The 134,096-nt window shown below is 38.5% G+C and overlaps 12 protein-coding genes across 16 annotated transcripts in view; 8 read left to right on the top strand and 4 right to left on the bottom strand.

Annotated features, from left to right (window-relative positions):
* The first annotated feature begins 4,121 nt into the window (after positions 1-4,121).
* Positions 4,122-6,454, top strand: LOC117307101 (leucine-rich repeat-containing protein 15-like). Its single transcript, XM_033791760.1, has one exon. The coding sequence runs from the start codon at positions 4,341-4,343 to the stop codon at positions 6,129-6,131; it is 1,791 nt and encodes a 596-aa protein (XP_033647651.1). The 5' UTR covers positions 4,122-4,340; the 3' UTR covers positions 6,132-6,454.
* Positions 6,455-13,711: 7,257 nt separating this feature from the next.
* On the bottom strand, positions 13,712-21,073 carry LOC117307104. Its single transcript, XM_033791763.1, has 4 exons — positions 20,823-21,073; positions 17,776-18,408; positions 15,521-15,710; positions 13,712-14,943 (listed from the first exon to the last, which is right to left on the bottom strand). Exons 2-4 carry the CDS (start codon positions 18,343-18,345, stop codon positions 14,798-14,800), a joined length of 906 nt encoding a protein of 301 aa, XP_033647654.1. The 5' UTR covers positions 18,346-18,408; positions 20,823-21,073; the 3' UTR covers positions 13,712-14,797.
* Positions 21,074-22,674: 1,601 nt separating this feature from the next.
* On the bottom strand, positions 22,675-44,263 carry LOC117306805 (protein DD3-3-like). The gene is made up of 14 exons (XM_033791326.1): positions 44,082-44,263; positions 43,237-43,290; positions 42,574-42,660; positions 41,506-41,601; positions 39,966-40,104; positions 37,864-37,980; positions 32,156-32,317; positions 31,020-31,225; positions 30,366-30,467; positions 29,695-29,856; positions 28,725-28,898; positions 27,958-28,193; positions 27,308-27,524; positions 22,675-26,260 (listed from the first exon to the last, which is right to left on the bottom strand). The coding sequence occupies exons 1-14, from the start codon at positions 44,159-44,161 to the stop codon at positions 25,750-25,752; spliced, it is 2,343 nt and encodes a 780-aa protein (XP_033647217.1). The 5' UTR covers positions 44,162-44,263; the 3' UTR covers positions 22,675-25,749.
* A 1,913-nt stretch (positions 44,264-46,176) lies between these two features.
* LOC117306945 (protein DD3-3-like) lies at positions 46,177-61,616 on the top strand. The gene is made up of 14 exons (XM_033791533.1): positions 46,177-46,314; positions 47,615-47,856; positions 50,576-50,653; positions 51,437-51,629; positions 52,079-52,261; positions 52,428-52,620; positions 53,246-53,418; positions 54,141-54,387; positions 54,990-55,052; positions 56,393-56,550; positions 57,644-57,787; positions 58,528-58,599; positions 59,912-60,086; positions 61,419-61,616. The coding sequence occupies exons 2-14, from the start codon at positions 47,719-47,721 to the stop codon at positions 61,609-61,611; spliced, it is 2,010 nt and encodes a 669-aa protein (XP_033647424.1). The 5' UTR covers positions 46,177-46,314; positions 47,615-47,718; the 3' UTR covers positions 61,612-61,616.
* A 4,496-nt stretch (positions 61,617-66,112) lies between these two features.
* Positions 66,113-71,310, top strand: LOC117307396 (neurofilament heavy polypeptide-like). Its single transcript, XM_033792137.1, has 3 exons — positions 66,113-66,177; positions 67,401-68,012; positions 69,395-71,310. The coding sequence occupies exons 1-3, from the start codon at positions 66,113-66,115 to the stop codon at positions 70,008-70,010; spliced, it is 1,293 nt and encodes a 430-aa protein (XP_033648028.1). The 3' UTR covers positions 70,011-71,310.
* Positions 71,311-74,288: 2,978 nt separating this feature from the next.
* LOC117307381 (protein arginine N-methyltransferase 6-like) lies at positions 74,289-87,113 on the top strand. 2 transcript variants are annotated; one of them, XM_033792120.1, is made up of 14 exons: positions 74,289-74,399; positions 75,478-75,644; positions 76,822-76,854; positions 77,341-77,406; positions 77,609-77,676; positions 78,766-78,807; positions 79,193-79,341; positions 79,834-79,976; positions 81,294-81,376; positions 81,927-82,036; positions 82,906-83,027; positions 84,659-84,769; positions 85,618-85,710; positions 86,602-87,113. In XM_033792120.1, the coding sequence occupies exons 2-13, from the start codon at positions 75,625-75,627 to the stop codon at positions 85,703-85,705; spliced, it is 1,035 nt and encodes a 344-aa protein (XP_033648011.1). In that variant the 5' UTR covers positions 74,289-74,399; positions 75,478-75,624; the 3' UTR covers positions 85,706-85,710; positions 86,602-87,113. The 2 variants fall into 2 exon arrangements, with proteins under 2 accessions (XP_033648011.1, XP_033648010.1); XM_033792119.1 differs by having other exon boundaries at positions 75,474-75,644.
* Positions 87,114-88,644: 1,531 nt separating this feature from the next.
* Positions 88,645-90,273, bottom strand: LOC117307380. Its single transcript, XM_033792118.1, has 2 exons — positions 89,938-90,273; positions 88,645-88,953 (listed from the first exon to the last, which is right to left on the bottom strand). The coding sequence occupies exons 1-2, from the start codon at positions 90,214-90,216 to the stop codon at positions 88,696-88,698; spliced, it is 537 nt and encodes a 178-aa protein (XP_033648009.1). The 5' UTR covers positions 90,217-90,273; the 3' UTR covers positions 88,645-88,695.
* A 6,068-nt stretch (positions 90,274-96,341) lies between these two features.
* On the top strand, positions 96,342-97,367 carry LOC117303631. Its single transcript, XM_033787850.1, has one exon. The coding sequence runs from the start codon at positions 96,342-96,344 to the stop codon at positions 97,365-97,367; it is 1,026 nt and encodes a 341-aa protein (XP_033643741.1).
* A 7,267-nt stretch (positions 97,368-104,634) lies between these two features.
* On the top strand, positions 104,635-105,804 carry LOC117303621 (leukotriene B4 receptor 1-like). The gene has a single exon (XM_033787840.1). The coding sequence runs from the start codon at positions 104,635-104,637 to the stop codon at positions 105,802-105,804; it is 1,170 nt and encodes a 389-aa protein (XP_033643731.1).
* Positions 105,805-111,058: 5,254 nt separating this feature from the next.
* On the bottom strand, positions 111,059-131,922 carry LOC117307248 (cadherin EGF LAG seven-pass G-type receptor 1-like). 3 transcript variants are annotated; one of them, XM_033791936.1, is made up of 12 exons: positions 131,736-131,922; positions 129,191-130,633; positions 128,770-128,931; positions 127,059-127,889; positions 126,089-126,670; positions 125,574-125,808; positions 124,334-124,541; positions 120,333-120,445; positions 119,249-119,451; positions 117,281-117,400; positions 111,218-111,437; positions 111,059-111,178 (listed from the first exon to the last, which is right to left on the bottom strand). In XM_033791936.1, exons 2-11 carry the CDS (start codon positions 130,596-130,598, stop codon positions 111,247-111,249), a joined length of 4,053 nt encoding a protein of 1,350 aa, XP_033647827.1. In that variant the 5' UTR covers positions 130,599-130,633; positions 131,736-131,922; the 3' UTR covers positions 111,059-111,178; positions 111,218-111,246. The 3 variants fall into 3 exon arrangements, with proteins under 3 accessions (XP_033647827.1, XP_033647826.1, XP_033647828.1); XM_033791935.1 differs by having other exon boundaries at positions 111,059-111,437; XM_033791937.1 differs by having other exon boundaries at positions 111,059-111,437; positions 125,574-125,805.
* On the top strand, positions 121,124-123,869 carry LOC117307249 (retinoschisin-like). The gene is made up of 4 exons (XM_033791938.1): positions 121,124-121,655; positions 122,435-122,495; positions 122,640-122,980; positions 123,259-123,869. The coding sequence occupies exons 1-4, from the start codon at positions 121,320-121,322 to the stop codon at positions 123,397-123,399; spliced, it is 879 nt and encodes a 292-aa protein (XP_033647829.1). The 5' UTR covers positions 121,124-121,319; the 3' UTR covers positions 123,400-123,869.
* A 1,750-nt stretch (positions 131,923-133,672) lies between the features above and the next one.
* LOC117307054 (transmembrane protein 187-like) overlaps positions 133,673-134,096 on the top strand; it is a 2,035-nt gene continuing 1,611 nt past the window's right edge. The window contains exon 1 of one of the 2 annotated variants that reach the window (XM_033791695.1): positions 133,673-133,738. The gene's annotated coding sequence lies outside the window, so the exon portion shown is untranslated. Of the gene's footprint in view, positions 133,739-133,889; positions 133,967-134,096 lie in introns of those variants that run through there. The other variant, XM_033791696.1, reaches the window with a different exon arrangement.

The raw sequence follows: 134,096 nt of genomic DNA, 5'->3' as shown, positions 1-134,096 counted from the left end.
GGATTGTGGGAAATATTGTGCACCTCCAGTTATACGGTCGTCACGTAACGTGTTCTACAAAGTTTTTTTGTAAACAATAAGTTTGTAAACATTGACATTGTTTGTGGTGGTGGACGGTCATGCTTCTGTGGCGGAAGACAGTTTCACCCACGAATGGGTGTACCTCCATGCTTTATTTAGCCATGTCAGATGTGTATTATTAATATAAAAAACTACGACAATAATGCCATCGGACCAGTGTGTGCTTTGCGACTCAACGGAAGAAGTACGTACATACGTAGGTAGGCCTAGATCCATGCATTTTTTTGACTTTGAATGAACACAAAATAGTTTAATTAAATATCAATCAAGCTTGTTGATGATTTAATCATGACCGGGTCATGATTAAATCATCAAGCATGTCAAGCCCAACAAGCTGTAGGCTACAATTTGAGTATTGTATAGGCTAGATGTTTATTGTATGTGTGATTGGTGGTAGAAACTAAGAAAGAAACATAGGCCTATTCAATTCTATATTCCTCAACTTTTTTTGGAGATGACAGATATTGATATTATATTCAGAATATAATATCAATATTCTGATAACGATACTGCTCATTAATTAGCTCATAGTCATATTAGTCATGACTGACTTTCAGGGCAGAGTGTTTGGTAATGATTTCCAAGGCAAAAGATCATTCATAAATACCTCAATACGTTTCGTTACTGCATTCCTGTTGTGGTGGAGAGCGCTTCACGTGGGGTGGGGTGTTTAAAGTTCACGAGTGATAAAGACCAGCTGGAGCTGTTTATAACCGGTTGTTTTCGGATATGTTTAGATGCATAATATGCGCTGGTCTTGGTGCTAGATGTTTCACCGTTACGGGCGATGTTGGTGAGTTGGCCGCGCTGGGTGTGAAAGCAAAACAAGAAACATCTTGCACACACCACACAATGCATCCGAAAACTGTCTCAGTAATTAAAATGCAACACATGTCAGGTCATCAAATAAGATACGTAAAAGAGGAAACAAGGGCTGAACGACCATGACCCTGCCCGTTTTAAACGCCTTTTTAAGAACTTGTAACCACTCATTTATTCCCTTAGTTTTTGTCTGCTTTATCTTTCAGATAATTACTTGTGCATCAACATGCTTCGTGACAGCACTCATTTTGGAAGCAGTTATTCTCCCAGTTCTGTGTTCACTCCGAAGATGTGATCTGTACTGTTGTTTTGTGTTTTGAATTGACTAAAGGCTGTGTGTGACTGTGTGTGTGTGTCTTCATGCTCTTGAGGCCATTTTTGACTGATGACACGTAAATTGGCGACGAAGAGATAAATGTTAATTGCAAAGTGAACTGTGACGCAAGCGTTCTGTCGGCTGTTGGGCTTTGAAAACACCTAAAGGTATCGCAAGTGCTTCTAAATATGCCTGTGCGTGGCGGCCTGCGGTTGTAGGCTACAATTCTCAGAGAAAGTAGAAGTGTACAATACAAACAATAACACTGTCCAAACGTCCATTTCCACTGTCTTGAAGAGTTTAAAGCTTCATTTATTCTGGTTACTTAAATCATACAATAATACTTCATAATGCAAAGATTTAAATAATACCAAGGGTTGCAATTGCAAAGATCTAGAGGGTTGTAGTTAACCGCCTCAGTACAGTCAACATGAACAATACCTGAGGCAAACAAGGGTAGATAATAATTGAGTGAAGTAAACTGCAATGTAAGTGTTTTTAAGGGGCCATGAAAATACCAAGTGTGTTATAAAGTTTATATTACCAATTTAAATATTTGAAGAACAAAAATTAAAGGATGGAAATTGTAAATAAAAAAGTGTTTGTAAACAAATATATTGAACAAAAAGTGTGACAGGTTTGGATTTATTTTCAGCGAGAGTTAAATTATGTGTACCCACAGTTATCAATGAAACCTTTAAACTCTCACCATAAAATGGGTCAAATAATTACAGATGCTGGTTAGATTGTGAACAATTGTTTTCACACCAACCCCGGGAGTTAAATTCACAACATGCATGATATAGCATTCACAAACTAGAATTTGTCACAGGTTTTATACATAGCTGCAGTTTTATCATGGCACAGTCATCTTTAGATTCCATTCCAACCTGTGGGTGTAGCAGATAGTCTGACCCCTCTTCTAGAGTCTTTTTGTGAACAAGGACTCTGACATGCATGACGTGTTTGCCAAAGGTGGCTGCAGCTTAATAAATATCAATTGTTTTAATGTTGGCTTTGTGAAGTCATGAGACAGCTTAATACATTATAAATTGCCTCTGGCAGTACTGAACCCATTATTAGTGGGCCCTGAACCACCTGACCACAGTGCCAGTCTACTTACTTGTTAATTTAAATCCAAATTTTGAAGATGCAGAGTTTGCAGAGAATCACATTTAAGTGCTCACAATACTTCTTCTTTGATGGCAAGGTTTGAAATGACTTTTCACCCACTTAAACTACAAAATGAGACCTATCAGTATATATGTGTTTAGAATCAGGTTTAACAGATGTACAAATATAGCCTATTATTTATAAAGAATATAAAAGCGAGTTACTGTATAAATAGTCCTCTCAATATGGCTTTTTATTAGTCTATCATAACCAAAAATGTATTAACTGGGATAGTTGCCCCCAAAATAATAAAGTTAACTGGTAACAATTTCCAAGTAAAACCAAAAGGATTTATTTTTTGAGGATGCCCAATGCAGAATCTATTTTTTTTTATTGAATAAATCAAACTTATTTGAAAAAAAAAATAAAAAAAAAAAATATATTCTTTTTTCAAATTCCTACCTTAAGAAGGGTTTCGCTCATGTGACCTAGTCCTTGCTTTTCGAATTACAAACCTACAAAAACTCATAGTCTCATATCATGTGATAAAATTATAGACATAACAAACATTCCATTATTACAGTACCAGTAGGGTCTAACAATAAAGCTTACAACTTGATGCTTTATGGTACAGTGTACTAAAAGTATCATTAATTTTGTAATACATGCACAAAACAAAGCACAAAGTATGTAATTATATTATGCACAGAATCATGTTCGTCCAATACGTGTTCATCAAACTTGTATAAACTGAACCCTTGATAAAAAAATGTTTATGCTAGGACTACTTATAAGTTCTAGAAACTAGAAGTATGCTAGGACCTACAGTCTACACCAGAACCTTGTCGTACTTGTCATGTCGTGATCTACGGTATAACCATGGAGGTAGAAATAGATTTATATTAATAAATATAAGTATAAATCACAATTACTTAGTCACTTTTGGTCACTTTAATTTTGAACCATATCAGTGGTAGACCTAAAAAGTTGATGGTGTGAGAAATAAGGAAAAAGTATCATCTGCCACATAAAGTTTTAAAAATGTACAACTACCATGTATGATTGAAAGCTATTCTATTTACGTTCACGTCATTGCTGATTAGTGGCATACAATTACAGATACAATCGAATCAAGACAATGTAACCATTGATGGGCTTTATCCATAGAGCTATATCTAGACTCTAGTCTATACCAGGAATAAGAAATGTTTTTATTTTTTGTAAAACAGTCATGACAGTCCTCGATCATCATGACCTTGGCAATGTTTCTCTGTTTTGTAACAGAAAAAAATGTCTTACTTTTGTCATGGAGGTCGTCCATGCTTTTGTCGAAGTATTTATCAGCACAAATCGGAGTCACTTGTGGGAAGTTTTGGTTGTTATTTCCGATCCCTCGAGGGTGACTGATGGTTGCGGGAGGGTCACTGATCCGTGTTGCAACTTCTCGCCATTGACCTTGTCAATGACAGTCTTCCGACGCCCTAAGACGTAGACGGGCAAACCTAAAAACAGTTATTTTATCGCGAAAAAATGTCGCCTTTGGAGTTTGTCTTTAACTACTGTGTCTTGGCACATTCACTTTAGCTAAAGATTACCTTAGTTCGTCTATGCCAGACTATTTATTCTATCAAGCAGCTCTTTCTCGGTCACTCCTGCCACATCCATTTTGCAAACCGATCGATCGTGTACGAACGTTGAACGTTGTTTACTTTTTTGAGCGAGGTGCCAAATTTTTCCCACAGTCCTTTGCGCGCACATGCGCAGTTGTTCAAAAATGCTATCTTAAATTAGGTCTATGCTACTAGTGAATGAGAGTTGTGCGCAGCGCGTACACGCGTGCACTTTTCCATTATTTGTCATCAAAGATGGCGGTGTTGACGTCATGTGCAACCCATCTATACCGCAAAATTAAGAGCAGGTCAAGAATTGAGCGACATATTTATAATACTCTGGTTTGTAGAACTGTGGACCATTTGTAATATGCGATTTTGTTCTTCTTGTTTACTAGATGAGGATGGAAATGTTACGTAAAAAGACGTTACTCATCTTAGCGACGCTCCATCTGGTAACAGCACAGGTCACCATGCCCCATCTATGCCTTATGGCATACTGTCGATGTGACAGACGGACCAGGGAGGTCTCCTGCTTGGATAATATGTTCACTGAAGTCCCAACCGAGATTCCTTACTCCACCAGGACCCTCCAACTCATAGGCCAGAATTTCACCGTCTTGGAGAGGATTTCCTTCACCACAATGCGCAGTCTCAGGAAGCTAAAGCTTGCTAGGGATAACATACGGAGAGTGATGGATGACGCCCTCAGCAATGTGCCTAAACTCAAACGTCTTGACATGAACACTAACTTCCTTGAGAGGGTTCCCGCCCCAGTGTCGAGAATGACGTCACTGAAGGAACTCATCCTGCACACAAATCATATTAGTTCCTTGGAGGTGACCACCTTCGCTAACCTGACGCAACTGCAGATTCTTGATCTCGATGGCAACAGGATCATTGATCTTCCGGTTGGTGTCTTTGCCCAGTTGTGGCAACTTGCTATTCTTTACCTCTCAAACAACTCCATAAGTACCCTGTCGGCTGAGATGTTTGGCAACCTGTCTCGACTGGAGGAACTGCATCTAACCCATAACAGGATCCAGCGTGTGTCACCAGGATGGCTGAGCAGCATGCCCAATGTGTGGGTTCTTGAACTAGGCTCTGCCCTCAATCACGAGTTCCCAGATGCGGGTAAGAATCTACTCACGACCGCCGGTACAGACTTCTTGTCAAACGTAGAGCGCCTTGTGGTGAGTGACAACAACCTCTCAGAGATCCCATGCGAGCAATTTGGTAGATTTCCTTACCTGACGCACCTGGATCTTAGCTTCAACTCGATTCAGGGCATTCCACAGGCTTGTTTTATGAGGCTTACCCGACTAGTACTCCTGGAACTCAACAATAATGCAATAACGTCTTTGGAATACGGAGATTTCTTTGACTCCTACAGTATCTGGACGCTGGACCTCTCGGGTAATTTTATCGAGGAGCTCCCTCCAGGTGTGTTTAGGGGGTCCAGCCTGGGAAGCCTCGACCTTAGTTTTAATTCAATACGTAGACTTAACAACGAAAGCTTCATCGCCTTGGATTATCTCATGGAGCTATTCCTCAGTAGCAATATATTAGACAAGCTACCCAAGTCGGCTTTTAGACCCCTGTTGTCCATTGATCTAATAGATCTCCGCTGGAACCATCTGACGCGAATAACGAACCAGTTCAGCAACATGACGACACTCACGAACTTAGGATTGAGTAGGAACTCCATAGCGCGTATATCGCCAGAAGCCTTCCAAGGTTGCACGAATCTCCGTGGTCTGTTCCTGGACAGCAACCGCCTGAGCACCGTCTCAGAGGAGACCTTTAAACTGCCTAACTTGGTGGATGTCAAACTGTACGATAACCCATGGCACTGTGATTGCCGAATCAAGTGGATGCGAGAGGCCATGTCGAAGCCCAAGAAACACCCGTGGATGGTATACACGGACGCACAGGGTGTTGAATCCTACAAGGGTATTGTGTGTGCCTCACCCACCGCCTTCGAAAACATCTCCATGTTTTTGATCAAGGATGACGAAACATTCAGGCTAATCTGCACATCCTATGTGTCGCCACTAGCCATTGAGTTTATTGTAGGTATCTCATTTGCTATCATTGCGTCCAGTACGCTGTGTTACGTCGCCAAGTTGTACTGTAAAGTCAGGGAGATGGAGAGAAGCGGTGCTGAAACGGGAAAGTGTTTGTCGTAGTGACGTCATCATGTACAATAGAACCTTAATTTCATCTTGTACAGTAATATTGTACTGCTTGTCTATCGGCATTTCAACCTTGACCGTTTAAGAAATTGCTATTACCAATTGGAATTAATTTACTGTAGAAAGCAATGCTGCTTGGAATACATTTCTCAAACATTACTAAAACATGACAGTCGGCTTTCATGCATTGTGCATGATGTATGGATGACGTCAAGAAAACCTAGTGTGACTATTTTCAATCCTCTGGTATAGGTTTTTTGTAGCTGTTCAGGAAAAACCTCCTTTTAAACTCGGCTGTGGGGCCAGATGGTAAACAGGCCTAACTTGCTGTTGTTATTCCTGTTTATGTAGCTGTTCTTGTTGTGATTTTTCATTTTTTTTGTCTTCACTTTTTAGTGTCACAGTTTATACTAGTTCTTACCAGTGGTTTGTCATTGGAAGGGACTACCTTAACAGTGAATCTTTTGGGTGATAGACACAAGGAACCTTTCTGTTATCTTACAAAATGACCAAATAATTAACAAACACAAAGCGACCCAGTTCAACACATTTCTTGCCTAATGTCAGATTTCAGGTTGACGATGAATGTGTCGTGTTGTTCCTTTCCAAACTCTTGGGATGGGGCTTTTTTCAACAAGAAAAAAAAGTCAGTGGGTAAATTTTATTTATGTCTACTGTTCACTTCAAAGGTTCAAACCATGAGAAGCAAGTAGGATGGCTCTCAATGGATGCTCTTAATATACATCAACTGTTTATAATGCTATCTAGGCCTATTCACCAATAACACATGAGAATAGTCCCGATGACAGTTTTGGTTTGTCAAAGACCAGTCTTCTCACTTGGTGTATCTCAACATATGCACAAAATAACAAACCTGTGTAAATTTGAGCTCATTGGTCGTCGAAGTTGCGAGATAAAAAAAAACACCCTTGTTACACGAAGTCATGTGCTTTTAGATGCTTGATTTCGAGACCTCAAATTCAAAATCTGAGGTCTCGAAATCACATTTCGTGGAAAGTTGCTTCTTTCTCAAAAACTGCGTTACTTCAGCGTGAGCCGTTTCTCATGATGTTTTATACTATCAACAGCTCTCCAGTACCTTGTAACCAAGTAAGTTTTTATGCTAAAAATAATTTTGAGTAATTACCAGTAGTATATATCCACTGTCCATTGCCTTTAAGCTGAATATCATTTTAAGCTATCGCTTAAGTTGCAAAAGTTGAATATCCCGGAAAAGCCATTGACACGTCACCATTGATCCATGGCTGAATTTGTTGATTGAGTGGTAAGCTTTACATTTCATCAGAGCAATTGTTTCGCCCACCGTGGAGAGCACTCTACTTCGTTTATTGCAAATTGGATACCACTTTATTTGAACAGATGCATGTCTACTACATTATTCAGACACACCACAATGTCATTTCTAAAGATTATGTTGAAGTCTGTACAATTATTTCAGGCAATTAAGTGAAGCCGTTTAATTTGACTATATGTATATATGCGACCAGGTGTTCGATGGTATAGCTTTAGACACGAAGTTTCATTACTACACATTTAGGTTCAGGTTGGTACCTTTATTACACGAAATCCCTTTCAACTCGTGACCGATGAAATAAGCAAACATGAAACTTAAAGGGAAGGTACACTATAGGTAATTGTTCTAGACCAGTGTCCTCACTTGGTGTATCTCAACATGTGCATAAAATAACAAACCTGTAAAACTTTGAGCTTAATTGGTCATCGGAGTTGAGAGAAAATTATGAAAGAAAAAACACCCTTGTTGGACGAATTTGTGTGCTTTTAGATAGGAATAAAACACTTCTAGCTAGAAGTCTTTTATTATTTAAGTGAGAAATTACCTCTTTCTCAAAAACTATGTTACTTCAGAGGGAGCCGTTTCCCACAATGTTTTATACTATCAACAGCTCTCCAATGCTCGTTACAATGTCAGTTTTTACGTTAATATTTGTTTTGAGTAATTACCAATCGTGTACCTTCCCTTTAAAAGTTTTGTTATAGACGGGCTGGCCTTTTCAGCCATCCCGCCCAAATGATCGAAACTCAAACAATAAAATATTCATTACAGTTTTAATGTTTTTCATTTAAACACAAGACAATGTATTTGATTTCTAGTTTAACTTACAAACAATAGTCAATTAGATCTAGTAATACAAGGGCAGTGAAAAATGGGCTCGTTTAAAAGGAAAAAAGAACTTGGCCAGAAGTGCCCCTCATAGAAATAATGGTCACCCACTGTGCCCCTGAAAAAGGTTACCCTAGTTACGGTACTGAGTTCAACAGCTATAAACATCTTAAATGTCAATGTTATTATATCTTTCATTTTGTTAGCTTCTCTTTTAAGAATGTTAAAGGAACACAGTGAGTTGGATCGGTCGAGTTGGTCTTTTAAAGCGTTTGTAACCGTTTGGTATATAATGCATATGGGTAAAAAGATGTTGTAAAAGTAGAATACAATGATCGACACAAACACAAACATGCCTCGAAATTGCACGGTTTTTCTCTTACCTCGTCGACTAACACGGTCGGCCATTTTGTGTTAAGTTCGCACAGTAAAAGGAAACCACGCCATTTCGAGGCAAATTTGTGTGGATTATTCGATTCTACTTTTAAAACATCTTTTCAACCATATGCATTTTATAAAAAACGGTTACAAACGCTTTTTGTAGACCAACTCGTCCGATCCAAGGCAACGTGTTCCTTTAACATAATGTCATGAGTCGAATACAAACGTTTACCTGCGCTTTATGCACAACAACTGGTTGCATTTCAAAGTCTCTGTTTATTATGATCTGTGCTGCTTTTCATTGTGTGGTATATATATCATCACTCAAATGAATATTTAAGGGTGAATCTTTGGAAACAATGTTCAAGCGACGACAAGTTATGCATTCTGACCAATCCAATGAGTGACCATGTACATGTATTACGGTGCATCGCTTGTGTGTTAAATCAAAGGTGTGTACATATTATTACTCATAATTTCATTGGGAATTTAACTATATATTTTTGAGCTTTGTATATTATTAATTACTGTTGCAACCTGTACAAACGCAAGTTGTTTTTATGATCTCTGATAATTATTATGCGGTATTTGTTATTATTACTGAATTAAATTATGAAAAAAAAGATCTGATTGTTGCAGAATTCAACTGTAGAAAGCAAACCAAACGTTGTCATGTTGAGTACTTCAAACCGTGTTTAAAATTGTCATCGAAAACCAAACCCAAGAAGTCCGAAATGGAAAAAATAGTCCCGCTCCAAGTTGTCAAAATACGAATTTAAACTAAAGACTGCTCAAATCCACAATGAAGAAGGCCAGGAAGACGACCATAGTGACAGCAGTTATTCCAGATTCCATTACACGACATTATTTTCAAAAGAGGGCACTATGGAAATAATCATTCGACATTTTATGTAACAGTGTTGTTGAATGGTCAGTTCGATGACACGTGCAATTTTTCGTTAACCATTTTTTGTTCCGTTTGTGAATGAAGAACTATAATGGTCTTCTGTCACAGTGATGTGTTATACCTCGCAGTGTTGTTTCCTCCTTAGTCTTTTGCGAAGAAGGGTATATACTTATTTGACCAACCGACATCCCAGCCTCGCTTTGGATGCAATTCAGAATGAGCTTTTGCAATTTTTAAAAATGAGAGTTTGTCACAGCTAAACATAATATGGAAGTTGACTGAAATTGTTACTGATTTTGTACGTTCTTTGTCCATTAAACTGATGGGCCCATGATTTGTTACTGTGCAATTGCTACATGTAGATTGCGAGCTTAAAATGTAAAATAGTTTTGGCAGGTGCAGCAGTACTAAGTACAAAGACATAAATTGCTAAGGTATGTTTCTTTTGTTCTGTGGGCGTAGTCCCTCAGGAATGTCTTAGGAATGTCTTGGGAATGTTGTGCACGATGAGTGAACAAAGTGATTGCCCGTTTTTGAAGTCGGTACGGTGAGGTGTGTGTGAAGGTAGAATAGGCAACCAGAGTTCTTCCTTTTGCATGCTGCGCAAAGATGTGTATTGGATATGGTGAGGCACAGAGGAGACGTAATCTCGGCGAATCGTAAGTTCTTTTAAATTATGTTTATGAAGAAAACCCTGTGGGTGGTTTTAGTGTTTGAAATTAATTGCAAAGCACTTGGTCAAAATGATGTTTAGTTTAGTCAAAGGAATTGATGATCCAGAAGCACATAAATTCAATTTTGGTAACTCTCCTTGATTTATTGAATATTGAGGATGCGAACTGTATTGAATGTTTAGGTGTGAATTTCGTAGTTAAAACGGTTACCACTAAAAAATACCTTGTACATGTATATGTCAGATGTTGTTTTTTAATTAGTTTGTATTATTTTGCATATATAATCTTGGTTGGCTTCAATTTGCTTTTCTTCCTCTGTTTCAACCAGAACCCAAGCGGGTTGGTTGTGATAGTCTTTAAAATTTACTCATTGGTTTAATTAATTTTAATTTATTCTTCGAAATTTTCACAATAAGCCGTTTTAAGATATCGTGCAAGAGACATAGCAATGCACTTACTGGTTTTTTTTTGTGTGTATACATATAAGTTTACCCGAATCAAGTGTCACAGCATTACATTTGTCCCACCATGGATCTCAAGATGACGTATTGTTTCGTAAAACTTTCCTAAGAGAATGGAAGAGGCTAAAAATGCACTTTTAAAAACAAATATATATATATATGCACAAAATATTTTTCAATTGATTTATTTAAAACAAACCAATATCTATATTTTTTTATTATTTTGTCAGTGAAATGCCAAACATTTTCAGACTGAATTGATTCGCGCACTTTATTTTTTCCCGTTACGGGAAAAACATTCGAATCCCTTTCCATTTTTTGACAACATTGTTTTTAATTTTTAACGAAGGTATCGCATGAATGTGTGTAATTATAGGGCATATACATATTATTACAAGAAATATCACATTTTAAATGAAAACTATTAATTGAAAACCATTCCCCCTTGTTTTTCAGATGAACACCAAAAGTAAGCCATAATCTTGGAGTCAAATCTCAGACGCTTCGATAATTGAATGAGGAGGCCACGACCAGCAGACGACGGCCGGCGAGATGAGAGATACAGATGAGAATGAGTGAGGGCATCTTCTTAAATTCATGTCATTTTCCCCTTTAAAGACACTGGACACCTTTGATATATTGTCAAAGACCAGTGTTCTCACTTAGTGTATCCTAACATGCATAATAACAAATCTGTTATAATTTTTACTCATTGGTCATGGAAGTTGCGAGAGAATAATGAAAGAAAAAACATTTTGTGCACAACTTTGTGTGCTATCAGATACAAAAGCCCGAAGTCTTTTAATATTAAATCCCTTTCTAAAAAACTACGTTACTTCTGAGGGAGCTGTTTCTCACAATGTTTTTTACTATCAACAGCTCCCATTACACGTTACCAAGTAAGTTTGTATGCAATTATTTTTAGTGATTAACAATAGTATCCAGTACCTTTAAATCTAATAAATGCCGAGACCCTTCATGGGTCGAGTTAAAAAATAGTGACGAGTGTTAATTAGAAGACAGTGGGTGTAATCCAAGCGATGACATGTCGACCTATACATATTGTGATGAATGACATGGCCTACATGATGTTCGTTTATTGACTGTATCTTTTTATCTCGGCATCCACAACTGTGTAGACGAAGGTGTCATATTTTCAAGGGCCAATATTTATTATCGATATTTGCTGACGGCAGCTTTTTGGCAAGTTTTTAAAGTGCTATATCGGAAAATTAAATTGTTCAACGAGTTACTTCCTTCCCATCACCACTGCATCATTCATTCATTCGTTCATTCATTCTTTCATACTCAAAGCCTGAACTAAATATTAATTTTTTTGTGTTTGTTTTAAAACCACATCATTGTACAAAACAAGCCTTTGTTCAACGTGGTGTAATTACTTTCTGGAACGCTTTTAAGCGTTTAAAAACTGGACTCCGGTAAACTATCTCGTTTTCGCCATATTAAAACGTCTGAAAACATCCTCTTCGCTTCTTACTCTGCCAAGATTTATACTGAATAATTTTGCTGTATTTCATTTAACTGTGCTTGAATGACAGTCACTTTTCTTTGTTTACCTGCGATGAGGTCTGGGTACAAATACCTTGCCTAACCCAACCAAGAATGTTGTCTTGCTGAATTGTAAACTTTATTCTTCATGATTTCTCAACTATCTTGACTTTGTTTTGTATTGACAATGTAGTGATGAGTAATCTTTGTACGTTGATGAAATTTAAAAATTATCGTTGGTGCCTACTAAAAAAATCATCTTACAATGCAAAGCCGCAAACAGCAACTTCCCGCACATCGGAGCATGTCCACAGCCATGGCTCTGAGCGCGGCTGGCCGCTGCAAAACAAATTCCTTAGATCAAATAGATTTCATCTTAAATAAATTTTGCATCAAAATCAACAAATACTGTATTCCCTTTGATTGTTTTATTCATAAGCATCCAAAGCCATTTACAGGCATACATATTACATGACTACGAAAGCGTATGCTGACAAAATGTCCTTACTGCGCATTGTTTACTGCGCTATGGTGCAACGTAAGCAATCATGAAAATGCTGACTAAGGAAGAACGAGAATCATTGTAAAAACGTCTTTGGGTTGCCCTGTTGGGTTCAAAATGAACATTGGAAATCGTATCCATGTAGCTCAATGTATTGCCGTTGTCAGCATTGTTCATGTATAACTGTTTTTACAAGAGGGTTCACATGTTTATGTAACTCGACCATCTCGGCTATAAAGGAGATCGCTCAAGATTAACTACACCTAACATATACATTTACATAAGTAGGTACATGTATATTATAAGTAATCATGCTATATACATGTAATGCTGATTTCACTTGCAAGTATTTTAATTACCATATTATTCTGTTACCAATATCAATACATGTACAATGTACACAACAGAAAGTCCCAAACTTGCCTCTGTCATCAAAAATTCAGAGTAGTTTGGCAGACAATCACGTCTGACTAAAAGGTAAACTGTTACTGGCTGCACCTCTCTTCAGGCACTTATAAGTGGATTCTCTTTTAAATGTCAGAAAGAAATTTATCTCCACGTGGGTTTTTAAACAAAATGTGTTATGCGTGGCTACCATATTCCCCGCGGTCGTGACTGTGAAAAAGTCAATCATAGATGCAGTCATTAACTAGGGTCATCAATCTGAGTGGTCATGCTTTATTGAATGACAAATAGATTGCTAAAACATAATGAGCATCTTTAACCAGCAATCCACATAACTCATGTTACTGTTGACACGAACTCATTTTAATGCTTAGCGAACCGTGCCGTCTAAACCGATCGTGCGAATAATTTGGCAGTCATCCAAAATAAAGTGCGTGAAAACGAAGACGTCAGTTGGCGACCCCCCCCCCCCTCCTAGGATTAATAAAAGGCCTCACTTATCCAAGTCAAGATGATAACACTCTTAAATGTAATTGTGTTCACAATACCTGAAGTACGAACTGAACCACATTATTGGATAGATATGTTGGTGTTATAGTCCGATTACATTTTGTACACGGTTCACATCTTGGTACAATACGACAGTTACAGCACCTATACTACACTTTCAGTCAAACAAAATTTTGCTCGGGTTGGAATTAGTTGTTTGTTTGTTGTTTTTGTGGGTTTGTTTTCCCGGTAATCATATACCTGAAACATAGTGACGTCACAGCAGTGGGGCGCCCTCATGTAGAGGTGAACAGGGGTTGCAAATTATCTTTTCGAAACTACGGACTTTGTTTGGGTCGGCTTGATCGAGATCCGTCTGCCTGATTGAAGCCGCCCCGTTAGGAAAGCGCAATTTCTTCTAATAAACTGAGCTTTTAAGCCCAAACCCTGGTTTTGAAAAGGGTCACTTGTCTCGGTTAACCTCTACAAAGATGGCGGCATGACGTCAATGCATAAGATCCATTTAATATACTCTACGCAGCAACTCTTTGCTGCACTGGCTTTAACTGCTGACCGTTTTGCAGAATGTTGACTTAAGGTCTCCAATGTAAAGGTTTTGACGTAGATGACAATCCGTAAACAAACAAAAACAAAGTCACCGTAGATCTTATTGACGTATTGGAGCCTTTTTTCCTGACGTATTAGGCCTACTATACTATCAATAATACAAAATCATTGACTTAACATGGGGTGGCTTCATAAAACAAAGTCTATACAACACAGAGAGCTTATACGAACAATAACAATTGCTAAAATGGTAATTTTCATAGCAAAGCAATAGTGCACACAACCAAATTTCAATATGGCGTCTGAACATAATTTCGTGCTAGTTTTTAAAGGAGTATGCCAGGGATGTTTATGTGTGGCTGGGAATAATTACTTATTTTAGAATGTTTTCGAACTTTGAGCTGTTGCACAATTTTCTGTGCACCCCCCCCCCCCACTCATTAATCTACATAATATCTTAATGTAGCTACTGAGAATACAGGGCAGATTTCTAATGTTATTTTGTTACACACTTGCTGACACTATATTTAACATAATTAATTACAAATATTACAGTAACGGACACTATTCACATATAGGATATTCAACCGGTGGCAGGGGTCAACCATCAGTGGTCAGTTGTTCAGTTGTAGGGTACGTGGTTGGTAGGACTGCCAAGGTGGATATGAAGCTGGGGATAGAGGTTGTGAGGTATCTGTGACGAGGGTTTCCATGGAGGGCGCTCTAACAATGAGATACGACCTTTGAACTTCTCATCCATCTTATCGGCTGTGTAGATAAAGAAATTAATGGGATTAAAATTATCGCATAGAACTCGAAATGTAGATTAAAATATAAGCAGCCACCGATTTTGTGAGCGTCCACGTAGCACCACACTGTGTCTGTTTCTTTGTCTACTTGGTTACTCTAGAATTGACAATTTGTGGATTCGAGTCCCACCCGAGTCATTTGCCTGTGATTTTTTTCTTCACAGAACTCGGGAAAATACTAAGTATATATTGCCAACACACATCGGTGTAAGGGTAACACAAAAGTTAGTAATAAAATTAGAACTAATCTCGAACTGTAGCCTAGAACTTTATTCTGAAAGCAACCAAATGATATTCTTAATGAACGTCCACATACAAATCTCGACTGTGTAATTGATCATCTGTTGCATGCTCTTTGTACTTTGATCGTTTTAGATTTTGTTCCATGGTTTAAATAGTGTAGGCAGTGGACACTATTGGTAATTGTCAAAGACTACCCTTCACAGTTGGTGTATCCTTTTGTACAAATTAATTTAAAAAAAGGTATTGGCATACGGACAGGTTCCCATCATCCAGATTATTCCATTTAAACTTACCGTATGTCTTTCTTGTTTTGACGGCCCCGGATCCAGATCTCTCGGGTGTTTTTTGCGGGCTTGGTCTCGATGACGATCTTGGCCCTCCCGTTGCTGATCCACCCCGGGCTCGAGAGTCTGGACGACCCGCTGGTGCTGTCTCGTAGATTCCCATGCCTAGTCGATGAGTTATGGAACTCCACTTCGCTGTCTGCACACACATTAACAATCAAAACAAGACACAAGACAATTGGTTATTACTCAAACTAATTGTTAGCATAAAAACTTACTTGGTAACGAGCAACGGAGAGCAGTTGATAGTGCATAAAACACTGTGAGAAACGGCTCCCTCTGAAATAACTTAGTTTTTGAGAAAGAGGTAAATTCTCACCGAAATTATAAAAGGCTGCCCCTGAAGCCTTTAATTACGCATCTGAAAGCACACAAAGTAAGGGTTTTTAAAGTTTTTTTAAGGAGGGCCCCCTGAAAAAACAAGCATAATATTCCATAGGGATAGCTATAAGTTGTGGAACACGGGTATTTTTTATTTCCTTATTCATTTGCAACTTCGATAATTAATTTAGCCCACTGGTCTAGTGCCTTTATGGATAAAGATTCAACCCGACTTTAATAAATTAATTGAGAAAGATGGGACACAGATTCGTTCGTTACGATACTCATTATGGTGTCAACGCCTTCAATCACTTAAATCACGGTGCACTCATGGGGCACCCAAACCACTCAAATCAAATGCCAGTTATTAGGCCCCGAAGTTATAGGGAGGCTGACAAAGTTCCCTATAATACGTTTAACAAACTTTCAGACCTACCTTGAATAAATCCTTAGAAGTTTTCAAACAACGCCTGGAATTAAAAACCACAACCTTTCAATCGCGGGGAATAGCTACTCGTACATGATCCCTTTTTACATTCATGTACATAGCCACAAGATAAACTACTCAATATGCTAACAAATGACGGGTACTATAGTTACCCCCAAAGGGTTACATAAGACCCATTGACCCGGGGAGCCGGGACAAAGCAATAACGGAGGACTCACCCACTAAACTCGAGGCCAGGTTCTCTCATTTACATAATCGATTATCAAGAGCAGGGCATGATTTACATATCTAAATATACGTCATCAGGAAGCTACTGATCTGGAGGGGCTTTCCCTCAATTGCAATGGACCGGTGATGAATGTTCACTCTGTTGGGCATGGCATGGCCCAGCCCTTACCTGTAAAAGAACTTATCCTAAGGGGGTATTGGCCTATATTCAAGAATTATTCGAATTCTGGAGCAAAATCCTCTAGCTATAAACAAGTTTTTCTCTGTCTTCTTTGATGGTATCGACGTGAACTAGTCACAGGTTTGTTTAGGAAACGCTTGAAACGTTTCATGTTTTGTCAGTGAGTGTGCATAACTAATCACACCATGTTTATACGTTTTATATGTTAATTATACGAACACACAGAGGTTTTGTTTTCATATTATTATGAACATTTCTCGGGATAATATGTACCGTCGGATGTATCGATGTTTACAAATGTTGAGATTTCCAATATTAAACAAGTATATAGATTTATGTTTGTTGTTCAATGTCAGAAAACGAAGAAACTGTTCCCAACTTTAAAAATGTCACATCGGTTTAACTAAAAGCCTTTTTTTAAATGATCTGCCACTATAACTTCACTGGCTGGATTAGTATGTCAAACAACATCAAAACTCTTGCATTCAGGTTTGTTCTGGAAGAAATCGCTTATCTTGAAAATTACAAAATAAAGGACGGATGGCAGTCATATCTATCTTGCAAAATTTGTATTGTTCATTTTGTTTAGGTTAGATTTAGAATTGTCTCTAAAAAAAAACCGCAAGCACCGGACATTCAACAAGATTATAAAAAACGTTTGTTTCCAAATTTGTTTTCCAATTTAAATCTGAACATCCAAAAACACCACTTTAGTTCTGAATGTTTAAATGACGGTTTGATAAAAGATGCCTGGTTCTCCGTAATGTTATTTTTGTTTCATGATACAGGACAATATTGTTAATTATGGGTTAATATACTTTGTCTGCGTCATATACAAAATATTAAAAAAAGTTTCCATTGACGCCCCAAGAAAAGAAAAAAAACATCACATTTCTATTTCGCCGACAATGAGCTAGCTCTATTGAATGTGTAGAAAAATATGGGTCAATCCTACTACACCACGGAGATGTTCACTATGGTTCTCCATAGAAATATGATACAATACAAATGTCAACAAATATTTACCAACTCTGCAATGCTGTCTGCCGTCTTTAGAAGGACCGGTATGAGGTTAACCACCGCACCCCAGGCTGGTACCTCCCCGGTATTCAGCCCTCGAAACTCCTCCAGCGTCTTGTGTTTGTGTAGATCCGTGAAGTCATTGTGCTCCTCAAGAAACTTCTCCATGAAGTCTATCTCGGACTGGATTTTCTTGGCCGGGGCCCTCTGCCTCTCATGGACGGTCAGTTCGTTGACCGAGTCTCCTATCCACTCCCGGACTCGCTGGACCAAGATCTTGAGGGCGTCCACCAGGGAGATGAAGTAACCAATCACCTGAGTGAAATGGGTCTTGCGATCCTTGTCAAGTCTCTTTGAATCTTCATAGCAGTCTCTGACCTTAGCGATGGACGTGACGGACGGGCCGTAGGTGGTGAGCTGGCCCTTGGGTGACCTTAGCAGAGCGTCGATGAAGCTTCGGCTCTGCTTGAAGAGTCGAGTGTAGTCGCCCTGTCGAAGCTGTCGTATTTCGTCACTGAGTTGTCCGTTGACCTCCGACATGTATTGCAGAGTCATTGATGGGTCCTTCCTGGCCATTTTGGTTGGCTTGCGATGATGATGAGTTGTAGGTTGGAGAGTTTGTACTTGATCAGGCCAAGGCTATAGATAAATGAAAGGAAAACAATCATGGAGTTGAGGTTGTATTAACGTTTTACGGTGATGGGGTTTCGATTGTGCACCGATAGCACCGACAGGGATGGAGAGTTGATTCACGACCTTCCCTGGGCGTGTCATGCCCTGACTTATCACGATATATCCATCTTTGAATGTAGTCGGAGCCAACCGTCCCCAAGACAGTTATGTCCGACACATTAAGTCAAACAAATCATTTTAGGTTCGACACACTGTCTCACATAAGTCAGTGTTTCGATCCGACACATTCTGTCCAGCTCATTGGTAAATTTTAGTGCCTTAATGGTCCATGCCGGCACATTGGATTGGTCTTTCCATGTCGGTCATAATGATTCTGGCCATGTCGGACATCCTGATCCAGATTGGACACGATGCTGCATATCGAACAAATTGTTTATGTCCAACATGTTAATGGTTCGACGACATAATGCTCTACGTCAGACATTGTAGGTACATGTGTCGAGCAAAAAGGTCCATATCGGTTTCGCCGACAAGCCCAAAGGCGACACATTGCCCCTCGTCAGACAATAAGGTCCATGTCGAACGAGAAGGTCCTGGTCGGACAAGAGGGTCCAAGTCGGACATGAAGGTCCATGTCAAAAAAAATGGACTGGTGCCATATAGGACACAATGATTCATGTCGACACAATGGTCCATGTCAGACGTCAAGTTCAAAGCCAGGATAATAATGGTCTACGTTTTGGGGGACAATGGTTCCGTGTCAGATGTAATTGTGTACGTGTCAATCTTTACCTTTTCTTTCGCAAACAAACAAGTCTCGCGTCGGGTTCTCTACTTGGTTGCTATTCATCGTGATTAAAAGCTTTGGTTAGACTGAGATTTTACCGTTAGAAAAAGGCGATATCGCAATCTAGGTACTTGTACTTTGTATTGTATTGCAATGCCATACGGCGCATCGAGATAACCTTTCATCTCACCCATACAGATATTATAGCTATATAATTTTGATTAAAACGAGTGAAGAGCTTATTGAGCTGAAATATTCCACCTATAAGCTTTTAGTTCAAGTTACATTGGTCCAAGTTACATTGGGATATGTTCGCTCGGTGAGTCTAGCAAATGATCTAGAAATCATATACATGTAATTAAAAGGACATCAAAATATCATAAATTAAACCTTTAGAAATAGTTAAGAACCACTAGCTAGTTTTCTGTTTCCAATTGAAACAGGGGCAAATTTTGCATGAGCATCTTAAAGCAGTTTCAGCAACCTCGCATTTTTTTGTCGGAATTTCCGTTTGTTTATGCAACATGGGTAATTTGGATATGAAAGGCTTCAAAAACAAGCAGCAGATTTATAGTTTGTATCCAAACACACATTAATTTTTGCCGGAAGTGAAAGGTGGGAAACAAAATAAGCTATGGACACTATTGGTAATTACTAAAAATAATTATTAGCATAAAACCTTTCTTGGTGACGAGTAATGGGGAGAGGTTGATGGTATAAAACATTGTGAGAAACGGCTCCCTCTGAAGTAATGTAGTTTTCGAGAAAGAAGTAATTTCCCACGAATTTGATTTCAAGACCTCAGATTTAGAACTTGAGGTCTCGAAATCAACCATCTAAACGCACACAACTTCGTGTGACAAGGGTGTTTTTTTTCTTTCATTATTATCTCGCAAGTTCGATGACTGATTGAGCTCAAATTTTCACAGGTTTGTTATTTTATGCATATGTTGAGATACACCAACTGTGAAGGCTAGTCTTTGACAATTACTAATAGTGTCCACTGCCTTTAAGTTTCAAAGTGAGGTGGAAACTAAAATTAAAGGTGAAAGTTTCCTGTCGTATCGTCGGCAAAATTTACCTTAGGGCCTGCAGTACAATGCTGTGACAGTTATAAGAGGACAGCACAACCAAATGGGACTTCAGAATATACTTTTTATATGTAGGATCTTTTATGAACAGTGCTCTCTGGAACGTGTTCGGACTGTATGGCTCCACCCAAAATGCCAATACAGTAAACAAAAATCACCTTGAAAACGTCATCCTTGGGCAAAATGCCATGAACTTTGATATAATAGCCGGCAAATTGACTGAACATTGCAGCAATATGGGTGGACGGGCAAACTGGTCCATTCGTAAATCTAGATCTTTTAATACCATGTCAATGTACTTTTGTATATAATACTAATAATCCAGCAGAAATGAAAAATCTGCGATTCTTTTTAGTTGGATTCCTTCTTTTAAGTTTATAAAAGGCCTACTTCACTGCTACGTCTGTTGAAATTACTTTCACGATTTGTCATTAAATCGACGTTGGGAGTGTAAGACCATGCGGAATGCTAGAAAGCATATTTCAAAGGTGAAATTGAAAATCAGTATTCAGTAATTGACAGAATTGTTTACAAACACATACCTATTGCGTGGCAGGTGCCTTGCTCTCAATGGGTGCACGAGGTGTCAGCGTTTCCAGAAAACGAAGGCCTATGTCGGGCGGGGCAATGCAACTGCGTCATCTGCTAGTCCAAGATTTTCAGTTCTATAACTCCATGAAATAGTGAAGAAATCAGAATCCAAATGTATTAGTCTATTTCCACTAGTACTTCCAAACGTCAACATGTGTAAAGTGCAGCGATATAAACAGATCCCACACACTACAGCTATAGCTTAATGCATGTCGTACCCCATTGATCAAGTTTCACACAAAAGGTCCTGCTTGTCTTAGCAACGACCCCGGTCCTTAGCTACGGGATAAATAACAACACTGGGGCCTCGCGGCTGGGAGTTTAGTGTACACGTTCACATTATGCTTTCCCAGTGGGGTGTGATTTTCTGTTCAAATCAATGGAGCAAATTAACGTGGGAAATTTCGGGGAAAGAGCACGAATTTCAAAATGAATAGTAAAGTAGGCCATCAGTGGTGTGGATTAAAGACCCTAGACACTATTGGTAATATTGTCAAAGACAAGTCTTCTCACTTGGTGTATCTCAGCATATGCATAAAATAACAAACCTGTGAAAATTTGAGTATATTGGTCGTCGAAGTGAGATTATAATGAAAATAAAAAAACACCCTTGTCACACAAAGTTGTGTGCTGTCAGATGCTTGATTTGGAGACCTCAACATCTAATTCTGAGGTCTCAAAATCAAATTCGTGGGAAATTACTTCTTCCTCAAAACACTACGTTACTTCAGAGGGAGCCGTTTCCTCACAGTGTTTTATACTATCAACCTCTCCCCATTACTAGTTACAAAGAAAGGTTTGATGATAATAATTATTTTGAGTAATTACCAATAGTATCCACTGCTCTTAAAGGTAGTTGGGCACTTATTAAGGTCTCACGTCACACGACGCAATTTACGGGCAACCAGTTTAAGGCAATCTCCAAAAAGAAAAATTCATTCACAAGAATGTTCTAATTATTTTCTTCGGGACAGCCAGAAGAACGTCTCTTGTGTGTGCATATACAACGCAATTGGTTGCCTCCAAGTTGTCGTTTTGGTTGTGTTGGTTCCTACTCATGACCCAGCATGTATAATCACGAGGGGGTCGTTGTCAGAACATGATATGGGGGTGTCAGAATATAGAGCAGTCACCGTAATTGCAAACATTACAAGCTCACGAACTTCCCTCGATAACAAGACAATCGTCTCGTAAAGGTCGTTTGGTTTTTGGAACCGTTCAATTGTTTAAATCATAGAAAATATTGTATTACTGTGTACAATAAAACTAACTTGCGAAAAATTCATTTGAAAATCCGGGCGCATTTTTTTATATAAAAAGATATCTCCGAGAATCCGGAACGATTATGCTCATGCAAGAAGAATACTCCCCAATCTGAGAAGCGTTACGCGGTAATGCTTCTCGGATTTAACTTCAGGGGCATACAAACTATAAAAAAAAGTTACAAAACCTCATCACTTCGAGGTGAAACGTTTCTCAAAATGCATTATACTTTCGAAAGCTGCTGTCTTGTAGGCCCTTTAGCCAATAGTTTTTTTTATTGCCACCAAGAGCGATACCTTCCAATGTCTCACCCAAACAAATGTTTCGCGCCAGCACCCCCTCCCTCCTAAAAGAAAGGCAACACAAACCACAAAGAAAAAACATCATTAAAGGATTCTATTAGGTGAAATGTTGAATTTTATTACAAGAATATCAAATAACGTACAGCTATAAAAAACAAATGTTTCGCGCCAGCACCCCCTCCCTCCTAAAAGAAATGCAACACAAACCACAAAGAAAAAACATCATTAAAGGATTCTATTAGGTGAAATGTTGAATTTTATTACAAGAATATCAAATAACGTACAGCTATAAAAATCAAGAGTATATTCTAGCACATTTATTATTCCAAGATTTGATTAATACATGATCTGATGAAATCATTCTTTTCCGACCAGCGGATTGTAAAGGAAAATATGAAATACTGACAGTAATTAATAATCGGAATGTTTTAAGTTGAGACAGTGCATTCTAGAAAAAGAAAACAGAAAACGTATACACAACCCGCCGAATATACACAAATAAGTACTAGATAGATTATTGATTAAAGTTTCTGACTAATTCCCAAATGCATTTGATTGTAAAATACATTGTAATAGAGTTAGTTCTGATAAAATTCACATTATTACAACCAAGAAAGACGCTGTCAAAATACTTACATAAATTCTTTACCATTTTTGTTTTTAAATTTATATAGAGAATAAGGCACTATAAATACACGATTGTTTGAAGTGTTATTAAATGTTTTTGACTAAGGGCAACACCTTCGACCATTTTAGTGTTTTCATTCAATTAATCTGTACGCTGAATTGATGTTGTAGTGGAACTACCGCAAACTGAGGTAATACACGCATTCCAATCAATGTTTCTTAATCTTAATAGAGGTGTTTGAGAAGAATGGTGTATCCTGTTGATAGGGTAGACTGACCGAAACGTTGAGTCCATTGGTTCTTCTCAGAACCATCCATCACTCAAAACAAGTACATGTTGTTTTGCAAATCTTTATTGCCTTTCCAATTTGTGCAAGCCTTCAAGTCTTTTAATTGATAATTTTACAAATCTATTGCAGGCCTTGAATTTCGTACTGAAAGGACATAGCAATAACTCATCTGGTAATAAGCACTTTTATGAGAAAAATAAATACAATTGTCTTGGAACTTTGCAAAGGGTATGACAGCAAGAGCACAGGGCACCACAGCAATAGTTGTGTGTGCCATGGGTTATTACGAGGCCTGCTACTGAACAATAGATTTTAGGAGTGATCATACATCCTTTCCTTGTTCAATGTCTTACAACACTCCTGACAATTCTGTAAAGTATATTGCTTATAAACCTAATATCTAGTATCGATTACCACATATCACAAGATTTGTTTGGGAGAAAGCATGTTTTCTTGAAGCTAGTTGTAATTTCAGATTTGCCTCTGGGGTTACTTGTTTGATCGGCCATGCTTGGATGACAGAAATCCCATCCAAGAGAGAGTTTAATATTGGCCCGACTTCTATTTAAAGCTCAATATGCATTGCACAGATCACATATCCACCAGACTCAATTGCTTTTCGACCCTATGCTAGAGATTGGTCCCGATGAAGCAGCCACATTCACAATGAAAAACCTGTTTGTATACATGTTGTAGAAACGGAGGGCTGCTAATAAAAATAATGAACTTAATTGAAATAGAACTCCATAAGGTCAAACCAAAAGGTGAACAATATGATAAGAGATAACACCATAAGTAATAGATTTATGATCCAAATAACATAGCTATTATTGGTGGTGTAAGTAGTCTTCCCTGCTCTGAATTATTTAATAGCAAGACAAGTTCCCAAGAACAAATATATACAGCAAAATAGAAATAAAACTACACGATGTTACCGCATATTACATGTACATAGTTGTACTGTTAAACATTGATACCCCATGCAATGCCTTAGTAACTCAGTACTGATACTTTTGTTGTTCAGTGGTTTTACGTAGACTGGTTGATTGGCAGTGCCAGATGCACTGCAATTCGAGGGTAAATCTTAGCACTCTTTCGGGAATATTGCACCCATTGTAAGGAATTAAGAAATGAAATTGTTAATAGTGGGGATGGGGGGGGGGGGGGTTGAAAGGCAGATAGACACTGTGAAATAATAGATGAACATCAGGAACAGGTAATATTGGGGTGGGGGAAAGGTGTTGGTAGGGGATGGGTAGGGGAAGGTACATAGGGAGGGATAGGGTGGAGAGTGAGGGATGGTTAAAGGTGTTGGATGCTAGGGAGGGAAGGGAAGGGGAAGAAAGAGATAGAAAGGGGGATGGGGAAGGGGAGGGATGGGGAGAGGTGTTGAGAGGGGAGTGTTAATTAAATTCAACATGCTTGGGGGAGGGGTGGGAAGGGAAGGAAATTGGGGGGGGGTTGCTCAAGGGATAAAGGGATGTGGTAGGGATGTTGAGAGGTTTGTTAGAGAAAGCATAGATGATGAATGTAGGAATGTGAGGAAGAAAAGGGGGTTGGGGAGCAACTGAAGGGGAACAGGCAGTTCTTTTTATGCGAAAAATTATTTATGAAAACGTGTAAGGTTAACATAAAGACATTTTTGGTGGTACATAAGATAACTGGAATGAAGATGCCATGGAAGCTCATTGGGGAGAGCTTATGAAGGTCTTGTCAGGTTGTGGGCAAGTATAAACTGATTCACTGATTTGTTTGACTTGAATTAAACTCATGGCAGAACCTGGGATGCTTCTGAAACTTTAAGGAGTGGCTTGAAGGAAACCGAATCAAATCTTCCACTTATCTAGCACAGCACTTTGATCATTTAAAATTAAAAACTTTAAAGTTCTTAATTAAAAATTTTATCAAATAGTATGCCAGAAAATCAACATTCTAAAAAATGTTAATGTGCAGGTAAAATAATTGTTCATGTGAATAAATATATTAATACATCTACTTGAAAAAAAAACAACACTGCCAGGTGGAAAATACTGAATGGCAGGTTCAAACCGTAAACACGTATAAAAATAACATACATCATAATAATTATGAAGATGATAACACATACAAAATTAAGAATATGACTAGTTGAACATAGATTGTTTTAAAAATGATTATTGTTGTTGGAATCTCTAAACATTGCATAGGTTGGTCAAAAATATGTATTCCTGGATGACCTATGATGGCCATTTATCCCAGTACAACCAAATTATGATCAAAATGAGGCTAGGGGGTTAAATAGTATGGTACCTTTTTGTAATGATGCCAACGATATTCATTAACACTATGATACAAAGGGTACATGATCAAGATGGTGGAAAGTATGATAGTAGGCCAGGGTTTCTCTTAGTGTCATTTTATACCCGACTGTTGGTGGAGGAAGTAAGTGACCTGCATGTCTTGGATAAATTATCCCACTTGTCTGGGTGTTTCCTGAAATAGAAAACTGACCCCCCAACCACAACGACGAGTGCGATAATACATACAACGATACCGGCAACAGCACCCCCGTTGGCAACGCCTCGCATGACGTAAACCCCTCCTTGGTCGACGGAGAATACAGCTTCCCGCCCTTCCATCTGAGACTCGATCTTCACCCAGTTGTTGAGGGTACCGGGGTCGCTGCGGTACACCCCGACCGTGTCCGTGTTGGCCTCGTTCAGCTTGATGCGGACGTTAAACATTCTATTCTCCACAGTGAACTTCTCGACGGGTGTGATGACCACGAAGTTACTCTCGTAGTACTCACCGGGGAGGTTGTCCTCACCACCCTTGGCCTTGACGGCTTCGTGGCCTTGCTCGGGACTCCATTCCTCCATCTTGATGTCTTCAAGATGGTCCAAGGTTCCTTGGGTGAACTCTAGGACTCTGAATGGAACAGATGATGACAGAAGAATTAGTGTCAATGTCTCATAAATGTTACAGGCAATAGCTACATAGACCATGTACCTTTGACATCACATTAAGATTCTATCAAACTCTTTCTAACTTTCTAACGGATTTATCCTAGGACTTATATAGGACGAGTTGAGCTCCGTAACCATTGACGTTAGGACGCATTGAACCCATCCTAAGTTAGGAACTCGAGATAGGATTCATCCTAGCGTTTTGTGAAATCGGCTGCTGGACTTCCTGCCAGCACACCTTGTTTGTATTTGATTTTTCTTAAAAATCTATACAGTACAATAAAGTGAGTTATACTTAAACAACAAACGGGGCTTTGGTTACAACTCAAAACTTAAACCTACTAAAACAAACTATCATAATTTTTGGATCTCCATATAACCAACAGCAGTGTACCGTACAGAAGTGCCTTGAAATTTACCCAAACCAACTTTTCCTTCACCCACAGGCATAATATGCAGTCTTTGGAAAAAAGTAGGAAAATTCCTTTCAGTACAAGGGCTGTCCTTCATGTACAAATTGTGTAGCCTTTAATAGACTTTTCAGGCTATTTAAGCACAATTTCAAAAAATTGACCAAGGGCAAAACAAATCTTGAATCAGACTAAAGTAGGAAGAATATCATGTCTACACCCATATAGCAGTGTACTGTACAGGAGTGTCTAGTAATCTACCCAAACCAACTTTTTCCTTTTTCCTTTACCCATAACCCAGTTGATAAAATCCTAATCCACTCACTCATTGCTTGTTTCAACATGGCCACCTGTCCATCCTATAGCAGTGTACTGTACAGGAGTGTCTAGTAATCTACCCAAACCAACTTTTTCCTTTTTCCTTTACCCATAACCCAGTTGATAAAATCCTAATCCACTCACTCATTGCTTGTTTCAACATGGCCACCTGTCCATCCTATAGCAGTGTACTGTACAGGGGTGTCTAGTAATCTACCCAAACCAACTTTTTCCTTTTTCCTTTACCCATAACCCAGTTGATAAAACCCTAATCCACTCACCCATTGTTTGTTTCAACTTTTCCGCCTGTCCATCCTATAGCAGTATACTGTACAGGAGTGTCTTTAGACACAATACGTCCCTTCTGACTGCGGTTAGAGAAGTTGTTATTCCTGGTGCACATGTAGTGATAGTGTCCGGTGCTGGTGACGGCCAGAGGCTTGGAATCGTAGAAGGTTCCGGCATCGTCTAATTCAGACATCTCACCACGAAATTGATCTAATGGAAACAAAAAGGGGAACGTTGATTTACTTTTGCTCTAGGAGAGTGTGGCCTTCAACTTCAGTCCCTGATATGACTTTAGACGGTAGACAGACCTTGAACTTCGCTCCCAAAGGGGCAGAGCAATTTTCCTTTGGTAAGGAGCCCTTCTATGAGGAAAGTGTCAATTTGTATTGGAACTTTGCAAAGGGCAGCACAGCAAAAGCACAGGGCACCACAGGAATTGTTGTAAGTGTCGTGGCTTAATTCGAGGCCTGGGCAGTTACAGGTTGAATTGCTTCTGCCTGGAACAAAAAAACCAAGTCCAAGGAACCGTCTTTAACTGTTTTCCCGCTCATTTTTTATTAAAAAAAAAATTGCAAAGCAATGTACAGCTAAGCAGCCCTGTTGTTTGCTTAAACTGTGGATTAAATGAAATGAAAACACTCACGACTACTCAGCACAGCCATGTCCTCCAGCTCCGCACGGCTGAATCCAAGGAAGGTAGTATCATCTAAGTTGAGGGGGTAGCTCCTGCCGAAGTGTCCATTCTTAGAGTAGGGAGTGTAATACGCCAGACTGCCCTCTGTGTAGACCTGATTCTCAAGCATCACAAGGTTAGAACGATCTGTGCCTGGTAGACCTTGGCCGTCATTGTTGTTGGGGTTGGTGTTTGAACCGGTCCATCTAAAAAAGGGAAGAGTTCCAAGGATGAAGAAGCTTTCAAATAAACGATGCAATGACGCACAAACGGTCAGGTTGGCATAGTGGTAGCTTGCCTTGCCTTCCACCTCTAGGACATTCAACCTCCTGATATTCAAAGCACTTCATGGTTCAGCCCCTCCCTACCTTTAAAGCATGCTTCAGAATCAGCATGTCAGGCCAGGTCTGAGGTCGTCGGGCAGCATGCTTTTTGTTACGCGGACTCCCCTTTCCACTTTCAAACATTGCCCCCCCCCGCTTTATGGAACTCTCTTCCTAAATATCTTAGAAATATACATGACATTTCTCACTTCCAAAACTCTGAGAATTCTTGGATTGACCTGGACCGGCACCTTTGAATGTTATACAGAGAAAGTGAAACCTTCAAAATGCCATGTAATTACAATTATTATTATCAGGACCCCGATCTGAATCCCGCCGTGGCCCAATAGGGATTGGTGTGATACCCACACCCACCCACACACCCAACCATCATCTAAAGTGAGGATCACTTACTGAACATGTATGTATTCTCCAGGCATAGTCTCCACAGTATTCGGCACAAAGTCATACTCCACACCTGGGTACACCTGAACAATGTTTCCTCGCTTTCCACGGACGTTTAAGTTACGTATGGTAGCTGCCTGTGGGACAGAGGCTGGTCGTTTCCGAACGGCAAAAGTGTGGGATCTACACAACAACAAGAGACAAGAGTTAAGGGGCTATTCCATGCTCAAAGTTTGTTTCATCCAAAGGAGTAGGCGGTAACGGCCACTGGAAAAAATAGATTGTAGCCCACACCTTGAAGTGCCCTTCATCAGGCCTTGTGAGTGTGTCTGGAAACTTGCAAAAAAAAAGAAAAATTATATTTAATATAATAATGATTGAACTGTTTAACTGTGACATAGTTTATATTTCTTCCATACGGGTGAACTATTTGTTAATTTTCAATGGCTAACCAAGAAATGTTGTGCTTGCTGGAAACATTAATACATGGTCAGTTAAATAGTTCTGCTCAAGCTTTTGTAAGTAAAAAGTCTAAGCAATGTGATATCTGCACCAGCACAAGCAAAATTGTCTTGCTACGCAGATTTGTTATGATCCGTAACTGTGAGTTTTTCATTAACAGTCAGCAGAGCTATAAAACTAGGTCCAGAACTGTCCATGAACACTTCAGTCATGCAGTACAGTAGAAAATATTGTTAAGCATTCCAAAATAAGTCAATTGACAAGGTTATTTTAAAGCTGGCAAGCTATTTTGTAATTGTCAGGCCTGATACTTCACGGAGGCAACAAAGGCGATTGCCTCCATGCCCCCTTGTCATTGCCTTGGTGCCCTTGAAATGCTCCAGTAGATATTTACAATTTCCTCATAGGGTTCCCTTTGCCAAGGAGAAAATGCCTTGGTGCCCTTGCCTTTTAAAAAATGAAGCATATAGGCCTGTAATGTTTTGGAAGGTGTGGTGAGAACCACATCAATATTTACCTATCTTGGAAAGTTCTGCCAAGCTGGGCCGTATTGATTGCAAGACGGAGCTCAAAGTTTCTGTTAGTTGTCCCTGGAACGTTTCCAAACACGTCCACTTCTGGGTTGTTTTCATAAACATATCCACGGGCTTCCCCATCTGCAGGAGTGGCAAATTCAAACCTGAAAAGAGAAAAACAACTTATCGTATTTAATCCATATCTAAAAGGAACATATAGCGAGACACTCGTGGGGAGACGGCTCGTTCTGTGTGGCTGCACCACGAGTTTGGAACACTCTTCAAAGAGAAATTGCTACTGCTACCTCCCTTCGAGGCTTCAAGACCGGACTAAAGACATGCTTATTCAAGCATTCTTACTAATTCAGTTTCAAGTTTTCTGTCAAATGTTACGTTGATTTTCTTTTTTGTGCGCCTTGGGTGTCTCTATTGAGACAGATATGTGTGCGTTATAAATTGTTAATTATATTATATATATAGTCGGAAGAGCCGACAAATATTTGCAGACAGTGAACGTGTTTTGTGTGATCAAACATTGTACATGAAATAACAAACCTGCACAAAATTTAAGCTTAATGAGTTGTGCGAGTTGGGAGAATATATAGAAAAACCATGCACATTTTCAGCATGTAAACACATAAATGGGCCAGGGTAAGTAGACGATGATAAGTACCTTGATGTGACATCCAACGTGCTTTCTTGATTCCTCTGTGCATTAAGCGAAGCATTTACAGCGCCATCCCACCCGTTATATTCACCAGTAGAAATATTGTACCTGCACAAAGGACATTAAAAAAATAATATTACCCCGCACCAATATTCACATTAAGAAATCAAATATCAGATGTAAATTTCAAACTGCTGCATTCAGAATTAACAACAGTGGTTTCGATCTTTTTCACGCACCAGTATTTTATACAGAAATATATTTTAGACAATTTGAACTGAGATCAACTTATTATCCACCACTGAGCTTTCAGATTGAAAAAAAATATTTTGATTGAGGCAGTTACCATTCCTTTACATTGTTGTTAAAAGCACTGGATATGTTTGCTAATTGTCAAAGACCAGTCTTCTCACTTCATATACATAAAATAACAAACCTGGGAAAGTTTTGACTCAATTGGTCATCGCAGTTGCAAGAGAATAATGAAAGAAAAAACACCCTTGTTCCACCAATTTGTGTGCTTTCAAATGCATAATAAAGTTTTTTATTATTTAAGTGAGAAGTTTCTCAAAAAATATGTTACTTCAGAGGGAGCTGCTTCTTGCAGGGTTTTGAATAGCGTCCAGTGCCTTTAAAAAAACATGACAATATTAATATTACCTGATCCTCATTGCACATCTCTCATGCTCAATGTTAGGTAGAGTCCAATTATAGGACAACGTCTCTCCAGATACACCGTTACCAAGGTGATTATCACGAGACCAATGACTCTCTCTACAGTCTGGCGCCTCGATACCATGAGCCGGGATCTCTGCCCAGACTCCCCTGGTGCCTTCATCACCGGCATCCTCTGGGAACACAACGGCCTTGGTTGGAAAAAAAATAAAACAATTAGTGGAATATTTTTATCACAAAAACAAAAACAACCAGTTCTTTTGTAGAACCATCGCTACTCAAAAGAGATTTACACATGGTGCTGCCGCAAGCCTCACCTGACTGATTATACACCCACCATGCAAAGTTTCAATTCCTACTTTGTATCTAAAAGAGGATTGTTAATATATATTTCTGGTAATGAAGCCAAGGATGCTTCATAAGTGAACTTAATGACTTTAGCTCACAAGCCTGAGGAAACCTGTCAACAAGTGTGTCTTCTACGTGAACCAGGAACACTGGGGTTATACCCCCTACTCTTCTACTATGGGTTCTTTTACGCACTGTACCACGCCTAGTACATGTCGAGGGACCTACGGCTTAATGCCCATCTGAAGGAAAAGGCAATTGTAGTAAAGTATCTTGCTCATCAAGAACACATGTGCCATGACCAGAAATCGAACCCACACTTTGCTGAGCCGAAAAACCAGAGCCTTTAGTACTCATACATGTCTTAACCACTCGGCCGAGACACGCAACTGACTCTTCAAATGTTGGCGTCGTGAACTTCTGTTACTCTTCTCAAAATATAAGCAGAAATACATTTCTTTTTTTATATGCTGGTTTAGTCCATGCGCAGCAAAGAGAAAGATTCCAAAGTAGTAATAAGGTAGACTTTCTTGGCAACATTATCAGCAAGCGAAAAGGTGACATTAGCAAATCTTTCACTTAGAGAGCATTCCATGTTAGACTGTTTTTGTATAAACGCGATGTAGATCATCCTTCACAACAATCTGCACATCTTTTGTTACTAAAGTAGGATTATAATCTGTGTATGTTGGATATTCAATCCAAAGAGGGTTGGGAGTGTTTGTCTGGACTCCTCTATGGTTACCATAGCAACCAAGTATCTTGTTACATACCTCACATTCTTCTTGAGTGATTGGGATGATGGCCTGACGCGAGTTCAAGTTTGCTTGAAGCATCGCCATAGGAAGCCTGCAACCATAGCGAGCTTTGACATTAGCACTCTCGGCTTGGAAATAAGGGCACCTCGTGGCATCGTTTGTCATAATCGCAATATCCTAAAAGCAAATACAACATCGGAATTGCTTAAATGAAAAGTAAATATCAGAAAAAATATTGAAATGAATTTTAACACAAATAATAATAATACGACACACACTGAGTCTCCTCCTACTCATTGCACTAATTGAATCACAAAATTCTGGAGTGTTGGCTCGCAAAATTTTGTGCTTTATTGTGAGCAATAAACTAACTAAGCAACACCATGAAGTTGAGCCACTTTTTTCTCAACATCAGAGAGTTAAAGGAAGGGTCATAAATTAATTTTATAATCCAGAAAGTAAAAACCGTAAAAAAAGCTACAGCAGTAGTTGATAGTATGTAAACTTTTTTAAAGAAAGAAAATCCTTTGAAGCAATGGTCTTGATACCTTATCACCCCAACAAAAATTCCATCTGAGAAATGATTCATGATTGTAACGACTCCTAGATTTCTGAGGGTTTGCAAATTCTGTTGCCTTCCTCGATAAACATCGATGGCAATCAACACTCATGCGAAAATACTGTGATAGTTTTTTGCTGTTTTCTTTTGAATAGACACTGTATCCAGCTGGAACTTTCACACTTATTTCTGCTGGGTATGATCTGTGTTTGTTTTAAACAAAATAACAAAATAAACGCAACTTCTAATGTATTTTCTTTTTAAAATTTTACCTATATTTGCATAATTTACAAAAACCAATCTACGACCCAGCTTTCAATGGCGCTCCCCATTAATGCTAAAAAATAAAAGCTGTAGACAGCCAGACCTCAGACAACTCGTTAAAATTCATAAAAACTATGGGCCCGTACATGTCGCAGATTTATGTTTCCTCGCATTTACGGACTAACGCTACTGAAATCTTGCGTTGATCGTGTGAGAGATAGTGGCGCAATGTTTGTCTGACATTCAAGGAAAAGCGTCGTCATAAGTGCGGAGTGCTTTTAAACCAAAGAACCATGCCTGAACAAACTTTTCAAAGAAATGTTTTTCTGTACAGAAGTGAATAACAAGGGAAACAAATTCCACATTGGCTCTCAATAATATCCACTTTTTGAACATGTTCTGTTAATTTAATATACCCCCCTCTGTTGGCAGCATATTGCCCATAATGTAAAAATTACCATAGTAATAGTGTTGACTATAACTCATTGGAAATGAACTGATCAGTACAAACATTATTTACAAAGCACTGACGTATTTACTCAGCGCATTATTACCGTAACAATATTTACTTAAAGGAATCATAAAGTTACTATCTGATTTGTATTTTGTTAATTACTGTCAATAAGTGCAAAGAGGAGTAAACACTTGGGCTATATGCTGGGGCTTTTTTAAGTTGGGCTTTGTCACTAACTAAATTGTTAAAGGTCAACGTTTACTTTAGGTGTGTTACATAAGTAATAACGAACTTTATCGGTGTGTACTTTACTATGGGCATTAAATCATTCTTTCACATTATTATGCGCACTGCAGATTCTAAAGTCCTAGACTTTGTTAAAGTATGTCTTTTTGTTCCGAATAAGATAACAATTATAATAGATGGTAAAAAAAAAAAAAAAATTGACAGCAGATGGAGGACTTTCAATTTAGGTCCCAATTGATGTTGTTGTTAAACACAGTGTTTATCAGGTGTGATATTTAGCCCTTGAGAATAAAACCAATACTGAGTACTGGAGTTAAGAGTATGGGCTTAGGTCTACACTCTCAAATGGCAGAGACTTACATAGTTCCAAAACTATATTCATAAATACCTCAGACAGTTTCGCTATTCCTACATTATTGGTGGAAAGCGCGCCATGTGGGTGTGTATAAACCTTTGTTTATGACCAGCAAAAAGTTTTGAAACATGGGCGTGACACGCGAGCTTGCACCTGTTCTTATAAAGACAGTTTCTTCATTCCTATTGGTCGAGAGCAACGGCTGAAACAAATGTGCCGCATCTCGCGATATGCGCGACGCAGACATCATCCCCTTATAAGGAGATGTTTACCCCAGGGCCTTGACTGGGCCTTACCATTTCAGTGCTGAAGGGGGGTTGTGTTGAAAGAAATCATTGAACAATTATATTTTTTGCATTTGTTTTACTTTTTGACCAAAAAGTGTTGATGTTTTTGACCGAAAAGGTATTTATGAATGGGAATCAAAGTGTGTTGAATCGATTTTCGACTAGTGGTTTAAACCCGCCGAGGCCTGGTTCTTGATCGTTTACATTGACTTTGTCTCGGTAAAAATTATCAAGAACCAGGCCTCGTTGGGATTAAACCACTAGTTGAAGACCTCTTCACCACACATTGATCCCCTTATTTATGACAGTTTTGCCGAGTTCTCTGGCTTGTCTGGGTGCAATATAAATCAAATACATCAAATTAATGTTCTAAAGGATATCATCCATGGTTTACGTATCCAAATGTTCGTTGGATGACAAATCAAATTTCAGAATTTTCACGTCATTAACTTTTTCATAAACATGTTCATACAAAACATGTTCATTCTGCTTTTTATACAAACATAGTATTGTTCCAAGAAAGTGACACACCATTGAGTGAAATAAATACAAGTACTTCCTTATTTGTATTTTTTAAAGTTATGTACGAAAGCTATTGTTCAACAGTTCAGGCATGTCAGGGTTTTGCACAAAAAAAAAAGCCATGTCATGACCGGTTTCAACAATAGCTATTGTCATGATTGTGTATCAAGTATTCCTGATAACTGTGGGAAAAAGATATATATGAAATGCATCGACTACAGGATTGTTGTTAGAAGCTGTGTGGTTGGCTAACCATGCACACTGCGACCAACTGACTGCAACAAAGTACTAGGACTAACAAGTACATTTGTAACACGCCTAATTGAATAACTTTACAATGAGTTTTTCAGTGTCACACTCAAATCCTTCTTTCTTGATACGAGCATGGAAGTATAAATTACATGAGATATAGACTTTTTTATCGCTATGTCACAGCCCAAGTTTTTGCCAACTGAGGTCACACCTGCATGCGGTTATCAGCCAACCTGTTCATAATAGCAAATAATTATACACAGCTTTTATATATAGCACTTGACACTACATATTGAAGCGAATAACCAGAAAAATCAATACACAATACTTTTGCAGACCGTCACAAATAACTTCTCCTTACTTTTGTCTTACATTGCATTCTACCCGGCATCTGGATGATTATAGATTTAAAATTTCCTTTGCTAGAACTAATGCTTTTAAACAATCCGTTTTTATCAATTTCCCTTACGTGTGGAATAGCTTACCCGTTCCCATTAGAGAAAAAGCTATTGACTCTCATAAGTATAAGTCAGTAATCTACAAACATGTTCTTCCCTTCTAGTTTAGCTTCAATCGCCTACCTGGTTTTTTTTTGTGGTTCCTTTGAGGTTCCTGGTTTCACTAGTTTTGTGCAATATTCAAATAACTGTATTTTTTTTGGCTTTGTAGGAAAAAAGTATTGGGGTTTAAGGAGATTTGGAGGGAATTTGATTGGCTTCCTACCTTTTTTGAAAGGAGCGAGGATGCGTGGTCTTGTTGTTGATCTTTATTTTTTGTGTACAAAATTTAATGTAATTTCTATAGTTTTTATATATTTATATTTGATATGGTTTTTGATGTGCAATTTTTATGTCGTTTTTGTCCTTGTGCCCTTTTGTGCCTTTGTTATTTTTATTGTCTGGATCGCCTTTAGATAGTGATTATTTTCGCTTTTTGGTTATCAGCAGGCTTGTTCTCTGTGTAGTCATATTTTTTATTGCCTATTCTTTGAATGAACTGTTTGCCTGGAAATAAATAAATAAATAAATAATAAATAAATAAAAATAAGAATACCACTTGATGTGTTCAATACATTCTTGTGAACCTCTCCCTTCATTTATCACAATATTCCCCATCATCAAGGAAAGCCATGCAAAGCAAAAACAGATTCAGCTACATTTCTTAAAAATGCTACACAAAATAAATAAAAAATTGTCAAATTTGTTGGAAACAAAGCAACCAATCATTAGAGGGACTTTATTTAATTGACACTCAGTTTGCAGAATTACAATTTTTTTAAAACAATTTCACCGTCCATGCCAATCAGCATGGTTTGTTTATTAACAATGGAAAGGTCTAGGTTTATCTCTACGTAATTGGTTTTCAAACATTTGTTGGCGTTCGTTGTGTTTTTCACACTTTCTGTTCATTTGGGGAAATATTGTGATAAATGTAGGGAGAGGTTCACAAAAATGTATGTAACACATCAAGTTGTATTCTTGGTATTGTGTATTGATTTTTCTGGTTATTCGCTTCAATATGTAGTGTGAAGTGCTATATATAAAAGCTGTGTATTATTATTTGCTATATAAAAGCTGTGTATTATTATTTGCTATTATGAACAGGTTGGCTGATTAACGCACGCAGGTGTGACCAAGTGAATTTCTCCTAAAATGGCAATATTTTTGTGAGCTACCTCAGTTAAGTTTATTGAACCAAAACTTATAAATATTTCAAATATTATTTCTGATACACTTTGTACATTGGTCCCTAACAACGCTATCTTTACCTGATAAGACTTGTTAGAACACACAGACTTTCAGCAAGTAAACTGAACTAAATAGGGAAACCGCCAAACTTTAAGAATTGGGAAAAAAATTGAAATGACCTTAGTTTTTGGCTCAAGTGTCAATGTGAGTTTATTCTGTAGACTGATTCAACACTTGACAGCTCAGAACTACCGTCCGGCTGTTTGTTTCTTCCTTTATGTCAATACTAAGTTGTTTTTTTATCATGAAAGAATTTTGAACTTAGTCATCAAAGTTGTGAACATATGTTTTTCTTTTAGGAAACAATGTTAATAGTGGACACCTTTTTTTTAACTCTAGCCTAATTGCAAGCTCTCAGGGCCTAATTTCATAAACAAGGAATTCTGCGCTCAGGGCGCTCTTCACATTATTCTATGGGTAGTGAGTACAGAATTCCACAGTAAGCAGAGCAATGAATTGAAATCTGTTTTTATTTTTGTCAGGTTCAAAGTTGTTACTGGCCAATAAGTCATAATGAAACATTACACTGTTGCAAGGCTCCAGACATAACTTCACACACCTGGTAAGGATGAGTTTGTTTGAGTTTAATGGGCGATGCCAGGTTCTCTGAGGGGCAAGGCCATTTTCACTTTACAACTTCGGGAACTTCCATTAAAAAATCTGAAGGTACCATTTTATTTGGAATATAAGCCACAGCTTATGAAAACTTCTGTACACCGGGCAGCCTATATGCCCAAGGTTACGGTATGTGGAAACATTTGAAGGAGAAAAAAGACCAAGTCCAGGGCAACAATGACCACAGCCTCCGTGGCCTCGGTTTAGTTCCAGGCCTGCTTTGCATCATTATTCCCCATCTACCCCAGGCATGACAATTCACGGAGCTGGGTGCCCTTTAAAATGCTCTTCAGTAGAAATTTATAATTTCCTCATAAAGGTGCCTGTTACCATGGAAGAAATGCCTTGGTGCCCTCGCACTTTCAAATCGAAGCATAAAGGTCTGCTACCCACAACCCAACAACTTAAAAAAACACCTTACCCTCCAAGAGGATGGTCCCCAGTAGGGGTAATAGTCACGCTCTTCTGGGCACTCATACCCTCGCCGGGTACCCTTAGGGTTTTGTCTGGTATATCTTGCAGAATCGCCTTTCAGGTTCTGTGGTAAAATATAATAAAAAAACAATCAGGTTAAAACATTTTGATTCACTAAACCTGACTCCCTAGAAGTCATTATTAGGGTCCTTCCACCATGCTTCCACACACTGCTAAAACATCCAACACTAAAAGAATACCAACTTAACCCGCAAACTGCTAGACCTACATTCATCATGATGGTATGCCTACATTAGTACAGTGGCGTAACCAGACATCATTGGGGGTGGGGGCATACGGCAGTAAAGGCAGGAGAGGGTGCATTGTTTTATTTCATGGGGGGGGGGGCTATTTGAGCATTTTTATTTGTTATTTTTTTTATTTATTATTTGGTCATTAACAACCTAGAGGGGATTATATGGAGCTTAGGGTATATGTGGGAATGGGAGTAGGTTTTATGGCGGTGGGATGCACTGAGCAGAATGAATTGAGGGTTTAATTGACAACTTCCAATCAGAGAACCCCAAGTTATTGAACTTTAGTATTTGACAGCATTATTTAACATGATGCAATTGGTCCTTGAGAGTGTTTGATTTCCTCATTTCCATAACCTTGTGAGTTTCCTCTTTCCCAGATGATAATCCCACACACACCTGACCATTACAATATCATCAGCACGTAACACCAAGGTACCAACACAAGCACATCCTTAATGAGAATTAGATCAACAAAGCCAAGTAACCTTGCAGCATTTCTGGGAACAAAAAGAGCACCCAGTCATCTCAGATAAGTTGATTTTGCTTTGTAATTAGGGTTTTTGTGACATTGCATCCCTGGCACATGTCATTATTAGAAGAATACTTTACAGTTGCATGCGTTTCCTGGTTTAAGATGACACAAAGGTGTTGATTGTTTTTCTCATTAGACAGTAATGAGAGATTTGTTTTGTGTAATCAGATGGGATACAGGAAATGCTTGGCATTATCCCACCAGGTATAAAGCTTCATACAGGAAGGTACATCATATAACAAAGGGATAGTTATCACACGCTCTCCGATGATCAGGAATTTACTTCCTTCCTTGTACAGAATTTCTCATCAAGTCTCAGGTGTTCGTTGACCTGTGCCTGGTACATGAACAAGTATGAGATGAAGGTGTTATTGTGCAGATGACTGTCTTGCATTTGGCTGGATCTAGGTGTCCAACTTCTTGAGCTTTCGCTTTTACACTCTGCTAGAGTCAAGACTTCAGGGCATTACCTCTTTTTGTTTTATATTTATACCATTATGTAGGTCCTTTTAATTGGTAAGCAGTTTGCAAAAGCTACATTTGTATTTGCTTGAGTCTTTCTAGACTACTGTTTTCACCATCGTAATGACCGTGCCCCAAGGACCCAATGGAAATAAGTATTTGCCATTTTGTGCTATCTTCAGCAAGATTTTCTTTTCTAGCATGTTTTGGTGTATACTTTCTGCTTAGTTTGCCACATCAGATTTGCATTTGACCTTCATTTACCGCAAGAAATTCATTCTTATATTCGTGAAAGGTCAGAAAATCTCAAGCTTTCTGGGGGAGGGTTGGGAGGCTGAGGGTCGGGAGGGGTGCAAGGTACTAGTAAGGGGAGGGTTAAAAGGCAAGGTGTTAGATGGTGAGAAGATGACAGAGGGTTTGGTGAGAAGAAGGTTGGGATGGGTATTAGATGGTGAGAAGATGGCAGAGGGTTTGGAGGGGTGTACAGTGGTGAGAAAAAGGTTGGGAGGGGGTTATAGATGGTGAGACGATGTGGATGGATAAGGTTGGGAGGGGGGTTAGATTGTGAGAAGAGGTGGATGGATAAGGTTGGGAGGGGGGGTTAGATGGTGAGAAGAGGTGGATGGATAAGGTTGGGAGGGGGGTTAGATGGTGAGAAGATGGCAGAGGGTTTGGAGGGGTGTACAGTGGTGAGAAAAAGGTTGGGAGGGGGTTAGATGGTGAGAAGAGGTGGATGGATACGTCGGTAGGGATGGATGGCCGATGGTTAGTCGAGATGAAGAGAATTTCCAATCTAACCTGATCGGCAGTGAATAGATTAGCCTCTCTCTTTCTTAGCTTGCAGTTGAGATACTCATCGTAGCTTTCATGCATACCAAACTCAATATCCTGATTACAGTCATAGTTGGCACAGTTGCTTGGATATTCTGGGATTGTACTACATGGAAATGAAAGGGGAAGCAATCAATTATTTAGATTAATCAAATAATTGTTTAGGCCTTGATGATTTCCTTCCTAAAATTAAACAACTGGCACATCTTTCATTTGTGTGTAGATTGTTGTATTTTTGCAAAATACATTGCAAGCAAAGACACTTCTTTCATTAATGTGTCATTATGTATTAGCAGAGTTATTGTTTTTTGCGCCAGGAGTGTCATCATTGACAGACATGGCGCACTAGATATGTTGAACATTATTATTATTATTACAGTTTGTATTCTTGCCAAATGTCATGATTGGTTTTAGAGAAGAAAAGTATTAGACAACCTTTGACTAAAATGTAGCAACATAGAACAGATTCATGTTCAACTCTGACATCTAGTCCATTTTGAATGAGAGCTAAAGACACTGGACACTATGACTATTGGTAATTGTCAAAGACCAGTCTTCTCACTTGGTGTATCTCAACATATGTGAAAATTTGAGCTCAATCAGTCGTTGAAGTTACGAGGTAACAATGACAGAAAAAACACCCTTGTCACACGAAGTTGTGTGCTTTCAGATGCTTGATTTTGAGACCTCAAATTCTAAATCTGAGGTCTCGAAATCAAATTCGTGGAAAATTACTTCTTTCTCGTCCACTTCAGAGGGAGCTGTTTCTTACAATGTCTTATACTATCAACAGCTCCCCATACTCGTTACCAAGAAAGGTTTTATGCTAGTAATTATTTTGAGTAATAACCAATAGTGTCCACTGCCTTTAAACATACTTCTTCCTTAAATACAAATTGTTTGAATAGTGATGATTTCTTGGTTTTTATTTTTTTATAAAAACAATTCTTGTGTCTTCAACACCAACATTTATGATTAAAAAGACAAAATGCCAATGAATATAAAATAAATGCTACGAACATTCTTGAACTACCTATGGTCAAAATAATGTGATGGGACAAAGCAAAATGAGTTGTTTGTTGAGAAGGGTAATTTTTCAGTTGGATGATACATTTGAACAGAGCATGATCTATGCTTTAACGGTTAAAACCCCATGTTTATACCAACTTTGATTTCAAAAGTTGTGCAAGCAAAAGCACCAAGAAATGTGAGAAAATAAAACTGAGAAAAAGGGGTTTAAAGTTGAGTTTTTTTAATGAAAATACACCAACACTTTTTGTTACAATGCATATTGTTACCTCTTTTAAGGAATTTGCCAAAATAAAACAAAACAAATTTTGGTATTGAAATAAACAAAAATTGTGAATTTTTTAAACTCGTTAGTTTGTTTTGGTTTGTTTCTCCATTATATATATTTCTGACAAATGACTCATTTAGCTGAATGGCATCACAAACACATAGAGAAGTACAGTGACTTCAATCAGTTATGGCGGATGTGTTTAGTTACCTTGTTGTTGATCCATCCCTGACCAGATCTCCACACATGTACTGAAGGATAATTTCACAGTTGGCGTTGGGGTCAGAACAGCTGTGCTGATTGGTCCTATGTTTGTGATGGAAGAAGAATAACATTATCAAATAACTGATTTAGAAAACCTAGAAACAAAGGCTAATCATAATTTTTTCAAAACATAAGGTCAGGATTGATGCTCGATTCTAAAAAGGGGTAAGGTAGGTTTTCATGCCAAGGGGCACAGCCTATGGAGGATTTTTAACTTTCATTTGGGACAATATGAAGGGCACCAAGGCATTGATCCTGGACAAAAAAATCTGAGACCTTTTCCATGGAATGTTCTTACATCTCACACATGCACAGACGCTGTTGGTTGAAACACCACAGAGCTGTGCACAATGCAGACTCACAAAACCATATAATGCGTCACCCCCTCCCATAAAAATGCTGCAATGAATCTTAAAAGTGTTAAAGTGCAAACACAAACAATCTTTAAAAAACAATTTACAGAGGGTTCAGTTTAATTAAAATAAATTTATTCACATCAGATTTATTATTATTGAACTTCAAGAAACAAGATGGGAAAATCAATTATTTTATTTTCAATCTGAAGACTTTATAAAGGTTCACAATTAAAGACAGTGGACTCTATTGGTAATTGTCAAAGACCAGTCTTCTAACTTGGTGTATCACAACATATGCATGAAATAACAAACCTGTGAAAATTTGAGCTCAATTGGTCGTCGAAGTTGCGAGATAATAATGAAAGAAAAAACACCCTTGTCACACGAAGTTGTGTGCGTTTAGATGGTTGATTTCGAGACCTCAAGTTCTAAACTTGAGGTCTCGAAATCAAATTTGTGGAAAATTACTTCTTTCTCGAAAACTACTCCACTTCAGAGGGAGCCGTTTCTCACAATGTTTTATACTACCAACCTCTCCCCATTACTCGTTACCAAGTAAAGGTTTGTGCTAATAATTATTTTGAGTAATTACCGATAGTGTCCACTGCCTTTAAACAATACATTTTGTTGAGTTTTAAATAACTTTGTGACATATTACCATTCAATCTGAAGAACTGAGCCAGCCATGTAGGCCAGACTGCCAACATTGTATCCACCTCGGTTATTATTCTGAGAGTCGAATAATCTGTCAGGCAAAACAAATACAAACAAGAAAAATAGACATAAATAAATATCACTCGTATTGTACTTCTTCATTTGTTCAGAGTACTCAGCTATACATTAAGTAGCATGTAAAGTGTGTGAAATTCAGAAAAATTGGAAAATCTTAACTTACAAAGACTGAAGAGCTGGGGTGGATTTCACAAAGAGTTAAGACTAGTCTTATCTCGAGTAAGGACGAGTTATTCGTTCTAACTTGGGACTATGCCTTAAGTTTTAAATAACTCCTGGGACTGTAACTCTTTGTGCAATCAACCCCTAGGCTTAGTTTCATATTATCTTAAGATTGCGATCATAAGACTATCAATCAATCTTTAACACCAAAGTATGATGTCATGCTTTGTTAAATCGGGCATTGGACTTTTGTCTTTATAGGCATAGAGAAATGTCATTATACTTGGTCACTCCAATGTTTGAATGTCCTCAGTAACATTTCAAGGGTTCTTTCTGTCCTTGTTTTGTTGGTATTATAGAATGATCCAAAATATTTGAAATAAAATCCTAACAGGGAGAGTGACGCTTCTGCAAGAGAATGACTCACCTGTTTCCATTGTTTCTTTCTCTCTTTGCCTCATCAAGTCGATTGTTACTACCCCTGTAATAAATAACAATACATACAAAATAGTAGTCTGTGTATCCACTTAGATTAAGTACATCTAGTTGCGCTCCTCGTAACCCTCCATCTTCTCTTCACCGTTGGGAGGAGCGTTATGATTATCGCAACTAGTACATCCTATTGGCTCGCTTTTAACATCGGTCTAATCTTTCATAGTCGCCACTATGATAAGACAATAGCGAGCCATAACAGCCCAACAACATAATCCACAACACTGAACTAGCCCCCTACGTATATAACGGGCCAATCCACGTTGTGTCCTTTGCTTTGGATACAAAAGTGGTTGGCCATATATTTATGGAATAGGGCAGGGGGCTACATCAAACAGGATCTTAATATCCATGACAACAACACAATAATTTTATGGGGAAAGATTTCAGTATCGTGCCACAACATTTCCGCAAAAAATGGTACTATGGACAGAGGTAGAAATTTACTAAAACTTTTAGGGAAAAAAATATCTCAATCAAATAATTAATCAAGATACTAATTATTTATATATAGTAATTTATTTCATAAATAACAAATGAATAAGTGGTGGCAGGATACGGAAATTTGTTTATCTTTTAGACATGATACATGATGTATACCACGGTGGTAGGATCATTCAGCACAATTTACATTACTTTGTTTTAATATTTATACAATGAATAAATTATACGACAAACAATAATTTGTCATCAAGTTGCGCAGTTTCGAAATTGCGCGAAACGTCAAGTTAAAAACAAATCAACGGCACGTTATATAGGGGGAAAAATACAGAAACTCACCTTGGATTGTGAAGATACATATCGCTCTGCACACCCACCAAGAACATCAGTACTGACACAAAAACCTTCATTGTAGACATGATTGTCGTCGACTACAAGTAAATGTGTACCTTACTTCTGAAACAGCTTTAGATCGCGACCAGCGCGACAGCAAAACTCACTCACTGTGACAAGTCACTTCACTAGCTGCACTGTAACCGTAAATCAACAACAAACAAACGAGACCGACTTCAACTATGACCTTTAACCCAAATGCTCACGACTTCGGTGACGACCCCCCGCGCACCAGGTGAAATAGTAGCCATCCGCCAACACTAATAGTGCTCGTTGAATGCAAGATGATTATTGTTGTTTTCACAAAGTGCAAACTAGCAAGTTTTGTTATGAGTATTAGATCATACAAATTGTGTTTACATTCCATATTTTGTTGTGTAGGCTATTGTAATTTGCCTCCATTGAACGACACCACAGTGCGGATTGATAACAAAGTTGAGTACAATGTATACCCTTATTAGGGTATCCAGTAAGCGTACCAGTACGTGTACGACGAGGCAAGGACGATGATTCTTCATAACTATTCATAGAAACATTTGCAAACAAACGAAGCCCACCATGCAAGGTCCTTGGATAACCGTTTCCGTGTTTTTTGTTGTTTTTTTTTTTTACAAGTTGAAACAACTGCTCATTTCCAGAGCTTGTAGTTGTCATATTATTAATAGCCTCCGGGAAGCCGTTCGGGAGTAAAGCATTTTGAGAAACATTCCACTTCGAAGTATAAGGTGTTATCTGTGTATTCTTGTTTTTCGGCGATATCAAAAAAACACCCAACCACCGTTGAACTGTCTTCCCCTTTGTAATGTCGCTGCCGGTGGGCCTATCCAGTGAGTGAGCGCTCAAAAGTAGTGTTTTTATGATTGCTTTCAATATTGAGAAATATAGAGCAAAAAGATCAAGTCTTGCGTCCTCGCGCGCACGGGAGTCGAACCCTTCGTGAAATTTCAAGTGGGGGCTCCTGTGTGCATTATATTAAACAGTCTGATATTGCCCTGGAATGCATATGGAGGGCCTAATTACTAATAGAGAAATAGCCATACTAGGTAGGCCTAATTGGACGAAAACCAATAATAAAAATTAAAAAAACAAAAAAACAAAAAACATGATCTCAGCCGGATCATCCGCTGAAATTCAGGATGTGGCACCAGGTTAGTGTATTGTCGAGTCTGACAGTATAGTTTCTGTTCATGCGGCTACACCAATTATGGGGAAACTGTACCAGTATGGCATTTGCGTGGGCTAGGCCCCCAGGCCTAGTAGCAGATTGGTGTAAGTTGGTTTTGCCTTGAGTGGGGATATGATGTTGCATGAACTTGACCATAAACCGCGGCGACTCGGTGGTGCCGCCGATCTACATCGAGTTACACCGTCCGCGGCCGCTGATACGGTGATTTCTGCGATTTTTATCAATGTCCCACTCATTGTATGCTATACAGGTCGTCCAGTCCGTGGGGTATAACTTGGGCATTGGAGCACCTGGCCATTAGGGCAGCGCATTTTATTCAATTTCTGTTAAAACTTTTTTTGTGATGATTTTCTCACGAGCTGAGGAGATTTTTCAACTTTGAAAAGGAAACACCTGCCCGTAAAGGCCCGCCCACGTCCCGGCGTTTGATTGTTCATTTTGACTATTCTAAATATTTTACCAACTGATTGCTTAAGGGGGGGGGGGGGGGATTGGAGACAAACATGCTGGCACCATAGAGCTATAAGTAGCTTTATGGCTGGAACAAAGTTAATTAAGAGAGCATTTCCGTGTTTGCCTTATGGACCCGTGTGGAAAACAAACAAAAACTCCCTTTTCGAGTGAGGTCGAATAGCGTCTGACTTTGTGATTTTAAATTGTCTACAGTAATTCCTTATATATTCATGTTTGAAGATTTAAATTGTAACTATTTTTATTGATCAAATTAGGCCTGCTACCTTATAATAGCAATTACGTAATTGTTGGGAACAACTACACCCTGCCCAAGCGAATGCGTCACTGACATGACGTCATCACTGCTTGTTGGAACTACTTTTACCTGACAAATCACCAACAATCATTCATGCGTGACGAGTCAATGGGGTCGCGGTTTTCGGGTTGTTGTTGCTTTTACGTGTGATGTGCATGCGGACTGCTGTTCTCTTTACTGCACATTTTGCATTAGTGGGAAAAGGCAACTCACTGCACAAGGTGGTAAGTAAGATTCTGACAACGTTGAAACCTATTTTGCACAGTTTTCCATGTTATGAATGTAACTATCTCTGAGTTTGGCTCACGAACGTTCCGGTTACATTACGATTTAATTTGATCTGTGATTCTTCTTTTCACTGTTCTTCACCATCACTGCGCTGTTGTAAGTTATGTAATCCGGGTTGTGTGTTTTGCGCAATTTGAAAATAGTGAACAGACATTGACAATATTTATGTGGGATTTATTGATGTTCAAATCAATGAGCTTTAACTAAGACGAAAATAATTCCTCTTGAGGAATGTTAACCTCCCAGTGTTAGTTAGTGTTACAAATGAACTCTAGTCTAGAATCAGTTCAGATGGAACTTGGAAATTAAGTCTCTGTATGATTGGCCTGCACTGGTGGTGTATTATTGAATATGAACTTCAGTTCAGAATCAGTGCCTTTCTTCGAATGGAAATGTTTCTTTGGGTGGAGGATAACACAGATCTGGTCCTTGCTTCATGGTTTGAACGAGACCCAATGACTGGGGCACTGCACTCCTTTTAACAAATCTGACACCTGCAATCGTGCGACCTTTATTTCTTTATAGAGGACTAACGCGCCCCCTTACTATTTTGGTTCTATAGGTTTGAAGTTTATTATATCAGTGAGCTTCCAGCCTTGAAACTAATCATTTCTTTCCCGGATGATCACCAATCATGACTTGTATTTACCTCATTTATCAAGGGAATCAAAGTGTGTTGAATCGGTTCTCAACTAGTGGTTTAAACCCGCCTGGTTCTTGATAATGATAGTTTTACCGAGACGAAGTCGAGGTAAATTATCTAGAACCAGGCCTCGGCGGGTTTAAACCACTAGCTGAAAACCGATTCAACACACTTTGATTCCAATTCATAAATACCTTTTCGGTCCAAAAACATCAACACTTTTTGGTCAAAAAGTAAAATAAATGCAAAGATTTTAATTGATTTCTTTCAACACAACACCCCTCCAGCTATGAAATGGTAAGGCTTGCGGGCAAACAACTTCTTATAAGGAGATTGCTGTGCGCGTCGCGTGTTTCGCGTGATGTGGCACAACTGTCCCGGCCGTTGCTCTCGACCAATAGGAATGAAGAAACTGCCTTATAAGCACAGGTGCAAGCTCGCGTGTCACGCCCATGTTTCAACACTTTTAACTGGCATGACTGGTGTTATTATCATCCGTTCAAACAACCCCTCGTGATGCCCTCTCGACCAATCAGAATGGATAAACTGTCTTAGGTATTTATGAATTATTGTTAAAACAATTGTTCTTTCAGATAAAACTTAACTACTTGAAGGAGGAGTAGTTAAGACTGCTTTTATTTGGAACAATATCCAAACCCAATTTCCTGCAATCAGTTGGCATCATTTGACAAACAAGATGCGCTGTGTAGTGGTACTACTGCTTGCAGTGTGCATCAATGCTGATGTGTACATGCACAACCCGAGGGGCTCAAATAACAGGTTAAATGAGAGATCTGCTAACCGACAAAATGGCAACAGAATGTTTGATTCACAGGTGAGTCAGAACCTAGCTGTAATAATATAATTTCAGCTCTTAGAAACTTAAATACCAGCAGTGTTACAATCTTCCAGAAGCCCCGGTCCCGACGTGCCCTCCTGGGCCTGACATCCGCCCTGGGACAGCGCACACTGTATCAGCTTTGTGATGCGCTAATTGCATAGTGTATGGAAAAGAAAACAAATTACAAGTATCTCGTCAGATGTGTTGAAAGTGTCACCCTTCAATTTGTCAAAAACCCAAAATGTTTGATGGCGTTGCAATAACATTGCAAATTATTGAACTGAGAACATATTTACTTAGTTCATTCCTGAAATTGGATGATAGGCCTATACAATCAAAACAGCATTGAATTTGACCTTTGACTACCACAAACTTCTTTGGATTGTACATTGTGCAAACAGACCCACTTTTTTTAATGTCAGATTGCATTTTACACCATTACATTGTGAAGTTAGAGGCTTATAATTTCCTCCACTTTTATAAGAACTCTATCTATTGGGAAATCAGGTGCATCAAAAGACTTTTTTTTTTTTTACATTGGAGCCCCTCTGTAAAGTAGGCTCTGATGCAGCTTACATTATAGATTTGGTTAAACAGTGTTGAATTCACAGATTGATATTCCCAAAAGAAGTCGGTATTCTCCCTTGGTGTATCCCATAATAATGCATCAAATAACAAACCTGTGAAAATTTGGACTCGTTGGTCGTCAAAGTTGTAGGGAAATATTGCAAGAAAAAAACACTCGCTTGTTGCATCTAGGTGTGCAAGTTCAGATGCATGAGAAAGGCTTTAGGCTTGTTAGACCTGTAAAGGCATGTTAGGCCAGGAAGTTTGTCATGCGTGCCGCGCTTTTTCTATGGTGCAGAGGAGTGTGATGCATGATGGGACTGAGCATTTTCTGGATATTCCAATGAGCATGCTTGATACTCTTGCCCATCCCAGCGCCTTTGGTTAAGGCAATGCACTGGGGACAAGCAAACATGTTTGTATTTCAGCAGCTCTCTGAAATTGGGCCCAGGTAGAAGTGGCCTTAAAAAAAACAGGCACATTGCGGCCCTGTTTTGGTTAAACGATGTAAGTCATTTTTTTGAAATTTTGAGATAAAGCCATTTCCCAGTAAAGTGAGGGCGCTCTTTCCGATTCTGAAAATCTTATCGTCAACGGATGAGTGGTTCAGAAGATACAAACTGTATGTTGACCTGTACAACTCAAAGTTTGTGACTTTAATTCACAAAAAAGATGTATGTCACACTTACACTTATTTTACAAACTAAAAATATGGTAAAATGGTGTATCTCTCTGACATACACCATTTGAGCAAATTAATCAACATCCCAAATGCTTTTTAGTATACCATTGTTATGCACCAGTTTGACGACATACGCTTTCCTGTGAGTGTGCATTATTTCGGTGAAATGATGTATCTTTGAATAAACTGTAACAGTTTCTTCAATAATGTTCAAAAACTTATAACAAAATATGGAAACTTATTTTCAATTATTACATTAGTGAAAAACTTTAACAAAATGACAATCCAATATTCTGAAACAAAAAGGCAGTTATTTCAACTTTAAACCTATTTTTCTTGAAATTAGCTTTTTTGAGATACATCGTTTTACCAAAACAGGGCCGATTGGTTCAGTACATATTGCACTGTCAGTCCTAGCTGCCATGCCGGATCACTTTATTGTTGAGAGCATGGAGTTACTACCCACTCTCATCTTATTGCCCTTGGGCACCAGGAAGTGAAATTTGCAGTCATTGTTATTTAATACTGACATACAATAAGGGGTGTTTAAAGGCTATTTAAAACCTGATGTACAACAACAGGTGATGCCATATTTCCCCCAAGTAGGATTATCATGTACCCCATTGAGGAAGAACAACGACCTGCATTGGGCACTGTGTCTAAGAATAAGGAAATAGATTGCTGTAGATTCACTTTGTTGACATTGCTATCACACTGTGTCTTGGAATAAGGAAATAGATGAGACTAGATTCACTTCTTGTTGTTATCTCTGTGTGTTGGAATATAAGGAAATAGAGATGAGATGCACTTGTTTGTTGGCTTGTTGAACTACCTTGTGCCATTTGAATCTACTGTCTAAAGGTTTCCTTCTTTGTTTAGATTAATAATGGAGATTACAATTGGTGAACCCATAAATCATTAAAGTTGAAAACAAAGCAACATTTTAGGTTTCCTTATTTAATTGTTTATATTAATAATGGAGATGACAATTGTCGAACCCATAATATAAATTAAAGTTGAAAACAAAGCAACTTTTTTTTCTCACTGTTAAACATTATTCAACAACTTGTCCTCAACCTTAATGTATAAAGTAACATGTTTTTTTTTATAGCTTTTGTTACAGGCCCTACTTCATGTATGCTAATATTTTTATTGTAAATTACATTGCCATGTTATCCTCACTCCATAAAAATTATGCTTTTAAATCTTTCAACCAAACGAAAGGATTAACAATATTCTTTGTTCCCTTGTTTTTTAGTGCGCAGAATAGCATTATTTATTTAATTACATTTTGGTGGGTTAGTGTGTGTGTAAATCGATCAGTGACAGTTAGACCTATGGTATATTTATAGACATGTCAAATACAATTGTCAGAAATTGACAAAAACTTGCCTTCAAAAGGATTCGCAAAAAGGGGACGCAAATTTTTGTATCAGTTTTTATATATTTTTTTTTTATTCTCAGAATAACAACAGAGGTGGTTACAATGTGGGAGATTCAACTGAAAATCCTTCCAACAGTGAGGACCAGCAGTACAGGATGGTGAGTATTACCATTACCCCCCCCCCCCCCCCCCCACCCAAGTACCACACAGCCCAATGGACTCTACCAATGAAAAAAAAAACACAAAAAAACAAATCTATCTCTGATTAAAATGTACTTACATCGTAATATCTGGCATGCTCTAATCTCCATAATGTCTTAGTAAATATTGCTGTACCTCATATGCCTGATTGCGAGTCGAATTCTCACTGGTCCGTTCACCATCAAGTGCCATTATGCTGTTTTGGCTGTTCAAGCATGCACACCAGTATTCACTCAATATGCATTAACATGAGTAGACTATTGCATGGGCAACAGTCATGCGCAGGGTAAACATGAATGCGTAGTAAACTATCGTCTTATATGCCTACTGCTTTATATGAAGCAATCTTTGAACTGTTGCACAGCATGCAGAATACGCATGGAAAGATGGTAGCACACATGTCAACCTGCCTTTTCCCAAGCTTAATGGTGCCAAACTAGAAATGAGGTATTTTGTAAAACAATCGTAATGAACATGGTTTAATTTGGATGGACAATCAATATTAACTCCCTCGGTATTTGCAAACTAGTTCCCTTGGCTTCCCCTACGAAACTGTTTTGTCAAGCTCTGATACCTGGGGGGGGGGGGGGGGGGGTTGGTGGTGAGGTTGACTTCGACTGTTCACCCTCAATGTATTTGATTGTATAGCCTAAATATTAAAGAATCCACTTTGCATGACATTTATCCTCTTTTAATCAGTTTATACAAGTAAATCATCTCACCTGTGCTCCCACTCTCAGAAATATTTTTCCAGTGCGGCCTACAAGACAATGACGGCAAACGGTGAACTGACCGGACAGGGTCAGAGCCTTATGACCATGGAGTGGACCAACCAGCACGGCTGCGGTGGAGATGAGAACACCGACCCGCATAAACTCAATTGTAACATTGTGTTGCAGTACATGTGTCAAGAAGACGCTGCCACTGCTACAGGTAAGAACCCGGGCCCAACATCGGGCTTTTAAGCAGCTCTGTGATCTTATAGGCCCTTACTAAAAGAAGAATAGTCATCTACAGTGATAAAAGGGTTCATTTCAAAACAGCTTGAAGGCTGCTTCATTCTGACATTATGAATTAACATGCAAATTTTGAATGCTAAACTAGTATTCATCTCCTCAGACAATATATTATTTTGTAGACATTGTTTTACTAATTTCTCAAAAACTACAGCACCTCAGCAAGTTATATTTTAGGGGAAGCGTTTTTATCACCATTATCTTCAACCGGTGTAAGTTTGATAAAAATCTGTTGACTTTGTGTTTTGTGTCAAACAAAAAGTACCCCACCCCTTTAAACAAAACTATTTGACCGAATTGAATGATCTTCCACATGAGACAATCTGTCAAATTTTGATATTAATTGTTTGTGCATCCTATACCCAGGTGATGATGACACAATCCGTAATGGCCGCACAACCAATACCCAGGCTCACACCAGGATCAACAATCTGAACGAGAACCAGAACGCTGCCAATAATCGCAAGAACAACAACGTCAGAGAAGACCGTGGATTGCATGAAAAATGGGACTGGTATGATAAATGCTACAACAGGGAACGTAATGCTGGTAAGATACTTATTATTCTTAGATTTTATGACCAAGGGGCATGGAGGCAATCGCCTTCATTGTCCCATGAAGTATCAGGCTTGATTCACTTTTCTACTTATCCACATAAATGTTTTGTTGACCACGAGTATTTATAAGTTTAATAAACTTGCTGTTTACTTTCCAGGGTTGTTCACTGCTGACCAGAAGCTGAAAACCAATAACGGTAATGGATACAGCTCGGCAATTTACACCCGGCAGAATCCCAACGGCAACAGACGTGGCTATGAGTGTCCAGAAGAGAGAGACTATTACCCTTACTGGCACCCCTCCCCCTGGAAAGACATGGCTATTCTCGTCAGCAACACAAGCTTGTGCGAGTGAGTGATGTTATACATTTGGGTCACACTAAGTAGTATTTGACCTGAATCAAGAAAGGCACTTGACACGTTGGTAATTGTCAAAGACCAGTATTCTAGAAAGCTTGGTGTATTCCAACATTAAATGAATAAAATTTAAAATCTGTGAAGAATTTGGCTCAATTTGTCATTGAAGATGCAAGAAAAAAATGAAAGAAAAGCCACCCTTGTTGCACAAATTTGTGTTCTTTCAGATGCCCGAAAATGGCTTCAGGCCTGAAGTCTTTAGTAGATTCAAATATTTGAGTGTGAGAAGTTACCTTTTGTTTCAAAAACTACATTACTCTAGTAGAAGGAGTTGTTTCTCACAATGTTGTATACTACCAACAGCTCTCTGTTGCTCGTTACCAAGTAACTTTTTATTCTAATTTATATTTTGAGTATTTACAAAGCGTGTAACTACCAAAAGCTAGCCTAGGACTAGTCATACCTCTTTGTATAATCTACCCAAGGGCCTTTGAATCAGATATCATTATTATTTTTTATTATTAATAATAATAATAGTAATAGATATGATCCTACTGGTGTGCTATGTTTTCATTGTGTGTCATCGCTTTGAAAATGTATTTTTTTAATCAACTTCTAGGTTTTACCAGTCAGAAAGTTACAACGTAATGCAGAAACATGAATGTGTGGAAACCTATGGCAATGGTAACACTGGTGACCGCAAGCACTGGTCTCGATGGAACAATGAGGCAGAGTGCACGGAAAATGGCGGCCAGTGGTTGGCCTTCACCAACTATCTAGAGAAAGCGCCACGTAAGTATTTACTACCATCATTTGAAAAGTGCATGACCAGAAAGGATTGATGCGCAAATATTTAAGAGTTATTTCTTGAGCCCATACACTAAGCAACTGCCCACCATGGCATGCCAATTTTGAAGCAATGTGTGATTGAATAGCCTGCTGCAAAGTCTAGTAAACCCTGCACCATATGAACAAGTACATGTGTGTAGGTCAACCCTTCGTCTTTCCCTCGTCTTTCCAAGGATCATGTATCATTATCAGGCCTGTATTAGAATTGTAATCCCCATCTAAAACTGGCATGATATTATTCTTCCTACTTTAGTCTGATTTACAATTTTTATTGCCATTGACAAAATCTGAAAAACTTTGATTAAATAGCCTATAAAATACTATTTAAGCGGCAAGTCTACACCAGGCATGTACTAAGTCAAGTTGTCCTACTTTTTTTCTGGGGACCAAATATTATGCCTGTATTAAAGGGTCTGGGTACTTTTTGTTACACAAAACAAAATGTCCGCAGATTCACTTTTTACAGATTATACTTGCACATTTTGAAGATAATGATAGTAGATAAAAACTACAGCACCTCAGCAAGTAATATTTTAAGGGAAGCTTTCTACCATCATTATCTTCAAATCGTGTTAATTTAATGTATTAAAATCAGTGGACATTGTGTTTTGCGTCCACAAAATAGTACCCAAATCCCAGAAACAATTTCTTTGATCCCACATCAGAATACAATACTGCTGCAGCTTGTACAGCAAGATCTGGTACTGATGGTGTACGCTACGTATGGGGTCGTCCCGAAGGAGAGATGACAGAGCAATGCCTAGTAGCTTTAGATCCTCCAGATTGTCAGCCGGCCCCATGGACCAGGGTTAATCACCTGGGGAATACAAGGGGCGGAGAAGCCAGTCAGTATGAATGGACTATGCCGTACTTCCCATCTGGAAACACACAAAGATGCGTTACACGACTTAGGTAATTGTAGTTGAAATAAAGCTGTCAAATTCTCTTAAAGGGATTGTGTATGTTTGGTAATAGACCGATCCATTAGGCTCCTCCGCCCACGGCGCACGTGTGAGCAAGAACACAAGAGCCACTTCAATGCCATTCTGCACAACTCTGTCGCGCGCGCCAAGCATACGCACACGCATGTCGGACCTTATTTTGTAGGACTTTTGGTTGCGCAATGGGTTGTGATTGGTCAATACGCAATGGGGCGGACCTTAATGGATCGGTCTATTGGAACTTACTGTTTGTTTCAATCCTGTGTAGTTAGCTACATGTATATACCATAAAACTAACCTGTTAAAATTTCATTTCAAAAGTTGTTAGCAAAGAACAATTTCCCTTCTGAGGAGTTTGTTTTTTACTCTTTTGCTTTAATCTTTCCTTTAGGGTTGCTGTAGTTTTTTTTTTTTTTTTTTTTTTACATGTTTTAGATGTACATGTTCTAGATTTTCCTCATTTTTTATTTGTAAAATGAAGGCCCCCAATGATGATCTGTGCAGAGGCTTGCCTCAATTCAAATCGCTATAGTATATAAATGTATATTTTTTTGAAATTGTGATTCATTACAGATACAACATCACCACAGATGACTATGATCCAATCACTACAGATGCTGCCCAAAACCAAGACGTGTACGTAGATTTTCTGCATTTTCTGTGTATACCCTAGTAATATGTGTTTTTTTTTCAACCCCAAATTTAATTACATTATTTTCAAGAAGAAAAATTGTTGAATGAAATATTTGAGTAGTTTTCTTTAATTCTTTTAAAAGGTTCTCCTATATGGACAATACTGATTTATTATTGATTCGTTTGTAATTTTTAAGATAAAGTATGTTTTTTACAACACTTGGTTATGTTTTGAAGAATATACTCATTGTGTTTCATCCATATATCTATTTTGAGGCATAACTTTTAAAGATTGGGTCAAACTTTGGTAACAATTTCAAAAAGAAAATTGTGCAATTTTTATTCTGAAGCCTAATTGTCATGAAGATGGTAACGGTAGAAAGAATCCTGTGAAAAGTTGTACTGAAAAGTACCGCTTCTTGAAAAAACAATAAGAGTTCATTGACAATTTTGAATCTGAGAACTGCTTCGAGCGTGACTCGATCTTAGATTTCTTAGGGTTGGTGTCCATTCGGGAATGTTGCTGACAGAGATGGGGAATGGGGTTGGTATCCGGCTCTCACTTTGATAAAGTGATTGGATCCGACACTCTCATGAAAATATTGTGAAAGAATCTGCGGTTTTCTTATCAAGTAGACAATGTAAGAATAAACTATAAATAATAATTTGCAGGTAACAACCATGTTTTAAATCTCTTCTGAGGAAGTGGTGGCTCTGAAGAGATCAGGTTTGGTCTTGAAGTTTTGAAAAAACATACTCTGCTCACCTTCAGTAGAAAGCCACCACTCCCTCGAAGGAGATTCAGTACATGGTTCTACCCGCAAGTTTACTATTACTTATAGTGAATCTTGTTATACACATGTACATCACACCGTGCCAAGCTTCATTCATCACTAAAGTAGACACTGTATGCAGCTGAGACTTTTGCATGTGACTTTTATTGTCGCTGACAAAAATGAAACGATGACCCTACCTTTAACTTGATTGATTACTTTGATGTACTATATCACTGGGTGCGAACCCCGGTCGTGACACTTGTGTCTCTGAGCAAGACACTTTACTGTAATCGCTTCTCTCCACCCAGGGGTAAATGGGTACCTGTGAGGGCAGAGATGGTTCTTGTGATTGGTTTAGCCGAGTAGCGCATATATTGCACACAGGCTGTATACTCCCCAGAGAGCTGAGACGGTTTGAGGAATGATTTAAGGCCCAGTGACCAGGGTTAATAATGTCGGGAAGCGCTTTGAGACACCCCCGGGCGTGAAAAGCGCTTTATAAAAACAGGTTATTATTATTATTATTGTTATTTTTACTATTAATATTATTTTTAATATCCATTTCAGGAATGGAGGTGTCATCTCCCCTGTTCAGCAGAATCCCTATGTTGATATCGGCGCTGATCGTCTGGCCCTTCGTCTAGCCATCAATACAGCCCAGTTTGGTCGCACCTTCCAGGATCGTTCCCATGCTCTGATCATGATGCCACGCCCAGCTGGTGATGGTTAGTACGAAGTTTGATGTCTCTCTCTTCCCTAGTTAGGACTCGGTCAGCTTAATTTTTTTAAGCAGGAAATAATGCTAAGCTAAACCGTTTGTGAAGAAAAAATAGTGGTGTACCAGTTCAGATCAGTTTTAATGACATGGTATTTTGGCCGGTGTAAGCCATTACTGCTGAGTGACATTTTCTCATAGCTGAGCATCACAGTGTGATGAAATTCATCCCTGTATTTCAATGTTGGTACACTGTAGCTCTGTGCTGCTATGGACTTAGATTTAAGAGAAATAACAATTCCTACCTTCAGCTCCCCTGAGTTATCTTTATCTTTAATGGTGTTTCGTGGCCAAGCAGATTAGAATGAAGGACTCAAGCTCTGGCGTTCCTGATCACTAGCTCTGGCGTTTCTGATCACTAGAGTGTGGGTTTGAGTCCCGGTCATAAACACTTGTGTTGTGTAATGCCTTAAAAGAACCCAGTGTACTTAACATAAAGCGCAGGGGTTCGCCTCGGTGTTCCTGGTTTGACTGGTAGCACATTGTGCCATAGCACCTTGTAAACCATTACATGGCTCTTTGTAAAGGAATAGGTGTCATATATACTTCAAAACGTAGCTCTGCATACTTTGCAGGAAAAAATACTGAGCGCTTCATCGGGTGTGATACGTCCATCGGGTGTGATAAAGCGCTATACAAAAACTAAGTACTAATAATATTTAGACATGTTTTTTTCTTGTAGCCCTCACCAAGAGTGTCTTTAAGCCATGTTTTTTGTCGAACTGGCTTAAACAAAAACCGAATCAATTAAAGGGCTGCTTTGGGCTGCGATGTTTGACAGCATTCGTCCACAACACCAGCATACTGACTTTGCATACATAGCAGTGGATGTGTGTAATCTATACTGAATTTTTTCACTGCACCGAAGTCTTAAATGTAATACCTTTGTTTTTTGGAACCATTCGCTTGTTTGAATTCAAAGTTGAATGTTTCTCAAACTGCTTTATACTATCGAATGCTGCTGTAGGCTTCTCATCAATAGTTTTGATTGTCATTAGTTTCAAGAGTGATAAACCCAGTTTCATACACTTTGATACTCACAGATGTGAATGCAGCCAAGATCTTCAATTTGAATGTCCGGGGGAAGCGAGGTAACATTGTGCAGACGTTTCCAGCAGTAGAATACGACTTCATCCCCAAAAATTTGGAGATTAATGCTGGTGATCTGGTGCACCTTCAGTGGACAGGTGAGTTTAAAGGCACTGGACACTTTGAGTTTAACTAAAAATGTTTAGCATAAACACTTGGCATAAAGCAATGAAGAGCTGTTGAAGTGATGTAGTTTTTTGAGAAAGACGTAATTTCTCACTCAAATATTTGAATCTGAGAAAGACTTCAGGCCCGAAGCACTTCGAACACATCTGAAAGCATGTACACATTTTTGCAACAAGGGTGTATTTCCGTGCAATATTTTCTTGCAACTTTCATGACCAATGGGAGACTTTCTGGGACGATAGAGGGCAGCAGACTTACCGGGTAAATCCATTGTTCTCAGAATTATGCGCATGTTCAGAACTACGTAAACAATGGAAATTTACCCGGTATGTCTGCTGCCACCTAGTGTTGGAAAGTCTCCTATTGAACCAAAATTTTCTCTAAGTTTTTAAAGATTTTATGCATATGTTGGGATACACAAAGTGAGCATCCTGGCCTTTGAGATTTTACTAAACGTGTCCAGTGCCTTTAATACACAATTGCAGTAAAGCGATTAAAATCAGGCACATTCCTTTATTTCCTTTTTTTTTTATGGCAATGGAAAACTTAACAATACTTTATACAAAGTATAGTAATTTATGTGCTAGGTAGTTTTATTTTGCACATTTGGTTTATGGTGGATTTCTGATGGCAAATCATGAAGGAATTGAGCATCTCTGTTATCGTCCTAGGATGTTGATAATGAGTCCCATTTAATTTGATTTGATTGCAGGATCCAATACCCACAATAATCAAGCACCAGGAGGTGACGGTCAGACTGGTGATGCAGGAGAAGGAAGAGGAGGTAAGACGTCTATTTGCATTTCTGGTTGTGAAGCCCAGGAGCTGATATTACGAAACGCTGGGATTAATCCATAGAAATAGAACCCGGAGAACGCTGAGCTGTGCCGCCCTCTGTGATGGCAAATGATCATCACACGAGACGTGTGTATGGCAAAATGAGCATCACGTGACCACGTTTATGGCATAATGGCAAGACGACATCGCAGATAAACCGTTTCTAGTGTTTTCATTGGCCAATGTGATGTCTTATGTGTTGTCTACTGTATGGCAAAATGGCAAAATATTTTGCCATACACGTGTAAAAAAGAAATCGTACGCGCATCCTTAAAATGGTCATACAATGAAAACGGACACACAATGACACACTCGGTGTTCTCCGGGTTATGTTTCTATGGATTAATCCTATCCTGATTTAGGATGAGTAACCCGTCCTAATTTAGAACGAGTTCAATGCGTCCTAACATCTATTGATATGGAACTTAACTCGTCCTTAGTCCCAAGACTAATCCTAAGTTAGGAAGAGTTGTGTGAAATCGACGGCAGGACTCTTAGAAAAACAAAATTTATCAATGTAGATGCACTAGTCAAGAGCCTAAATGTAGAAGACACTGAAGAAGTTTAAGTTTTAGATGTGGCAGGACACCCCGAGAACTAGTCCAGGGAAAACCCTTGTAGTCAGGTAGGGACGTTAAAGCACAATCCACATAGTGCCCCGGTGGGATTCGAACAGGGGTCCTAGAGATGGAATGCGAGGCAAGACAACACTACCCCAAGCTGACCGCCCTATTATTTGCATGTGGATTAACCCTTTAGAAATCACACTTGTAGCGGCCACAAGCAGCTTGTACCCAAATGCCACAAACGGCCGCAAAATTTGACCTACTTCCACTCATATTAAGAGATCAAAAGGTCATGTCTGGATATGAAACTTCATGTCTGGATATGAAACTTCATGTCTGGATATGAAACTTCCCAAATAAGATTGCTATCAATGTATCCCAATATCTGAACACAAAACTGAATTTTCTGTTTCATGTTATTATTAGTGACATTTTACTGAAAAAAAAAGTGAGTAAAGAAATGAAAAATATTACCACTGTCTGTTTGTTTTGTGATGTTTATACAGAAATGAATTGTCTCTAACGGGTAAAAGCATTACCTATAGCAACACCTTTAGCAATCACTAATAGCCACAGCATAGCCTGAGCTAACTATTCATACATTGCCTTTCTCTTTTGAATGTCCTGTTTTAGTCTTGTACTGCCAAAAGGCTGACCCTAAAATCAAGTTATTCTCTCTCTGTATATATGCAGGCACTGACCGGACTAACATTGTGCAGATGTTGAATCAGCTTGATAACTATCCGATGCCTTTTGAGCAGAGTACGATGTGGACCGATGCTACAGTGAAATGGATTTACTTCCAGGATACCCCTAACATTACACCTAAGGACTTGGCAGTCAACATAGCAAGCTCGGGATTCTACCAGTAGGTTAAAAATCAAACTCAAATAATTGTGGGTTTTTTTCTGAATGGGTCTCTGGGTGTTTGTTTGGTATTGTTGTTGTTGTTTTTATGTGTAGATTTGTTTGTATGGGTCAGGATTATGAAGCCATGTCTATGTTAAAGGAACACGATGCCTTGGATCGGTCGAGTTGTTTTTGAAAAGCGTTTGTAACCGTTTGTTATAAAATGCATATGATTAGAAAGATGTTTTAAAAGTAGAATATAATGATCCACACAAGTGTCACTCGAAATTGCGTGGTTTTCCTTTTACCTCGTTGACAAACACGGTCGGTCATTAATGGGAGTCAAATTTTTGACTCCCATAAATGGCCGACTGTGTTAGTTCGCAAAGTAAAAGGAAAACCACGCAATTTCAAGGCAAATGTGTATGGATGATTGTGTTCTACTTTTAACACATCTTTCTAACCATATGCATTTTTTAACAAACGGTTACAAACGCTTTTCAAAGACCAACTCGACCGATCCAAGGCAACATGTTCCTTTAATGGCTGCTACTGTGGAATGATCATCAAGCGAGTGTGCATTGAGCATAAGGTGTCCATAGCAACAGCCAGAGCTGTAGTCACAAATTTAGACATTGTCTAATTGAACTCTAAATGACAAATTTTGGGCCCCAATTTTCAAATTTGTATACCCTGTTTCCAGATCCTGACACCTGGAGTTATTATACCTGGTAATTTTTCCCCTTTTGGTATAATTTTTGTAACTAGCTTCATTTCCCATCATTCAACCACAGGAATGAAGTTTTGTTTCTTTTCATAACTGAATTGGGATGCAATAATCCATTTGCGAATAATGTCTGGTACATGACTTGCCTGATCACAAGTTACCACTTGAAGTTGAATTCTTCAGACTGCTACATTACAAGAGAAGCCAAACACCCATACACGATTTTGAAGGAATGTGTATGGAACAGTAGTACCAGGCTTCTGCTTATTTAGAGCTTACTATACAAAAGATTGCCCTAAACCATTTGACATAGCAACTGTCTCTATAATAGTCTGAGGAATTCAATTGATAGCTGTAACTTGTGACTATAAAACAAGTCGTTGTACCAGATTTTATTCAAATGTAACTCGCATGTGACCTATTATTGTATTTGAGGTTTAGCTTTCAGTTTATTGGAAATCATTTTGTTTGTGTAATCTGGACACAGACATAACAGCAGTGGTAACGCCAAGGGGGTGGGGCTGTCCCCTCGCACCACCACCTGAAAAGTCCTTACTACACCGCAGCATGAGAGTTTGTGTCTTTCTAAGAATGAATTTGTCTAATATTTCTTGCCCCTTTCAGGTGTATGGAAGCAGCCACCTGTGCGTCTCAATCTGTGGCGAACAAGAACACGATGAACAATCTACTGAACAACGCACCCGCTTCATACCCAGGAGCACTCATGCAATTCGCAAAGGGAGAGTATTTCTACATGGGGAGTCGCAATAATAACTTCAGCAATCGCAGTCAGAAGGGCAGACTTATGATCAAGTAAGGTGGCAATAGAATGTCCAGTTGTCTTGTTCTAAAGGGATCTTTAGAGAAACCAGGGATGGGTTTCACAAAGAGGTAAGATCACTCTTATCTAGGACGAGTTACTCGTCTTAACTTAGGACTTGCCTTAAGTTTTTAATAACTCCTAAAGCGTCCTAGGACTGGTCCTAAGTTAGGACTGGTCCTAAGTTAGGACTATCTTTGTGAAATCGATACCAGTAATTTTTTAATCTTTTGTTGAAGTTACACTGTCACTAAATTTGAGTGAAACAATACTTTCACCGGACAAATAACCCCAAATCTGTTTGTAGAGCCTGTTGATGGGCGAGCCTATGTGTCATGTGGACACCCAGTTAAGAATACGGGGACTGCTGTTCACTCTCCAGCAAATTTAGAATTCTGAATTATTTTTTCAAATTCTGGCTACTTTGGTCAAGAATGTCAGAAAGACAAAAGCTGCAAATTCAAATCCAATGTTTCTGATAATACTCCTCCTTCGTTGTTATTAGGAGGTGTAGTAAAAGCTAAATATATATTGAGTCTATTTATGGTCCCTTAATAGAGTGATTATTTTACCGATTAACATTCTGTCATGGTGTTTACTTTTTTAATATGTAGTTGTTTTGCACTTCAATTGATAATGATTTACAAATGTAAACACCTCCTACCGAGTACAACTGTCAGCACTTTTTATATTTTTTTATTTTTTACCTTTTACCTTTATTAATATTGTCTTTCATATTATAAGTATTAATAATTGTTTTGTATCACTACAGAACAATAAATCATCACAACATTCCATTAAAATTAGTGAAACTTTCAAGGTCTTGTGGTTTTATTTTTTTTGCTGGTCGAGGCAAATCAGTTTGTTAACTGACACTCTCTGAAAGATGAATGCATTTCCAATGACAGTAATATTTTGTGCTAAACTTGTCTGTCCGAAACTCAACATACATTGTCCTAACACAAGCCATTAATGTTGTACTTAAATGTATATCTTTATGTGGGCATGACCATGCATCATGAAAATATAACATACAGTACATAAAAATTATTATATTGTCACAAATAATATTCCTTAATATGCTTATTTTTAACCCTTGCATTTATATATTTATGTTATTGTCACCAACTTGGAACATGTTTCAGTCTATCAGTTGTAGATTTAATTTTTTTGGAAAGGGCTGAGAAAGAGTTATAATTTGTATATTTGTAGACAGATTTGTGTTTATTTCAACATTTTATATTTAGCGTAATTCTGTTAAAGGTGTGTGTGGACATAGTAATTAAGATTGATGATGCTTTTTAACAATATTCAAGCTAAGTGGAGAGTATTTGTCGTAAAGGTTTTGAAATCAGGATCTGATAGAAGTTTTGATTGTTGTTATATGCATTTCATATGATGTTTTTTTTGTACAATTCAACTTAAAACATCCATGCCTTTATATGCAAGACATTTATTTTACTTGTCATAGCAATACATTTTCATTTTATAAGTCTGTCTGCTGGTTCAGACATTGGAGACAGTTGGAATAAATACTTATAGAAATCTTTAACGCATGTCATGGGTAGTGAATATCTTTTGTTTATCAAATTTTGCATTGAAAGAAAAAAAGTTTGCCCTAAAAAGCAACAAGGCTTGTGTACTTATCCAAAAAAAAAAGCCCTACAAAGCAACAATTTTTGCCCTAAAAAGCAACAAGACTTGTGTACTTGTCAAACTTTGCACTAAAAAGCAACACAATTTGTCCTTCAAAACAACAAGGCTTGTGTACTTATCAATGTTGCCCTTAAAAGCAACAAATTTTGCCTTGTGTACTTATCAAATCGTGCCCTAAAAAGCAATAAATTTTGTCCTAAAAAGCAACAAGGCTACTTGTGTACTTGTCGAATTTTCAAACGTTGCATAAAAAAGCAACAAATGTTGCCCTAAAAAACAACAAATTCTGCCCTAAAAAGCAACAAATTTGCCTTGTGTACTTATCAAATGGTGCCCTAAAAACCCAACAAATTTTGCCCTAAAAAGCAACAAGACTATAGCCTTGTGTAGTTATCAGTTTTGCACTAAAAAGCAACAAATTTTGCCCTACAAAGCAACAAGGCTTTAGCCTTGTGTACTTATTACACTTTGCACAGAAAGCAGCAAATTTACAACGAGAAACCAGCCAAAGATTGCAATACCTGTACAACGGGAAACCAGCCATACATTGCAATACATATTGCATGAGAGTTAGCTGGTCTCTAGTCTTACAACGAAAAACCAGCCAAAGATTGCAGTACACAGTCCATAAGAGTTAGCTGGTCTCTACTGATACAACAGGAAACCAGCCAAAGATTGCAGTACATTGCATAAGAGTTTAGCTGGTCACTACCTTTACAACGGGAAACCAGCCGTATATTGTAATGAGAGTTAGCAGGTCTCTAACCTTGTGAACTTTTCAAATGTTGCCCTAAAAAGCAACAAGCCTTGTGTACTTATCAAATGTTGCCCTAAAAAACAACAAATTCTGCCCTAAAAAGCAACAAATTTTGTCCCCAAAAAGCAACAAATTTGTCCTAAAAAGCAACAAGGCCTTGTGTGCTTATCAAATGTTGCCCTAAAAAGCAACAAATTTTGCACTAAAAAGCAACAAATTATGTCCTAAAAAGCAACAAGGCTTTGTGTGCTTATCAAATGTTGCCCTAAAAAGCAACAAATTTTGGCCCAAAAAGCAACAAATCTTTTCCTGAAAAGTAACAAGGCTTTAGCCTTGTGTACTTATCAAAGTATGCCTTAAAAAACAACAAATTCTGCCCTAAAAAGCAACAAGGCTATAAGCCTAGTGTTCTTATCAAATGTTGCCCTAAAAAGCAACAACTTTTTCCCTAAAAAGCAACAAGGCTACAGCCTTGTGTACTTGTCAAATGTTGCCCTATACAAAGCAACAAATTTTGCCCTCAAAAGCAACAAGGCTTTTATTAAGCCTTGTGTACTTGTCAAACTCTCAACAGCAAAAAAATTGGCCAAAAAGTGCCACAAATCACAAGGCGTTAGTTCAGTAGTTTTATCAAATAATGGCAAAAAAGTATGTTCAGGGATCTTATGAAATTTAGGCAAAAAAGAAAAGGAATTGTATCAAAATAATGCCTAATAGTGAAAAAGATATAGTTCATTAATTTTATCAAAAAAAGGCCAGAAAGTTTTGTAAAAATATTACGGGGTAAGTTCAGGAATTTTTTATCAAATTTAGGCCAAAAAGTTAACAAAATCACAAAGTGCTAAGTTCAGGAATTTTATCAAAATAAGGCCAAAAACAAAACAAAAATTCACAAGGGTGTAAGCAATTTTAATAAGATGAGGCAAATTTAGGCAACAATATTAAAAAATCACATGGGGTAAGTTCAGGAATTAATTTATCAAAAAAAATCAAAAAATGTAACAAAACTAACAAAGGGTTAGTTCAGCAATTTAGTCAAATTAGGCATACGAAATTAAAAAATCACAAGAGGTAGGCATGTTACAAGTTCAGCACTTTTATCCAAATTGGGCGAAAAAGTAAGGAGATCTGAAAATACCAGACACGGAGACAGAAATGGCAACTTGCTGGAGGATGTAGACAACTAATGTTTCATTCTTTAAATGGCTCAAGATTTTTGCAAGCACCACTGAAGTTGTTGTTTTGCATCTTTTGTAGTAATAATAAGCCTTGCAAGGCATTGTTCCTGCAATTGTACTCACACATTAATTTTATTATGTCTACATATTATACCTTTAAGTGGGATTTAGGATGGGCTTTATGCCATGATTACCATGGTGTTCTATATTATGATGACATTGAAAAACATAACTTACACAAAATGTGTTCATTGTAAAATGTGTACTTCCCCCATCCCCATTAGATTTAAAGTCAGTCGTCTGTGGATCATAGTCTCCAGTAGTGATGTTATATCTGCCACAAAACAAACATGCGTATATTCAATCCAATTTCAATTCAATTCATTAAGGTTTATTAAAGATATCACAAAAATACTCGACAGAAGTTAAAAAGACTTAAATTGGCGTGTTTACATTCATTATTGTTAAAAATTACAAAAAACAACAAACTCTGACTTAAAAAAAAAAAAAAAAAAGCTGTAGGCATGAATGCACAAAAAATGCTAAAAGTTTGATTAAATTAGATTAATAAATTAGATGATTAAATTAGATTAAAATGTGATTAAATTTGATACCCAAAACTATACCCAACTGTTAGAGATACTTGTTGATGAAATCACCGTTTATTATACAGTCTCACTAATGCTGGAACACTAGACATATGCAAGAGCTCTAGTTCTATTTTATTGAATAATGTAACTGAGGAGAGGGACGAGATATTAAAACAAATTAAGGATAGGTTGAAAGCAACGATCGAAGTGGTGTGCGCACGGGTCAGAAAAACCCTTCATTTCATTTTGTTAGGTATTAACCGTCGCGGCTATGAATAAATATATAACTAGAGAGGGCGCACTTTATTATTGCCAAAATGGCGGAAGAATGCGTTATTACAACTTTCGAGGCACCTGAGGATATTTCCAGGCCTAGATCAGGGTAAGATTGATAGTTTTCTTACGTGATGTGTTTTGCTTTTAAGACTGATAACTTGTGCAGCTAAAGACAGTTGAAATTTGCATTGCCAGTTGGAATTACTGCGTGCTTTTGACTGTCAAATTTCAATACTTTCGCTGCATTCAAAAACATAATAATTATTATAATTTCAATCGTGCACACCTTTGCTTGGGCTTTGCAAATGTCCAGCTCATGCAGTTTGCCCGCGCAAAATTAGTAATTTGAGTATTATCTTTGTTCGTACCTGGCAGAAATCAAAGCTGCAGTATATTATTTCCCCATCATACAATATTTTGCTTTGCTATCCCACATCGTGCTGCATTAAAAAAAAAGGTCCAATTCGAATTCTATAAAATCACCCACCACTGACTGAATGTCAGACAACACGTCCGTCGGACAACTCGTCCGTTCAGACAACTCGACAGTTCGGACAACTCAACGGTTCGGACAACTCGACTTTGAGACAACTCGACGGACGGACTAGCACTGCACAAAGACAGTGTGTACTTTCTATTCAGATCTCCGCCCTGTCCTCGCTGAGTGTTATTAACATGTTTAATAAGAGCAAGGGAAATGTAAAATTCAACTTTGTGATGTAGGTACTCAATTTCCAATAGTCCCAATTAATTAGAAAAACCCAGAGTATCAGCGCCCCAGTAACTGGGTCTAAATCCCTTCAAATAGAGTCTTCATGTGAGCACTAGGGGGGGGGGGAGGGGTAGGGGGATGACAAGTTTCCCTAACCTCATGTATGAAATTGGTGCAAACAAAACATATTAAAATACATTGCATTTGAAAACCTTTATGGGCAAAAATGTGTCAATATCCAAAATATAATGACATTCAAAAGTTACAAACAACAATGAAATTAACAATAATGCACCTGGGCAGGACTGCCACGAGTACATAAAAAAGGGACAGAATCGGGCTTATAATGTAATCCTGAATAAAATACTTGGGTGCCATTTTTTAATTAATGGACTGAGTTGGTTGTTCTGAAATACCTACACTGCTCAAATGAAATACTTTAAATATTCTAAGTAGATGCCAAAATACAAATCTTGTTGGTTTTTTAATACTTTCTGGATTGGTTTATTTAACCTTCAGTTAAAGATGTACAAAAATTGTGTGATAATACTTGGAGAAAGTGTTCATGTTTATTTTACCCAACATCAAGTAAACAGAGTTTGATTGTACCTTTGCAGATCCGCATCCGGCTCTAGTGACAGTGATGTATCACCAATCTGCAAAATCAGCCCCCTAGTGGTTCCTGTACATTCAACTTCACCCCGTCCCCTCACACCCAAGAAGCGACACCGTGCTGAGATGGAGCAAGAACTCAGGAGGCAAGAGGAGGCCCTCAGGGCTGAGGTGGCAAAGCCAACCGTCAAGGAAGCCAAGTCACCCGCAGTGGATGTCAAGAGTGGAGGAGCAGTAGAGACAAAACCAGAAAAGGAACTCCCCATGAAAAAGAGGAATTCAGAACTCAAAGAGCAAATGGCGTCAGAGACTAAAACTGAATCAAAGGATGAAAAACCTGCTGACAAGGGTGAAGAGTCTGAAACCAAAACCGCCTCAAATGTAGAATCTGAAATATCAAGCATGCCTAAGAAGTCCAAACCTGATGGGACAAAACCTGCTAAAAGTTCAACAACCCCAAAGAAATCCCCCGCTGCAAAGTCCCCAGCTGCAAAGGCTTCTGTGTCTCCTGACGGTGGGGCTGATGGCGAAGTAGTAATTCCTGATGGATGGAGACGTATTGCTACTCAGAGAATGCAAGGCGTGAGTGCTGGGAAGGTGGACGTTTACTACTGGAGGTAATAACAAACTACATGTAGATGGCATTGCTTACAATTACAATCGAGTCTAAATAGATGGATTGCAATACGCGTCATCGACCGCCCTCTTTTCTCTTACTCAAACATCAAAGATGGCGGTCGATGACGGAACTGCAATCCATCTATCGTAAGCCTGGGTGACTAGTGCAGGTATTGAAAATGTCGCAACCGTTATTGCTTAGTTGAGTCTTGACTACCATTTTTTTCCACTGCAGGGTTAATCGTGCAGCCATGACTACTACAAATATAATTCCAACTTCCTGCTTGGTGAACCAATTGTGTGGTTCACAAGTATTCACAACAACATAATTGACATTTACATGTACTTTCCAAACACAATCAGACATCAGTAATACAATCCTTCAATTTCTTCATTGTGAATTTTACTATATTGTGACTGAGGCAAGCAATATCCTGCAATGCAGCTTGAGAATTAAAAATTAGTCGTGACTAGTGTCAAAATCGTGACAATTTGAGGCACGGCTAGTCGATTAGTAAATTTCACTAGTCACCCAGGCTTACTAAATAGCCTCTGGATAAAGCTCTGGCTGACCACATGATCCTGGGAGTTTCAGCTGCAAAATTGCAAGGAAAGCTTAAGCCAGAGTGAAACTCTTTCTTTGATTTCCTGCATTGAGTTATATAGTGCATGTAGCAGCATGTCCACTAAGTTTTTGTAAGTAAACAAATGAGTGTACTTTATAAAACGACCTCGTGGAACAAATTTCCTCAAATTGCTTCACAAAAATCCCCCGTTTCTGTTTAGACTTAGCATGCACTTTTTTTCTTGAACAATTAATATGACGCATGTACATGTACATTGTAGAACAGACAAAACACGTCTATTTCAACTACATGTAAGTGTTGGTGTGCAAATTGTGAACTGATTGGTCTTTGGGTCTGTGTTAGAATGAGTACAGATTCATGGAAAAGGAATCAGGGCCCAATTTCATGGCTCTGCTTACCCCCAAATTCTGCGCTTACGATCATGATTCCCCGCTCACGTGCAAGCGCCGAATTTCTGCGCTAGCCTTGTAAGCGTAGAATGCCTAGTAACGTGGAGTACGCACGCGCAGAAGCCCAAATTTGCCGCTAACCCGTGAAATACACTTGCCATAAGCACAGAATTCCCTGCTTCCGTAAGCGCCGATTCTGTGCTTTATGGTAAGCAGAGCCATGAAATTGGACCCTGATGGAGAAATCCATTAATAGCACTACATTTTAAGTTGTTTCTACTTTTGCTGCCGAACCTATTTTCCTAAAGTTCTAGAAGATCGCACCAAGTGATGAAATTATTATCCACACATCAAAAAAAATATTTTTATCAAGTGATTTTCTGTTTGTACCTTGTTTTCACACAGTCCTACAGGAAAAAAGTTTCGTTCTCGCCCTCAAATCCTGAGCTACTTGGAAGAGGTAGGCTCCCCTTTGTCCGTTGAGGCCTTTGACTTCAGGTCAAAAAACGCTAACGCTAGCCCTGCAAGGATCAGATCTCCAGCTCCAGAGAAGACGAAAAAAGTGACGCCGAAAGCTAAGGTAAAAGAGTCACCTAAAAAGGCAAAGACAAAGACGAAGCCGCTAGGTCGTCCCAGGAAAAACAGTGGAGGGAAGTCTCCAGCAAAGAAGACACCAGCTAAGAAGTCTCAAGTAAAGAAGTCTCCAGCGAAGAAGTCTCAAGTGAAGAAGTCTCCGGCAAAGAAGTTGGCTAAACAGCCAAGGAAGGTGATGAAACCACCGCCAGATACTGGCCCCAAGAAGGCCAGCCGAGCCCAGCAACTGCAGAAGCTTCTCGTTAAGATCAATTTCCAGAAGCCAGGAGACATACGGGAGATGTCCTCTGACGAGTCGTCCAATGTCTCAGAAGACGACTTTGATCCCGGCACTACGGAGGAAATAGACAATACAAGTGAAATCAGCGTCACCCCTAGCCCTCCTCCAACTAAGAAAATGAGACGGCACTCCTCACCAATTGACTGAACTTTGACTGAATCTTCACCTACGCACTGACCATTTTGATTTGTTGACAGGCCTTGAATTACATCCTTGAACATGCCGAAAAGGGCAAGGCTATTTTCATTTTGAATTGGCACTTTCATTTGAGAATCAGGCCTGCAATTATACAAGCCGATGTTATTCATTTACATGTAGGTAAACTTTCAATAGACCCGATAAATGTAGATCCAAGATCTATGTCAATCAAGGATTATTAATCTGTCTAATGGTTGATGCAGATAGTTGACCAAACTCCATGTGGTAAAAGTGAACATAGTCATTTTTATTTCAAGCTGCTGTTGATATTATGTGTGGTTGTAGGATTTTAGTTGTTTATTTACTTAAACTTTAAAATTATGAAATGTTCTTTTTCTAATCAAAGTACATGTATTATTGTTTAAATTACTATCCCTCTCAGAATTTTTGTACCTGTTATTGAGGTGATTAGCCTTGAAGCGATATACAAGTATTCCATTCTGTTACTTCACTGAAATGAAGTAGTGGACCTCAAGACCCAACAGAAGCCGTTGCGTTTGATGTTCATGCCGACTGCGTTGATGGCTTTTAGGAAAAAATGATTTATTACAGGCCCCCTTTCCAACACTTCATAAGAAGCAAAAATTGTCAGGGCAGAGTTCATCTTTAACGACAATCCACTGGCCAGAACTTTACTCACTACTGGTCCGGCTGTCTAGTTCAATTTTGAAAAGGATCCACATTTAATAATAGACTAGTGAGAAAGCTGATCGGCCAATGAAATCAAAAGATAGCTGGTCCTTCATTGCCAGTCACTAACAAGTTTGTCTACTTCGGTTTTCATCACTCCAAGCCTGGAATTTCATCTTTGAAAGGGCAAGGTCGCTTTCATTTTGCAAAGGGCACTTCTGTGGGAAACCTTTGTAAAGGGAACTAAGGCCAAAATCAGGGCAACAGTGTGTTATTCCCGGTAATTTCAGCGGTCGATTTCATGAAACTTTAATCAACTGCGTAAGTCCACTTGCGCAACGTTGCACATGTGGAATTATGCAGTTGTGTAAAGTTTCGACTGAGATTGACTGCAGGCCTGTCAGTCATTGAATTTGAAGGATTCTGTTCCAGTCAATTACCACAGAGAGTTGGAGTCGGTTGCTGTGTTGGTGTGAAGGTAACATTGCTGTTGCGAAACAAAGCATCAAGACTTTGAGCTCTGAATTCTTTGCATTTGAAACAACTGTTAAAGGCAGTGGACACTATTGGTAATTACTCAAAATAATTATTAGCGTAAAACCTTTCTTGGTGACGAGTAATGGGGAGAGGTTGATGGTATAAAACATTGTGAGAAACGGCTCCCTCTGAAGTGACATATTTTTCGAGAAAGAAGTAATTTTCCATGAATTTGATTTCGAGGTCTCGAAATCAACCATCTAAACGCACACAACTTTGTGTGACAAGGGTGTTTTTTCTTTCATTATTATCTCGCAACTTCGATGACCGATTGAGCTGAAATTTTCACAGGTTTATTATTTAATGCATATGTTGAGATACACAAATAGAGAAGACTGGTCTTTGACAATTACCAATAGTGTCCACAGCCTTTAAAGAAACGAGCAAAATCTAGTTTGATTGTATCAATAGCTCAACACCCAATCCAGTTCCATTTTCAAATTTTGTAAATATCCATTACTGAAGTTTACTAAAGGGACATTTTTCTTTCAGAGATGTTCTCGTTTTTATTTTCAGGGAATTATTTGTGGTACGGACGAGATCATTCTTTCGTTTCAATTTTTGAACAGATATGATATTTTTTTAATATTTGTTTACCAAATTTATAATAATGACTTGTGTAAATGTGTTAGTATAGCTAGATGTATGACATACATGTTTGAACATTATTTTTACTGATGTAGATTTTTGTTTTCTTTCATGAATTTATTCTTTTGTATTCCCTGCTTTTTATTTTGTGTTTTATTTGCTGTTGAATATGCATGATGTAAATTTGTGCCAAATGATTATCCTTGTGAAGGAGAAATTATGTCACACTTAATTTCAACATTTAGTTCATGAAAATGTGAAGTTAGTTCTGTAGAATTTGGTTATCTCTTCGCCACATACTGTTTAGGGAATTACCTCATCCAGCATTTTCACAAAGTATCTGAAAAAGACTGAACAAGGGTTTTGCACACTGGCAGAGCTGATATTTAGTGCCATATGATGATTTTTAGTAGCACCCAACAAAGCCTGTGCTACATATTTCTACACAAGTGCTATACACTGTGCCAGGGAAATGTTTCACTGGGCAGCAATTCCAAGTCTTCTTGGGAAAAACATATACATATGTTTTTCCCATGAAGACTTGGGTTTGTACACTGTACAAATCAATTGATTATTTTGTCACTGACTCAGTTTGCAAAAATTATACATTGTTGTGAATGCTGGTCAAAGTTTTGAACTATTTTTTCATTTTCTTAACAACATTTGTGGTAATGCATAATGTAAAAGCAGTTTTAATGCTCCATGTTTAGCCATTATTGTATGGGGAACAAACTATTAATTGGTTGAAGGGGGTATAGAACCGGGTGATTTGCCCAGAATGTTACATAAAACATAAGTACCAATTTGTAATACTGGATGAAAATTTGTTTTTGCTACCTCTAACCATTTCTTTCTTACCAGTGTCTGAATTTTACCACTGTTTTGCTCGAGTGAGGGAGGGCAGTTTCCCCCTTTGTTTTACGTCTATATAGTTACTTAGATTTCTTGCTGAGTAGAAACAGGTTACCAGCCAAATACCCATGTGTAATGCATGTTTTTTAACTGGTTCTCTGAGTGATCTGCAACATGTTCTTGATATACTGTATACATTTTGTACACTGAAAATAGCTGGGCCCAAATTCTTAAAGCTGTTTAGCAGAAAATGCTGCTCAGCCAATTTCAACTTTATGCTTAATTGCGCAAACAGATCCAAGTTCCAGCTAAAACAGCCACAAGTGTAAGGAGTATGTAGTTTAGCAATATTGTATTATCATAAAATGAACAAATTCATCATTATTTTGTTTACCCCATCTGATTTGCAAGACCTATCACAAATTTTGAGACTATCCTGAAACTTGTTTCCCTATTATCTTACAGTTTTTGTTTTCAGAAAAGTTACTTAATCACACATCTTGTTTTCTGTTAGTGACCTGTGAAATATTCACTCTCTCAATTAAATTTTCTTTTTAAAAATAGTTTTTGGTTTCAATAATATTATTTCATGAGCCATGTAGGCTGATTTTGCATTTTTTGGTGTTTTTTTGTTTGTAGGTTTTGCTTAATTTTGCTTTGTTACAATGCTCTGCTCTTTGGACTTTTTACATGTAATTTTTTAAATAAACTTCACTGTACATTGTGCCCTTCAGTTCTGGTGTTAATTGTACATTTTAGGAAATGAATTATGTAGCATTTCTGACAAAGTGAAAATAAATGAATAAAATAAAATAATATCTTTAGACCAAGTGTGCGTGTATTTACCTCACAGATGACCATTACCTAAAATAATTACCGGTACTTAGATCATTTTTGTTTTGTTTTTTTCCTCTTCATATTATAAAATTATTATATCAATCATCAAAACAGGTTTGTATTTGACAATAATCAGGTGATGGACTACATTACATGGACTTTTTTGGGGCAAGCCTCATATAGCTCAACAACATGAAAATAAACAAACAATTGTTGTCAGCAAATGCCACAAGAGGCTGAGAGGGTTAATACATTTTGTTGTGCGGGTTTTATTGAATAATAAAGCATGTGTTATTCATCCTGGTTGTGGGGAGCTTATTTAGGGAGTGTTGTAATGGAGGTAGAAATAGCCTCCATGGACCATGGTGTGAGCGCCATTGTAACAGTAGGACTACATCTCCTGCACAGCCCCTTATAATTTCAAAAGTGTGAGCAGTCAATGAATCATCTAGGTATCACTTTATGAACCGTCTGACACATTGATCGGGTACTACAGTGTGGCATTCTTGGTTTTGACTATAATTATTCACACAAACGGGGTATATAGCATTATAGGTACAACATAGAGCTATTTTACGGGTACAGGTAGTCGTTTTGCAGGCTTGAATATAATAATTTTTAGATGAGTACTATCATTTTACTACAATAATGTAGATTGTGAGATTTAGAGCTATAGAGGGCGCTATATCAGAATGGTACCCTACCTGCTGTGATTGTCCTAAATTCAACGTACAAATCGAACGGCCCTTTCTTATAGACCTTGGGTCCAAGACATTAATTTTGAGTGGAAGAACAAACGCGAAAGCGCACGTGTTGTTGTTTATGTCAGAGTCAGACGACGAGATAGACAGCGAGCGATGGTGCTGCTGTTTCCACGATAAATGTTTGGTGAAGGTAAGCAATTACTACCATATGTAACAATTCAGTGCAGTGGTTCTGTTGGACAAAAGTCTCAGTTTGCCACTGGGCATATTCTTCTTCGTGTGTTGCGTTGCACTCTCGCGTAAAACATGTAAAACGCTCAACGAACATGCTGATATGGGAGTGCACTCGTAGTCGTACCGTGTGTCTTTCGTGACTGACTCAGCACTGTGAGTGTGACTGAGCTGAGTGCAAGTGAGTGGGTTTGAGACTAGCTTGGAGCATTCATGGCAATACATATAATACCGAGTCCCTGACTCAGTCAGACCCAGAGTTATGATTGCACAACAACCACTAATTAAATACCTTTTCTCTACTCTTCCGAACCCCCATCGGAAAAGTTTCCGTATGGCGCCACCACTTTTTCATTCGATATAAAATAAGGAAAAGTTTCCTTATGGCGCCACCACTTTTTCATTCGCAATAAAATAATATAGTATCTAATTCACCTGATTGATATATCCCTTTTTGTAAAAATGAGTGAAAAAGTGGTGGCGCCATACGGAAAGTTATCCTAAAATAATATAGGAACTTATTTACCTGATTGATATATCCCTTTTTGTAAAAATGAGTGAAAAAGTGGTGGCGCCATACGGAAAGTTATCCCCCCCCCCCATCTATAGACCTTATGCACATGACGTCATTTCAGTACGGCGCCCTCGCCTTGAGGTCAAAAGGAGGTTGTTCTTCATTGGCCAATCTATGTGCGTTTCGATTGTTTCATCACCGTTTGAGCTCAAAGATGGCGGCTGGATGATGTCAATGCAAAAGGTCTATTGTCTCCTTCGTCATTGCAGTTGCTTGCTTTTTTTGTGTGTATTCTGCCTGTCCTCTCAGCAGACTATCTGTCCACTGAAAAGCTTAGTCACACCAGGTATACAGAACATGTTTGTCTTGTGTTTTGAGTTGTCTTTATTTAGTCATAATATAATAGTCTAAAGTAAGAAGCTTCTCTGCCGTAGGTCTAAATAATTATGTCAGGCAGTTTTAATTACTAATACTATAGTATAAACATTTAATACTTGCACGATGTTCCTTCTATTTCAGGCAGAGATATAAAACACAAGACAAACTGAGTGAGTGACAAGACTAACAGTAACAGACAACCAGACAAACAGAGATGGGATAACTGGATATAGGCCTAAAACATTAGAAACTAAGATCTGTAGTAAACATTGAAGGCAATCAAACAAGAACCATGGAGCCTCCTGTGAAACGGTACGTTCAGCTATTATTTAGCACTGAGCTGAGTATCTGAGTAACACTAACACTGAGTTGAGTAACACTAACAATGAGCCGAGTAACACTAACACTGAGCTGAGTAACAACACTAACAATGAGCCGAGTAACACTCACACTGAGCAGAGTAATACCAACACTGAGCTGATTAACACTAACACTGAGTTGAGTAACACTAACAATGAGCCGAGTAACACTAACACTGAGCAGAGTAATACCAACACTGACCTAAGTAACACCAACACTGAGCAAAATAACACTAGCATTGAGCTGAGTAACACTAGCACAACACTGATGAGCAGAGTAACACTAACACTGAGCTGATTAACACCAACACTGAGTTGAGTAACACTAACAATGAGCAGAGGAACACCAACACTGAGCAGAGTAACATTAACACTGAGCTGAGTAACACTAACACTGAGTTGAGTAACATTAACACTGAGCTGATTAACACTAATACTGAGTTGAGTAACACCAACACTGAGTTGAGTAACACTCACACTGAGCAGAGTAATACCAACACTGAGCTGAGTAACACTAACACTGAGCAAAAGAACACTAGCATTACGCTGAGTAACATTAGCACAACACTGATGAGCAGAGTAACACTAACACTGAGCTGATTCACACTAACACTGAGTTTAGTTACACTAACATTGATCTAAGTAACACTAACACTGATCTTAGTAACACTGACACTGAAGTAACACTGACACTAATCCAAGTAACATCCTAAAGGATGTAGGCATGATTATAATTCACCAGGAGCCTGGACGGTAGTGCAGAATACACTTTTTAACTTCCCAACATTTTACAAAGCTTTTATGTTTTTAGTGCATCGCTCAAGGGCACATGTCAAACTCACACTCTGCTGCTGAAGTACACCAGAACTTGGGTCCAGAGAACATGGCTCTGCAGAGATGTAGAACAAAGAGCAATTCCAACAACTTTTGTCCACATACTGCCATATCTCTCCATCCTACTATCTGTAATATACAATTTTAAGGTGGATATTATTTCCTACCTTCAGTTACCAAAGTTTTTTTTCATCTAGGTTTTCTTACTGCAGCCCACTACCAAGAGTGGCTTTCTAAACTTGCATTAAATAAACTTTAAATTTCAAACCGTGATTGTTTTTGTTTGTCTCTGATAGGAAGCGCCATGATGATGATGGATTCTACTTCAAGTAAGTTTGACCTTTTTTTTTTAGAACTAGAGTCAAATTGATCGGAGAAGTGGAACAAAACATTACTAATGTTATGATCTTTGGTCCAGATAAATGTTTTGTTTTCTTCAGAATAACAATAAGTAAGACTTTGATCTCAAATAAACATATATCAAGAACAATGTTATCAAAACACATGGTTTTCCTTGATACTATGTGCAACCATGGAAGGCCAGGGCAAACTGATTTGCATTTACCGACTGACCACCTTATGAATATGCAGTTAATTGACCTTGAGTTGCTTCTTGCAGTGCTGAGGGCGGCCCTTATATTTCCAAACTGAGTGATGTCATAATGATTCTCGGAATAAGTGTTTTTTCTTCAAATTTGTCAGCCTGTCAACTTCTTCCTTACTTCATACTTGGATACTGGGAAAATGTGTTGTTGTCTTGTAATACTAAATTACATACTTTTGCAAAAGTATTTTTTTATATATTTTAATTTCAGGTCCTATTCAGGTGTCTCCATACATGAAGATATGATAAGAGATTCTGTAAGAACAAACACATACAGGTAATATTAATGTTCAAAGCCATTTTCAGTTGCAAAGCCCACCCTCAGAAAAAAAAAGGTGAAGTTGATTAAATACACCAAACGAAAGATCTGTGACATGAATCCTAGATCTTAAAAAGAATGGAATTCATTGATGAGGTTTCATTGAAACTGGATACCATTGTTACATAACTTTTCAGAAAACTTTGTATTTTATTTTCAGACTTGCCATTCTCCGTTGCTGTGAACAAATTGCTGGCAAAGTTGTTGCAGATATTGGGGCTGGTACAGGTACGTGTAGTTACTTACTAACATTGTATTGATTTGTATTGATTTCATGTAGTCTTTTCATCAGTTACCCACATTTTCATTGACCATTTGAAACCATACAAAATTTCATTCCTGTAGCTTTGCAGCTTACTCAGATAGTTTCACCAAGTGTACACTTGGCATGCATGACCAGTGGAGGATGTTAAATGGTTTTGGATTATAAAACAGTGGCCCCTACAATCTATCAGGAGATAGTAGGAGGGTTAAGATGGAGAGTGAACACCATTGTAGTAGGTTTGGATGACTGTCAACTTACAATTTAAATTGTTTCTTTATTCAGTGTTGCTTTTAAAGGCAGTGGACACTACTATTGGTAATTACTCAAAATAATTATTAGTATAAAACCTTACTTGGTGTCGAGTAATGGGGAGAGGTTGATGGTATAAAACATTGTTAGAAACGGCTCCCTCTGAAGTGACATAGTTTTCGAGAAAGAAGTAATTTTCCACGAATTTGATTTCGAGACCTCAAGTTTAGAATTTGAGGTCTCGAAATCAACCATCTAAACGCACACAACTTCGTGAGACAAGGTTTTTTTTTCTTCTATTATTATCTCGCAAGTTCGATGACCGATTGAGCTCAAACTTTCACAGGTTTGTTATTTTATGCGTATGTTGAGATTCACCAACTGTGAAGGCTAGTCTTTGACAATTACCAATAGTGTCCACTGCCTTTAACATTAATGTATTTTTATTTCGTGTAAAGCACCTTGAGGCCTGGCATAAGGCGCTTTATAAATACCCTTTTATTATTATTATTATTATTAAATAGACAGTCATCCAAACTTACAATGGTGTTTACTTACTAAAATGCTGATGGAATTGAACCTAAGACCTTTGACTTTTTAGAGGAATTGCAGTCCCATTTTGACCAGTGATTAGAGTTCAGAAATGCACGTCTGTCCACAGACACACTGTGATCAGGACACTGGCCTCTTTAAGGATTTGTCATGGTTTCAGGATTGCTGTAGTTTGAAAGACCCAAATTAAACCCCTTTTTGTTTAAGGTTATGTCTGAATAACTAAAATAAACCCTTCTTTATCACAACAGGAATTTTAAGCTGCTTCTGTGTGCAGGCAGGGGCTAAGAAAGGTGAATATGATTGGAATAGATCTATACTCCTTGTTTTACCCTCACACACACATTGTGTGTCTTGCAGAAAAAAAACCTCAAAGGGTGTGATTTGAGACCAAGATTTTCGCCATTTATGATTCTTTCATGTGTCTTTGAGCATGGCTCAGAAAGCAACAGGTATTATATTCTTCCTACTTAAGACTGGTTTCAGATTCTTTGGCCCTTTGAAAAATAAAGAAAAACTGATTGAATACCCTGAAAAGTCGATTAAACCCCACACCCACAAGTAATACAGCCCTTGTACTCTAAAAAAAGTTCCTTCTTTTTCCATGAACCAAATAATCATGCCTGGTCTGAACCAAAGTGATCATCAAATAATATATTTTTTATCCTTCATTCCTAGTGTATGCCATAGAGGCGAGTGCAATAGCCGAGCAGGCGAAGAAGGTTGTCAAATCCAATAAGATGGGTGGCAAGATACAGATTGTCAGGGGTAAAGTGGAGGAAGTAGAGCTACCTGAGAAGGTGGACGTCATAGTTAGTGAATGGATGGTAAGGAGACTCATCTCTTATTAAATTGGAATTTCTATCTCTAAGTCTTAAACGTTGAAGGCACTAGACACTGTTGGCAATTACTCAAAATAATTGTTGGCATAAAAACTTACTTGGTACTCAGCAATGATGAGCTGTCAATAATATACAACATTGTCAGAAACGGCTCACTCTGAAGTCACGTAGTTTCTATGAAAGATGTAATTTCTCACTCAAATAATAAAAGACTTCAGCTGAAGCCTTTTGTTATGCAGCTGAAAGCACACAAAGTAATGCAATAAAGTTTTTTTTCTTTCATCATTATCTTGCAAATTCGATGACCAATTGAGGCAATTTTTTCACAGCTTTGTTATTTTATGCATATGTTGGGAAACACCAAGTGAAAATACTGGTCTTTGACAATTACCAAAGGCGTCCAGTGTCTTTATTGAGGTGTAAGAGTGTCTTATTTCTGTGAATTAATATCTCTTGTTTTTTGTTCTTAATTTGAAGGGTCATTTCCTCCTGTACGAGTCCATGTTTAACTCAGTCGTCTATGCTAGAGATAAATGGCTGAAAGAAGATGGAGTGATATTACCATCACAGGCTTCATTATACATGGCTCCAATAACAAATGAGGAGATGTACAAAGAAAGGTAAGTCTTGATTTTGATGGTGTTTTTGCCTTTTCTCATAGTCGACATTATGTGTTGTTATACATGTACCTCGGTAGCAAACTGTGGAGTTTGATTGGTCGAGAACCGATCACGTGACATGCAACAAAAACGCATGTTACATGGCTCGGGGGTCGGGTAACATGAAAAGTGATGTACACCGGTGTACATCACCTTGATCGTTCCCAGTGTTGGTCGTGTCAGTGCTGTGTACGAAACACCAGCGGGTTCGAGGGAACAGTAAGGAATTGTTTCTTGTTCGTCTGCTGATTAAACAATGAATACTCCGTTAAAATAATGTTTGAAGATTACAACAGAACTTTGAGAAGATGAATGTTAATGTTACCAAGGTATCAAAAAACAATTGTTGCACGCTGTGACTGGGGTCCATTGACCCCGTCACAACGTGCAACAGTTGTTTATTGGCAACAATTGTATATTGGTTGCAATCAGAAGGTTGTGGGTTCTAATCTCTCAGGCTCAACCGCTGATTTCACAATGAGTAATTAATATTGTCGTCTAGTTCTGAATCACAATTTCTTGATTTGTGCAATTCATAATCATAGACGTCAATCAAATATTTAGAGAGATTGGCTGTTGCCAGCTTGGTGTTATGTTACCTTGTTTGCTGAGTTTCCTTGATTGAAAAATCATCTAAACAAACAAACAAACAAACAAAACAAAAAACATGATTTTCAGTTATTCAACGTCAATATTAGCTGACGTTTCTCTTAAAGACGTCTCTTTGTTGTATAACTGGGCCGGTATAAATTTGCTCTTTGTAATTGAAAATTTTAAAACTTTATTATATTAAAGGCAGTGGACACTACTGGTAATTACTCAAAATAATTGTTAGCATAAAAACTTACTTGGTAACTAGTAATGGAGAGCTGTTGATAGTATAAAACACTGTGAAGTAAAGTAGTTTTTGAGAAAGAAGTAATTTTCCATGACTTTGATTTCGAGTCCTCAGATTTAGATTTTGGAGTCTCGAAATCAAGCATCTGAAAGCACACAACTTCGTGTGACAAGGGAAGTTTTTTCTTTCATTATTATCTAGCAAATTCGACGACCAATTGAGCTCAAATTTTCACAGGTTTTTTATTATATGCATATGTCGAGATACACCGGGTGAGAAGACTGGTCTTTGACAATTACCAATAGTGTCCAGTGTCTTTAAGTTGTGGCAGATTTATCGATAACATTTATAATTTTAAAAGCACTTGTATTGACTTTTCATAACACAGAAGACCTTCTGTTCCAAGGTAAATGGTCTCTCTGTTTTTTTTTGTGTTTCAGAATTGATTTTTGGTCAGATTTAAAAGGTAAATACGGTCTGGATATGGAGTGTATGATCCCATACGCAAAAAAATGTATCTTTGGTAAGTGTTCATAATTCAGTTAGTCGAAAAAATTTGGTCCTAAAAAAGACACAAGAATAAGATAAAATTTGTGTGATGAGCAGACAGTCTTGGAGCAACTCATATCAAAGTGTTCCATTGTTAGAAATGTGTGATAATGTATTGGAAAGTGTGAAAACATCTTTGGAGTGAATTGATTTTTCAAAGACTTTTTCAACACTGCAAAAACTAAAGATGAGAAACGAGAGTTTATAAACCCTAACCAGCCAAACCCTTCAAAATCCAACTGTATGGTTTGTTTCAGCCTGAAGTCGTGCTCAGGCATCTGATAGCACACAAATTTGTGCGACAAGGGTGTTTGTTCTTTTACAGTTTATTTTGCAATTTCAATGACCAATTGAGTCCAAGTTTTCACCGATTTTGTTATTGTATGCATATGTTGGGATACACCAAGTGGGAATACTGGTCTTTAACAGTATTTACCAAACATGTCTAGAGCCTTTAAGGGACTTGGTGGGGTTGATTTTATGTGAGTTACTGTGAGTTTTCGATTTTCATTTTTTCCCACCAGGATCTGTTCAAATTGAAGAAGTGTTTGGGTCTGACCTTATTGCCCATGAAACTAAAGTAGCAACCATTGATATCAGCAAAATAACTGTACAAGAACTACAATCTGTCAAGGTATGGTTGGGATTCCAAGCTGGGTAATTACAGCATTAAGACAAGGGTGTAGTGCACCCCCCCCCCTAACCAACTGATGGATCAAATTGTTAGTTTTTGGCTTTTTAGTTTTTACTTTTCGTCTGTGAATCCCTTTTGGCCCAGACTGCAGACCTATGTGTCGAGCTTGAATGGTTTTTGTTTTTGTTTTCTAGTTCTTCATTTTGCCTTGTATTTCTTTGTAGTGTGTTTTACTGTTTGTGATCATACAAAAGATTATAATATTAATAATCAAATCTCTCATCAAGACTCACTTATTTTTGACTTAAAGTTTTGTGTATGATGTGTGTACTGTACTTCAATGTGCCTCTCTTGCTTTGTTTGTATACATTTTTCTAGCCATCTTTTTTAAAGCTGCACTTTTCACTTGGTGGTTTGTACTATGTCCAAATCTATATTATAATCATCTTGATTAGTGTCAGTCTTACTATTACAGGTCTGTCTGCAACAGAGAATGTGCCATCCATTATCTGTGAAATAACTGCTCTGTATTCAGTATTGCTTATGAGCAGTCAGCATGTTCGCTATCGCTTGCTCTTTTCAGTCTTCTGGCGCCAGTTGCTGTGGTAGTAAACACCAGTCCACACCAACAATCTCGATCCGCTTCTGATCTTGCTGCAGATGCCACTTCCTGGCTGGTCCTCTGCTTTATGTCGTTCGTCCATGATTTTGTTGGATGACCTCTCCTTCTCTTCTCATTAACTGAATTATTTCCTTATCAAAAATCCTCGGCCTTTGTGGTAGTTTTAATAATCCGGTGCGTAAATGCCTCTCTACTTCTTAATCTTCAACTGATGTACTGAATATTCATCAATAACCTAATATTCCAGGGCTCATTTGATGTGAGGTGTTTTGGTGCTTCAAAGTTTTGTGGGTTTGTGACCTGGTTTACTGTGACCTTTGACATACCGAGAAAAGAGTCAGTGTTACTGTCTACATCACCAAGCAAACAGTAAGTGTTTCAATCTCACTGTCAAACTCTTAACAATATCAAGTTTCTGCTTTTAACTTTTTAATCTTATACATACCCTGTATATTAATTTTGTATTGTCTTTAACATCTGTTCCTACATCTACTTTGTACAAGCTTTTAGCTCGCCTTAAGGTACTGCCGTTGATTTCACAAAAACTCTTACTAACTTAGGATTAATCTTATGACTTAGGACGAGTCCCAACCCTGCACTGTAGTATGCAGACCTTAAGATTAATCTTAAGGTAGGTCGAGTTACTCGTCCTAACTCGAGATAAGACGAGTCCTAACTCTTTGTGAAATCGACGGCTGGTGTTTTGCAACTTTGAAGTAGAGTTTGTATGTGTGAATTGGTTAGCCCGATTCTTGCAGCTTTGGCAGTAACTGTAGGGCCACTGATTTTCCGTTTCAGAAAAGTGCAAATTCCGTTTGGCAAAAACATGAATTCCGTTTCAGGCACAAAAAATTCCGTTTCATGCTTTTTTAATTAGATAAAAGGTTGTTTAATACCCAGGGACACACTTATAAAAATCAATTTGAGATAAGTTGCACTGTTGACTTCGTAAAATGTTCATTTGAACTGACAAATTTCAAAAAAATACTTTTTTTTATAATTGTGGATTATTTTGTATACTGCTGTTCTAAAAAGGTTGCACTGTGACTGCAGTATCAATGCACATGATGTGATAGACTTGATTCCAAGTCTAAAACTGCAGTTGATTCTCTGCATCAGCCACATTGTAGGCTAATGACAGGAGTGTATCCACAAGAGGGCGCTGTTTCAGCATGATCAAAGACTTGGAAACAAGTCTATGGATGTGACCATTCTCCATCCACAAACAAAATGTCAGCCATTTTGTTTTCGCTTTGGCGACAGAATGTTGACAGTTTACGGTTTTATTTTAGACCTTTCCGAGATGAAAAAACATTGTATGTGTTCTTATAGATCATAGGTAAGCTAGTTTGTGTATGATTGTTGGTAAAAGAGAGGGAGAAAATGCAATTTGGGTGAACAAAAAATGTTTAAAACGTGCCGCGAATAATGCCCTTCGCTTAACCATGTTAACAACGTGTGTACATCATGTGTGTAAACATTGAGGATGGTGTGAAGTAGAACAGAATGATCCACGGTTACGATCTCGTACTTTTTAATGGTCTGATTTCTGATGCCTTTTTAGTTTAACAAAAGAATCTTAATAAAGAATGCAATTTCAATAGTTTTGGCGTCAAGAAAAAAAAAAAAAAAAAAAAATCAAATTTTCTGAAATCCCGTTTTCCGTTTCAAAGGGCGGATTCCGCGAATTCCGTCCGTTTTCCGCGATCGCGGAAAATCAGTGGCCCTATAACTGGCTTCTGTTTGTTGTAGTTTATTCTAGTTTGTTACTTAAAATAGTCTTAGCTCTTATATATTAGCCTCTCTTTTAGTTTACTTGACTTTTCATGGTTTTTGTTATTGCTGTGTAATTGACTATGTTATTGTTTTAATTTTAACTGTTTATACACAGGGCCCCTAAGGATAACAGTTTAGGATACCTCGACTAAACAAATCAATAAATAAGTTGCAGTAAGATGTATCTATTAATCCAAGACTGCCTTTGTTGTTTCTGTTGATAGCTCTACTCATTGGAGACAGAGTGTACTTTATTCACATGATCCAGTCACAGTAGAACAAGACACAGTGATTAAAGGAACCATTACCCTAACGCCCGGGACCAAGAACTCTAGGTAAGGACAACACTAGACTGGTCCCCTGTCTTTATCCGCAAGGATAAAAACAGGTATTTTGTTTTCAGAACCCGTGATTTCAGTGGATACAATGATTTTATTGGCTAAACGTGCAGTGACGTAAGCTTTCCATATCTGTGTTTTGATTGGTCCGAGATGATGTGGGTGCGTCTGTACAATTTCACGTCGGACCAATCAAAACTGTGACAAAACCCAATTACATATCTTGTATATCTTATCACCAAACAATATAATGTTGTTGCTGTCCTTGTTTTTAAACTTTTATCGTTGTGTGTTTTTTTCCTCATCTGTGTAGGGACAGTACTTGGATAAGATTGGCTTTTTGTGTATTTTGTTTCGTATAAAAAATTATCGTTTACTGTTTTTATCGATTAGCTGCCATATTGTACATTAGAGACCATAATTTAGTATTTTTACTGCAATTGTCTTTTTTATCTCTATTGACGAAATAAATAAACCATTAAATATAAAATAAAAAAAATTAAAAACAATTGTGTGTTGCACCTTAGAGTAGGGTCTTGTACACTAGTTAGATGGCGCATTACACGTGTAGATGTTTAATCATTATTTATTATTAACAAATCCAAACTAACTACATCTGGATCTGAACCTGTCGTGCCTGTCACCATCTGGGAATCCGTCAATGAGCAATGAAACTAGTTACATTTGGTGACCTTTCTATTTGCAGAGCTATGGATAGCAGTGCACACAGTTCGTGGACACCACCCGAAATAAACTAAACTAAAATAACTATTTAGCCAATAATGTTTTTTTTATTTTAAATAATACTACTTCATCTGCGATCTATTAATATTGTTTTGGTGCAGATATTTGGATGTTGCTTTGAAGTACACAGTTGGGGAACAGTCTGAAGTTGAAGATCATTATACCATGTCCGATGATGGCCCAAGTTGAGATCTGTGAGTATTTAGTGGTTCTCGTTTACATCCCTCATGCACACAAATGGAAAGTATTGGCTTGAGGAAGGGTAGAGAAATTGATGCATTCATAAATGAGAATATTGTACGCTTATTACATATTTTGTTATCAGCGGTAATGTTCTTTCGTTTTTAATCTGATTTGCGATATATTTTTGTTCTCAGTATGACAATGACTAACTAGCCTTAAATTGTTTACCTACTGGGGCTGATTGATACCGATGGAGACTAGCCACTCATGTGGAAGTATCGTGGTCGAGCGGTTAAGAGCACCGAAGGAAGGAGAAATTCACAGAATGACACACATTTTCATTTAAAGCGCTTAAAGGCACTAGACACTATTGGTAATTACTCAAAATAACTGTTAGCATAAAAACATACTTGGTAACGAGCAATGGATGGAGAGCTGTTGATAGTATAAAACATTGTGAGAAATGGCTCCCTCTGAAGTATCGTGTTTTTGAGAAAAACAATTTTCTCACTAAAATATTTGAATTGAATTTGAGACGTCAGCTGAGGTCTCGAATTCAAAACGTCTGAAAGCACACAACTTGTGCGACAAGGGTGCTTTTCTTTCATTATTTTCTCGCAACTTCGACAACACCGATTGAGCTCAAAATTTGACACGTTTGTTTTTGTATGCATAAAGTGAGAAGACTGGTTTTTGACAATTTACCAAAGGTCTCCAGTGCCTTTAATCAAGGGGAAAAGCAATCCAATATATTTTGTTCTGAAAATATAAATAGAGCACATTAATTGTAAGTATTGTAATAATACATTTTTAATGAGTAAGTTGCATTTTGTGGAACTTAAAGTACAGAAGACATATGAGAACAATAATTTTCAAGAGAATCATCTTGTTTTTGTTTACAGACCCGGTCTGCAGAAGTTGTCTCTCTTGGAGGAGTGGTTAATCAGGTGAGGTTTGCGGAGATACCAAGTCGCTCATTAGCGGTGGAGGTTCTGAGAAAAGAACCAATGGTTTCTCTGTAAACCCCACTGGATTGTATCTTCACTATGCAAAGTTTCAAATCCTACATATCAAGGTTGGTTAAACCAGGCATGATATTTTGTCATAATTCGCCATTTAAAAAAAAAAAAAAAATATTTTGCCTTTGTAAAAACCAGAGAATTTGTTTCTGAAAGCTCTATTTTAGAGCTTCATCAAAGCTATACACAAGTATGTTTATGTAGGTTAGCCCTTGTACTCAATAAATGGGGGACATTTGGGTGCTAGGTGGCAGCAGATTTCCCAGGTAAACCCATAGACGGCGGAATGTTTGTAAAACACCCATCGTATTAACAGACGTTTTAACCAAACTCATGATTTCTGCAAACTTTCACCTAAATAAAATACCTCCCATAATTCGTTGCGTTGTTTTTAACAATGTTTGAATATTTTTTCATCATTCTTACAGACAGTAGTGATCTGTTTTTGATTTGCATTTATGGCTTTCCATACTTTTCCAACCTGGGTTGGCAAAACCTCGGGCTGTGACGTTGCAAAAGAACGGTCCATTGTTCTAAGTTATGTTGAATGGCAATTTACCTGGTAAGTCTGCGGCCATCTAGCGTTCCAAAGTTCAGGCCCTGTTTTTTTCCCACTGACCACTTTTCATGCCTGTTCAACTCAATCACCTTGGAGTTTTCAGAGAAGTAAACAAAGTGTAGAAACGTGTCGTCATGTTTAAGTTAACAGAATATGCATATCAATGTCACTGTCAAAATCCAGTCTGTGTGAAACGTTTATACCAAAACTAAAAGATAAGCTTCAAAATAAACTGTTTGTGTAATGAGATAATTTTTAATGTTGTCGTTATTTTGTCATATATTTTTTTATGTGAAATGACTTAAATCAGGTATGATATTTGTCCGACTTAAGTCTGGTTTCTGATTATTTTGCCATATGAATGCGAAACAAACTCATAACATACTTCAATCAGCGTTCATTGAAAACAATTTGATTGTTTAAACGAAACAACTGCACCCAAATAAATCCTACAGCACAGCAAAAGTTTAAACCTATGATTGATGTGACCAGCACACAATCCTCAGTTGAACAAAATAATCTACTTTACACACACATTTATTTGCATTATTGTCACCAAATTTGCCTTACAGAATTGGTCAAGGGGTTTTGAAACTAACAAATATGAAAAGTATTACTAGCCCAAAGCAAACTTGCTAGAACACAAAAAGTCAACGCAATGCCGGTACTTTAGGGGAGATGGTGTCTTGATTGCAATGTGAAAGGGACTAAGTAAGGGAATAAAAGGGTAGCGACGAGTTCTTACACGGCCGTTTAAAGCCGGCAGGGTCGAATTGCCGTGTGATAAAGGTTTGAAATATATTTTTCACAAACTTTGTGAAGAGTCTGTTGTGCGTGGGTTGTGTTTACGCCAGTGCGCTTAGAAACAGATTACGCGGGTGCGCTTAGAAATAGATTGAGTGCTGTTACTAATAGCTATGAATTGCGTTCCGCGTGATAATCTTGCGCGCCTGACATGCGGAAGCAAGCCGGTCATAAACACTGGTCATTATCAACCGTTTAAACACCCCCACGCGCTCTCCACCAATAGGAGTAGAGAAACTGTCTGGGGTATTTATGAATTGTTTGTCATGAGGTATGTTTTTTATCACCTTCATTTGAGATACGTTTGTCACAATGGTGACGTCTTCAATACGCAATCATAGCATGGGCATTGCTCTTGACCATCTTATTGTTTTTTCAGTTGTTTGTGTGGCTAGGTAAAGCTGATCCAAGCCAATACCAACCATTCTCAGGTTATCTGAAAGCTGTACAGTTGTAGAAAGGTTTTCAAAAAGGTTGCAGCCTCTAGTGTCTTTGCAGGTGAATCTCCAAAGCAACTCCTTTATGTTCCTCTCACAGTGATATCAGCGTGGCAGTTAATGACACATGGCTCCAACTTCGTCTTCACCTGTGATGATGGTATTGCATGTAGAAACTCACATACTTGGAAATATCAAACAGGATGGCGTATCTGACCCTTGACCCCTATCCTCTGACTTCTCTAAGTCGTCCACTCGAGTGAACTGACTACAGACGAGATCTCCCTTGGCCATAGCTTCTTGACTCTGTTTCTTGGAAGCCTCTAGGAGCTTCTTGGAGTGTTCTAGTCGGGCATTGTATGTGAACATCAGTTCACGTTGAAACTTGACCTCACTCTTTAAGGAGTAGTTGTATCTACCACGTTGTGAGACCACCTTGAGTAAGGAAAGAAATGATATTGATAAGTAAATTGATGGGTTCAAATCATAATGGGTGTTCAGGGTGGCCGTTATTTTCTATACTAATTGATTCAAGTCCCGTTCTCGTGTGAGAGGTCCCTAAGCATAGTTGTGCCAACTGGCAAACAAGCCGTATAGCAGCTTGCGGAGCAGGTTGGGGAATGCCGAGCATCACAAAACAGTAGTTTTCTGGCGATGGCACAGGATTGGGACTTGAGTTGAGTCTAGTTATTCTCTAGGACCCTGTTCGAATCCCACCTTGGGCACGATTGATTGGGTTTTCCCTGATAAGGAGAATATTCCAAAGCTTTGGTGCGCATGACGTGCTAAACTTGATAAAACTAAATGGTATGTAACAAGCATGATTTGTTTCGGCATGTACTCGGGACTGTTTAGGAATTTGTATTGTTTATGAAAATTAACGATGAAATCTTATTTGGTTGAAAACGTTATCATTATTGTTAAACTCATTTGTTGTGGTTTCTCTCTTTGTCCCGTGTTTGGCGTACACCCACTTCTTAGTAGTGTCGGTAGATTAATGTAAGAGTCGCCACGTGAAGGCCCTACCCCCTGTGGGGTGGGCAGATACATTCAACATTCATGTAGTTTTGGATAGCTCTAAACGCCATATCACACGGGGCAATGTCAACGGGGGCAATTTACGGGCAACCAGTTCCAGGCAATCTCCAAAAAGAAAAAACATTCATTTCTATCATATTTTTCTTAGGGATCGTAAGACATTATTTGGAAAAAAATACTCCTGTGCTATACCAAAGTGGTCCTGTCCCAGTAGAGGTTACCTCGTGTGGCAAGGCCCTTAGAGTTGTGAGCTAATTGTTGTTGATTAAAAAATAGCTCAGAGAAAAGATGATAAAGAGGTTTGAGTTTAGTGCAAGTTGTGTTTAATAAAAAGAACGTTATAAGGAAGAATTTAAATTGGTTGGCTTTGTCATATTATACCTTGAGCATCTCTCGTTGTGAAGCATCATCCAACTGCTGCAGTTGCTTAAATCCCAGAGCATGTGACCTCATTGCCATCTTATGGGCTTCCAAGTCGATCAAGTCCCGTCGAAGTTGTTGCTTGTATCGGTCTACCCTACTCTCAGTGAGCTTGTAAGCTCTCTCGATGTGCCGTAGTACGAGCTGTAGCTTGGCTTTCTCCGTGCTGTTCAGCTGGCAGGTACGGGCGTCTGTCACGGCGTAGTATTCTGTAGAGTAGGGGTCGATGTCTTGGAACATGATGAATAAATGACTTTTTCAAATCAGGAGTTGGTTGGTCAGTTGGTATAAACTAACATTAAAGGTACTATTGTCGACTAGGCCTAAGTTTTCATGTTGAGACTCATCCTAAGAAGGATTGTTGCGTCTTGTCCAAGCTGCCTTTAAAATGCCTCGTCTGCATCATGTTTCATTTCACAAACATGAATAACCTTTGGCTTATGTTGTAATGTCCAGAAAGGAATTGAAAATTGTCAGTCAAGAGTAGTTGTTCCTATATCACTGGTTTATATACAACCGCGATGTCTTATCATGAGTATAGTTACTTCAGTTTTGAGATTTGACGCTCCAATCATAGCCAAGGTGTGTTTTCATGATGTTGATGCTTAGTTTTAGTGAGTCCTCGATGCTTTATGATCTCAACACAAGGAAACAAATTTACAGATCACCATTCGGTCTTTAATTGAACCAGAGCTCCTGGTACCGCATGCTTGAGTTTTATTCTTAAATGTAGATTCATCTTAAATGCTTCTGTATTACATCCAGTGTGTCACCAACCCATCTTCTTGGAGCATATCTTAAGGTTGTCTCAGCCGTTGAAATGTCTACGTGGACTGTTTACATCTTCAACCAACTCACCATATCGTTGCCAGAGTCACCTCCCACAGTCATTTTCTAAATATCACACCGGACAATCATTTCATTCCCATCTTCTTTTCAGCTAAACAGCTCTACTATCATAGCCTGGTTTTCAACTTTCCGCATTGTTTTATATGATCCGAGGAATAGCATGTCCTAAAAAGGCTATATAGGAAGAAACACTTGTTGATTCATTTACCCGTTTATCCATTAACAAATAAACGTTACCGTTAAATTCGTTTGTTTTGTTTGATCCTTGTATATTAGGATAGGATATTTCCCCTTCTTTAATTGTAGCAATTTTGCCAAACTCTCATGGCCTGTTTGAGCGTTCATTGTCTCTTTGAGTGTTTCATTGACATTGCCGAGTAAGAGATGTTTGCTTGTGGTTTTAAGAAGCCCTGGGTCCGAGACAAGTGTCCTTTTAAAGCTTAGACATTCGGCAACTTATCCCCAATTTGAAGGACACTTTTTGAATAGAATGATTGACTGTTGTCCGTAAAAAACTAACATCTAAAATACCAAAGTGTTGTATTGGAAATACAAACTGTTTACAAAGTACATTACCGTAGTCAAATCTCTTGCCGCGCTCCCTAAAAATGTCCACTCTCGTAAACAATTGCGTTTTAAGGTCATCCATACAAGAGGAACTCTCACTATACTGTTAAGTGTACATGACTGTTTCTTAAACATTTTATAGGACTTAAAGGTCTGAACCCCTTGGTGACTGTCGAAGACACTTTGGTATGTCAAAGACGAGTTTTCTCACTTGGTGCATCTCAACATGATATGCACAAAATAATCGTCGAAGTTGCGAGATAACAATGAAAGAAAAAACACCCTTGTCACACGACGTTGAAGTGTGCTTTCAGATGCTTGATTTCGGGACCTCAAAATCTAATTCTGAGGTCTCGAAATCAAACTCGTGGAAAATTACTTCTTTCTCGAAAACTACGTTACTTCAGTGGACGCCGTTTCTCACAATTTTATTATACGCTAGGTGGCCGCTTGTTACCAAGTAAGTTTTTATGCAACAATTATTTTGAGTGATTACCAACAGAGTCCAGTGTCTTTAAACCAAACAAAAATGTAAATTTGTATTGTAGCACCGGTGCGGCAGGAGATTCTGCCACACCCCTGGCAAACTGTGTACCAACCACAGATATAAAGTGTTCTTTATGTCTGTGGCACAAACTTTTTCTGATAGCGCCCTCTTTTTGAATCACTCTTCGGACCATGTTTTTTTTTATTTTTTTTTTTATTTTATGCAAGTCGCCTGACACACAAGGCCTGAAGGCCACTTCAAGGTGTGGGCGTTGCCACCTACTCCTTGGGCTGAAACAGGGTTACCCCTTTCACAGTCCATACGAATGTTAGGCTTGGGTATCATCAATTCGAAGCCTGGCCGGTAGAGCAGAAAGCACTACCTCCCCAATTTTATGTAGCAAGTGTCGCGACTGGGATCCGAACCCACACCCTGCTGATCAAACACCAGAGCTTGAATCCAGTGCTCTTAACCGTTCGGCCATGACACTGCTAGTTAATTTCCCATGGGGGACGGGGACAGAATACCCAGCGGACAGATTGTCATGCTGATGGCGTCATCGTGGCGTCACAACACTAGTTTCATCGCCCTGTACATATTTCGTTGATGTGTAGAGCTTGAAGGTGGCGTTGCTTTCTTCCATTTTTGTTTTTGCCGAACATTCAACGCTGAGAATGAGAAGTGCTGTCATCTTTTTGACGTCGGTGACTAAAATATTGTTCAGGAACAATTTTTTTTACCTTGGTTTAGATTCTAAAAAGGAACGAAGCAGTCAATTATTATTTTATTTTTTATCCCACTTCCTGCTGGCCAAGAAGAAAAGAGTAGCTGAAACAGTTTTTCCGACATAAGGTCGGAACAGCTAATGAACATACTATTTTTGATCTGGCGGCTGCAGCTACGGCTACGACTTAGCAACGCCCCTATATGCAACGAAGCCGTAGCCGTAGCCGACAATTCAGATACGGTCTTATAGGTTTATGCTCTACTTCCTCACAGTTAACGGTCCAGTGCCTTTATAACTGCGAGGAACTATTCCTAATTACTCAAAACAATAAATTGTTAGCATAAAAACTTACTTGGTAACAAGCAATGGAGAGCTGTCGATAGTATAAAACATTGTAAAAAACGGCTCCCTCTAAAGTAATGAAGTTTGTTTTAGAAAGAGGTAATTGTCGCTCAAATAATAATATACAACCTCAAGCCTTTAATACATCTGAAAGCACACCAAGGTAATGCAACAAGGGTATATTTTCTTTCATTATTCTCTAGCAACTTCGATGACCAATTGAGCCAAAAATGTTCAAATTGTAGTAAAATATGAATTGTAGTTAAATATGAACCTTGTGGTTTATATTGATAAATATGAACCTGTTGTTTGTTATGTTGTGCATATGTTGGGATGCACCAAGTGAGAATACTGGTCTTTGAACAAAACGTGTCCAGTGCCTTTAAGCTTCTACCTGCAGTCACTTCCCCAGCCATAAGAGATTATAACCAACCTTGAGACCTAAATACAACTCTCTTATGGCTACCCACCACCATCGATCGAACCCACGATGAGCCGGTCGATTGCCTACCGGCTGCCAAGCTAAGTCTCATTCAGCCCCCCTCTTTCACTGGCCGATTGACACCCCCAAGTACCCTGTTAATTATTCAGGTTATCGGACACCACAAACATCATTACCCCACTGCGTTATTTATACGCACTTTGCTGCAATTTTAATGAAATTAATTGCGAGCTCCAATCTGGTTAAAGGTTGCAATCGGATATTATACAAAGTCAAGAACACCGCCTTGCGAGTGCTTATGCGGCACTCGTACACTGTGCACTCATGCATGTGTGTACTCAACCTACTTTCTTGAATCGCTTGGCCCTGTTTTTCACTATTTGATCAATAATTTGTATACACTGTGTGAGCTGTAGAAATAGTGACGAATATTGCGAATAGTAACTAATCTAAAGTGAATGATGTTTCAACTTGTGGGCGTGGTGTTATGTTAGAGCCATTAGTCACCTGCAAAAACTGGGGTGTAAATTATGAAACCATGGGTGTTATCAAATTAACTACTGAAGACGGAATCAAATTAACTTCTTTTATACGGTGCTGCTGTATCACCAATGTAAACACATTTCAGAAATCAATGTTTTGTAATACGCTGAGGGAGGTGTTACTTCTGATTCTCGCTTCAGTATCTTATAACGTGGTAACGTCCATGGTGTTAACTTGACACCCCAGTTGTTTTGCAGTGTAGTTACCGCTGATGTATTGTATGGTTTTTGACAACATCAATGATACAGTCAATCTCTGTAAGCTTCTAGTTGTTCAATGTTCGTGAATATATAAAGTCGTCGTAGGATACCATGCAGTATAGTCAAGCTCGAGGGTGTGAGGCGCACTGGTGGGTTCTTGGCAACTCTCAAGATTGAACACTTTCAAAATGTTGGGCGTTGGGCCCACTTATAATTTTAAGTTGATGATGGAACAAATAGACAGACAAAGTTGCGTCTACCAGTAAGGCCTCGCTCATCTAGAGTATATCTTGACTGAATTTGTAGTCAAAGGGTGTCTTGCTATATTTGAAACACAACAAGAAGGGCATCTAAGAGGATTCGAACTGCGTCTTGATGGCGCGCGATCTCGGTGGTCTAGTTGGTAATGCATCTGCTCTAGATTGGCAGAGGTTGAGGGTTCAAATCCATCTCGAGTTATAAATTCCTGTAATTTTTGTCCACAAAACTCAGGAAAATAATGAGTATACTGTGCTTAGGCTACACACATTATTCTAAACACCAGATAATATTCTTTATCCCCGACGCAAATTTTACATCTATTAGAAGATGTTTTCTTGCCCTTTTCTATACAGTCAGAAAAGGAAGTCCTTCATTCAAGAAAAGTGTTAAGTCACAGGTTATAAGCCTATGCCATAGGAAAGTGGTGCATTTCTGAGTTGTTTTTACTTTAGCAATTGTCATTATGATCATCTGGTTGAATTGGTCCGAAGTGACAAATCCCATAAGAGGATTGTAACTTAAGTTTGGAAACTCCTCTGAACTCAATTGTGAGTCTGTCACAGCTTGAAGTGAAAAGCCGCTTAGAGAACACTTCGATACACAAACATTGATGCCCTAATTCTGGACGGTACGATCAATGGGGCGTTTATAGAATTGCGTATAAAAAAGAACTTATGGATGTTGTGAAAGTCGTATGTGTGAGTTTACACACCTTTTTTTCTTCGATTTTTATTGTGGACTCTCTCTATCTAAATTTTCCGTGAATTCAGAGTGAGATGACATTCCCTTGGTAGCGTCACACTCATATAGGTATTGCCTTCGGGCAAAACAAATGTGAAGGCTACAACTAAGTACCTTTATTGTAATAACCTAATTGGAATAATAATAATGGTGAATTCATGGAAGAAATACATCCTTACTTTTCTTAACGGCCCCTTTTCTTAATGTCGATAAGGGCTGCTGTGTGTTCGAGGAAAGAATTGTAGTTGTGTGTATGATCGTATGATTGCTGTTTAGCTGGTGTCCGTGATGCCCTGACTCTTGAATAATAACAACTTTTACTTTTGTTTGCCAGTGAAATTTCTCTATAATGTTTACCTTTTGCCCAATTCACCACACAGAAAATAGTTGCAAAACGTTAACAAAACATTGGAAGCTATTTTAGGTGAACAGCCACAACCATGGGCACACTTTTGGTTACAAAGACACCAAAATAAAAAAACAGATAATTATTGAGCAACTCTTTACAGGTCTTGTATTTGAAATATAAGTACATTGTTTACAATGACGTATGTGGACCACGAAAAGGGCAACTAATTAGCCCGACTGATCTGTCATTAATCTACCCTCTTGTTACTAAGTCTAACCAACGGGCCCGTGCCTCCCGCATTCACGGCAGGATTGAGCCTCTCATTTTCCGGTATCGATCGGCAAGCCCTCATATGCCAATTTGGGTCCTTCGGGTCCTTGGTACCTTCCCTGCTGTGAGATTAAAAATCTATTTTGGATTATGGGATTATCTCCTTTGACGGTATCTATAGGATGTCAACAAAGGTTGATGCAGTTGCCCCGTTCGTCTTGAGTAGGCGAACTTTTAATTGCGGAATATAACTGGCACAGGAGAGACCGTTATATGCAGAGCTGGGATCACAAACTTTTCTTTTGAAGTGATATTTCATTTTTAGAAACTGTTGTCTGTATAGCATACTAAAATGTCTTGGATACTGTACCGGACCACTGGTTTGAACTTTTCTTGATAAATGAGAACCTTCATTGAGCTCGACAATCTGAACAAAATGGGGCTCCACTTACCGTCTTTGAAAAAAGAAATTAAGTTTGACAATTTGAAGAAAATGCTCACTCTTGAGCAGCACCAAATCATCACAGTTTAATATCTCATGTACACATCAGTCTTTCTCTGAGATTGATAAACTTGACTAACTGAAGATGTCTACGCTCCTTGCAGCTCCGTTTGTTACTCAGCAGTCTACCCCCAAACTCCCGCTAGATATCCGTGGACGAACAGCAGCAGAGCAGGACAAGACGAAGACGAAGGGAAAGGAACGAAAGCACGATGCCGGTGACATCCTCGCCAGGAAACGTCTGGAGAACATACGGCGTCACAGCGCTCACACACGGCACCGAAACGGCATCATCAACGCTGCCGAGAAGAACCGGTTAAACAACACCGAGAAGCAGATGGACAAACTCCAGAAGCGGGCAGCGAATAACATTTCACGGTATCAGCATCAGCTCAGGCAGGAGCTGTATGAAATGGAAGCATCAAGGCGAGCACTACGTCATCATTCGGTAACGGAAGTATCCACGGAAACCCACACAGACAAAAAGGGTCTCTCTAAATTCGCCGCGAAAGGGAGGTACATGTACTCGGTTCGCAATGAGACGAAAACCCAGAAGGAATGTATGGAGTCATTTAACAGCAGGAAAGAACATGCTTCCACCATGCTGAAACCGGCAAGGAGGCAGAGTGTAATCGCTATGGACAACGGTAAGAACATGGGCTCGGCCCCGCCAGACAATTACCACGAAGTTGGCAGACGACTCAGCATGGCGAGAATGCCGTCTTTTATTGAGAGCTCTGACGATGACGACAGTTGCTTCATGGAAGATATAGCTCTCCCTAGCAACCTAGGAGCTCCGGATGTAACCCAAGGACTACTATCACCACCTCCATTCGATATAGTCAAATTCCGCTCAGAGATTGGCCCAGAACTCCAAGTAGAACTTGATAATCTTGAAATCGGGAACTCGACTGGTGCGTCTTCAAACCCGAATTACGAGATTCCGGAGGAGAGTACGACCGAGGGGAGAAAGGTCGCCCAGCTGCCGTCTGCAACGTTGAAGCTTCCCCCGGTGCAGGTTAGCCGAAGCCTGGTTGGTGGTAGATCACCCAAACAGCAAGCCATGTCATCGTTGGTTAAGCCCGGGCTAAGCACCGTGTCTGAAAACTGAAAAACTAACTTACTACAGCTGCCTTTTTTGCATTTAAATAAGTCCACGCATGTTTCCCCGGACTATTCAAACTAGGGTTTACTTTTAGCCACTATTGCATCAGTGTCTTTTTCATGCACTACGACGATTTCGTTATTTTTAACATCGGGTTCGTTTTTTACATCTTTTTACTACATCTTATAATTTTTTTTCCCGAAAGTCTACCTAGGCCTACCTATTTACAATTGAATGAAAGACTATATGTTCTATATGAACAAACTATACCTGGCAAGTAGATACACACATGGTGTTGCTGCAACCCAAAAATATGAATGGTTGACCAGCCTCTTGCTTATTTATGCGAAACTTAATACAATTTTGTTGAAACTGGTCGGGAAAACCTATTTAAGGAATTTTGATTATGTTTACATAGTTTATAGTTACACTTGAAAAGTTAGTAATTGCATTAAAGGAACACGTTGCCTTGGATCGGTCGATTTTGTCTTTGAAAAGCGTTTGTAAACGGTTTTCATAAAATGCATATATGGTTAAAAAGATGTTTTAAAAGTAGAATATAATGATCGACACAAGTATCACTCGAGATTGCGTGGTTTTCCTTTTACTTTGCGAACTAACACGGTCGGCCATTTATAAATGGCCGACCGTCGTGTTAGTCAATACTCAATTTCGAGTGATACTTGCGTGGATCATTATATTCTACTTTTAAAACATTTTTCTAATCGTGTTCCTTTAAGATTCAGTGTTTGAAATTAATAATGGGAGCCTATACTCATATAGATTAGGATGACTAATCATGATGAGTTCATACAATACTTATTTATTCTTTCTAACTAATGTTACACATTAAACACCATTTTGTTTGGTTAGTTTTGGAGTTTGGATCTGAAGTTTATCGTATCGACGTGAATTTAAAAAATTGGTAATTGTCAAAGACCAGTCTTCTCACTCGGTGTTTCTCAACATATGCATAAAATAACAAACCTGTGAACATTTGAACTCAGTTGGTCGTCGAGGTTGGGAGAGAATATTGGTAAAAAAAACACCCTTGTCACACGAAGTGGTGTGCTTTCACATGCTTGATTTCGGGACCTCAAAAGCTAATTCTGAGGTCTCGAAATCAAATTCAAGCATTTTAGTGGAAAAATACTTCTTCGTTGAAAACTATACGTTACTTCAGAGAGAGTCGTTTCTCATAATGTTTTCTAATATCTACAGCTCTCCATTGATTGTTACCAAGTAAGTTTTTATGCTAACAACTATTTTGAGTAATAACCAATAGTGTCCACTGCTTTTAAACGTGAGCCCTCTCTAAATTGCGTTATTTTCTTCGTACGTTGAAGATTATTTGGCCGATTTGACCCAGTAGTAGGATTTAAATCTAACCATTCAATTGTTTCACTCCTATGTCCTGGTTTTTAAGATATTGCCGAAACTTCTGAGCAATGTCTACACAACCCGAGAAGTGTTTACTCATATTTAAATTTGTTGGGATAATAAGTGATATATTTTTACATAACCATACTTACTTAATGGCTACTGCCACAGTCATTAATTTCCAGAGTCATTTACCAAACGTATACATGTCCTTTGAACAAAACTTTTAAAACTAAACAATTTGATCGCAAGGTTATCAGCCATGTACAAACGACTTGCATGTTGCATGTTTTTTGTGTTCAATATGTCCGTGGCATAATATGAACGCTTTTTGTGTGTCGAATTTTCGTTTTGAAACTTCAACAACATCTGTCAGAATTCGTTTACATTAGGAGAGAGAAAAAGAAATAAAATCAAAGCAAATAATTTGTTTCTGAGAAAATCTGGCAATTTCTCCCTTCCCCCCAAAGGTGGTAAAACGCATGAGTTAACTAACAAATCGGGATGATATATAATATTTTATAGGGTCACTTTTGTGTTTAACGTCACAAGATTCGTTTTAGTTTCCCACTGGCTTGTGTACCAACACTGTTGCCTCTGCTTTGAGATTAGACTGCAATACAATTGATTGATTGATTGATTGAATTTATTCGGATTAAAAACAGCAACAACGTGGCAACAATTTACACACAACAGCATGAAGGTAAAAATAAAAATATAAAACAAAATTAGAACACAAGTAATGAAAAACTACACGAACGATCAAAGTATAGCCCTCAGAAGCTAATGACTGTTGTCGAGAAATGGACAACGAGTCGATAAGGCAAGATTTGCTGAGCCATCTTAGAAGATGCCTCAGGGCTTCTTCACTAGTTGCAGGATGTCTATTCACACAAGAGTAATCAATACAACTCGGTCATAATATTTGCTCTGCTATCGAATCGATTTTATTGTATAATACGCGTTATTTGCGTAGGTTGATTTCATCAGCGAACAAAGTTTAAGGATGTGTCACACGAAGCAACTTTTCTTTACAGGTAACTTGGAGGCAACCAACTTATTGTGTGCTTGTTACATGACATTTCGGTAGTAGCTTAAAATGGTTCACCGTCAAACAATGCTTTTACGATTCCCATGAAATGTGTGAATATTCAAATGTCAATAGATTCTCTTCTTTGAGAATGCCTGGAACTGGTTGCATGTACATTACATCGTGTGACATAAACATATTATCTTAAAGCTTAGCGGCTTTGTAGTTCGTAAAACCGCTAAGCATACGCTTAGTAACAAAATGTGTCACAGTTCACCGTCAATCGTAAACGAAACCTGCCCTCTGTTGACTATTTATCAGGCAGGAGGAACATCCTTCTTTTTGTTTTTTCTAAAGCCCTGGGTCAAATTTAATAGCGCTGATTAGCGGCCGATTTTATGTTTACTGTGCGATCTTCATTCCATAGCGCTGCTAACCGTAAACACGAAAAGGCGTGATAACATTCCGGTGCTTACTGCACGAAAATAAATGACGTAACAAAACAAATGCATGGTGAACGCGCAATATGGCCGCCTAATTTCTCTGCTAATCCGTGAAATACGCTTGCACCGTAGGCACGAAAATTGGCTTACCGTTAAAGGAACACGTTGTCTTGGATCGGTCGAGTTGGTATTTGAAAAGAGTTTGTAACCGTTTGTTATAAAATGCATATGGGTACAAAAGATGGTGTAAAAGTAGAATCAATGATCCACACAAACATGCCTCGAAATTGCACGGTTTTTCATTTACCTCGTCGACTAAACACAGTCGGCCATTAATTTTATGGGAGTCAAATTTTTGACTCCCATAAATGGCCGACCGTGTTAGTTCGCATAGTAAAAGGAAAACCAAGCAATTTCGAGGCAAATTTGTATGGATCATTGTACTTTACTTTTAACACATCTTTCCAACCATATGCATTTTATAACAAACGGTGTTACAAACGCTTTTTATAGACCAACTAGTCCGATCTAAGGCAACGTGTTCCTTTAAGCAGCGCTATGAAGTTGGGCCCTGTAACCGGTAGTCTGCTGAGCTAACTGAGCGGAGTACAGGTTCAGAATCACAAGATACACAATTTTACTGCTGGTATCACTCCGTAGGTAAATTATTCTGCTTTGTCTCCATACGTTTTAAACGTGAAACTGCGTGGAGTTTGTTAAGCGGTTTTCCTCCCGGAGTACGTTCTTAATTAAAGAAATGATAAATAAGCGCACAAATAAAATATGAAAATAATAATAATGGTACAAGTTAAAACAAATTCAAATGTGACATAACAAGACATATACTGCTTTATTTGCAACTATTCCTTTGATTCTATTGCAACATAAACTGACGTTGTGAAATAATTTGTATCTGTGTAAAACTAGAGCAGTTAACATGCCCACATGGTCCAACTATGCTTGGCATACCCTTGAAAATAAAATGATATAAAAGAATTAGAGACAAGTAAAAACCTGTTCTTTTTGTTCTGCTGTAATTTTGTATCATGCCTCGAATGTTCGTGTCCAACACGTTAATTGATTTATGCTAAAAAGTGAAGGCGAACGTCTGCTGTCGAGGTGTATTTTCAGAACAGTCACGTTTCATTATTTTTTCGACGTGTTCCACTCCATGGTCTAAGAATAATAGTTTCCCAGAGGAGCCCTAAAATTTAGTCTTCTATTTTGTTGACAGGACCAACCCAGACGATCAATGTTTATTTCGATAAGATCAGATTTACGACGGGGAATTTTGAGAACTTGGAGAACATCGCAAGAGCAGAAACTATATGCATTGCTGGTTGGTGATTTAAATAAACAAAACAATTTTTGACATCGTGATGATAGAAATAAAGCTTTTTCGCTGAACACCATGTTACTCATTATCTTAATGGGTAAATTTTAAATGTTCATACTCGTTTGGATTTGAGAACTATTTCACAACTTGGATTAAAATTGCCGGGCTTGCTCTTTGAACGTGTAGTTGTTTTCAACACACAATTTTAATTACAAATATTTGTTCATATTTAATCTCTTTCTTATAATCTTTTAAAACATTTCCTTACTCAAAGTTATTAAACTTGTCTTTTTGTCTTCGAGAAAGACTATGGTAACTTAATGTACACACCATTAAATAAATAATAAATAAATAAATAATAACAAGTCTTATATAGCGCAGTTTACAATACACCGTATCAATGCACTTTACATTAGTGCCCTGGTCATAGGGCAAACAACATCCCTTTTTTAAATGTTTCTCGGCTCCATTGGGAGTATACAACCTGGACAACCGTTTATTTCGCTCCAAAGGCTATTTCATTCACAATATCAACCTCTACTCTCGAATGTACCCATTTATACCCCTGGGTGAAGAGAAGCAATTATAGTAAAGTATCTTGCTCAATGACACACAGTCACGACCGCGACCATTCAGTCATTTGGGTTGGTGAGCAGTTTGCAACATAACAAGTGACCATTCATTTTCTAAGGATGTGACGAATTGTATCTGAGAAACATTTCAGTCCGCATTAAGCCCACAAAAAATGTTTCCCAAACACTCTAAATTGGTTGAAATACAGATATTTTTACAAAATTTCTCTACGACTAAAGACCAGGTTCCATCCTACATTGACGACTTGGTTTTTGAGGAGTATCTTTAACTCACAGACACACTAATCTGTTAAGTTAAAGGATCATCTCACTTGTCTGGGTCAGACAGTACGATGTATCTTTATCTGACTTTTGACCTGGATTTGGTTACACGTGTTTGATGCTTAGCGAAGAATGCGCCGAAGGGTGAGGCGCATGATATTAAAGTTCAAGTTATCAACCGCAGCACTCGTTTTACATTCAGTTCATTCTTGTTAAGATGGTTTAAAGGCACTGGACACCTTTAGCTATTGTCAAAGCCCAGTATTATACTATACTTGGTGTATCCCAACATATGCATGCAACTTGGGCTCAACTGGTAATCGAAGTTGCCAGAGAGCAATGAAGGGAAAAACACCCATGTTGTCAAGAAAGCAAACAACTGTTTGGAGTAATTAACGATATAGTGTCAAGCACCTTTAAGATGGTTTTAAAAGAGTATCCAAGACACATCGTGAAATTTTACTTAAACAAAACACGATGAAGATAGATTGTGCATAGCAGAGAAGAGATCTTATAAATTATAATTAATGGTTACAAAAATTGATGAGTTTGGAAGATTGCTCTCCGACATAACTTGGATGTCACAGCCAACGTGATAAGAACATGTTTAATAAAAAAATCCAAAGCATATTGCACCAATCACTTAACATTTAAAGTCCCCTTATTACATTCTCTGAAACATCAAGGGATGTTTCTTAAAATAAATTGTCTATTTATTCTCAAAATAAATTGTTATGAACTATCAACAGCTGCAGCCAATATCATGGTCAACAATTCTTGGAGTATTTACCAAAGGAATACCCTCCCTTTAAAAAGTAAAAGCCACACTGTTAAATCCGCCGCGTTGAAAAGTCAGCTCTCACATCAAACAGAATGGAGGTAACATAATTCTTTGTTTTTAATTGGTGTTGGTTTTAAGTTATGGTGCATTATTTGGCAGCTCTGCTTATAAGTAACTTGAAACATTAAGTTCTGCCATAGTGTAATAATGTATATTCCCTTAAAGGAACACGTTGCCTTGGATCGGTCGAGTTGGTCTTTGAAAAGCGCATGTAACCGTTTGTTATAGAATGCATGGTTAGAAACTAAGATATTTTAAAAGTAGAATATAACGATCCACACAAGTATCACTCGAAATCGCGTGGTTTTCCTTTTTCCTCTCGTCGACATACACGGTCGGCCATTTATGGGAGTCAAATTGTTGACTCCCATAAATGGCCGACCGTGTTAGTTCGCAAAGTAAAAGGAAAACCACGCAATTTCGAGGCAAATGTGTGTGGATCATTGTATTCTACTTTTAAACGTCTTTCTAACCATAATACGCATTTTATAACAAACGGTTACATACGCTTTTCAAAGACCAACTCGACTTATCCAAGGCAACGTGTTCCTTTAATTTTAAAGCCTGTTTTGGCACCGACAGCTACGTTGGGGGACATTGGTATAGCAATGACAGTTATAGTTGCCGGTCACCACAATCTAAATATCACGTGTGACATATGCAGATCCATTTCCAAGCCAATCTCTCATCCTTCGTGGCCCAGATATAAAAAATCTTCTGTCGCACCACGGAGCTAGTCCTATGATCACACTGCACTACACAAACACCACACGATCCGTCGCTACTTATTATGTTTTTATAGTCCGCGTTCTGTTGGTGATATTCATGGTTGTCATATTTGATTGGGGGTGTATTCATAAAACACGTGCGATGGTTACACAGCTTCTGGAGGGAACACACACCATCCATCATCGTTTATCACACGTTGGAGTGTGGTCTTGATGAGAAAGATTGTCACTTGACAATTCCCTTTGGGTGAATGTCATAATTATTAGAGACCAGCGACTGTGCATTATAGGCGGGTGAGCTTTAGAGCAGCGGGCTTGGAGAAATCTCTGTGTATGATATTAAGATGTTTTCGTCAAGAAATATTTGCAAGAGTTGAGCACAGCTCCACTGCGGCTAACATTCTTCGCTTCACATTCGCATTTGCAGGACGTATGAACCGGGCTTGTAGCTCATCACTATGTGTAAATAACCAGTATTTGCCATCTGTTAATTTGTGTTTTGTTCTGAAACGGAAGAGTCATCCCTCTTAAAAAAACAATAAACCAGCAACTAAAAACATTCGAAAGATAAAGATTAACCGATTGACTCAGCTGTAGTCACAACATTAACACAGAACCACAAGTGATATAGGAACTAATGTGACTTATATGATATCCGAGAATGAACTCCTCAGACGAGCAGCAGCGCACATTGTGCGATCAGGACCAGGCTGTTTTACTCCTCACTAAGGACAATGTCACCTCTTATATGTACAGCCAGGAGGATACAGTGGTGATTTGTATCATCATGCCAGTTATTCTGACCATAGGATTGCTTGGAAATGGTGCTTTTCTGATAGTCATCGCACGTGTACCTTGGATGCGGAAAGTTACTAGTAATCTCTACCTAGCTTGCTTGGCGGTTGTTGATATAACACTCATCGCTGTGGCAATTGGGGTTCGCCTAACCCGATTCCTTGCCTCTCCCATCTTGACCGATGACACCGTCCTCGGAGTACCTGGGTGTGTTACTCTGTACTTCATCTCCGACTTGTGCTTCTTCTTGTCTCAATTCCTGATCACGCTTATTTCATTTGAGAGATACAACGCCGTGTGTCGGCCGTTTACTTTCAGGAGTAAATCGGGGGGTGGGAGGAGGACGCGGGTGCCTGCAAGGCGGGTCGCGGGGTGTTTCCTCGCCGGGGCTGCAGCCGCGAGTCTCATCATCCCGGATAGAATGATCTGGAAGGAAACGTGTATCTCATGGTATCCACCAGGATCAGGAGACGACTTTGACGACCTACCTACCTCCATAGGCCAGTGCTCTTCCGTGGTAACATGGTACTTCAATTTCTCCAACTGTATCCAGACTGTTCCGTTCTTTTTGACGATGATCATGAACTTGACGCTGTACGTCCTAACTGCACGGAAGCTCTACATTGAGGCCAAACGAAGGGGGCCTTTTAGTGCCAATACAGAGGAGCAAAATCGAATACGGGATCAGATCACCAGAATGCTGATCTTCAATGGTACGGCTTTCTTCATCTTTCTAGCGCCGTTCGAGTCCATCGCTCTAGCCCTGACCATCAGGGATTTGAGCGGGGCACCACCGGCTCTGACCGCCAATCAGTTCTCCCTGGCTCTTAACATATGCCGTTGTTTAGTCTATGTTAACTCGGCTGTCAATCCATTTATTTATACACTGACAAGTCCAGCTTATAGAAGAGCTTTCTTAGAGGCAGCGGGAATTGTAAAGAAGCAGGAGTTTGCATCTCATTCCCATCAAGATCGCGATGGTTTGAATCTTTCAGATCAAGCCAGATCGTTAGACCAAGACCTTAACGTACACTAGGAGGCTATACAAAATAATGTACCTTTTGGTTATTTGTTTTTGTTATTTATTGTTTATACAATAATCGTTATAGTTTAATCGTATACATTGTCCTAAACAGCATGGCCCGCGTTTGTTAAAGATGCTATGTCAGATTTTTGGCCGATTTGACCCAAACATTTTTATTTAAAATGTAATAGGTATTTTGATGGGGGTCGAGAAAGTTACAAGCTTTCATTTGAGCCAAAATAAAGTGAAATAAAGTGCTCAAATACAATATATCACGTGACCAATTCTTAAGTGTTTTATAAGAAACTTTTTCAATTTCTGTCATGGTTCCTGACCATTAAAAGTAAAAGTTAAACTTTTATTCGTTAGAGCGGGTGATACTCTTTATAATACCATTCACAACAACAAAATATATTTTTTTAATGTTTGGGGCCAAAAATCTGACATAGCATCTTTAACGTGAACAACAACATCTGAAAAATTGTGTTGATTCTAAAAAATTGTAATAATTTCTAATAGATTTTATTACCATGCAGCCGGTTTATTAATAATAATACTAATTGTTTATTCGGAATGGGGGAAACAAACAAAGAGTCTTAAGTGATCTAGTCTGGAATGGTTGTTATTGTTTACAATTCAGCAACTTAAAGGCAGTGGACACTATTGGTAGTTACTAAAAATAGTTATTAGCATAAAACCTTTCTTGGTAACGAGTAATGGGGAGAGGTTGATAGTATACGAATAATGACTGCTTCGAGTGCTATGGTTAAAACTATGACTCCCGAGGTGATCCCCGGAAGCGTTCTATTTTAAAATAGAACGCTACGGGGATCACCGAGGGAGTCATAGTTTTTAACCATTGCACGAGTAAAAGCAGTCAATATTTGTTTTACCACACCCCAAACATTACTAAATACTGTACTATTATTATTAAGTTACATACCTGAATGCTACAATCCACGGACGACGCGAATACAGATTGCAAACACTATTACTGTGCTGCATGTAGTGTCGGGGGTGCAAGGGGTGTTATAATATAAAACATTGTGAGAAACAGCTCCCTCTGAAGTGATGTTGTTTTCGAGAAAGAAGTAATTTTTCACGAATTTGATTTCGATACCTCATATTTAGAATTTGAGGTCTCGAAATCAAGCATCTGAAAGCGCACAACTTCGCGTGACAGGGGTGTTTTTTCTTTCATTATTATCTCCCAACTTCGACGAGAGATTGAGCTCAAATGTTCACAGGTTTGTTATTTTATGCATATGTTGAGATAAACCAACTGTGATGACTAGTCTTTGACAATTACCAATAGTGTCCAGTGTCTTTAAGCTGTGACAAATACCACACCGCTGCCGAATCATGGCCGGTTCTGAATTAGTGCATTCGGTTACTGCTATATGTGCATTTTACAAGCATTGGAGCACAGGTTGTTACTGATAAGGTCATTGGCAAAATTTAATTTAATTTCATTTCATTTCAATAATTAGTTCTGGTTGTGATGCCAAGGTTGCTCAGTAAAGGGGACTGAATCACTAGACTAGCCACACAAACCATGGAGAGAAAACAAAAGGGAGTAAAAAAATTGAATGTGGGAGGAAAAACCCCAGAAAAATAATTTGGCGAAACCCCACGGCATAGGTTCTGAAAACCCTATCACAATAGTGCTCCAGCAGAAAAGAAAAAAAAAACGACAGCTGCAGCCGCAAATTATTCTACATTCCAGCCTAAGGTGCTGCCGAAGCTGTTAATTCAGAAGCCGGTAATTATTGACAACTAATCCATATTTTAATTAAAGTTATCTAATAAGGTAGGACTCGTGAAGATAAAGAACACCAATGATTATTTACTCTGGAAGCCGACTGATTATAAAATTCACTACCGGAACCATTTTTTTCTGAGAAACATTTCCCTCTGAAATAAAGTCATCTTCGAGTAAATCTGTATCTGAAAAGCCTTAAACAAAATGCAACTGCTGATTTCGGTTGTGACAACAAACAATTAAGAAAAATATGTCTATAATGCTGACAATATTGTTAATGATTTTCACTATTTTCTACACAGCGGACTAAACCAGAATTTCATAGGTTTGTTATTTCATGTGTTTTGCTTGATTAAACAAAACATGCACACAGTGTGCAGTTAAATATAGGCCTACAGCCAAACCAATCGCGTATTACAACCTTTATACAAATCTATTTGAAGAAGCGAAATGACATGGGCCAAAATTCGTAGAACTGCTTAAGCAGAAAATACTGTTTACAACATTTTTGTGAAGCAAAAGTAAGCAGGATACCAGTCACAGATTGTACATGTGACATTCTACTTTGGTTGGTTTGCTTATGGTGGTAAGGAGAATTTGGTTGTGCTTAGCTAGTTTTAATGCTTTAAGCAGTTCTATGAAAGATCACCACTGATAATAAAGCTGCTTACCTTACAAGTCTCGAAAGCAAATCAGCAGGATACCAGTCAGGGATAGTGCATGTGACATGGTGTGTTGGCAGGTAACCTTATACTGGTAAGCATGTTGTGCTTAGCTACTCTTTATGCACTGGACACTGGACACTATTGGTAATTGTCAAAGACCAGTCTTCTTACTTGGTGTATCTCAACATATGCATAAAATAACAAACCTGTGAAAATGTGAGCTCAATCGGTCGTCGAAGTTGCGAGATAATAATGAAAGAAAAGACACCATTGTCACACGAAGTTGTGTGCTTTCAGATGCTTGATTTCGAGACCACAAATTCTAAATCTGAGGTCTCGAAATCAAATTCGTGGAAAATTACTTCTTTTTGGAAACTACGTCACTTCAGAGAGAGCCGTTTCTCACACTGTTTTATACTATCAACCTCTCCCCAATACCCATCACCAAGTAAGGTTTTATTCTAATAATTATTTTGAGTAAATACCAACAGTGTCCATACATTGCCTTTAAGCAGCTCTTTGAAATTATGCCCTGGCCGTAAATGTGATGATAGCACCGTACACAACAGAAATAAATGTACATACAAATGGTATAAGTAATATTAATATATTTTTGGCTATAAGTTAACATAATTGATGAATTTTGAATTAAATACACATTGATTACAACAGTTAAAAATGAATGCTCATATAGGCTTCTTCTGTCATATGCGTTAGAATAATGAATATTAAGATGTCAGTTAATTTCACTTAAAGCTTACTATTATAGTTTATACTCAGCTAGCCCTGTCAGCAGCAGGAGGACATCTTGGTGTTATGCCTTCGTCTGCCATGACAGAGTCAATGAACATTTTGTACAAGTAACAAACATTGAAATCAATCAGAAAAGGAATACCATTTGAATATTAAATATATTCACATTCATTTCTTCTGATTAAAAACATCATGATTTTGGGTGATCATTTATATGGAGTGTAATTATTTGTAATGACATGTGTACTTGAATACCGATGTTCATGACAAATAAGTTTCTGAAACGCTGTAACGTCAGCAAATAAGTTTAGCTCAAATATTGACAAAAATAAGCTTGTTATTAAACCATCAACAGCAACTTCATTAGTAAGTGGTCTGACGTTTCGAATCGAGCTAAGTCTTTTGCTAGAGTCGAAACGTCAACTCACTGACTCATGTGTACCATATGTATTCCATTTAAAGAATATTTGTCATTTTGGTTGGTTAGCAATTTGCAACAGCTTTTTGTCTCTCTATTAATAAGCGAAACATCTCTTTACAAAAACACAAAATATTGTTAATCAGTGTTTTCACGACCACTCCATTGAGTCAAAGATTTCTTTTGCAGACTACTTGTAAGATATGTTAACCCTGTAGTCCCTGCACCGCCCGAGTTTGCTGAAAACTATATTATATCAAGATTCTTGCAGTTAATTACTGGAATCGTAGTCCAAATTTTAAAAGATGGCCACAGCTTAACTTTTATGCACAATTTGAACCTTGATATTTGTATAAAAGTACAAGTTCGCATGAGAACAATGAATGTCTCTCGTTAAACGGCTACGGTAATATTTATGGCGAATAATATTTTTTTTTTTTTAAGGATAAAAATGGACACAATAGCTTTTCAAGGCTTTTATCTGACTCAATTATTATACTGATTAAATGCGAAGGCGTGAGTTTTCGACAATATTATCATGAATGATGAATAAATACAGTTTCCTCTGTGTTTACTAATGAGCGTTTTGTTGGGGTAAGAGCTAAATTATTTCATCATCATTAGCTTCATTAGCTAAATAATGACTATCGAGGATTCTTTTGACGTTCCTTTTTTTTCTACAAACACAAGCAAGCAAGGTTTCCTCTTACCACATACAGTATATCGATAGGCGGCTGGGCGGTCCAGTGGCTAAATGGTTAAACGAAAACTAAATGATTGGAACGAATTCATTCGTCAAAAACCATGGAGGTTTCGACAATGTCGAACATTATGTGCCTTTGTGTATAAAGACCGCGCAATGGAAAATTTTGGTCTATCGACATTCAACCCAACCAATTCAAACATTCTGTAGTTTTTAATTTCCTCTACGTCACCTAAAACAACAATTGTAACCCCTAAACGAGAACGAAACAATAACAAAATGTACAACAGTAGCCAATATCCCGGATGTACAATCCATAATGCTAAAGTTCAGGTTGAACTGGGTTTATTGCTGTCAATTAATCAAGTCTGTTTGTGACAGTTTCCCTCTTCAATTATTAGTGAAGTGCTACTTTTACGCGCCTCCAGTCTGTAAAAAATTGATGCTGTAAAGTTGTGAAATGAAAACTTGTCTTCCATGTTTGGAGGCTTTATATTGGATATGTCGGTTTTATTTTTTTCTCTGATAAAAAGTCATGGCTGTCGTAACTTGACAAGTTATTTTGAAACTTTTGCCAGGACTAAAATCACCCAAACGAACAGACGATGTACATATAAAGTGGTATAGACCATAACTTTCATTTACAAAAGAATGATCATTTACATCCCAGAGCCTTTCTGGCAGTCAAGATCATATGGAAGGTTCGATTTATGTTCATATTTTTCCACAATTGAATTTAAGAGTTTTAACTGGACAAGTTTTGAATTGTGCCCTCCTTATTTCTTCATATCAAAAGTTGGCAATAATCAGAAACATTTTTATAACAGTTTAACTTTTGTCCGGTGAATTAAGCGTGTCTAACACGCATTGAGTTTTGGAAGAGTTAATCATTATCATGTATGGTAAAGAAACACACCATTATGCAATCGGTATAAATATTCACATTAATTGAATATAATAAGGACTAGCCAGCATGACAGTTACTGAAACAAAAAAAATGTTTTGGATGGCTTAATTACTCTTAATTTTTTTTTTTTTTAACTCCATATCTTACTGTCATAATAAACTTGTAATGGTAAAACCATGGAGGAAAAATGTGTAAAACACAGTTTTTGTTTACGTATAGTTGTTATTTACACATGCAAAGACATAACTAACGGATACGATTGGCTTTGGTAGTTGCATCAACTGTACTAGACTCGCCAAACCCAGCTGTGGAATATCCCTTGATTGTGACTTTGTAACGTGTATTTGGTGTGAGCCTTTCGATCGTGTAACTGGACTGCACTGGGCCGTTAATCATCACTGTCCAAGTATCTGATATTGACTCACCCACATCGTTCACTGAAATGAAAACAGACAAAGTCGTTCCGGTCATTATCATACAAAAACAAATTACATCAATGTTTTGGTAATAAAAAAAAAAGCTTGGTGTCAACTTTTCAAAATCAAACTTTCAATTAGAGTTGGTGATGAATATTGAAGAAGTGTTACTCGTTTCCAGACGAAATTTATTACTCACTTTTGTCTTGCTAAATAGTTAGTGGCCTGACGTTTCGACCATTGCAGAGTCTTTCTCTATCGAGCATGTTAACCTTTGAGAAAGACTCTGCTATATTGTTTTTTTGTGCATGGGCACCATAGGTCATTTTGGTTGGATAGCAGTTTGCAACAGCTAATTCACTGCTTCTTTTGTTGTATTATACATTTTTATATCAAAGCTGTGAAAAAAGGTAAAATAAATGAAACTATACAGACGCAAGTGTGAGTGCTCATAACAGAAACACGAACCGATTTATCATCAAACAAACCCATTATCAAACACACAAACCTTGACAAAGGAATTACAAAGGAAAGTACAATAATCAAATCGTTAATTTAGAACGTGTAGTCATGTAGAAGCACAACCATTGTGAAAAACATTATATTCGCTGGGTCGAGGACAAGCAGTGTAACGTATCTGTCTTTTTTTATCTTCTGGTGCAAATTGAAATTTCAGAATTGAAATGAAAAACTTCTTGGATTTCGTTATTATTCCACAAAAAGAGCACGCGGTGTAGTTCATAATTGGTATCGTCTGACATATCTGTACTTTTCATCTTCTGGTGCAAAGTGAAATTTCAGTCTTAAAATAAAAACTTCTTGGGTTTCTTTATTATCCCACAAAGAGCAGTTACTTCTTAATTGGCGTCTCACGTTCCACTTAATTCATTAGCGATATCTTGATATCGATTGCACTTCCTTAGAAATGGTTATCCTTCAAATTATGAAAAGTAATATTACGCAGTTTCCACGCACCGATTCAACGGTAAGCCAATTAAGTGTACTGAGAAGGAGCGCCAACCGACCTCGTGTGTGATGCCGAAGGTTCGTTGCGGGTTATCCAATTAAGTTTGTCACTACCTTTTAAGAGATCTTTCTATTGCATGTGCAACGTCACAGCTCAAGTTTTTGACAACCAAGGTTGGAAAAATATGGAAAGCCATGAAATGCAAATCAAAAACAGATAGCTAAAGTTTGTAGAAATGGTACACAAAATATTCAAAAATAATGTTGGGTTTGTTGGAAACAAAGCAGCCGATCCTGGGATGTATTTTCTTTTTACTAAAATAGTAGAGAAAATGTTGCACTGGTTAGAACATCTGTTTACAAGATTGAATGTTACGCTCTAACATTCCCCGTCCATACCGACCAGCGTGGTTTGTTTATCAACAGTGGAACGGTCTATACTCCCTTGTCCATATTACGATAGTATTCATAGTCAAAAGCTGGATTTATTATATGCAATTTTACAAGCCACTGGTTTTAACGATAATTGGACACCCACTAGATTTGTTATCATACAATTTCACAATAGTTTTCATATCATATTATTTTCATTTTAAATATTAACAGAAATGTAAAGCGTGCCTTTGCTAAACGATTCAAAGCGCTGCAAACTAGTGCAGGTTTGTAAAGGCAGTGGACACTATTGGTAGTTGTCAAAATCCAGTCTTGTCACTTGGTGTATCTCAACATGTACATAAAATAACAAACCTGTGGAAATTTGAGCTCGATTGGTCGTCGGAGTTGCGAGATAACTTTGAAAGAAAAAAAACACCCTTGTCACACGAAACCATTTCTCACAATGTTTTATTCTATCAACCTCTCCCTATTACTACTTCCCAATTAAGGTTTTATGCTAATAATTATTTTGAATAATTACCAATAGTGTCCCCTGCCTTATAAGAATCCCATGTACGCTTTTCAGGATATTAGGACTAGGCATTCCGAATGGATAGAGGTAGAAAATTTCAAGTTCGAACACCCGTAAACTATAAGTTAAATATTTGATACCTCGATCAAAAGTCGAGCACCAATTGACCACAAAAATTAATGAATCGTCCACGAAAATTAATTCCCAAAGTTACAATATTTCCGCGTCGCAAACAAAATCCAAAATAGACTCCTCTCGTTGCACTTGGATTGCATTTCACTTTGCCTCACTGTACGCACAAAAAATCTATCATTGTACGCACACGAAAAAAATCGCATAGGTTCAACCTGATGTGCGTAAAATTATCATGGTAGTTGTCACGTACATACATGATGAATATGTACGTACGAACAGTTATTGTGTATGTACATAATACTTATTGTGTACGTACACGATAAGAGCGGTTTTGTTTTTATTCATTTGGCATCACTATACCCGTTGTTTTGCAGTATAGTTGGCCTACATTCAACGCGCTAGGATTAATTATGACGTCCTTGTGAACATGCTGGGACCCAGAGGAGACTAATGAAATCTTTGAACCAATGAAAATAAACAAAGATGAATGCCCGAATAACATCCAGCGGATGTATTCACACGACCATTGTATTATTATTGTACACTTCGGCTTCTTATAAACGTGTATATTGAACCCTTTATCAAAACAAAATGGTTGTAGAATCTTGACACTAAATGATAACGATCAAATAGAGGAAGTGTGAAGTTTTACTTCCAACTAATTGAACAGTCAACCTGTTTTGTTTGAATGATCGGTTTCATTATGAGTTTTGACTGCTTATATTTGGGTATGTTTATTGTCAATATCAATAATGTGGTCGTAAATAATGGAAAATTGAATGGAGACATCGGTTGTAGGGTATTTGGATTTTGAAAACTACCATTTTGGAAAAAGAGGGCATGTCATTTATAGAGCGAGTATTGTAAAATTAAAAGAGTAGAAAAATATCTTAAAGGCACTAGCTCTTGGTGAAATGACCCAAGGGGTCAATTTCACAAAGAGTCAAAGGCCATAATCCTAACTTAGGACTAGTCCTAAAGGAGATATGAAAAAAACCTAAGGCTAGTCCTAAGTTGGGCCATAATCCTAACTTAGGACTAGTCCTAAAGGAGATATGAAAAACCCTAAGGCTAGTCCTATGTTGGGCCATAATCCTAACTTAGGACTAGTCCTAAAGGAGATATAAAAAAAATCTAAGGCTAGTCCTAAGTTGGGTTGGGTAAAACTCGTCCGAACTCGGGATAAGACGAATCTGAACTCTTGGTGAAATCCACCCCTGAACACGTTGGTAAATTGACAAATACTTTGTTTCTTTTTATTTTGAAATGGAACATAACTCCGGCTTCGGTTTTAAAGGTTTTGTGTGACCTTAACCATTTAACGGGATAAGGGATTGTTGAAGGCAAAAAATTGATTCCAATATTCTCGAAATAATTCTTCAATATCCAGCAAAGTCACGACCAACCTACCGTCCGATGGATAATTATTGCGGGTGCGCATCTGCCACGTTCGACTGTTTCCTGCGTCTTGCAGGAGTAAATAATTTAATCACAGAAGTTTTTTATTGTTTAAGTAGGAGGTCAATCTAATAAAACGACTAATCTTATTAACTGTCCATCTTGAAAGCTTCGATGACGTTTAAACAGTTTTAATTAGTAGTATTTTTTATTGTTATTTTTTCTTTTCTTTTTCCTTTTTGCTTTGTGGCTTATTAAATTAACCTATATTTTTGCAGATCGATTTGGCCCATTATCTTTTTAGTTTAAATATAGAGGTTGCCCCGTGTTCACACCAACAACCCGTCGGTATCACCCATTAAAATATATCTCAATCTCGGTTTTTAACCCACAAAGGTCATGCACGGGCAATTTATTTAATCAAAGAAGAAACAAATCAATTTTTAAAGTAGGTTTAATTGGTCAATCTAATAAAACGACTAAGTCGTATTAAGTATCCATCGTCACTCATGAAAGCTTCGCTGACGTTTCAACAGTTTTAATTCGAATTATTAAATTATTGTTATTCATTTTTTGTTGCTTTGTGGTTTATTTAATTAACCTATTTTTTGCAGATCGATTGGGCCCATTATCTCTTTAGTACTTGTCATCCATTGAAAGATGTCTCAATTTCGGTTATAAATTACAAGGGTCATGCACTGCAGAGTACTGTCGAGATCTATCGCTGAGGCAATTCGTTCAAGGACCACTGATAAATAAGTTCATGTGAAAGGGGCTGACCCGGCTTGATAACAATATTTAATAACCAGCATGCAGCTAGGGGCAACTACTTCAGTTCACTCACTTGGTTCTAGTTTGTTTTAATCAACTCTGGCGTCAGCAGCATTGCTTAAAGAAAAGCACAGTGCTGTTGGTGAAACTAGTTGTGCGACCATTTTGCAGTATTTTTGACCGCGTGAAGGGCGTGTGTCCAAAACGCAAGTAACAATTTCATGGTTTTCTTTTATTATTGCTTTTATAAAATACTATTTATTTTAACACTTGATTAACAAGACAACAAATTTAAGTCAGTAAAAATACAAGATAAAACTACATTTGCGATGGAAAGAAAATTTGCAGTTGAAACCGCCATATGCGGTCGTAAAATACTGCCAACTATAAAAAAAATGATTCATATTATTGTCGAATAAAAAAACATATAACATTTCACTCCTACAGAAGGAATATTGCAAGAGTGAAATGAACAAATTGGTCGAGGTGAAACTAGGTCAGTGAATGGCGAAATGTAGTTTGATATTGAGATATTCTAATGTGCTTCTACCCAAAACTTCCCAAAACAGTGTTTTTTCGAATGCCGTTTTCATATAATTGAACAATTTTCCTCGGTGATCGGCGAATCCGAAAACTCACGGAATACCCCTGTAATCAATGACCATGCTATAAAAAGCACAGAGAGAGTCAAACTCTACCCAACCTGTCCCATTTAATAAACCAATAATGCATCTAAGTCAACACACTTAAACGAAGTCCCCAAACAGGGAAACGAAACTCAAAGCTTGTTTCCTGCAGTCCAGGGGGAAATGTACTTTGGGTTTATATGTGTTTTAGAAAGAAACATTCAATTTTCAGTCTGGTTAGACCACAGAGAAAGGAAGTTCCTTCCTCCATGGTTAGACAAAGACACTAAAATAAAAATAGAAGCTTACATAAATCTGAAAGGTAATTTAATCATTTGCTTTTAATAAAAGGCTCAATTTGAGGGACCTGCTCTGGTAACCCCGTTCGGCTATTACGTTTTAGTCGGTTTAAATATTTTAACTTGATTGAATTTGTGTCCATCGATAATATTTGCCCCAGACTAATTTCCTTCCACGCCTCAGTCTGTGAAATAGATTATAGACAATGTTATGGTGTGACATTACATAATGGAGTCACAGAGCCCAGACTGATACAAGCATGATGTATACACAGCTCAGAGGAACTTAAAAAATAATATAAAATCTTATATTTCATGGAGGTCTGTTTTGTATCAACTTTTCGTATGAAGAAATGAGGCACGGATGAAATCATGTTCAGCTGTTATTATTTATAATATTGTAAAATAAGAGGAAATTATGAAACACATTGTAAAGTGTTCCTTATAGCCCGGGTGCAGTATCTGGCCATTAAAGACGAGGATTGCACAAGGTAATTAAAACAATTAAAAATAAAGGTGACATGTGCTACTTGAAGAAAAACATGTCATGGTCAACTCTATTTCTAGTGCACAATTTTCCTAAAAGAGCATCAAACAAATTGTATTCGTCATGGTGTACAGTTTGTGACTTGTTCCCTGCTATTTTCTTTTGCTAAGCAAGCATCTTTTAAGCATTATTTTCTGCGTGAGCAGCTCTATAAAGTTGGGCCCAGGTCGTGTACGGGGAGGTGCCTAATATTAATGTGGTTAAGCCAAAGTTACCTTCCACGTGGGAGAGCTGATAGCCAATCAATTGTTCCGATTTATGTTTTGGCGGGCTCCACTTGACGACGAGGGATCTCAATCTAGAGCGAGCTGACAGTGACTTCACTGCACGTGGTACTGCATTACAAAGAGAAAAAATTAGTTATGCTCTACGGTCGAAGCCTCGATGACGTAGGGAGTTAGTGGATTGAGGGCATATTATTTCATAATCAAAACATCACATTTGCAATTATAATCAAAACTTCTGAATATTTCATGTATGAATTGCCGATGGGATGTGCTAACAATTATTAAGAGTGGTGAACACTATGGGTGTCCTGAAAATCCCCGTCAATATAAACATAACATTATGGCTTGACATTTAAAGTTGAGACGTTGGGACAACTTCAAAACTGAGTCCGCGGTAGTGCAGTTAATTACGATCCTATATTAAGCTAAAGTAGTAGTCCCATCCTACTTTTGCCCGGGCAATTGTTAACAAGCAGGACAGTTCTTTTCAGAACTGAGAAGTCTCCCGAACCTCCGATTATCTACTCCGTGGTAGTAAAATAAAGCAAGACAGTTCTCTAAGAACAACTCTACCTGGCAAGTAGATACACACATGGTGTTACCGCAAACCAAATATACAATGTCTGTACTGTTTTATCAACCCATGTATTAGTTAAACATTGTCTCATAGGTTTGTTTAGACGTATTATTTTCCTTGTTCCGTAAGAATGCCTGTATTATGAGGGCAGAGTGTTTGCAACGAGTACACGGTCAAGTGTTTGTGACTGCTCTTGAATGACTTGAGCACCCGGACCCGGAACGAGTCAAGATGTCTCTATTTTAGGCGGTGCCTTATTACAAAATTAACTTAAAGGCAAAGTATACCTTTGGTTTTTAGAACTGTTCGATTGTTTTAATCGTAAATGTGTACAATAAAACTAACATGTGAATTGTTTTAAAAGACATTGCCGAAAATCCGGAGCAAACAATATGTCTACAGGTTTTGAGGCATTGCATGAGGTATCAATATGTATTTGGTTTGCATTAACACACTGTGTGTATCTACTTGCCAGGTAGAGTTTGTTCTTAGAGAACTGTCTTTCTTTATTCTACTACCGTGGAGTAGTATTATCGGATGTTCGGGAGACTTCTCAGTAAAGAACTGTCCTGCTTATTAACTATTACCCGGGCGAAAGTAGGATGGGACTACTACAGCTTAATATAGGATCGTAATTAGCTGCACTACCGCAGACTCGGTTCTTGAAGTGGTCGCAACGTCTCGACTAGCTTGCTCTTGTTCTAGCTTGCTTTCTCCAGCATGCAGGAAGACTAATCCGTATTATAGGAATGCACAAACTGAGAAGCGTCACTGCGGTAACGCTTCTCAAAGTAATATTTGGGGCATACGAACTTAATGTTTAGACATAACCCCATCACTTCGAGGTGAAATGTTTCTCAGAATGCTTTATTCTATCGAAAGCTGATGTAGGCTTCTAAAAAATAGTTGCCACTCCATTCATTTCAAGAGTGATTTCGATCCGTGTACATCCAGGCCCTTTAAGTAAAAGGTATCTGCAGGGAATTTTCCATTAGGAATACCCATCAAGGAATGTTGTATGGTATTTTTTTTTTTTTTTGGGGGGGGGGGGGATTAAAGTTGATGAATAGTAAAACATAACGTATCAAAACAAACAATATTGGACCACCTCGGAGAAAAAAAAATTGTCACATGTTTACTGAAGTTTTATACAACTTTGATATTGTTTTATTTAATGTCAAGTTTCTATCGAAATTGAAGGTACGAGTCTGTAAATTATTCTTTTTTAGAACCGATCTCTTGATTTATGCCAATCAAAAGATGTCCGTACATGAAAACTACTTACCATGTCTTCTGTTCACTGGACACAGTATACACCTTTTTCATAATTTCACATTTTTTGTTCGAACGAGATTTAAAACCATACAACAAATATCTACCTTTGACTTTGGTCTCCACTGTCTCGTTTCTCTTGCACCTCGGTGACGTGCCGACATTCTTGAGTCGAACTGAGAAATCGAGAACTTTGGAGTTGAATTGGACGGCGTTGAGACATCCCTCAAAGTGGGCGGAGGTTACCTGAGTTGTCGTCACGAAGGAAGGCAGACCTCCGAGAAACAATGGTCCGTTCAGATTGATGAATCTGTCATAAAGCATAATGTAAAGTAACGTGTATCGTTGTTTACTTTTTAATAGTAGCTTATAGTTTTTATATACAACCTCACCAGGTTGACCGATTTCTGCATATGAATATTTACTGAAATTGAAAACTTTAGTTGAGTACTTGTATTACCGTTGTAAACAATGACGTTCCATCAAGCTTAAAGCCCGATAAAGGTATGTGTGAATACAAATGTAGGAACAACGCCTTAAAGACACTAGACACTATTGGTAATTGTCAAAGACTAGTCTTCACAGTTGGTGTTTCTCAACATATGCATAAAATAACAAACCTGTGAAAATTTGAGCTCAATCGGTCGTCGAAGTTGCGAGATATTAATAAAAGAAAAAAACACCCTTGTCGCACCATGATCACACGAAATTGTGTGCTTTCAGATGCTTGATTTCGAAACCTCAAATTCTAAATCTGAGGTCTCAAAATCAAATTCATGGAAAATTATTTCTTTCTCGAAAACAACGTCACTTACGAGGGAGCCGTTTCTCACAATGTTTTATCCTATCAACCCCTCCCATTACTTGTTACCAAGTAAGGTTTTATGCTTATACATATTTTGAGTAATTACGAATAGTGTCCACTGCCTTTAAGCAGAACCATTCATTTTTTTGTCGATCTCATTTTTGTGATAATAGAACGAAGAGGGAGGGGCTCCCATCCCCTTCCCTGATTACGCCATTGACATCAAGCAAGAAAACATACACAAAAGGATTGTTTTGGTTCCCTTTCCAAATAAATCCCACTATACTCTTTCTATAGTTCACAAGCTATTTGTAACACCTTCCCCGTTGTTTTACAACACACATAACTTGAAGAAAAATAGCTCAAAGCTATCGAAATGGACTTACTGTGTTCTGGGTTGTTTTTCGAGCCACCCAATGCCAATACATGATGCATCAGCATTATCTATGTTCCAATGTGCAGCGTCTTCGATACATCCATCTATGCCAAGAAGAATATTCTGTGTAAATACAAAATTACACAGATTTGGATAAACTTGAAAAAATCTATCATAATTTGGTTGGAATTGCATGTACATTGCAATTAATCAATGCATTGATTAATTTTCAACCAACGTTTATACATTGAAAAGGTCAATAATGGTACAGTTTTTGATTCTGTTACTAATAATTGACATTTATTAATTATCCGCAAAATTCAACCCAGAACCACACAGTACAACTAGTTATTATAACAGTAGCACGCTGGCAGTGTTTCCAGGGCAACAAGTTACTGTAAAGTAACAATACTTAATAGAGCAATTTATGCAGAACCAAACAGCACAACCGCCAGGTACAATCAATTTATTCCAGTTCACTTCTGATGACGAATCAGTCACGTTCCTGTACACACACCAGGGTAAACTTTTCATAGAGCTGCTCATCCACATAATTCAAGAACACAAAGATTATGCAAACCACATTTGACGGTAAAAGGCCGAAATGCCATGCTACGTGTATCATTCTTGATTAGTATCCTGCTCCTACGTTGTACGGTACGGAATAGTGGCACACTGTTGATCTTTGAGAGCGCGAGCATTGATAGAAAATAATACCTGAGTCATTTGTCAAATAAAAACATTGCTTTGTTCTTCAGTGTGTAAAAAATCAATTTAGTTTTTTGTTGTCAACAGGTCAGATCAGTTTTCCAATCAGATCGGTTTTCCAATCTAGTATTGGTTTTATTATGTGACGTATAAGGATATCAGAATGTATAGCGTTTTCGTTACCGTGGCAACGGATTCCCTTACAGTCTAAGTTAAACCACGATTTTCCAGGAGTGCACTGTGGGCCTGATGTGTTCAGCAATTCACCATTTCAAGCCAGAGTGAGAAAATGGCCATTGTGGGTAGTTTGATTTTCCTCTCGCTTGAGATGTTTCTTGAGACTTCAGCATCTTACAGTGTTAGTGGTCTTTGCCGAGTGGTGTCGTACCAGCCGGTAGAGCACCACGCCCTCGTAGGCCAATCCTTCATGGATATCTCGGGCATCTCAGCAATTCGTTGTTCGGCTCGGTGTCTAAGCCATCATGGATGTTTCTCATTCAACTACGATCACATCAACAAAGTATGTCAGATGAACAACGCCAGTGCTGAGCACGTCAGTGAGAGTTTTCAAGGAATGCGGTATTTCTCGTACTACGACGCAACTGCAAAACCAATGACCTGTCAGGTACTTGTAAAGTTCGTTCATGTGTGTTTTTTCAAATAAATTTATCATCACGATCTGTCTATTTATTTCATGACTGACGAACTCAACCTGAATTTTTCTTAATTTAATTAAAGAATCATTACAAAATTGGACCCTGAAATGGACCCTGAAAAAATTGGTCCAGAAACGGACCCTGATATCCAGTACGTCACTGTAGTACAATACGAAAGTGCAAGGCCACCAGGGCTAGGGTAAACTGCGTAAAATAACAGAGGTTTGAACTTTGAGCAAGCTCACGCGCCGTGGATTTTACGCTGTGCACGGCGTGAACTCGGGCTGTGATAACTCATAGCTGACAGCTACCCCCTTCCTATCAATTTGAGGGTGAAAATAAAGGGATTTACAGCTTCTTCGGCAGATTTTTATTGAAAATATTGGCAGCAAAATCACTATACAATGAGGGCAATGTTAAACCACAATCTCCGTGAACAAACACATAACATATCGAGTGAACCTTCCGTTCGAGTGAACGTGGAATTTCCTATTTGGTGGAACTGTGTTTACTGTGTTTGCATGTCATTGTTCAGCCACCGGTAAGGTTCCATGTTACAAACTCCGGAATATTCTTCGAGAATTTAGTCTTTATTGAACAATAAATTGCAACAGTAATCATGTCTTTTTAATCGCACGTTCATATGCAGGACGCAGTGTTTGTTTACATTTTAATACCCACTATAGGTCACGCGACGCACGGAGCGCAATCGGTCTATTGATGTTTTTGTTTCTACTTTGTTCCACAGAATACTTCATCTCTGTCATGCAACGGAAAGTGCGCCCCCATTAAGGGCTGCGGGTTTTTTGGTGAGTAATCACAGAGAGTAGTATTAGCTTAAATTCGGCCTAAGTTAATACTAATTGATTTGAAATTCTTCTTCTTCTGCTGAGTCATCTATGTAAATGTAGGCGACAATAACTCTTGTTTATTTCTGTTTCCCAATCCGAAAGAAAAACTCGGTCTTGAAGATGGTTCGATCCCCGATGAGAGCCTCTCCGCATCAAGTAACTGGGAACACCAAGGAGGTTATATAGCTGTGAGCACGCCGGGTGGTGGCCGTCTCAACAAGATACCGCCTGATGACTCTAACGCCATAGGAGCATGGCAACCCAGTGTAGCGGATACCAACCAGTGGATACAGGTGGATTTAGGCAACCCAATCTACGTCACTGGGGTACTCACACAGGGGCGTTGGCAACATGTGCAATGGGTGACCAAGTACAAAGTGCAGTTCGAACCGCCCTCACCGGCACATCTTGTCGACGTGAAAGACCAACTTGATCAAACTCAGGTAAGCTGACATTCAGCTAGACTGACCCCCTTTCTTTATCGTCTCCATATGTTTATGTTCAGTTCATGTACTTGCATTTGACTGCGTACGTGAAATTATAAATTTAGGTGAAAGTTGATTATGAACAGGTGTTGATGCAGGCAGGATGCCATTCTCTGACGTAATTCACGAGCCCCGAAGTCTAACGTCAGAATGTTCAGGCTAATGATCAGCCTTCCTTGATTTCACAACTCTCCGATGATAAGCAATTTAACTATGCCATAATTCTCTCCTTCCAGATATTCAATGGCAACACTGATAACAACGGCATCGAGGAGAGGCACTTCTTCGAGCCCGTCTTGGCCGTCAAGATTCGCATCGTGCCCGTTCAGTGGAATGACTTCATCGCGTTGCGTTTTGAGCTGCTTGGCTGTAAATAAGTTATATGCAGTGGAGGAACTTGATAGCGATATTGAATGTAATACCATTCAGTGACGTTCTTGATTGGCCTCATTACCTTTAACATCGTGAACTCTTTGGCATGATATTGTTAACATTTAGTTTTAAGTTTTACACATTAATTTCGCTGTTCCAACAAATTTGAAACCCAGTTTATGAACGGCATTTATGTGTCTTTAAAGCTTGTACAGATGTAAGTATATATAATAGTTTGTTTTACTTAGTGATTTAATGTGCACGCTTTTACCAGGTTTTATTTTGACGCCCGGCAATTAATTAACCACTCAAAATTCTCTTTTCTCAACTTTTCAGATAGTATTCAAATTTCCTATTTTAATTGGTTTTGTATTATTAGTGAGCTTTTATTTAAACTATTCATTATCAATTCTCTCCTTTTTTAGAAGAACCATTTCGTATTTGTTATTATTTTAATTTATTATTTTATTGTTTATTCTTTAATATGTCCATCCTGTGTTGCACACATTTTAAATTAGGCTAAATGTATAATTACGATTGCTGAGTGTAACGCTTTTTGCAATTATTTTGCACATATTATGTCTCAAAATATTAACATCAGCACCTCATACTCCACTGTTTAGATTTCTTTGTTAGAACTACTTCATCTTTGTTTTGTATGGTTTGCTTGTCCGAGATGGCGGCGTGATGCATTTGCCGTACCGGGGGGGGGGGGCACCCGAATCTCCGGGGGGGGGGGGGCGAATCTTCTGCCACATCAGTACAACACTATTAAACTGCAACCTAAAAATAAAATGCTTGCGCCCTCGCTTGGCGAATCAAATATTCTATTTCAGGAGATTCACAAAAAAATCATCCGTTACGTCACGATTCACTGGTTTACAAGTTTTCGTGATTATTGGTTAGTAATAATATTGAGAAACCCGAATTCAACCTTACCCCTCCTACGTTGTTAACATAAACATCATGCCAGCGTCCGTCACTGACGTCAGTTGCAATGGACGCACTGACTACACTGGTGCCCATCCTGCTAGACTTGATGAACTGTAGCCGGCCACCAACGATCTGGAGTGCGATGGACTCGCCCCTCCCTCTTAGATACGGACCATTGTACAGTAAGATACCGTTCGGTTTAGCGGTCTTGAATCTTCGAAATAGAAAGAAAAATAAAGCAGAATAGTTTAACATTAATGTTTATTAATTGTTTTTTTAGTTTTTTTTTGTTTTTGCTTGTACGGTTGTTTGTATCTTTGTCTTTGCATTGTTTGTTTCTTTGTATATTGTAAAGCGCTCCGTTCTTTGTGGGGCGCTATATAAATGCTTTCATTATTATTATTATTATTATTATTATTATTATTATTATTACATTGATAAAACACATTGTTTCCTTGGGAACAGCGGCAACGCTGGGGGTGGGGAAGCAAGTGCCTTTAGCACTTACAACGTTGTTGATGTTCTGATCTTTAAAATGTTTTTTTTTGTGTGGTAGTTTTCTTGTTTTAGTATAGGTAGTATCCTCACGATGGACACGAAATGAAGAATCAAGAGGAGACACAAGAACGGGTGTAGGGTACACCGGGGAAGATGTGACACAGATAACTAGTCTTGTGATAATACATAAATTGTCGTTTATGTGTTCACCTTTTTTTTAATGAAGTTTTTCTTGATCCCGTTTTCGGTCATAAGACTGAAAGTTTGACATAAGGCTTTTGCCATAATGGACAAGGGGCGAATCTACAAACACCAGTTCACTGCATCCGTTTCACAGTCTCGTCTTAATTTGTACAGAAGCGTATAGCTGCCGGATGGAAACGAAAACATTTCCTATCGTGTACGTACGCTTGAACTTGTCGTATACGTACACGACAAGAAATTTGTTTTATTGTGGCGGCAATATACGCTTCCGTATCAAGCGTTCTGGGCCCAATTTTTATAGAGCTGCTAAGCACACAAATTTGCTTAGCATGAAATTTCTACCTTGTTGAAACAGGATTACCAACCAATTGTTGTACATTGCTTCAGCTGTATTTTTGTTACTGAAAATCACGTGGAAATTTGGTTTGGTAATCCTATTTTTATTAAGGAAGAAATTTCATGCTTAGCAAATTTGTTGTGCTTAGCAGCTTTATTAAGTTTTGCCCAGCTTGAACTTGACTCATTATCGTTATCAGGCACATACCGTAACGTGATGTGGAATTTCCTCTCACTACGCCCCAACGGCTTGAATGCCAGGAAAGAGTCATCGGTAAAACTGCGCGTTGTCATCTCGCAGTGTGGACCGTCGTATCTCGTGTGGTCTCTGCACAAGCAGTTTACTTCCCCCGCTTCGTCCACGGTACACGTCCCGCGTCTATTGCAAATTGCTTCTGGGCAAGTACCGGCTGGAAACGGAGGTTGGCAGGTACCGTTGCCTACTGGAAATAGCAGTGAGGAATATCTGGTTTGGTTGTCATGAGATGGAGGGTTTGGCTTTTTAATAAAATATTCACCATGCTATCAGATCGAAGCTTTTTTATTATAAAAATGATTGCCCATCCTTTGTCTCATGACATAATGGCTTGTTCAAACTCAACCAAACCATTCACGAAAATGGTCAAAACTTGGGACTAGTCCCATGACACTTTAGGGGTTATTACAAACGAGGCTAGTCCTTAGTTACTCGTCCTAACTCAAGATAAAACTCAGGGTTCTTACCTGAAAATAAACACTGACATCTAAATCCATCTTTCACATCCAAGCACTCCTCAAACTTGCCACACGACACGGATGTGCATGATCCCTGTGATGCCTGGCAGTGTGTTAGAAGAACAACATTGAAAGATACATAGGTCAGTCCAAGTGCGACCGGTGCAACCACACTCGATGTATTGGTGACGGTGGGCCGGAGAAGACACAGTGATCGGATAGAATCGGGAGTCATGTCGACTAGAGTCCGAAGGCGTTCCACTTCGAGGTAGATCATCGACTGGAGCTCATCCGTTGGAATGATCGTCCCGTCCCGTCGCCTGACGGCTAGAGACACCCTCAACATCGGTGCTTCCGTGGTGGTAACTCCATGGTCTTGATCATTCAAACCTCTGCGGATTAAGAAGGTGACGAGCTCCTCGTCTGTTCGGAAGATGTCGGCGATGGTTGCTAGGAGGTCTCGGTGACGGGAGAGGAAAGTCTCTCTGTCTGAGCGGATACGGAGTCGCATTGAGATGCTGTTCTTGAATGTTGTATATGTGACTTGCTTCATGTAGATCGTACAGTTGCAGGTAACACTATTAATGCCATCTGAAAGAAAGCATTATGTTAAACTCGTTTTTAAGTGACTAAAACTCCCACTTCCCTCAAACTTTTTTCTCTCCTGTTCTGACTTTAAATTTGTTTCAAATCTTTCTGATAGGTTGCTTATTCAGAATTATTGTATCAAAGACTAAAGCACATAAGAAACTGGGCGCCGGTGACCCAGGTAAAATTTGTCCGCTGGATTTTTAAACATAGGTTGGAGGAGGAGGATTCAAAGAGGGCGCTATCATAATGAGTTTGTACACATTTTTCCATTAGGGGACAGAATCCCTGAGTTGGGGATCTCCTGTCGCACTGGCACTCCGGAGGTCGCAGGTTGAAATCCTGCTCTAGTAATTTTTTTTTTTACAATCCAAAACATGTTTATATTTACCCGAAACGTTAACTGTCAGATGCCCAGTCAATGGCTTGAATTCAGAGTAAGGTTCTTGGTGATAGGCATAGATAGTCCCAGTAGTCTGGTCCACAGAGAAGCTTACACCAACTCTTTGATTGATAACACCATATTGACCCCCTGGTCGCCTCCTGTCTCCTATCCCAAGGGACACCGCACTGGCGAGTAGGTGGTAGTTCAAGGAGTCACCGACGTCCTTATCAAGAGCCCCAACCTTGCCGATAATATTATAGCCAATAGTTCCCTCGTAGAAGTTGTAGAAGATGACCTGGCTGGCTGGAACTATCGGTGCGTTGTCGTTCTCGTCTCCGATGTGGATGACCAAGCGAACGTCGCTGAAGAGCCGTCCAGACGACGCCCTGACGGTGACTTCGTACTCGGCCCGTTTCTCCCGGTCGAACCGGTACAGGGTGTGGACAACCCCGGTCCGCCGGTCTATCTGGAACCAGCTCTGGCGCACGCGTTGCACGAACGCGTATAAGATGATGGCGTTCGGTCCCTCGTCGGCATCGGTCGCGGTGACCTGGCCGATCAGGTCAAAGGGCAAGTTGTTCTCAGGAACCACGAGGTCGATCGTGTCAGAGGGGAACTTCGGTGGGTTGTCGTTGACGTCACCCACCCGGATGTAGATTTCTGCAAACCCTTCTTGTCTTGGTATGCCACGATCGGTTGCGATGACCAGAAAGTTGTAGTGCGATACCCTCTCACGATCGAGGGATCCAAGAGTGCGGATAAGTCCACTTTTGTCATCGATGGTAAATTTGTTTCTATGGTTACCGGATAGTGTGTAGGTTATTTCACTGTTTCGTCCTAAGAAAAAAAAGTTTAAAAAACCGTCATTATATTAAAGCAATGTATAGGTAAAAACATTCATTCGCCAGAGTAGTCATGAAACCAAAAAATATCAGAGTCAAATACAAATGGCTTGTTGACTTTTCGGGATTCTGCAGGATTAAGCACTATTTATGCGTATACGGGTGACGTCATTAGCCTTTCCATAAGGGGGTTTTGCGACCCCAACCAAAAACTGTTTCTGACGTCATAACCAAAACGGTAACTGAGCTCACAACTTGGTTATTGTTCAGTCTGAACAGCAGAACCAACGACCAACAACCGAAACAGTGTTTGGTGCGGGTCGCCAAAACGCACTCCATATATAGGAGTACTATTCACGCCTGCGCACAGAAACTCTCCGCTGGCTAACGCAACAGAGGGCAAGTTCGAGAAGCGACCATTTTGTCAACCACTAGTTAATATTCAATATCCTGGGTACCAGGCAAAATTGCCCAGTGGCAAACTTTAGTCCGTCGTTCGAACTTCCATCGAACTTGTGCCCACAAACGGGTTTATCAGCTACATACAACATTCCCGCACTTTGCCGACCAGTAGTAACATTATACTTAGTAGTGCACACCCGCGAGTCTGCAATTCACATGGCATGGGAAAGGTGTTGCTTCTGTGAGTAGAAGAGGGAAGGTAGCTATACAATTGTTACGTTTATTCAGCCGCCATTTTGAAAAAGTGCCCTCACGTCATGACCCACTCCTGATTTTTTTTGCAGACACCCAGATTTCAATTGCCCATGGGGTAAAGGTTTCAAAGAGTGTTTTAAAAATCCCCTTGGGTGCAAGGTTTGGGTATTTGGCCCGTGTACTATACACGTTGAGTCAACCAACAAAACAATGCTCACCTAAATCTTTATCCGATGCAGTGACGTGAAGAACTCGACTATACGAGTGGGTATCTTCACTGACGACACTCTCATATCTAACCTGATCAAAAATCGGCACATTGTCATTGCTATCTAAGGCGACTATTTCCAGCACAGCTACGGCCATTCGTTGTGGTTGCCCTGTCAATGAGAATTACCAAAGATAATTTAAAAAAAACGTTTGGTCAATAAGAATTTAGATCTTCTGCGAATGTGTGCAACACGAATGTCACAGCCCTGTTTTCGCTGCGAATGTTTCGTTCGCAAGGGGTCTGCTGCCAGAGCGTCCCTTAAGTCCCCATTGTTATACCATTCTCGTATAAACTTTGATCACAAGTTTTGTAAGTTTAAGATCATCTAAATGATAGTATCCAGTTTCTTATCTTAAGCTTGATATTACCTTTGTCGGTTGCCGTTACATTCATAACATAACGGCCTTTCTCCTCCCGGTCCAACTCTCGCCGAAGAGCAACAACTCCGGTCTCGGGATGCACGCCAAACGCTTCACCGTCCGGAGTTTGACTGGATATGTTGTACATTATCACCCCGGCTGCCCCCTCATCCCAGTCCATCGCTTGCACCGTCAAAAGGGTCGTACCGACCGGGGAACTTTCCTCAACCTCGGCATAATACAGGTCTTCATAAAACACTGGTGTGTACAAGTTTGCGGCTGGGGAGGAGGTTGTATCAGAGGCTGGGGAAATGGTGACTTGTGTGGTTGTGGTTATTGGCAGGATTGTGGTGGTAGTGTCGACTGCTCTACCGGTTGTAGCTGTGATTATTGTCGGACTTCTTGTGGACCGAAACGTAGTAGGGTCGGGTTTGCTTGATGTAAAACTTAAAGTAGAGCTAGTAGGAGTACCGACATATTTTGTGGCAGTGATTGCGATTGTTTTAGGACTTTTTGTAGCGGGGGAAGTAGTCGTGTCAGCTTCTTTGCTAGTTGTGACAGTTCTTGTTGTCGGACTTATTGTAGCATAAGCAGTAGTGGTGTCGACCATGGTTCCGGGTGTGCTTGTTGTCGGACTTATTGTAGCATGAGCAGTAGTGGTGTCGACCATGGTTGCGGGTGTGCTTGTTACAGTCGGACTTATTGTAGCACGAGAAGTAGTGGTGTCGACAGTGGTTGCGGTTGTAGGCCTACTTGTTGTCGGAGTTATTGTATCTTGAGATGTAGTGGTGTCGACTATGATTGTTGTGCTTGTTGACGGAATTATTGTGGCACGAGAAGTAGTGGTGCCAACTGTGAGTCTACTTATTGTCGGACTTATTATAGCATGAGCAGTAGTGGTGTCGACCATGGTTGCGGTTGTGCTTGTTGTCGGACTTGTTGAAGCACGGGAAGTAGTGGTGTCGACAGTGGTTGTGGTTGTAGGTTTACTTGTCGTTGGACTTATTGTGGCATGAGAAGTGGTGGCGTCGACCATGGTTGCGGTTGTACTTGTTGTCAGACTTATTGCAGCACGGGAAGTGGTAGTGTTGACTGCTCCGGTGGTTGAGGCTAAGTTCGTTGTCGGACTTTTTGTAACAGAAGAAGTGCCGTCTTTTTCTTTAGTCGTGTCCTCCGTTCGTGGAATCGATGTTTTTTCCTTAGGATCTTCTTCTAGTTGTGAAATCTTGCTATTTTCAAGTTCCAAATGACCGATATGTGGTTTTTCAACTGTCTCTTCTATGTTTGTATTTCTCACGGTAAAACTTTGGCCGGTAACCAAATCATCAGTAACGCAAGAATGGTGTTGCTCTATCTGGGTTACCAACGCAATGACGAGAAAGGTCAATCCGAAATGCTGATGTTTTAATGCCATCATGCTCTGTGACCGGGCAATCGTTTACCTTCGAACTTCTGTTCACGGATAAAAACAACGAACATATTTTAGTTTGCAGTTGTAACCTTACCGTATCTTTTAATTCCAGACTTATAGCCTTTATCTGTTAATTTTGTACATTGTTTTTTCTTAGCTTCAATTTTTTTAACAGATTGGCGAAACGGAGTGGACAACATGCCCAAATATGACACCCACTGTCTTCTAAAAAACAATCTTGCTTTCAGAAAACCAGAGTTTAATAAAGTCTCAACGTTTTCTTAAAGACTTTTTTTGAAACTTCGAGACAACCTTTATAGGTTCCGAGAGAGTGATTATTTTACGAATATGTTGACCTATTAGTATTACACCGATAACACATTTCATAACATGAACCTTGATCATTTTGCCAATTCACTATTTCAGTCTTGCATACCTCATTAAACAATGTGTCAAATAAATCCAGCACAATGGATCATAGCAGAATCCTTTGAGGCATTTAGACACCTTTGGTAATTCTTCAAAGACCAGTTTTCTCACTTGGTGTATCTCAACATAGGGCCTATGCATGAAATAAACACACCTGTGAAAATTTGTACTCAATTGGTCGTCGAAGTTGCGAGAGAATAATGGAAGAAAAAAACACTCTTGTCGGTCGTGAGTGTCAGATGCTTCATTTCGGGACCTCAGCTGAGGTCGTCGAAGTTGCGAGAGAATAATGGAAGAAAAAAACACTCTTGTCGGTCGTGAGTGTCAGATGCTTCATTTCGGGACCTCAGCTGAGGTCTCGAAATCAATTCATAAATTGTAGTGAGAAATACTTCTTTGTCAAAAACTACGTAACTTCAGAGGGAGCCGTTTCTCACAATGATTTTACTATCAACAGCTCTCTATTTCTCGTTACCAAGTATTTGTTTTATGCTAACAATTGTTTAATAAGTAATTACCAATTAGTGTCAATGTTAGCTTGTAGTGAAGTACAACCATGGAGGAAACTCCATGGTACAACACATAGGCCTACACTCAAACACTAAACTACCACGGAAAGTCACTTGACTACAAACAAACTCACTCGGCGTTTCCATGGTCATTCAGAAAAACCTTGCACGACTGCAGTAAGACAAAACCGACGGCATTACTTACCCAACAATCAAGCCAGCTCAGGGCTGCATCTTTGAAATATTATTCCAGCAGACAGAGCTTGCAGAAGCAATAGAATTTCATACCAATAAGTGTATTTAATGTCCCATGCACAAAATCCCCGATATTATAGGCAGTTGTTGAAAAACGAAATATTAGCCTCATTAATCCTAGAAAATTGAACACACATCTGTTTGGCCGCCAGGTGTCCAAACGCGATAACTCTAAAAGTGTGGAAAACTTCCAACCCATAGGGAAATAAACTTGCGCTAGTCTTTTGGTTGTTTATTGGATTTAAAGGCATGTATGTAACCCCGGTTTTTTTCTGGGTTTTTTCTCTCTCAAATAATTACTTTCATTAGAGGTGTTTTTTATTTTAATTTTTAGAGTAATCAGTTATTATTCTTAACAAGATAATAATGTTCTGTCGTTGTGAAGATCGAGTACCATAATCACCAAGAGCAAGTTTCAATTACATCCGAAGATTAATTATCGAGGCTGGAATGAAAATATTAGTCTGGTTCCATTTGCCCATTCTAATAAAAAAAAGCACTGATATCTGCAGGGGATAGGACCTAGTAACCAGCTCAACAATTGAGCCAAGGAGAAAATAATATGCAAATGTTGTATCTTATTGAAACTAATGAAAGTTGAGATTGGCTTATCTCTGTCCCGAGAGATGCTCTGAGTTTCATTTTAATATTAAATTACTATGCCCTATTATGATTTGTTGAGTTCTTTGTTATCGGTTTTCAACTTTAACGGTTACCCAAGGTCAGTATCCATTTACCTAGAAAAAAAAGTTTGAACCCTTAAATTTTCTTTTGATTAAATCCTTGTGTTTTTTTGAGACATAAATTATGTCAGAAAAACATATGGTGGGGCATTTGACTCATGGCTGAGAGTAAGGCCTTCGGGTCTAATTGAAACAAGGGACTTGTTCGTATCAGCATTCCACTCTTTCACTGAGTGAACAGCTGGGTGCTTTTACAGTTTTAGAACTTGGGGATTTCAGCCCACACCCCAAGGTTGTTCGATGAACTGGGGTAATTTATTACGGTGTTAGAAGACCATAGATGATTATGTACATGAGTTAAAAATCCGAAAATAGTATAACAATTCTCAAGAGTATGTGAAACTTTGATGATTCGGATAGAGTTTGTGTCTTCGATCATGTAATGACTTTTTGGTCCAGGTTTTATCAGTGGGTCTTGTGCAGAAACCTCCTCTGGGGCCGGGTGAACTCATCATTGTCCTAAGTGAGCAATAACGTGAAGACAAAACCAAATGCATCATATAAAGACGTGCACAAGTAGCCTACTTTATAAAATACGTTATGTCTTTATAAGAAGAAACTCATTGGGGCCATCATGAATAATATTATGGTACTTCAGTATGTGCCCAAAATAAATTTATGTCTTGATTATGGCGACTGAAGGGTACTGTTTGGCAATTATGTTGTGGTTTACTAACGTGGCAGACGCCGATAACCAATTATCTCACATGTGAAATCCAGTATAAAAAGAACTCATGACAAACACGCTATATGCACACGATGCCGACGAGTCTTGCAGATCAGAATCAAGACCAGAATTTGGGTCTCAAAGTAAGCTTTCCTTCACTTTCGATGCCGCAAGACCACCATCCAGCAGTGGGTTAGACTTGTGGACAAGTCGTTAAATGTCTGTCGCGGTGATAGCGTTCCGACTCTATTCCGAATCTCCCCGCGATTCCTGCGGTATTCTCGCGAGACTGCTGGCCCCGCTAGGCTACTCATCTCAAGGGAGTAGAAGTCGGTAACCAGCAGTTCGCGCGAGAGCTATGATCTCGCGATAGCACCGCCACAACTCGACTACCTCACCGCGGCAGACCATTAACGACTTGTTCACAAGTCTAGCAGTGGGTGTGTGAAGAATGTGTCATTGACGCGGCACTGGAGGGCGCTCTTTCAACTGAACCATCCGTCTTCTTTCTTTAGCTGCGCTGTATGGACAGTGGCTTGGCAGGTAAATATTAATTTTGAATTGTTAGAAAACAGTAAAATCAACCATTTTGTAGAAACTAAGTGAGATGGCAAGGTACATCAATAAATGGCGCTATTGGTATTCACATTTTCGAAAGAGAGTTAAATGGACCAGCACAACTACTGTAGCCTCCCTCATTCACAAATAGTATCACTGATTATAATATTGCCTTTATTTACCCAGGCAGTAGTGCTATAGTATACCATGGAGGTAGTTGTATATGGAATTTTCATATTGTTTTCCTTAATTTAAATGGACGTTTACTTGGTCTATAAATTAAACTGTATGCACAGCCATACACTGTATTATAGACACGCTTCGCTATGGTAGAGAGTAGAAG

This window comes from Asterias rubens, chromosome 2 (genome assembly GCF_902459465.1).
Source record: "Asterias rubens chromosome 2, eAstRub1.3, whole genome shotgun sequence".
NCBI lineage: Eukaryota > Metazoa > Echinodermata > Asteroidea > Forcipulatida > Asteriidae > Asterias > Asterias rubens.
This window is presented reverse-complemented; position numbering and strand designations above follow the sequence as displayed.

Bases quoted from the DNA above. Each gene is read 5' to 3' on its own strand.
- LOC117307101 (XM_033791760.1), top strand. From the start codon at position 4,341: ATGAGGATGGAAATGTTACGTAAAAAGACGTTACTCATCTTAGCGACG.
- LOC117307104 (XM_033791763.1), bottom strand. From the start codon at position 18,345: ATGGCCAGGAAGGACCCATCAATGACTCTGCAATACATGTCGGAGGTC. The intron at 15,711-17,775 runs GTAAATATTTGT...ATGTGTGTGCAG, and splicing joins CAGACAGCATTGCAGAGTTG to ACAGCGAAGTGGAGTTCCAT. The intron at 14,944-15,520 runs GTAAGTTTAAAT...TTATCTACACAG, and splicing joins CAAAACAAGAAAGACATACG to CCGATAAGATGGATGAGAAG.
- LOC117306805 (XM_033791326.1), bottom strand. From the start codon at position 44,161: ATGTCTACAATGAAGGTTTTTGTGTCAGTACTGATGTTCTTGGTGGGT. The intron at 31,226-32,155 runs GTATGTAACAAG...TTTCCAACCAAG, and splicing joins TCACTCAAGAAGAATGTGAG to GCCGTTGTGTTCCCAGAGGA. The intron at 27,525-27,957 runs GTGAGTGTTTTC...TGTTTCCATTAG, and splicing joins CATGGCTGTGCTGAGTAGTC to ATCAATTTCGTGGTGAGATG.
- LOC117306945 (XM_033791533.1), top strand. From the start codon at position 47,719: ATGCGCTGTGTAGTGGTACTACTGCTTGCAGTGTGCATCAATGCTGAT. The intron at 54,388-54,989 runs GTAATTGTAGTT...GATTCATTACAG, and splicing joins AGATGCGTTACACGACTTAG to ATACAACATCACCACAGATG. The intron at 60,087-61,418 runs GTAGGTTAAAAA...TGCCCCTTTCAG, and splicing joins GCAAGCTCGGGATTCTACCA to GTGTATGGAAGCAGCCACCT.
- LOC117307396 (XM_033792137.1), top strand. From the start codon at position 66,113: ATGGCGGAAGAATGCGTTATTACAACTTTCGAGGCACCTGAGGATATT. The intron at 66,178-67,400 runs GTAAGATTGATA...GTACCTTTGCAG, and splicing joins ATTTCCAGGCCTAGATCAGG to ATCCGCATCCGGCTCTAGTG. The intron at 68,013-69,394 runs GTAATAACAAAC...GTTTTCACACAG, and splicing joins GTGGACGTTTACTACTGGAG to TCCTACAGGAAAAAAGTTTC.
- LOC117307381 (XM_033792120.1), top strand. From the start codon at position 75,625: ATGGAGCCTCCTGTGAAACG. The intron at 77,407-77,608 runs GTAATATTAATG...TTTTATTTTCAG, and splicing joins GTAAGAACAAACACATACAG to ACTTGCCATTCTCCGTTGCT. The intron at 77,677-78,765 runs GTACGTGTAGTT...TTATCACAACAG, and splicing joins AGATATTGGGGCTGGTACAG to GAATTTTAAGCTGCTTCTGT.
- LOC117307380 (XM_033792118.1), bottom strand. From the start codon at position 90,216: ATGTTCCAAGACATCGACCCCTACTCTACAGAATACTACGCCGTGACA. The intron at 88,954-89,937 runs GTATAATATGAC...TCCTTACTCAAG, and splicing joins CACAACGAGAGATGCTCAAG to GTGGTCTCACAACGTGGTAG.
- LOC117303631 (XM_033787850.1), top strand. From the start codon at position 96,342: ATGTCTACGCTCCTTGCAGCTCCGTTTGTTACTCAGCAGTCTACCCCC.
- LOC117303621 (XM_033787840.1), top strand. From the start codon at position 104,635: ATGAACTCCTCAGACGAGCAGCAGCGCACATTGTGCGATCAGGACCAG.
- LOC117307249 (XM_033791938.1), top strand. From the start codon at position 121,320: ATGGCCATTGTGGGTAGTTTGATTTTCCTCTCGCTTGAGATGTTTCTT. The intron at 121,656-122,434 runs GTACTTGTAAAG...TTTGTTCCACAG, and splicing joins CAAAACCAATGACCTGTCAG to AATACTTCATCTCTGTCATG. The intron at 122,981-123,258 runs GTAAGCTGACAT...CTCTCCTTCCAG, and splicing joins ACCAACTTGATCAAACTCAG to ATATTCAATGGCAACACTGA.
- LOC117307248 (XM_033791935.1), bottom strand. From the start codon at position 130,598: ATGATGGCATTAAAACATCAGCATTTCGGATTGACCTTTCTCGTCATT. The intron at 128,932-129,190 runs GTAATATCAAGC...TCTCATTGACAG, and splicing joins TGTAACGGCAACCGACAAAG to GGCAACCACAACGAATGGCC. The intron at 111,438-117,280 runs GTAACTTTGGCT...TTTTCATTTCAG, and splicing joins TCAGCTCTCCCACGTGGAAG to TGAACGATGTGGGTGAGTCA.